Source organism: Diospyros lotus, chromosome 10 (genome assembly GCF_014633365.1).
Source record: "Diospyros lotus cultivar Yz01 chromosome 10, ASM1463336v1, whole genome shotgun sequence".
NCBI classification, from domain to species: Eukaryota; Viridiplantae; Streptophyta; class Magnoliopsida; order Ericales; family Ebenaceae; genus Diospyros; species Diospyros lotus.
The window spans coordinates 1676344-1820522 of NC_068347.1; the positions used below are offsets into that span (position 1 = coordinate 1676344).

Sequence of the window (144179 nt, forward strand, 5' to 3'; positions counted from 1 at the left end):
CAATAAATGGCTTTTAAAATAGGATCAGGCACAACTAATGCCTTTTACCAGGATAAGATTTAACCTTTACAATATTACAAAGAATACAATAGAAGGTATAAGATGATACAAGATTCCAAACTCTCTTTTAAGTTTACAAATAGATAGAAGAATGGAAAGGTGTAAGCTCAATCTTTCTTCTCTTTTGATTGATATAAACAGTAGAGCACTCTTGAAAGTTTTTGAATTCCTCGGGAAGTTCTTTTTCTTTTCAAGTTCATAGCATTCTTCATCTTTTTTAGACTTTCAGCTCCTTATATTGGTTTTTGTTCTTTAATGCATCTGCTAAGTTGTCTTTGAAAGAGAGAATATTTTTTATGTCTTAACTGTCATTTTTTCTCTACAACATCTCAAAAATCAGTTATAATATATCAAAATTCATGTACAATTTGTCTAAAGATCATTCAATATTCCAAAAAGTAGAGATTGGTTGTATTTAATGCGCTGTAACAACTATAAATTTCAAATTCCACCAAACACTACTCGAGTACAAAATGTTATTTAATAGATTAAGTTGTATCCTTATTCGAGTATAGATATTTTGTAATCAACTATGTGTTTGAATTACTCAATTACAAATTTGATATTACTCTATTAAATTTTTGAAATAGAAAATTACAATACATACTCAATTGAAAAGCTATATTTACTCTAGTACACATAAATTTTACTCAATTAATGTTTTAAGTACGAGATTACACAATGGGTCTTGAGACTTAACACATTTTTAGAAAATATATACTCGATTACAAAATGAGTTTACTCGAGTACACTTAGATCATTACTCGATTACAAAATTTACATACTCAATTAATTTTGCTTAGCTAGAAACTTATATTATCTACTCGAGATTCAAATACATTATAACTTGTAATCGATTATCTTTCACACAACTTTTATATACTTGATTACAAACAAGATTTACTCAATCGAAATGTCATCCCTTATTTGATATGGTCTTAAGGCTTATCTCAGAAGAACATTACTTGAATATTAAAAGACTTATATCAAAAGGTTACTTGATTATGTAGAACTTTATGCTTGATTATAAGCACTAACTTTCTGACGTAATATGGATTATCACTATATTACTCGAGTACTATGGATTTGTACTCAATTAAGAAAACTAATTTACTCGATTAATATATGTACATTACTCGATTATTTTCACTAACACAAACTAACTTTATCATCGACAAAATTATCCTATATTCTCATTAATTTAAAACTCTAACAAATTAACAAATTACTCAAAATAATAATAATAATAATAATAATAATAATCCACCAAATAGCCGACCATAGTTCTGTCAACTATACCTTGAAGTCGATTGACAACAAGAAGCTATCCTTTTTTAGGGTACAACTTCAATTATTTAGTAGACATTTCAAAATAAATCCAAAGATTCAATTAAATCAACCTTTGTTTTTTTCTAAGTTCATGTCGAAACTTTTTGGGATCAAATCGGGCAAATCAGGAGCAATAAACAAAAATCAGACAAGACAAATAATAACACATAAAAAATTAATTTAATTTAGTTGAACAACGTATGCCCATGATCTTACCACAAATAAATAATTTATTAGCTAAAATAAACTAACTTCTAAGATTTAAATAACTGGTTACACCACATACTGAAACTTTAACTATCAAGATATGAAGTACACTCATTAAACTCGAACTTGAGTCATACCGGGATTAGGGTCCTAAACCTATCATAATCCTCGAATTAGATAGGCAAAAATTAATTTGAGATATTTTTCTGCTACCAGATTATCCTCATATTAGCTCTAATCTAATAAACTAAAGAAATAAAAATATAATCACAAATAAAATAGAATTTGAGATATTTTTCTGCTACCAGATTATCCTCATATTAGCTCTAATCTAAACTAAAGAAATAAAAATATAATCACAAATAAAATAGAATTTGAGAAATTATCTCAATAAAACTATAGCTTGAAGTAGCATCTATGGCAAAGCAATTCAACGATAAAGAACAGTAGGCTTTGAAAAAGTGGTCAGGAGTGAAGAAAAATTAAAGCAAATGTTTGAGTGTGATTGTCCCTTTTGTTCTCATGTTGCACAAAAGTGAAACCTTTTCATTTATTTGCTTACTCAAGATGAAGTTGCGATTAGGTTGTGTTTGGAAAGAATGAATCTTAAAATTTATAATTTATTTATAATGAATTTTATTTAAAATTCATTTGTAAATGAATTATTATATTTAAAATTATAATAACTTAAAATATGAAATTCAATTGAATTTCACAAACTTAGGTTTGGAACGGATCCAAAATTTTACTCGAGTATATATTAATTTATTTCTTTATTTTGAAAATGCATGAATATTATTTATTTATTTTATTAGCTAGGTAAATGTAATGCATTATGCATGTACACCACTAGAAGTGTAATTCGTACAATACACGTATAAATAAAAAAATAAAATTTTATTAGATGGCGAGTGGTAGTTGTGATATAGACTTTACACCACATTACATATAAAGTCCATAAAACATGTCAAAATGAAAGGCTTGGACTCAATTGGAGGCTGCATGAGCTTAACATAGCCCACTTCTTGCTCAACCATATGATCTGATCTGAACACGAGTTTCACGTTGGGAGAGATCTGGGGTAGTCTTGATCATTGACTTATAGTTCAGTGGTAGGTAATAAATTTTGGTGAGTTTGGGTCTGTGTTCAAATTTGATCGATGAGTCTCAGATACTCCTCTTTAAGGACTGTGTAATCTGCCTCCATATTATCAGTTAAGTTTAAGGATCGTAAAGCGCTTAATGATGCTGATATAAAAATTTAAGGAAGGGTTTTGATTAATCTCTTGGATGGGTCTCTGATATGGTCGATTAAGTGATCAGTGCAGGAGATCGTTTGCCCATTGCACTATTAATTGGAGTCGACTACTCCTCTTGCTGTTAGTGAATTCTCTCTCGATATTCCACCTACTCTTTTGAAAAGGAAAGAAAAAGAATTCTTTAAGTTGGTGATTAATATTCTTTCTGGGTTTTTGGCTTTCCACTGCTGGTGGTACAGTTCATTCATGGACAATTCTGAAACTGGTTGACTCATTGTTTATTGATTGCTTGATATTAACTAAGATGGAAATGTTATTTGAGCATAATATTCATACATTTATACGTTATATTTTATGTTATATTAATATAAATATATAATACATCAATATATAAATGTCATAAAAATTGTCGCGATTCAGTGTGTAATTAATATATTTGTAATTATAATTAAAATTAAATTAATTGCAGGAGAAGAGCCAGCCAAGCAAGGAAGGACATGGGAGCAAGCATGCATGTTAAAAAGGCAGTGAATTTTTAGAAGAGAGAGCTGCAGTTGTGCTGACTCTAATTTCCTGCCAATTAACCCTTAATCATAATCTAATGATGCTTTGCTCTCTAACTTTTAATTGTTTACTAATAATTCTTTGGAGTTTAGCTGTTGAACTTTGGTGGCTCCAGAATATTCTCCTCCTCCCAAACCCAGCTCCAACTTTCAAGATCCAGTCCTTTTATATGCATATATATATATATATGTGTGTGTGTGTGTGTGTGTGTGAGGGGTACTCTGTGTTATGTATTTATAAAAGATAAAAAATTTAAATAAAAATTTATTGGGTCGCATTTGATGGTTACAATTTATTTTTAAGTAGTTTAAATAAAATAAATTTGGTATAATAATAAAATTATTTAAGAGATTAATTATTATTTATAAATTATGAATTCGATCAAATCTCATTAATATCGTTATATATTTTTAATTTTTCAAGATAACAAAAAGGTATTTTAAAAAAATAATTTATTAGCAAAGTTTTATGACACCAAACATAGTATTTGCTTATATAATAGTATAGATATATAGAGAAAATATTATTTAAGACACAATTATTATACTTTATCTGATACATGGATAACTTATCTGAGATTAATCACTACGAGTGTCCTTGTCTAGAGCAATTAGTGTTGATAACCCATACGCATGTTACCCAAATGTCACACAAAGTGGTAAAATTATGTGTCCTAATAGCATTTCTAGATGCACACACACACTAGAGGCCTTTATTACACACTTGTAAAAAAAGAGATCTAAATAAAAGTTTATTGGTGTTGTTTGACAATTATAGTTTTTTTTTAATTTTTAAACTAAAATTTTAAATAAAATAATCTTTAGTGAAGTAGTAAATTAAATTTGTTTAAGAAATTAGTTATTATTTAGATGTTATGATTTCAAATTTTGTTATCATAATTAATTTTTTATTTTTTAAATAAAATACATAAAGGGTATTTAAAAAAAATACTTTATTAACATAACTTCATAATACTAAAACATAATATTTGTTTATATAATAATATAGATATATATTCCCCATCTATGTTAGTGGTATTTCTCTGTATCAATCTCTTGTCTTGATATATAGCCCTAAACCTAAAAACAGCATAAGTTCATGTGTAAATTACCAAGTTTCAAATTGTAATTAAGGACATTTGGAATGTAAAAAGGGTTTGATGAGAAAAGGAAATTGTTGTCATCAAGGGTATGTTTGTTTCTTTGTTTGTCTCTTGAGGCTACTTATTTTAGTAATTAAGGGAGGGGTGAACCTAGGATATGCTTCACTTGTTTCCATTTTTCTATTCTTTTTTGTCTTAAAAAAAATTATATATGGGCTATAAAAGATCAAATTTATAGTTAAACCCTAGCTAATAATATTTGAAAATTCAGACATTTAATTTTCTATAGAATGATTTGAAAGTTGGAATACTAATATTATTTTTTTTTTCCAAAATTAGGTTTGGATAATTTTTATTTTTTTTTTTGCAATTAGGTAAATGCTTGAATAGGGTCATTTGAGCCTATCATTATTTAATTATATTTTTGTTAAAAAAAAGTAATTAAAAATCTATCATATCAAGAATTAATAATTAAAATAATGATTTGCTTCTCACATATTCACATCAAATATGTAATAAGGTTAGAGTGCTTTATATATATACAGAAAATATCAATGCATATATATAAAATACAGAACAATTAAAGATTCTATTTTTTAACACAACCTGTGACCCATAAGTCACAATAAAATAATAACTTTACTATTATACCAACAACAATCATCAATTAAAATTCACTTAAAAAAGATAAAAAAAAAAAAAAAAAAACTAAACAACACCAATCCTACCCCACAAAGGAAGCAAACCAATCACCCCAATGAACAAGTCAAGCAAACTAAGACCCACAAATATGCACAAGAAGGTGGACCAGTGACAATGAAAGGCCAAAAATATCTTGGGACTACACCCACCATATATAAAACTCGTACTCATGCAACCAATTGTAAACACAGAAGACGGGAATCAAGGGGTGTGTGTGTGTGTGTGTTGGGGGGGGGGCGCTAGTAAGTGACGTGAGATTTGTATGAGGATCTTGAGGTCCCATAGATAGGATTTGAGAGAACCCATCTTCAACTCTAGGAAGGCGCTTAGCTTATCTTCTTGCAGAGAAAGAGGAAAGAAGAAACAAATAGGGCTTAGTGAGATAAGAGAAAGGGAAGGATAAATAGGGAGGCAATAGAGTGAAAAAATGTGAGGCTGGGGGTATGCCCTAAATGAAAGCTATATATGATTTTTGGTTATTTTCAATAAAATTCTTATTTATATAAAAAAAAATAAAGTAAAAAAAAAGACAAAAAGAATAGAGGCTAGGTTAAATTTGGGGATAGGAACAATCAGTGGTAGGTTGCCAAGGTAAAGTCGCAACGGAACTCTCCTAGGGTTTCTTTCAAGAAAGAGAAAGAAAAAAACGAAAATAATGCATCAAATATTATTTAAATATAAAAAAAAAACTAAAACCAATGTTATGTGTCTATACTACTATATAAGCAAATACTATATTTCAGTATTATGAATCTCTGTAAATAAAGCATTTCTCTAAAATACCCTTTATGTGTTTTACTTAAAGAGCAAAAATTATTAACTATGTTAAAACAAGAGTTTGACTGCTAAATAGTAATTAATTTTTAAATAATTTTACCATTATACCATAACTCATTTTGTTTAACATTTCACCCTAAAATAAAAAGAAAAAATAAGCTGTAATTGTCAAACATTACCCAATAAACTTTTTACGTAGATAACGCGGACTACTTTTCGAATTAAAATTAATCAAACCCCTCCTAAAATAATTTATCCATAATATGTTTTTCTCACTTTTTTTTTTCTTCTTGCAATCTTAGTTATCATTTGATCAATCAAAACATGTATCCTAAAAAGTGGAATTTGGATCTTCGAATCCATTACAAACATCCACAAGCAAAAAAATATGGGAATCCATCACAGAAATCCACATGCTTTTGCTTGTTAAAGGTGGGAGAATATATGCCCCTTAAGAACCCCATATTGTCTTCTTGTTCTCTTTAATATGAACTAGTTTTATGAGCATTTCGGAGCACTACTTGTCATACCTAAAGGGATTGTTAATTTTCACTTAATTAGTACATCCATTTTGTATGCATATATAATTTAGCAGTCACATCAACTGATTAATTTTATAGTTTTAGTTTGTGATTATTCAAATGTGGTAGCTAGTTCTATGAGTTTAGCTTTCTTTATTGTGAGTGTTGTTGGTGCCTCAACAACTTTGGCTCATCTTTCCTCGAGCAAAAGAAACTTGGTATCCTCACTTCCATATCGCTTGATTTGAGGGGTTTCATGTTGTAGATAAGTGGCCACAAGACTCAATCAACAATTGTCTAAATGTAAAGTTTATATATATATATATACACACACACACGAGAATGGTTCGTGTAAAGTATGTGTAAAAAAAATAAAAAAATTTAAGTGAAAGTTTAAAAGTTTATTGAGTAACGTTTGACACTAACTACTTAAATGTTAATTTTTTAAGATAAAGTTTTAAACAAAATGAGCCTTGATACTGGTAACATAGTTAAATTTTGTTTTTAAGAAAGATAGATATATTTTAGGAAAATAAATCACTTCTTCCAAAGCATGCCCCATTCGTTCCACTCGCAACAATCCAATTTATTTGTACATTTAATTTTCGACGCACATAATTATATCTTTTAAAAAATAAATATTTTTATTATGTAAAACGTGTCATTCTTAATTTTTATAGTGTTTATATATGGTTTTTAAAAAATAGTTGATAATTTATGAAAAAATATCGTTAATTCCTTAAAGTACTCTAATTTTGTGAATGTTAAAATTAAGTGTCCAAAGTTAATGTACAAATAATATTATCATATATATATCATATCATTATGCATAAAATTTGTTCACAAAAATTATTATATATTATGTAAAATTACCTATATATATATATATAGTCTATATGGTTACCCTTTCTTTAGAGTTTCTTTCCAAATTGATAAGCTTTGATAAGCTTTCAACTTTCAACTTAAAGTTGCAAGTCTCCATACATCCACAAGATTAGTTTCTTTAACCTTTTGCTTTCCCTTTCTTCTTGTATTTGATAAAAAAAAAATGTGAAAATGTAAATAATAGGATAACTTGCAATAATTGGCCCTCAAATTTGTCTTAATAGCAAACAATACCCCTTATATTTTGAAAATAACAAAGACTACTCCGTCAGTTAAAAATCACAAATTGACAGTTATACCTTTTCTTCTCTCCTCCCTCTCATATCTTCTAATAAGAATATAATACATATAAATTTTAAATTACAAAAAAATTTATTTGATAAAAAGGTACTTAAAAAATCTAATTGTCTAAACAAAATAAACATTCTTTTTCTAAAATACGTCTAAATATATGTTTTATATGAAAATATTATATATGGATGATAATATCTGAAATTTGAAAACTCAAAACAATCTTCCATCTTCGAAATAGAACCCAACTTATTGTTTCGTTACCATCTATCTCTCATTGCACCAACTCATCGCCCTTTGTCTCTCATTGCTTCGCCAACCACCAATGACATCAATATCAATATGGTTGTGAGATAGAAGAGACGGTTAGTTAGGGTTTGGTGAAAATGAAGAAAGAAAAGCCTCCACAAGGATGAGAGACCGATTGGAGAGAAAAAATGTGGTGTTTTGGGTATTTAAAATAATATAAGGGTGGTATATATGTTCATGGCAAAAAGAAAAATTGTAATGGGATATTAATTAAAGATCAGGGGTAGTTTTATGTATTTTTTGAAACGTCAGTAGTATTATCTCTAATTCTACTAACCCTGAGGAATACATTATGCCATTTTCTCATTAAAATATAAAATTATAGACCAGACTAGAACCCTAAAATATATATTATCTAGTTCAGTAACTGATGACCAAGCTGTAGAGATAATTAAAGTTTGAAAGCATATATAATTAATTGAATGAATGAATTCATCTGCCGTCTGAACAGGACAAAGTGATTCATATGAATTTGAAGAAGACAAATTAATTGAAGTGATTGAAGAAATCAAACTTTATGTGCATAATATAATATTGAATGCAAATCAAGAGACAAGATCAAGACATATATATGTTCTCTGTCCCCTGGTGAGTGATATATATATAATGGGTTCTGGTTTTACTCATATATTTGACCAAGCCATGATGGCTACGTACGTGCTCCATCTTTTCCCCTCATTTGAATCAAATTCAAAAGTTCATGTTGTTTGGGAACTAGCTAGCTAGCTTTGAATGAATTATAAGTAGTCGTTATCATTTGCTTGACTAATGTGGCTGGCTGCAAAATTAATAAACACCCATACATATACATATACATATATATGTATGGAGGATAAATTACACTGTTAATTCAAAAACACCCAATTGCAAAAATACCTTTCACTTTTCAAAAATAAGAAAAACCTTTTCTATTATTAAATAAACAAATAAAATTATCTTTTTATTCTTTATTTTATCTTTTCTTTCCTGTCTTTCTCTCTTCTCTTTCCTTTGAATTTAAAAAAATATAAATAAAAAAAATACCTAGTTGTCAGTTATGCAAAAATTCAAGCAAACACTTTGCATAAACTCATCCGGGTTCACAAATTTTACATCTAAGTTTGATTCAAATCTAAATGCAAAGTGTTCGTTTGAATTTGATCGAACCTTCTATATCTAGGTTTGAATCCAAACCCTAGTAAGGGTCGATTATCAAAAACTAAGAGAGAAAAGAAGAAGAAGAAGAAAAATAGTTACCTCATGCCAAACGCGAACAAAAAGGTCATTGGTGATGGTTGCATATATAGGAGAATAGAAATAATTGGGTTGCAAAAAGAAGTAAAAACACAAGAAGAACGCATCAAAAGAGAATAAGAATAATAATGGTTGATGATGATAATAGGTGGTTGTTTGATGGCTAAAAAGAAGTAGAGAGAGAGAGAGAGAGACCTTTTAAATTACGAGAGTATGTTAGTTATTTAAAAATATTTAATTAGCATTAACTAACGATAAGGGAAAAATATTAAACCTCAAGAATACTTACCGTATTTTTTCAAACATAAAAGATAGTTCTCATAATTACCTTAAATCACTTTATAATAAATTGATTATTGTATTTTAATTTTTGTCATTGCAACCATTAAACTTTGACTTTTGTTACAATTTCATCTTTCTTTTGATTTTTCATCACAATCACTAATGAAAGCTAATGTGGGAGACATTAATATAAACCTAAAAGCACTTGATTGTGGGGTTTATGTTTATTTTAATATTAAATAATTTTAAAATTTATATTAGTATATATTACGTCAATTTTCGTTAACAAAATTTAATGAAAAATCAAAATAGATTAATCCATGTATGATTGAGTCATAGCAAATCATCTTTCTAAATTTTAGTGATATTTTTTCTCCATATAATATAATTTTGACTTACACCAATTGCAACTCAATCGATAAAATATTAATTTTAAAATAATTATGATCAACACGATCTGCAACACCATAATCGTTAAGGTAGTGTTTGTTAATCAATATATAAATCATAAAAAATTATATATAAAAAGTAATCTAGATAAAAGTATTTTTCATTGTGTATTTGTTAAATTTTTCTAACGACTCTTAAAAAATAAATCACGTGACTTCTTATTTAACTTTTTAAATAAATTTATCTCTTTCTCATTCTAGATAAATTTATTTTAGACCTTACAAATAAGAGAAAATGAAGCATATGTCTTTCACATTTTAAAAAAAATTAAAAATTAAAAATATTTTTTAATTTTATCTTAATCATTTCATATCTCTATTTAAAAAATATTCTAAATTTATATATTAACATAATTTTATCTTATTTATTTTAACAAATATTACTTAAATAAATTATCGATGTGAAATTGAGTTACTAAAGTAAAATAAGAACAAACATAAAGAAGCCATCAACAAAAGAAAAGAATGAAACCATTTAAGTGAAGAATCAATCAATAATGCAGCAATAATGGTGTGTACTGGCATGTAAGGAGATCAAAGATTCTCTCTTGGAATGGAAAACAAAGTTAAAAAAGAGTACCCACATGCACACTGTCTCCCCATCTCTTTCTCACTTTCAAGGCGGATTCGATGGTCCATACATACATACATACATACATATATATATATATCCATTCAAACATGGGACCCATATACAGTCATACAAAGTACCTTTTCTTTATGTGCAAGGTTTTGTGGAAGAAACCAACCTTGAATTCAAAAAGGGATGTAATAATTAATAAATAAAACTTTGGGTAAATAGCAAAAAAAAAAACAAAAAAACTTTAGCAAATTCATAAATTTATTTAGTTTTAATTTTGATAATTATATCATAATTAGTTCAATTAAGTATAATTTTATCTAACACATAAAATCAATATAAAAAACGTGTGTTATTACTAACGTGACAAGAGCCACTCGTAATAAAAAAAATAAGAATAAAACTCACATGTACACATATGAATGAAATCTATATATATAATTTGATTTTTTTTTATTTTTTTATGTCTACATATGAATCCTACTCATATATATTTTTTTTATGACAGATGGTGTATCGCATCAAGAGTAACACATGTCTCTCAAATTAATTTTAAGTGTTAAATAAAATTACATCTAATTGAGTTAATTGAGGTAAAATTATCAAAATTAAAATGTTTGGATAAATATACAAATTCACAAAAAGGTTTGGGTTTTTTTTTTTTTTTTTGGTATTTTCCCTAAAACTTTAGGTATATTAGATAGATTTTTGAAATTCAATAAATTTCTTCCCTTTTATCAGCTCATTCTATTAAAGAATAGGGTTAAAAAGGCAATTTTATCTATCTCAATTTATAATTGTTATGTTTTTGTCTTTGATTATAGAAAAAAAAAAAAAAAAAACAAGGGTGGTGGTAAACAAATGAACGACCATCAATTGTCACCGATCGTTAAACTCTATCTATCTTAGAACGAGAAAGGGACGTCGAGGAGAGCATTTTGGGCATTTAAAATTTATCGATTGTTTATTAACACCAAGAACTTAAGTGCTAATACTTTTTGAATCTTAAAGATATTGAGTATAATTTTAAAAATCGAGAGATCATCTCTTGTATTAGGTTTTACTCAAGGGTATTAATGTATTTTGCCCTAAAATTTTATATAAAAACTACAACCAAAATTATGCATGCATTTTAGATTTTACTAAATAATTCTTCGAATTCAAACCAAATAAAAATAAATGAAAAATTACATGAAAAAGATTCAATTTCATAAGCTTAGTTGTCGATAAATAGACACCCTTTTGGTAGAGATAATTATATAATTATTTGAATGCAAGTGACTAATTATTATCTAAATTAAATTATAAGTTCCACTCATCAACAATAATTCCAAAGATAGATCAGATGGAAAAGATTGTGGTGTGCTGAATCATAGATTAGTAGGGAGGGAGGGACAGATAGATAAGCGAGAGGAAAAGGCTTTACTTCACAACCCCACAAAGGCAGTTGAACCATTCAAAGGGTGAGAGGTCCACATCCCACTTGGTTTTGTCAAAACAAAATTAAAATAAATAAAAATATTATGTAAACACTTAAATTTGACACTTTAAACGATAGTCACCCATACATTAATATATTATATTTTTCATCATATCAATACAAATATATAATAATACATTATGTAAAACGTTATTTTAAGGGTTAAAATTAAGTGTGCAAATACCATTTTCGTTAGGGGTGTTCATGGTGCGATTTGGTCAGTCTGAACCATTTTCAGCAAGGCAAATCGCTAGTGCGATTTTCTGATCAAATCAGACTGCGATTTGATTTTGGTGTGGCCAAACCGTACCAAATCAGACCGCATTTGCGGTCTGGTCTGGTGCGGTTTACCGCGGTTTGAAAATAACTATTAACAACATATAATATAGTATAAAAATATTGGAAAGAATAATTATATATTATTATAAACTATTATAATCTGTTGATAATTATAATAATTATATATTATTATAAACTTGTTATATATTATTATAAAATTTTTATAATAATAAGGGTTGTTGGGTGATTTTTATAATAATATATTTTTTTTATATTTTCTTGGGCGGTTTGGTTTAAAACCAAACTGCCAACCATACAAACCGCCAACCGTGCAGTTTGTATAACCACCAAACCGTTTTGGACCAAAAAAAAAAAAAAAATCGATCGATTCAATTTGGTTTGACCAATTTTCGCGGTGCACCGATTTTTTTTAACACCCCTAATTTTCGTTAAGGTAATATTTGTTAAAATGAATAAGATAAAATTATATGAAGATAAGATTTGAATATTTTTCGAATTAAGATATCAAATGATTTAAGATAAAGTTAAAAAATATTTTAAAATTTTTATTAAATTTTAACATGGACTTTGTCAAAAGAAGCTCAAAAGCTTGAGGCCTTAGTCAAGGCACTTTTAATTTGAAAAGTTAAATTTACAAGGTCTTTTCATCTTGAAAATGGTATATATTGGAATGAAATTTACACTATTAACCCTATCCCCTTTATATCTTAAGCATAGATCACTGTATCCCCTCGTGTATGAATTGGAGTGCTGAATCTCATGAGAAAACCATTGTCTTCTAAAGAAAGTTCAGAAAGGAGGGTAAAATAGTCCTTTCATATAAATAAGGGGTTGTGTTATTATGTAATTTAGAGCCTATTGTGTTGTGTTATGAAAAAAAATATTAATAAAAGTAGCATTTAATAATTAAATGCGGATGTTATATTTATTAAAAGCAAGTTAAAAAATATTTCGTTAATATTTTACTATATGTAAAATGACAAAAATACACTTTAAACAACCATTTTAAGGATAAATTGCACCTGACACCCTAAGGTTTGGTAAAAGAAAACGGACCCCGCCAACTTATCAAAAATGACATTAACTTCATTTTACCTTCATTTTTAAACTTCCTCCCTGGCTCTCTCTTTCTCTCTCACCTCACTTTCCCTCTCTTTTTACGATACCCAGAGTTTGGCCTCCCAAACCGGATGGGGTTCTCAACAACCCCTTCCCTTCTCACCGAAAATGAGAGAGAGAGAGAGAGAGAGAGAGAGAGAGAGAGGGGGGGGGGGGGGGGGGGGGTAACTTCACAGACCCCTTCCCTTCTCACCGAAAATGAGAGAGAGAGAGAGAGAGAGAGGGGGGGGGGGGGGGGGGGGGGGGGGTAACTTCAGAGTGGCAGTGGTAGTGATTCTCTTTCACAATGGCAACAAGGGTCCAACATAAGGAACAAGAAACAATCAAGACCAACAACAAGCCCTAATGCATATTAAGAGACGAACAAAAGCATATAACCAACAGCTCTCCTGCACTCCAACATCAAGCATTGAGCCATCTCCTGGGAAACAAAATCTAGTACCATAGATCGGCAACCTTTTTTTTTTAGCAACCAGAAGAGCATCACATAACCCAACAAAATATATATTCGACTGCACCTAGTCACTGACCCATTTTCAATTCAAGGGACATGGACTAAAGTCCATGAGGGGAAGCTATGAAAACTGGCTTTAAAATCCCAACAATGGAATGAAAAAGACCATTGAAGGTCACCTTATTCTGGGCGAGAGGTCATGGCTACTATCTAAGCCTTTTCCTCGAATAGGGCTTTGGCTAGAATAGTAGCTTTACCAATAAAACCTAGGATCATAGAGATTTACCAACTGGGCGAAATGTCCATGTATAATATTAAGCTCGAGTTCAGTTGGGGTAGAAGACTTCCAAATCTACAGATGTCTAGAATGGGGTTGGAAAGATAAGGCATCTATAGACGTTTCCCAGGATCACAGGGACAAAGCACCAAGGGATGCCCCAGGGGGTCCGCACAATCTCTTGAGACAGCCAGTAAAACGAGGGGTTGGATGGGAGAACAGAGACTGAAGGGAAAAGGTGTATGGAGATAGAATGGAAAAGCATAAGGGGAAACCCGAAAATCAAAAAACAGGAGCAAGGGAGAGTTCCTTGTAGAGCAACGAATCGCAAGGGAGAAGCCTTTGCAACTGAATGACGGGGGCAAAAAATTGAAAAATAAAGCATTCCGATGATCATAGAAAGAAACACTAACTGTAGCTATAAATACAACTAAGAGGTATCAACTCTTATGATGCTCTGAAGGGCGCTAAAAGTAATCAACTATTCTGATGCTCTGAAGGCGACGAACATAGGGTTAAACACTGGTGGTGGGGCTAGGGTTAAACACTAAGGAAACGAGGGTAGGGTAGGGTTTGAAGGTTAAGGACATGAAGGTAAAAGTGCAAAGTTAGGTTTTGGGATTTAGGAGAAGACTTGGGAACTTAAGGCTCAAAGGAGGATAGGGTTTCAGAGAGCAGGGATATGGCTAGATCTAGATAGGAAATGGAGGGAAAGGAAATGGACTGAAGCTTCAATGGTGACGACTCAAATCCTAAGTTTGAGTAAAGGGAGAGCGCACCACCAAGGGGGCAAGCTTGAGGGAAGAGAAAAAAGCTTTCTCATTCGCTTAACAGAGACCATAATATTACATTTGCTTTGCAAAGAGACCATTTCCCACAACTCCAACTCTCTATAACCTTCCAATCATAAAGCAAGAACCTAAGGCTTGCCCTCATATAACAAAATTTTGTATCTCTAAGTAGAATTGGCAAGTTTCCTATTGTTCCACAACATATCAGCTCGTTTGCAATTATTGAGCAATGGGGTCTTAGTTGGTTTTCTTCAAGTAAGGGTGTCTTAAAGGCGTATATGTGGTACATGTGGGGACTATATTCTAGGATGCCTTAGGTCATTCATGGGTATTCTAAGCTATTGCTTCTTTCGCTTTTTTGCCCCCTTAGTAACATGTATACAAGAGGGGATCAACCAAAGGAACTGCAGGATAAAGATTCATGGGTATCCTAAGCTATTGGTCACACATTTGAGTTTAAAGAACGATCTCTTTACAAAATGAAAATAATATAACATACAAAAATGACCGTCTCTGACTTCTAACCCTCGCAAAGCAAAAAACCTTTCACTCAAAGATGTGGATCACAATACATATAAACAATAATCCATGCTCAATTGGTATCACTTCTACCATCCATTCTGAACCTAATAAGGCCCATCTTCAATAGAGTTTCTACCATGCATTATAGGACAACTTGATCATATGATGCAGGAGCAAGATATCAAGAACGGTCATGTTGCTCAACTATTTTAAGCATGTTCCCCAGTTCACATCCTCAATTAGCACATCATGAAGAAAACAAACTAACAAAGAGTAAGCCATGTAACCAAATGATAAAGGCCCTCAAGAAAAACCTGCTTCTATGATCATGGAACACTGACTTGCATTCTGCATGTTGATCTAACAGTTTAAAAAGTTCCAAAGAAAAATTCCCTCATTTCACAATTTTACCATCCAAAACAGCAGTTAGGAGGGTTCAAAAGGAATTTTTAACCTGCCAAGTTCATCTCCTGAAGGTTCAGCAACAGATCATCTGAACTCAAGAAAACCTTGTTGGCAGAGTTTGAAATTGTATGTGCAATTTCTCTGGCAGCTTCGATCTTTCGTAGTGTGATAAATGCTGGATTATTGGCAATGGCTTGGCCTATCAGCTGGGCACTCTTGGCCTCTCCCTGTGAAAAATAGAGCAGGAAAAAATGTCTTCAGCCAAGTGATCAAGCACCAGAAGAGGTTACCAAGAAACTCGCCACAAATGCCAATGTTCTCATTAAAGGAAAAAAGGCAGAACAATTTTAAGAGAAATTAAGAAGCAACTAAAGAAATATAAAAGAAACAGGAAGGTACCTATTGTTTGAAAGGTCGAAATACAGACACAAAGAAAATCAAAACATGAATTATTACTTCCAAGAATCCAACTTAGGATCAATGTCAACAGATCCCAAGAACTTTGTTGAGTCCTTTCGCATCCTTCGCCCAAACAAAGAAAAGTAAAAAGGTAAATCTGTTTGGCAACAGTGCAGGCATGATTCATGACTTTGAAATTCACAAAAGAAGGAAGAACGAGATTAAGACTAGAAGGTACTAGGTACTGTCAACAAAATTAAAAAAAAAAAAAAAATAGTAATAATAACAATAATAAAATGGATTCAAAATCCATCTTTAATTAAAAAATTGATTAAATCTCTAAAGAACCAATTGATATTCAAACCAAATTCCGCCAACATTAGCCATTTTGGATCTACATGAGTTTCCAACATAGTGTTGTTAAGACTTGATATGTTGTTATTCTTATTTACTCAACTTCACTAAATTGATTAGATACATTTGTCTTTTAAGCTATGAGTGTGAGCAAGGCCATGCAATAATCCAGCAAGTTGTATCATGTCAAAAACTAAAGCATTCCCACCATACCTTAAGAACTACTTTTGTGTTAAGAAACTTCATGTCCTACCTAGAAGCATAGATCAGAAACTAAAGTTTAGAAAACATTTTCATCTCACCTGTGCGCGGATAATTGCGCTTCGCTTGTCTTGTTCAGCCTTTTCAACAACAAATTTGGCCCTCTCAGCTTCTTGTGCAGCTACCTGTTTGGCTTCTATTGCAGCCGTAAACTCCTTCCCGAATGTTAAGCTTGTAATGGAGACATCATCCAGTGCTATGTTGAAATAAGCTGCCCTCTCTGTTAATATCTTCCGTATTTCCCTACTAACAGCCTACAATAATATGCCCATTACCCATCACTTTGTCAAAGGAAGGAAACATAATTTAATTCAAAAAATTAATAATAAAAAGAAAAAGTTTGGTACAATAAGATGGAATTTGTTATTTAAAAAAAAAAAAAACTGAGAAATATAGGGCACCAATGATGTGCATACAAAATTAAATGACCAATGAGAATCCCTCATTTGTAAATTAAACTGTTAGTAGAATATGCTTAGCTCCCTACCTCTCTTTGAGTAATAAGCTGGCTAGCATTGTACTGAGCAACCACTGCTTTTAAAGTTTCATGAATGATTGAAGGCAAGACCCTTTCATTAAAGTTCTCACCAAGTGTACGATAAACTGTAGGTAGCTGGTCTGGTACAGGACGGGTAAGTACTCGAAGACCAATCTTGACCTGTAAAGCAACATTAAAAGCAATGTTACATTCAAAACAACCAGGGCTACAGGTGATGCAAGACAATTAACAACATAAATTCTAGCTCTGCATTATACTATCCATGAGCACTAGCACAAAGGGAAAATAGGAAAAAAATATATCAAGACAACACCATCAGGAAGTTGCATAAGTGCGACTCAGAGAGAAAACAGGTGGTAAGCAAAAAGGCCTCGAATGACGTGTGTGTGTGTGAGAGAGAGAGCGAGAGAGAGAGAGCAATTAAGAATGGAAGGCAAACAACAAACATTATCAAATAAGTGTCATCTCATTTTCAAGCCCAAAAAAAAGAAAGCGCCAAATGAATGCAATGAGCATGATTCAGGAGTTTTTATTTATGAATGGGAATCAAACATTAAACAAATTCAAGATATGAAACACTTGATCCCTGTCTCATACTTCATAGAAAATGTGAACTTGAAAAATGTGCAATGACTATAACATTGGTTTTAAGCAAAGCAAACCCCCCCAAAGTTTAAGGTCCACAAACACCATCTGCATGGAAGAAAGTGATCTCACTATAAATTTGCAATAAAAGCCAAGATCATACAAAATAATGAAGCAACAATTATTGTAGAATATCTTTCATGATCATCAATTACATAGCAGACGAAAGGGATTAACAAAGGACTATTTTGGCTTCAACAATGCTTAGAAGTGCAAACAGATGTAACAGACCAAAAAGTAGTGGTTAAAGCTTACTAAGTTGAAGCACACGTGTCAAGTAGAAAGTGTTTCATTGATAGAAAACTAGTTGATTTAAGTCTCCAGTCAACTGAATTTTGCTTACTAAAGGAAGGTACCAAAAAATGAAAATACCTCTTTGATTAATGCTTCTTGGTGCTAACATTAGCTAAAGATTCTCTAAACTGCTTTTCCCCAATAAAACAATGAACACATACGAGTCAATTGTACATACATTAAATACAACATACAAGCAATAGATCCAAAAAGTAAATATCTTTAGCCTGACACATAAAGAAGTCATGAACAAAGGAGAGCTATTTTAACAGGAGGAGAATAAATGACCTAAATACAATTCTAGGGTACAGTCAATCTTGAATTCCATGTCCACGAGATAACTTCTCTTTCTCACTTGACATAAGAACACATACAGGGAACCTCTGTATAAATATCTTCTCAGACTCTGATCTTATTCTTCACAGGAATTCAGACTCTGATCACCATTATCCTCAATAGGCTGACAAGACAAGCTGTTCCTAGTTTGTAACATGTTGGTGTCACAATTAAGTCCACAATCTGAGCCAATGGCTCATGCAATAGATAATGGCAGATTTATCTTCCTAATCCTTCTTACTAGATAAGCAACAGAATGAGATTACCTAGTCATAGCAAGCCTGTAAAGCTTGGAAATCAGAACTTCAGTATGAGCTTGATAGCAAGCCAAGAGAACCCCCACCCCCTGTAGCTTTTTATGATATTAAAGGTAATTTTAAAGACTTTTGACAGCTAACAATAACAAAAAGAACATACAAATATGACATAACTTCCAGTTTGGACAGCAAATGCTCCTCACAATGAAAAGGATGCTATCCGAAAGAGAATGGCATATAAATAAGATAAATAATAACAATAATGATTAAAGCTGAACTTGCAGCAACAACTTCAACTGCAGCAGCACAACACTCTTTGTCAACAACTTAAATGTGGTAAATTTCTTTAGGAAGATACCATCTGGAGGTCACGACTCCCAGAAGTACTCTCCACCAAATGGGGACGGGCACGAACATCATAAATTATTGGTCTTTCAAACCATGGAATCATCAGGTGTGTCCCCTCGGGATAAACCTGGAAATCCAACAGGAAAACACACAACATTAGTAGAAAATAGATGAAAGGCAAATTTATATCTTAACATGTCTATCACTGTTTATAATCTTATTGAGACTCGAAACAAACACTGACAAATGAAGAAAGTCAGCAGGGATGATATAAGAATAAGAAGAGCAGAAAAAGAAATGCATTTCAAACCATAATCTCAAGTGCTGGCTAACAGAAATGTTTCTGTATGAATGTGAAATCAAGTTTTAGTGTTTCATCAAGTTATCCCCACGCAAAAAATAAATCATAGGCAACGGCAAGCAGCCAATATCGAGGTGCTTGAAAATGAGGGAAGGGAAATCTAGCAAAGATATCATATTTCTGAAATGCCCATACTTCTGAAATGCTGAACAAGCATTTTGAAATCAATCTGAGAGAGTAAATATGGAAGTGCATAAAAGAAGCAATTATATATTATTTCAACAACGATTGTTCTGTTAGCTTTATAGTGTTGTACATGCTTAGCCTTGTACATAGTGTTTTCCTAAGTTATACCTAGTAGAGTTGTATTGTCACGGCATGTCCGTGAATTTAGAACTCTCCTAGCCCATGGATTAGGAGATGATTTCTACTGAACGGAACAGAACAGAGCAAGGGAGGGAGAGAATGAGAGAGAAGAGAGTGAGAGAACAAAGAGAGAATTAGAGTGTTAGGAGGAAGAATCGGTTCTGATATTCAATTCAATTATAATCTTCCCAGCAAGCTTGGGAATATTAATACAACCGATCGGTGGGAGGCTGCCACAGCAGATCCCTTCTCCATGCCAGCCATTATAACAACCTTTTTGTCCTATTCTCCCCCCCCCCCCCCCTCCACGTGGGAATCTGCCAGCCTGGCTAACTAACATCTCTAGTGGAGTTATAGTAGTAAATAACAAAATTACAGCAGTAAGGAAATTACACTAGTGAGCAAAAATAAACTAATACTTATAGCTATTTGGGTTATCAGTTCCGGGTCCCCTTTCTGTGACAATTCCCCCTCACACCTTTCTTGTCCTCAAGAAATGCTGAGGAGGCTGGCAGCTCTGGGGAACTGTTTGAGTAAATTAGGCAAGTACTACCAAGTGTTGCTCCCTGTTGCCCCATCCTGCCACTTCACTAGTACTTGGATGAGTGGAACCCCTTGGTTATGAATTACCTGCCTATCCAAAATAGCTTCCGGTTCTTCCATATTATCCTTCTCTTCGGGAATGGTGGGCATTGTAGGGTTCACTTGCTCAGACCCCACTGTTTTCTTTAATGGGGAGACATGAAAAACTAGGTGAATTTGGCTTCCCTCAGGAAGCTGTAGCCAGTAAGCCACCTTCCCTACCCTTTCTAATATAAGGAACTGACCAAAATACTTAGGAGCAAGCTTTGAGACCGGCCTTTGAGTAATAGCCTTCAAGTGGGGTTTTCTCAATCTTAGGTATACCTTCTCCCCTACCTCAAATTCCTTGTCACTTCTTTTCTTATCTGCAGCCTACTTCATCCTATTTTGAGCTGTAGCCAATTCTTGTTTTAATTGTTGCAATACCATCCTTATCTGCTGCAAATACTCCTCTACTGAGGCCACAGTGGACTGTTCTCCTATAACCGGTAATAGAGGAGGCTTGTATCCAAAGAGAGCCTCAAAAGGAGACATTTTTAAGGAAGAGTGGTGGTCGGAATTATACCACCACTGGGCTAGGAAAAGCCATCTATGCCAGCTCTTGGGCTACAAGATGCAAATACACCTCAAATAACTTTCTAAGCCCTGGTTTACCCGCTCAATATTACCATATGTTTTTGGGGATGATAGGCTGAAGACATATTCAACTTAGTGCCCAACGCCTTCATAAGCTCCTTCCATAGGGTGCTCGTAAAAATCTTGTCTCGATCGGAGATAATTGTCTTGGGATAATTGTCTTGGGAATCCCATGCAGAGCTGCCACCAGATCTATGAAGATTTGAGCCACTTCTTAGCAGTATACGGATGGGCCAATCCTATGAAATGAGCAAATTTTGTGAACCGGTCTGCCACAACCATTATACTGTCATTTCCTTCTGATTTAGGCAGCCCTTCGATGAAATCCATAGAGACACTAGACCAGGCTTGTTCAGGCACTGGCAGGGGCTGTAGAAGCCCAGGGTAGGCCACATTCTCAGTTTTGCATCTTCTGCAAATGTCACAGCCCAACACAAACTTTCTTACCTCTACTCTCAGCCCTAGCCAATGGAAGAGTTGCTTCACCTAAAGGTAAGTATTTTGGATCCTGGAGTGTCCCCCCGATGGAGACTCATGCAATGACTGCAAGATTCTCTTCTTGGAATCTTCATTATTTCCAATTACAATCCTGTCCTGATGTCTCAACATCCCGTTCACCAATGTATACCCTTCGACTCCTTCAGATCCCATGGCCACCCTTTCCAATAACTCCCTCACTGTATCATCTCCTTCACAGCTTTCTATCACTTGTTGGCACCATTCTAGAATAACAGTAGTTATGGCTGCCACATTCCCCTCCTCATGACACCTTGAAAGAGCATCGGCAACCATATTTTCTTTTCCCTTCTTGTATTGTATCGAGTAGTCTAAACCCATCAACTTGGCCATCCCTTTTTTTTGCAATTGTGTTCATAGTTTTTGCTGTAACAGAAACTTCAAGTTTTCGAGGTCCGTTTTAATTATAAACCTCACCACCTCCAAGTAATGTCTCCATTTATCTATAGCTATCAGCATCGCGAGAAACTTCTTCTCATATATGCTAAGCCCCACATGTTTTAAGCCCAAGGCTTGACTTAAGAATGCCAATGGCCTTCCTTCTTACACTAGGACTACTCCTACACCTGCCCTGCATGCATCTGTCTCTTGGACAAAGGTCTTATTGAAATCGGACAGCCATAATACTGGCACTCCACTCATGGTTTCTTTTAGCTTCTCAAAGGCCCCTTCGGCTTCAAGGCCCCAACTGAAATTTCTCTCCTTCAATAATTCTGTTAGTGGTTTGCTAAGGATCCCATAATTTCTTACGAACCATCGGTAGTACCCGATTAATCCTAGGAATCCCCTCAAAGATCTCACTAAATTAGGCCTCGACCAGGACACCATAGCCTCCACCTTCTTTGGATCAGTGCTAACCCCTCCCTTGGATATAATGTACCCCAAATATTCCACTTGCCCTTGACCAAATGCACACTTAGATTTCTTAATGAAAAGCTAGTTAGATTTGAGGATGTCCAGGGTGGTCTTAAGATGAATTAGGTGCTGGCTAAGGGAAGGGTTGTGAACTAATATGTCATCAAAGAACACAAGGATAAATTTCCGAAAGTAGGGTTCGAATATTGGGTTCATTAAGGATTGGAAGGTGGTCAAGGCATTAGTAAGCCCAAATGGCATTACCAAGAATTCAAAGTACCCGTGGTGGGTTCTAAAAGTTGTTTTATGTATGTCTTTCGGCCTCATCCTAATTTGATAATACCCCAAATACAAATCCTGCTTTGAAAAGACTTGGGGTTGGTGAAGTTCATCTAAGAGGTCTTCTACCAAAGGCATAGGGAATTTATCCTTAATGGTTATGGCATTGAGTTGGTGATAATCCACACAAAATCACCATGATCCATCTTTCTTTTTTACTAATAAGATGGGGGAAGCAAAGGGGCTTTGGCTGGGCCTGATAATGGACTATTGAAGCATTTCCCTCACCATTCTTTCTATTTCATTCTTTTGTAGTGGGGGGTATCGATAGGATCTCACATTAATGGGTTCGATATTTGGCTTTAGGTGAATGGTATGATCAAATGGTCTCGTGGGAGGTAGGGAATTGGGTTCCATGCAAAGGTTCTCATATCCTGCCAGCAATTCATTAATACAATCTAAATGATTTACCTGATCAGGGAGTTCCCTAGTCGAGTTGACAGTTAGGTAGGCCTTTCCGTGCCCTCTTGGGGGCTCCTCTGCTGTTATAATGGAGAAGAGATTGACCAGCTGACTCCATTTTCCCTTGATCACCTTTTGCAACCTCCTTCTGTATTATCCTGCATGTTCCAGCCTCCTTACCTCTTGCCAATATCATCCTTATTCCTTCCTTTTCAAATAACACCTCCATTCAATTAAAGTCAAAGCTAATTGGGCTTACTCCTTTCATCCAATCCACCCCCAATACTACATCACATCCCCCCAATTGTAACAATCTTAGGTCTGCTTCAAATTTTTCGCCCTGCATCTCCTAGCAGAACCCGTTGCAGCCAAGGTACTCATCACCCGTTGGCCATTAGCCACGGTCACACTCAAGGGTGGGGTACCCGTGAGTTGACATTTCAGCTTCTTGGCCATGCCTTCATCTAGAAAGTTGTGGGTACTCCCACTGTCAATTAAGACCATTAGGCATTTTTCTTTAATCTGCCCCTCTACTTTTATTATTTTTTTGTCAGTTACCCCCTTCAAGGCATGGATTGATATTTCTCCATTGTCTTCCTCAGCCCCTTCCTCATCTTCTTCTTCTGTTACCTCTTGGTCAGGCTCCTCATCCCCTTCCAGCAATAGTATCTGCCTCTTACACTGATGCCTCATATGGTACTTCTCTCCACACTAAAAGCACAATCCTGTCAGTCTTCTCTACTCCCGCAGCTACTCTCCAAAAGGAGCTGGGTTAGGGCCTATTGCCCCTCTGACCCCACTACTCCCTTTTATCTGTTCCCAATTGGGATCTCCTCCTGCAGTATTAGATGAGCCTACTACCACTCCTCTCATTTGCTACCTTTACTTCCTCATTAAAGCTTTTACCACCAACTCTTGTAGCCTGGCATTCTCTGAGGCTTGCTCCACTGACTGAGGCCTCAATACCTTCACCATTGGTCTGAGCTCGTCATTAAGGCCACTTAGATAACTCGACACGAAGTAGGTCTCTGAGAGGTGATGATTATGTTGGATTATGAGAGATCTTAGCTCCTGAAAGCATTTTTGGTAGCTCTCCACACTACCGGTTTGCCTCAGTTTGTTAAATTCCTCTACAATGTCCACCATACTCCTTTCCCCAAACCTTTCACACACCCTCTCAGAGAATTCCTCCCAAGCATAAATCCTCCCATGTCCAAGGCTTCCTTGGTACCATGTGTCAACCACCTCATTGAAATAGGTTGTAGCCAGGGGTACTCTCTACCCTTCAGGAACACCATACCACTCAAACATTCTCTTGCATTTCCTCAGCCACCATCAAGGATTGAGTCGATTGACTCCCTTGAAAGAGGGAATCTCCATCCGGGGCATCAGGAACCCTGGGTGCTGGTGATTTACAGGACCTTCCCGACCCCTTTCCATCAATCCAACCAACTCCTCCTCCTGGTCCACCTCAATCTCCGAAATCCCTCGTCCCCTGTTAGTCATATTCCTCTATAGGATTGGTTTTGCACGCTCTCTAGGTGGAAAATCAAGAGACATCCTTATCGGGTTCTGGTGAACAAACATAACTATGAACTGTTGCATTTGCACACCCAGTTCATCTCGCACCCTTGCGATGAACCCTTCCAATCTCTGCTTCAATCCATCCATTGTGCTCTCCACTCGGCGATCCAACGCCATGATCGCTTCATGGCTCCGGGTAGCTCCTAACTCCAGCTAGTCGATTTGATTTTGGCATTCGATCATGACCGAGATGGCCTGTTGTAGTTGGGATTCCAAATTCTTCATACGGGTCCCTTCTGCCATCACCGTCTTCTTCCTTAACCGACCGAGGACAGGTGGCTCTGATACCAAAATCTCATAGCACGTCCGTGAATTTAGAACTCTCCAAGCCTGGTATGGATTAGGAGATGATTTCTACCGAACAGAATAGAATAGAGCAAGGGAGGGAGAGAATGAGAGAGAAGAGAGTGAGAGAATTAGAGCGTTAGGAGGAAGAATTGGTTCAGATATTCAATTCAATCATAATCTTCCCAGCAAGCTTGGGAATATTTATACAATCGATCGGTGGGAGGCTGCCACAGCAGATCCCTTCTCCATGCAGTTATAACAGCCTTTTTGTCCTATTCTACCCCCCCCCCCCCCCCCCTCCACGTGGAGAATCTGCCAGCCTGGCTAACTAACATCTATAGTGGAGTTACAGTAGTAAATAGCAAAATTACAGCAGTAAGAAAATTACACTAGTGAGCAAAAACAAACTAATACTTATAGCTACTTGGGTTATCAATTTCGGGTCCCCTTTCCGTGACATGTATATAACCTAACACGTGAATAAAATATTCAAACATTTTTTTGTCTCTTTTTCAAAACAGTTTTAAAATGTGTGTATATTTAATTACGAGAGAAAGTACAACAGCAAACTCAAACCTTATCCTTCACACCAACTATACGGTTGAAGACAATAGCACGGTGCCCACCATCGACATTGTAGAGGCTGTTAGCAACTCCATACAAGCCAAGTCCAGCAATAACTCCCAACTTAATAGCAGCAGAAGATGCACCACCTCCAGGCACCTTTGGAACTTTAACATTCTTAAAATTCATTATCCTAATCTGGGATTACATAAATAAGAAGTGATTACAAAGAAATTGAAGCAAAAAGTAACTCAAGCAACAAAATAGCAAACATCATGTCATGTATCAGTTAACAACCATTGAATGTAAGAGTCATTAAGATGCGAAAAGAGAGAAACAGACTAGGATTTACATGAGGTAGAAAAGAAAGAACATAAGCACAAGTACAAACATAATAATAATTATTCAAAGAACAATTATTTATTTTGTTCTCCTTATGGGTACAAAAGAAATCAAAACATAAAAAGCTAATTCCCATAAATCCAAGTCAATGACTAAAGAACAAGCCATTACAAAGGTTGGAATCGAGAATGTAGTACAATAGCATAAATTAAACAGAGTATGACCATTATGAAACAATAGTGCAACTCAAAGAAAAGAAAAGAAAAGAAAACACATTAAGGGGAAGCAGAAGAGCTGGGCCCAGAAAAATAAAATAAAATAATGATAAGTAAAAGTGCATATGCAAGTAAGCTAGCCAAATGCAATGCTTATCACTCAATAACAAGAATCTAAATATATATATATATATATAGCATTACATAAACCAAAAAACAAGCTACTTTACAAAATTATGGTAAGGCTGTGACCAAGAATGATCCTCTACACACCATCGCAAGGTGGGAAGCCTTGAACACTAGTAATGCTCCCTTCTTCTAGAAAAAGAAAGAAACAAACTTTCTGCCAAGACAAACTTATGGTGTTTGGTTTACAATACAAATTCTCTCCGCTATACTCGAGCATTATTAACCAAGTCATGCAAGACATACCACTTCTAGAAGTTTAGTACATGAAACCATACACAATACATACTCAAGAAGGTGTCACGACCCTAGGGTTTGAATAGGAAATTGAAGAAAGAACAGAATTGGAGAGAAAAAAAGAACAGAAAGGAGAAATGAAGGAGGAAAGGAAAAGTTTTAGACATACAGAGGGAGAGAGAAGAGTGGGAGGGAAAACAGAATGTTTCATTCAATCCATTCATAGCCCTTCTTCTCTAACCTACAGCCTATTTATAGGTTGTTTACAACCATTCAGTTATTAACCAACTAATCAACTAACACACTAACCAACTCAAGTAACTACAACTAACAACTCCAGTACAATTACAACTATTGCCCTAGGAGTCATGACATTTCCCCCCTCCTTAAGAGAGTTCTTGTCCCTCATAACTTGTAGTTGCTGACCCTATTTTTCATCCAATTCTAGCCTTCACAATTTGAATTCTTTTTTGCCTTTTTTCTTCTTTTCTCTTACTGGCCTTGGTCTCTTTTGCTTTCTCCTTATTGGTTTTATTTGATGAATGAGAGAGGAAACAACATCTTGTTGTTCAGCAAGTATTTCAAGCTCTTTTGAAGTACCGCCTTCATTTTCCTCTACTAAAATCAGCAACAACTCCTTTGCCTCTTCAACGGCTAAGAAATCTCCAACAATATCATCTGTTGTGATATCCTTGGTAGTGCCTAAAAGGTCAACAAAATCTTTTGCCACACATTGACATTTTTTAACCGCATTTTCCTCCTCTGTCTCTATTCAGTGGATCCTCAAAAATTAGCTTTGTATTGTCATTTGGTATTGGAGGAGTGCCTTTTTTTAAAAGAGAAACAGACTTGAAGTCTTCAAAATTCAGAGTTGTTGTGATCATATCCTTTCTCGAGTTCACAACATCTTCCACTTTCTCCTCTTCCATAGAGATCTTCTCAATAGGATTATCTTTTACTTCTTGAATTTCCTAATCCATTGGGGGAAATTCATCAACTTCTTGCTTTAAACTAGGGGTAGCCATAGAAATACCTTTGTCCTACTGGCTGCTCTTAAGATAAATGGCTTCCAGCACCAATTCTTGCAGCCTCGCCTTCTTCGCCGCTTGTTCCACCGTAGGAGGACAAAACATTTTCACCATAAGTCTCAATGTATCATTAAGACCATTAGTGAATCTTGATACAAAATAAGACTCATTCAAGGTTGGATGGGAATGGAGCGCCCGTGCTTTCAATTTCTCAAACTTGACCAAATACTCCATAACCAAGTCCTCGTGTTTCAGTTTGTTGAACTCCTTGTTGTAACTCTCATCTCCAACCTGATTCTTCTTGGTATACTTAATAAAAAATTCATCAAACTTGCTTGATAGACCTTTCAATTTGCTCTCAATACTATCCCAAGTATTTGCAATTCCTGTATCCATCTTCTCAGTTCAAATCCTTGCAAATTCACCTATGAAACAAGAATCTATCAATTGCCCTAAGCAATTTCCAAGAACCATACAACCGAGGACCACTTGAAATTGTCGGAATTCTTGAATGCGCCGAAATTGCCTGAAACTAATGCTCCGTTACGATCTACTTTGATGAAGTTAAATCGGAATTATCGTTAGGGATCATCGGAATTCAAAGCCAAAAATCATTGGACTCGCCGCCAATCCAAATTGAAAATAGCCATGACCCACACCCCAATCCAAACCAGTTAGTTGAACCACTGCAACTATTTGCTATCTACTTGTGAGAAATCGCCTGACAGAAATTATCAGCGATAAGAGGAATCGAAAGCCCAGAACTGCTTGTCCACCTCCTACCACCCAATCAGTCTTGCAATCCACCTTTGATCACCACCGCTATAGTTGCTTCAGAATTGCGCCTTCAAGATCGCCCATAATCCAATTTTTGGAATCACCGAAATTCGCCGCTTCTCGAATTACCTCCCGCAACACGTTCAATTTTGCCCCACTCATCGATCAACGTCTTCCTTCCAACCTAAACTCAAGTTGCAATCACCGAATTCCGTACCTCAGCTTCGATCAAGATTGCCTCTTGATCAGTTTCTAGAGACAGCCTGACTTGTTTTGATGGGTCTGCTACTAGATTTCGTCGCTAGAATCGTCGGAATCACCACTAAATTAGTTGGATCCACAGTCAAGAACCGTTGGCTCTGATACTAATTGTCACGACCCTAGGGTTTGAATAGGAAATTGAAGAAGAAAGAACATAATTAGAGGGAGAAAACATAATAGAAAAGAAGGAGAAATGAAGGAGGAAAGGAAAGGTTTTAGACGTACAGAGGGAGAGAGAAGAGTGGGAGGGAAAACATAATGTTTCATTCAATCCTGTCATAGCACTTCTTCTCTAACCTATAGCCTATTTATAGGCTGTTTACAACCATTCAGTTATTAACCAACTAATCAACTAACACACTAACCAACTCAAGTAACTACAACTAACAACTCCAGTACAATCACAACTACTGCCCTTGGGGTCATGACAGAAGGATGCAAAAAACAGTCTAACCCTAGCCCAAAAGGAGTAAAAAGCTTCACAAAGAAAGATGTGAGAGAAAGTTGCCCCATCTTGTTCCTTAAGGTAATATTCCTCCTTATAACATTAGCTACAAACCATTTGACATAGCTTTAAATTTTCTATTTTTAGTTTTCATTTTTGTTTTCATTTTGTATATGCATTCATATTCATTTAAGAAAAAAATCCCTAACATGCTCTTGAAAACTATACTTTATTTTCAGTTTTTTGTTTGATTGTTGTATTTTTCTTAATTTTCTGTGTCCTTCCCACCACCTGTGACTAGGGTCACTGGCAGCTCCAGCAAGTTGGCAAGATGCATGGGAATGTCAACGACTGGCTGGCAAAGCTAGCCAATGACCCCTCCGTTGACTTCCTAAGTTCAATCTCCAGACAAGAAGAAAACAAAATGAAAATTATAGAAACACTTTTTTCTTGTTCTGGAAATTTTTAAAACTAAAACAAATTATCAAATAATATTTTCTATTTTCATTCCCAAACGTAATGAAACCAAAACTAAAAGCTGAAGGCCTATCAAATGGGCCACAAGCACATATTTGCAGATATTACATAACTTTACAAAAAAAAAAGTTGGAAAATAATTCAAATGAGTTTTATCTACTTCTCAATCATAATTGAGGAGTTGATTTGTCTAAGAACTTTCTTAACACATGCGTATATGTATCCTAACTCCGCCTATGAGTGGGTAGAAGTGTTAAAAGTTGTTACTCCTTACTACAGCCAATCACAAGCACAGATAATGGAGGGGGGTGGCATTCAATAGCTGACAGCTGATGTAAAATTTATTTAATCTTCTTACCATGAATTCTAGACAAAATATCATTTCATTAGGAAGTATAACCCTCTTTATCAACGTGTCATATTGCTCAAGTATTAGAGCCATTGCATCAGTGCCTGAATGTAATGGTAAAGATGATTATCAAGCTAAAATCCATGTAATTGGCCCTGGGTTTAAGGCTGAATATTGTTGTTCTTGTTCTTGTTTATGTATATGTATCTTGAGAGGCTCATAACATAAACACTGATCCTTCGTAACTTCAATAGCAAACTCTAAAACAATGAGCCTCCCAATAGGAAATGCACAAAACCAAATAGATCACAACTACTCCAAATCCTTCAATAATCAAGAGATGGAAACTGAAAATTTACTTCCACTAAACCCAATAATTTGAAAGTGTATTTTCAATTCCACCAATATCCACTTCAGTAAAATTTTACACATGATTCTAGAAATGTGAAAATGAAAATTGCAACACCCAAACAACAGCCATCACCATTTCCAGTATTATACACTCTTATGAAGTTCCATGAAGCTTTAAGACCTCGATCAGCTGTATATCCACTTTATTTGTCATCATAAACCCCCTTTTTTTTTTTCCAAATTTTTGTTGCTTTGAAATTAAATCCAGAGAGAAAAAACCCAATCACAGAATTAGAATAACTTAACAAAAAAACGCAGGAACTTGGTGACATAACAGCGCGAGAGACGAGATCCAACAACAAACAGTATCTTCAAATCGAACTTTGATTAGACAAAAAGCACATACATTTGCAGATACAGGCATATGAGATGCAGAAGGAGAGAATATATGCGCGTACCTTGTCGAAGCCGAGACGGGGACGATGGAATTGGAAACTGGAAGGAGAGGGGCAAAAGTGAGAGGGTTTAGGGCTTATAACGTTCCGTGGGGTTAGGGTTTTTCGGTCAAACACACATTGGACGACTTTATCATCCGATTCAAGTGTTAATAAATGGGAAATGTTATGTCTCATGTTATTAAGTCCAACAAAATATTTTTTATTTTTAATTTCTAAATATTTTTATTAATTAATAATATATATATGTATCGTATTTTAAAATACTTTACTAATCAATAAGAATGGGTTACCACCCAATAAAATTTAATTAAAAAATTTGGTAAATTTTCTTATTCAAAAATATAAATTTAGTTAAGATATTCATTAATGTTACCTAATAAAAATTAATTTAAAATTTAAATAGATATTCTGATCTAAAAATATAAATTTAATTTAATTTAATTTAAATGTATAAGGATGATGACATGTTATGCTTTGGTCGAGTTAATGTTTTATGAACCATATTACTTGTACATCAAGGATTAAATCTTGAACTACACACTCGTGTAAATGACTAAAAGACCCCTCACAACTCATCATCTCGCGTTGTCATATTGCTTTGAGTGGGGGGTATTTTAGTCATGTATCTCAGCACCTCACGCCGTCCCATCACCTTGAGTAAGAGGTATTTTTATCATTTTAGGTGTATTATATAGCTCAAGGAGTACAAACGGCATTTTCCATATTTTATTTTTATTTCTTGTATTGATACAATCTAAATTATTTACAATAAATATAAATAAAAGTAAATTGACAGTACATTTTTATATCAAATACTTTATAAAAAGCTTATAAGTATTTGATATAAAAATATGAAATGTTATTTATTAATGAGCTTTTGGCTTATTGAGGAGTCAAAAACTCTTTTTAAAGGGTTGTTAGACCAAAAAATAGCCTAAGTTATTCACTCAAAAGACTGATTAAAGCTTTGCAACCAAATGCTCAGAGATTTTAAATAAGGTTTTAACAGTAAAGCCAAGTAAAAAGTTGATATTAAACAAACATGTCTTTACTTAACGCTGCTATTAGTAACAAAGGGAGTATTGTGACTAATTTGAGAAAATTTAGAAATCAATTTGGCAAAATATAAAATTTAGGGAGGGCCGGGGGGGGGGGGGGTGTATAGACAGTTTACTCTATAAATTATTTATTTACATATTTTATTATAATGGCTCAATCTAGAATGGACATTTCTTTCCTTCTTTTTTTTTTTTTTTATGATTACAAAGTATATTCTAAATCAATGGAGTACATACAAACTAATAGAATACAACCAATGAACCTTCAAAGTACAAATAATTAATTTACATTAATTACAAACCAATATGAAGTTTAAAGGGCTAATAGCAGCAAAAATCCAAACTATTTCACGTTTTTGCAATCTAATCCAAATATTTTAATTTTGACAATTGTATCTTGATTGGATGTAATTTCATTGTGATAACAATAACATTGTATGAAGTGTTTATCTCTCTACCTTGAGAGGTTTAGAGTTTCCCGTGACTATTCCTAAGTGAACAGTGCATATGGCACGTTCTCGCCGATCTCTATTGGCAAGATCACGTCCAAGAAGCCGACCTCCCTTAGGCCGAAGCAATGGGGGTATTTCCAAACAAATTTGTAGGTCAAGATCGAGAAATCCGGCTATAGCGGGTGTGATAGAAGCTAGTGTTGAAGGTTTACCAATGGTTGGAAATGGAGGAAACGAAGCTGCCAGGTCGAAAGCAAGTTCGGTTGAGGAGTTTAATGGCTATGAAACAGTCGGCATGATGTTAGAACAAGAGGAAGGAAGTGATCAAGTTCAAAATACTAATGAAGCTTTCAGGGAGGAGGAACGTGTAGTGATGGAGGGTGGTCAAGCGTTAACGATCAAGGAATACGACCTGCTGCATGAGGACGTCTCTGGGTAAGGCAGTGTCAATGGAGTTTCTAGGCAAGGTGACGAAGGCTCTAAAAGGATCGACTTGGGTGACCCCTCGTCATTTCCTCCCTTGAATAGTGGCTGGGCCCCAGCTTCTCCGTTGCGTGCAGAAGGCATTGTCAACCTGCAGTCATCTCCGTCCAGTGGCAAAAAAAATAATGGCAGTGCAAGAATGGAAACTGGTCTGTGAGACATGAACCAGGCGGAATATAGGAGCTCGGGTTGCCTCAAGGTCACCTCAAGCTCCGTAAAAAACACTAGGTCCAGCCTGTAGATGATGGAGGAGGTGGCTCTGGTGGTGGCAAAAGATCGCCGTCGATTGCAACTAGCCAGTGATGTGATAATAGCTCGAAGCGGCAAGGTCCAGGCTTCTGACCAAGCCATTCCCCGAGCTCCCACCCATTTCCAACAAGGCTCCAGTCCTCGAGGTGTTGCTCGGTCACATCAGCTGCGGCCAAATTTTGGGAATGGCCACGTCACTACAGGCCGAATGTTAAAGGATGAGGCAGTTGTCTGAACTTTTGAAGGTGGTGGGCCTTACCTGCAGGGGGCTTTCCCTCAAGAAACAGGCCGAAAAAATCAAGGCCTAGGTGGCCCATGAGGCCCAGGAGCTTTCATTCAAAAGCAACCTCCAGGCTACCATTGTGGAGCCCCCTTTAATAGGGTGGGCCAGCCAGCTTTTGGGCCTGCTCATGGCTTGCAGCATACGGCCATTGGGCCTTCTTCATTTGGGCAACAGCCTCCTATTAAGCCCAACCAGAAATATTTAGCTAGTTAGCCCATTAAATCATGGGCATATATTACTGATGATCGAGCCCAAAGATTACCCACCCGCCTCGAATATTTCTTGCCTTCGGGTACGCAATCCGAAATCTTGCTAGTTCGTTTACCAAGTGATGTTATTGATGAATGCACTGATTATTGGATGAATACTCTTATCAGATATCTTATTGAAAAATGATTGCCTTTTCCGGTGGTTCAAAATATTGCTAGGTGTATGTGGCAACGCCATGGCCTTCTCGAGGTCCTTTTCAAATAATTGCAATTTTATTTTATTTTTCGTTTTGATTCCCAAGAAAATATATTGAAGGTTGTTGACGTTGGTCCGTATCATTTCGCGGATTGCCCGTTTATTATTAAGTGTTGGGAGCCAGGAATGAATTTGGCTAAGGAGTCCTATTCATCCATTCCATTGTGGATAAAAATTCATAAGCCCCCATTAGAAGGATGGTCCCTGAAGGGAATTTCTATTATAGCCAGTCAGGTTGGAAGACCTTTGCATACAGATCCAGTAACAGAGGATAGATCAAGATTAGGTTATGCTAGGGTTTGTGTCGAGGTCAATGTTTTATCTAAGTTTCCTAAGCATATTGATATTGACCAGGGTATTGATGAAGCTACTAGGGAACGTCGTATCTCTAGACTTCCTATTGAGTATTAGTGGATTCCATCTATTTGTTTCCACTATAGGGTCTTTGGTCACCTAGATTCACGATGCCCAAAACAGCCTCACTACAAAAAAAAGGCATTTAGCGGCGGTTTTTACTGCTAAGTGATTTAGCGGGGGTTTTGACTAACCGCTGGAATAACCGCCACTAATCACATTTTTTTGCGACGGTTTTAAAATTGTCGCAAAATTAGTGATTTAGCGGCGGTTTATAAAATATATAGTGGCGGTTTTCCAACCGCCGCAAAAATTAAAAATTTTAATTTTAGAAAAAATTAAAAACTTTAATTTTAGCGACGGTTTCTAAAACTGTCGCAAAAATAAAATAAAAATTAAAAATTTTAATTTTAGCGGCGGTTTCTAAAACTGCCGCTAAAATTAAAACAAAATTAAAAATTTTAATTTCTTCCACTCGCCCGCGCCCACCCGCTGACTCGCCCGCCCGCCTGTGCCGCCCAGCCACGTGGCCGCATGTCCGTGCGCCACGTGGCGAGGCCCCTTCCCCAGAGTTTCGATCCCGCAACCTCCACTGTGCAACCGTCTGATATGCCAAACCCCCTTATTATATAACCACATATATAAATTATATACCAAAACAACCACTACTTTCCATAATTATATTTTATATTTTTTAATATAAATTAAAAACATTAATTAATTTATTATTTTTTAAAAGAGTAAAGGAATAAATTAAAAATAAATTAATTGAATTAAATTAACTAAATTAATTGATTAAAAATAAAAAATATATATATATTTTTAAAATTATTAAAATTTTGTTAAATTTATTTTTATTTTAATTTTTTAAATTACATTTTTAATTAACTAGTGGTGAACCCATGTGATATATGGGAGAGTTTAATTTAAAAATAAAAAAATAAATTTATTATTTTAAATAATTTTAACAGAATGGATAATTATACTTTTTTTTTAATCTTTAATCATGTTGAAAAAATTTAAGTTTACTTAATTATTTACTATTCAATATACTAATGGAAAACACTTTTAATTTAATATACTGTCATTAAATTAATGTATTAAAGAATAATTAACATATTAAATAGGTTACTTGAGAAAAAACTTATAATTTTTTTATTATATTATATTTATTTATAAATAAATATTTTCACTTAAAATCATTCGTTATTTTCTATTTATTATATGATAATTATAAATATAAATTAAAACTCTTAAATATGAGTAAGAATAAGTTTTTTCAATAATAACAAAATTTAAAAAAAATTAATTTTGAGTTCTTCCATAGTCTTAAAAATGTGATACTTTAAATATTAATTAGCATTGAAAAATCGTAGCATTGGACAACCTTAAATAATTTTTTATGAATTTGTTAAGACATCACATTTTCAAAACTATAATATAATTATTAAAGTAATTAATAATTAATTAATCACTACCTTTGATTTAATGCAAGTTTTTGAGGGAAAAAATTCATCATTGATTGACACTTGGCAAAATACTTTATTTGACTATCATATTTTAATATTATATAAATATACATAGAATAAAGATATAAAAATAATATTTTAAATAAGTGAATAATTTTCTATGACTTAATTAATAGTTTAAGTTGTCTATTAATATTTCTCATAAAACTCATGCAAATTTAATACAAAACAATTAGCATTGAAAAACTCGTATATTTAAAATTTATTATTAATTTTACAATAATTAGTACATATTAATGTAAATTATGTAAATTATTAATGTAATAAGTACTAAATGCAAATCATTAATGCAAGTTTTGGGGAAAAATTTTATTACTACTTATTATTTCAAAGCAATTGAAAATTTTAAATTATTAATGCAAATTATAAAATATAAATTATTAATACAATAAATATTAATTGCAAATCATTGATTAATGCAAGTTTTGAGAGGAAATTTCTTTTTTCAAGACTATCCTACTTATATATATATAAAGATGCAAATTACAAAATGTAAATTATTAATGCAACAAGTACTAAATGTAAATCATTAATGCAAGTTTTGGGGGAAAATTTTATTACTACTTATTACTTCAAAGCAATTGAAAATTTTAAATTATTAATGCAAATTACAAAATATAAATTATTAATACAATCAGTATTAATTGTAAATCATTAATTAATGCAAGTTTTAGGAGGAGATTTCTTTTTTCAAGACTATCCTACTTTTATATATATAAAGATGCAAATTACAAAATATAAATTATTAATACAATATGTACTAAATGCAAATCATTAATACAAGTTTTGGGAGAAAATTTTATTACTACTTATTACTTCAAAGCAATTGAAAATTTTAAATTATTAATGCAAATTACAAAATATAAATTATTACTATAATAAGTATTAATTGCAAATCAATAATTAATGCAAGTTTTAGGAGGAAATTTCTTTTTTCAAGAATATCCTACTTTTATATATATAAAGATGCAAATTACAAAATATAAATTATTAATACAATAAGTACTAAATGCAAATCATTAATGCAAGTTTTGGGAGAAAATTTTATTACTACTTATTACTTCAAAGCAATTGAAAATTTTAAATTATTAATGCAAATTACAAAATGTAAATTATTAATACAATAAGTATTAATTGCAAATCATTAATTAATGCAAGTTTTAGGAGGAAATTAGTTAAAAACCGCCGCTAAATTAAAATTTTTAATGAATTTTGCGGCGGTTTTTGAAAATCGCCGTTAAATTAAATTATTTAATGAATTTATAATTTAATTTTAAATTATTTAATTATTTTTGAATTTAGCGACGGTTTTTCAAAACCACCGTTAAATTAAATTTTTTGATGAATTTTGCGGCGGTTTTGAAAATCGCCGCAAATATTAATTTAATTTTAATTATAAATTATTTAATTATTTTTTAATTTAGCGGAGGTTTTTCAAAAACCGCGCTAAATTTAATTTTTTAATGAATTTTGCGGCGGTTTCGAAAACCGTCACAAATATTAATTTAATTTTAACTATAAATTATTTAATTATTTTTGAATTTAGCAGCGATTTTTCAAAAACCACCGCTAAATTTAATTTTTTAATGAATTTTACGGCGGTTTCGAAAACCGCCGCAAATATTAATTTAATTTTAAATTTTAAATTATTTAATTATTTTTAATTTAGCAGCGGTTTCTCAAAAATCGCTGCTAAATTTAATTTAATTTTTTAATTATTTAATTATTTTCTAAATTTAGCGACGATTTTTTAAAAACCGTCGCAAAATTGAATGTTTTAATGAATTTTGCGACGATTTTTCAAAACCATTGCAAAATGTTAAAAAAATCGCCGCAAAATTTCATTTTTTGCTGCGGTTTTAAAAACCGCCGCAAAAAAACCGCTGCTAAAAATCAATTTTTTTGTAGTGCCTAAGCTTGACCTTCCAAAGACTAGTGAAAAAATGGGTGAGGAAGGGGGTTTTGTTAAAGTGCGAAGTAAAAAAAAAAAAAGACAAGACAAAGGTTAGGGGTGAGGAAGCAGGGCCATCATCTAAACCCTCTGAGCCTGATTATACCACTATGACCATGGCAGAGTGTCTAGATTTTCACACTGTTACAGTTCCTTTTTACCCCAAGGATGTTGATGCACGAATTAAAAATAAATTCTATGCTCTTGCAGAAAAGGATAGAAACGTTCCCTCTCCAATAGTGTCAAATGGAGAGGCAGATGGAAGGAATGATCAAGAAGACTTAAGTGAACGATAAGGAAACGAAGAAGAATGCTCGGAGTCTAAGCGGGTGGTGAGCATCAACTCTGATGTGCGTCAGTCTAGGATCAGAGCTCAGGCCAAAAGAGATAGGAAAAATATGCGTGTGAATGGTGAGCAGAGGCAGGGGTCCATGAGTATGGACCTGACCTGACCCCTTAAGAATGTCAATGATGCAGATTGCCATTTGGAATGTCAGGGGTCTAAATCAAGCCCCTAAGCAATGGGAGGTTCAATTTTTTATCTCTCATCAGAAGTTATCGCTTGTTGCTCTTCTAGAGACTAGGGTCCAGGAAAGGCATGCTGTGGACGTCTCTTGCAACATTATGCCTTTATGAAATTGGGATTTCAATTATGATATGTGTGATGGGGGTCACATCTGGATTGGATTTGATCCGATTGCCTAAGTGTGCAGACTTTATTAAAATCAAACCAATTTATCCATATCAGAGTAACAGGATTTGAGATCCCAAACCTCTTCATCCTATCTTGCATTTATGTTAGGAATGAAGAGGTGGACTGAGCTAGATTATGGGATTCCCTTAATGGAGTTGTGGTGTTAACAACGCCTGACCCTTGGCTCTTCCTAGGGGATTTTAATGTGTGTCACAATTGTACTAAGATAAGGGGTGGTAACACCTCTTTCTCCCTAGGTATGTGCATGTTCAATGATTTTCTTTCATCCACTTCACTTTAGGACCTTGCATATGGTGGCCCCAAATTAACTTGGATCAATAAGAGGTTTGGCGATGATCGCATTTTTCGAAAGCTTGATAGAGCCCTTGTCAATGATGGTTGGCTTGCCCATTATCCAGAAAGAAATGCTCTCTTCTTTTAGCTCGAGATCTTTGACCATAGCCCTGTTATGGTGTCTTTGTCACCCGAGCTTCAGCATAATGGTAGTCCGTTCCGATTCCTTAACCATCTTGTTGATCACCCCTTCTTCTTGGATAAGGTGACAGCTAGTTGGGATAGGTGGATCCCTGGCGTTCCCATGTTTCGGGTTCTCTAGAAACTTAGAACAGTCAAGGATGCTATGAAGATCCTTAATAGGTCTAGGGGCTATGTTTCAGACCTAGTCTCGTCCCTTAGAAATAAATTAATTCGTATCCAACAAATGATGCAGGATAACCCCCATGACCCTGTTCTTCACCAGCAAGAGCTTGAGTTGAATAAGGACTATTTAGTGGCTTTTGAGCAAGAGTCAGACCACTTCCGCCTCCATGATTGGATTAGGTGGTTGGTTGAGGGGGATCAGTGCTCCCGATTCTTCTTCCAATTCATGCCCACTAGGCGTAATAATCCTCGTATTATGAACCTCCTGAGAGAAATGGCACCCTTACAGAGTATAAAGAGGAGGTGGTAGACATCATGGTCGCCTACTTCCAAAATCTCTGCGGGCAAAGTTCTCGTCATGCTCCCTTTAACCCTATTGATGTGGCCCCCTTCATTAATAAGCGTTTGGAGCAGGACTAATGGGCTGGGCTTGTAGCTGAGGTTTCAGCCGAAGAGGTTAAGTTAGCCCTCTTTAGAGTGGGCGACGATAAAGCCCCTGGGCCAGATGGGTTCACGGTTAAGTTTTTTAAAAAATCCTAGGAGATTGTGGGTCTGGATGTGGTGAAGGCGGTCCAAAGTTTTTCTCTTCCAGTCACCTCTTGGGCCAAGTTAATGCAACCATTATTAGCCTCATTCCCAAGGTGCCTTACCCTGAGACTCCGTCCCAATTCGGGCCTATCTCTTGCTGTAATATCTTGTATAAAGTCATTACTAAAATCTTGGCTAATAGGATTAAGCCGGTGCTCTCAGGCTTGGTGGATGTGTTTCAAGCGGCGTTTGTGCTTGGGTGTTCGATTGGGGATAATGTTTTGCTTGCCTAGGAGTTGGTTTTTCAATACCATCTTCATAAGGGGCCTCCCCGCTGTGCTATGAAAGTTAATATAGCTAAGGCTAATGATACGGTTGAGTAAGATTTTCTCATGATGGTTCTTCAATAAATGAACTTCCCTCCCCAATTTTGTGGCTAGATTCGTGAGTGTATTACGACACCTTACTTTTCGGTTAAGATCAATGGCTAGTTAAATAGGTTCTTTCTTGGGGGTAGGGGGTTGAGGCAAAGGGATCATTTATCCCCTTATCTATTTGTTTTAGTAAGGCATTGTCTTCGGACTGTCCTCCTCAAATCTTGCAAGGCATTGTCAGGCACCACTTGAGATCTTTGGACTTTCAGTTCCATTGAAAATGTGAACATACTCGTTTAGTGATGCTCATATTCGCTGATGATTTGCTCTTGTTCTCTCATGGCAACCCTACCTCGATCAATATCTTGAAGTCATGCTTGGAGCGCTTTTCCTCGTTGTTTGGCCTATCGGCTAATTTACTGAAGAGTGATTGCTTTGTCTCATGCAAGGATGTTCCCCTTCGCGAGGCTATTTATATTGCCTAAGTGTTTCGAAGAGGGATTATGCCTATGCGATATTTGGGAGTTCCCATACTCTCTTCTAAGCTCTCTTATGGGGATTGTCAGCCCATTATCGATCGAGTGAGGAATAGAATTTGTGTTTGGTGCAATAGGGCTCTCTCATTTGGGGGCCACTTGCAGTTAGCTCAGTTAGCCCTCTCCACGATCTATGTGTACTAGGCTTCGGTGTTCATCCTCCCGAAAAAGGTGATTTATGAGATTAAGCAGCTTATTCGTAACTTCCTCTGGAGTGGCAATAAGGCAGACCCCCATAAAGCTAAAGTTGCTTAGTGTGACATATGTTGCCTGACGAAGCAGGATGGCCTGGGCCTTAAGCCTCTCTATGTTTGGAATCAAGCCCTGGTAGCCAAGCTTATGTGGCGTTTGCTGGTTGGGGATAGAAAATCCTTATGGGTGCAGTGGGTACACACCTATAGGGTAAAAGGAGCATGTTTTTGGCTTCTCAAGATCTGCATGTGGTATTGGAGGAAGCTACTCTTATTACAAAGGATTCTTAAACCTTATTTTGGATGGAGGATTGGGGACGACCGCATCACATTCTTTTGGTATGATCAGTGGCATCACTTCCCTCGCCAATTACCTCGGCAATTAGGCATTCCTATTTTGGCTAAGGTTTCGAATTTTATCGAGGATGGTTCTTGGATTTAGATAGAGACTCTTCTTTTTTTATGCCTAGATCTTTTTGGAATCATCTTCCCAGCCTGTCTCGCCCTGGCCACCATAATGAGCCTTATTGGCTTTCGACCTCGAATGGGCTCTTCTCAGTTAGGGCCGCTCTCCAGGCGATTTAAGCTTAGCGCCCGTAGGTTCCCTGATATCGTTTAGTTTGGTCGTCTGCTAGTATCCCTACTTGTTTATTTTTTGGTTAGCAATTCGAGAACACTTGTTTACTCTTGACCGTATTAACTTGTTCTTGTCTTTTTCGAATAGACGTTTTCTTTGCAGAGTAGATGCTGAGAGACATAGTCAATTGTTCTTCCAGTGTAGCTATTCCAAAGAGGTGTTGTCCTTTTTCCTTAGATCGAAAAAATTCAGCTAGCCTTGGCGCAGATGGGATATGGGATTCCTTTGGGCAGCGACTAGATGAAGTGGCAAGAGTCCTTAGCAGGTGGAGAACAGATTGGTTCTTCATGCCCTGGTGTATTTCATCTAGAGGGAGCGCAACAACGAGTGTTTCCATGATCAGGAAATATCAGCATCCTAGCTGGCTCAGTTGATTCAGTGTGTTGTGTGGACCCGTTTGACGACTATTCGCTTCAGGTCGTCCCTTCAGAGTTATGCTCTTTATCGTGTCTGGCAACTTCCGAGATACTAGACTTCTTCTTCCCATTGAGATGTTTTTTCTTTGGAGGTAGATTGTTTGTCCATGGCATCTCATTCTTGGTGCTAACTCCTCCTGTGCTTATGCTTTGTTGATGCTCTGCTTAATCGGGTTTGTTTGATTGATCAGTCTTTGGATTGCTAGAGATCTTATTTGCTGCATTGTCATATCGAGATGGGTTTTTCGTCTATCTTCTGGCCAGTGTTTTTATTCTATACATAATTTACTTTTCTTCCATTTCCTTTTCTTTTTATGTTTTTCTTTATTTTTATTTTTATTATTCTAGACAAGAGGGTGATCGTTGATGTGTTGGTGCCCCTTGTTTTTTGGTGGTCCGAGGTTTACCTTAACCTTGGTTTGTAGTGTTTTTGGCATGTTTTGTTTTATATAATTCTTATTTACAAAAAAAAAATCAATTTGAGATACGTGTGCCATTACTTGTGTGGCATACTACCTATCATTAAAAAACATTTGAGTGAGCCCCATGTTTATACATGTGGGAAAAAATAAAAAATAAAATGCAAAATGAAACATTTAACTGGGGTTTAGGAACTAGAGCCGTAATTGAAGCAGATGAAGAGGCGACGCAAAAGAAAAAGACGCAAAGGGGGAATAAAGGAAAAGGAAGACACAAAGAGGAATCGGAGGACGAATAGAAAGATGAAGGAATCAAAGGACGAAGACAAAGGGGATGAAGAGGACGACGCGGAGGAAGAAATCGAATGAGACAACACCATTAGGGTTTTGAGGTTGCGATTTGTAAAGCTCCAAGATGAGACATTTCTGAGATAAAGTAGCAGCTCGATGACAAAAGGGAGTCGTAAAAGAAGTAATGTTTGATTTCCCAGTATGAAAAAAAGGTAAGTTGTCTTTCTATCTTTGCAACGATCGGCAATTTTTGAGGAAATAAATTCCTTTATTCCCACATAATACACTAATACCAATCTCTTTTTACAATAGTAGATGCACAAACAACCATTAATACACACCTTAAGGATCATTTCAGTGGGAAAAGCCCCATACACATAGCTACTAACAAGGATTTGACACCACAGAACTCATCCTCGACCTTCCTCTTTCTCAACCTGAAATGATGTTAGAATAAGGTGAGTCGCAAGGCCCAACAAGTATAATTGAAAAAAAAATGAGCATGAGAATCATGGGTACCAAGAAGCAATAAGAATCATGAATAACATTTAAGGCACTCATGCCACACTTCTTCATGTCACTCTACATGATAACAAGATAAACGCATTCATGCTCATATGCAATCCTTCAAAATTGTAACCATGGGACCGAAGTCCAAAACCATTGGACTGAAGTCCATAACATGTTCATGGGATCGAAATCCATCTCTGAACCAAAGCTCTCTCTGTAGATATATCTTGCGAAACTCGTCCGCCGCATGCATCATAAAGCCTTTAAAAATTTTAAAACCCTTTTTATGCACATGCTTTATGCATCATCACAACCATGCATATTTGTAATGACTTCTCATATATAACTAACACACAGTTACCCGAAGCAACATAAACAAGATAACAACATTCATGCAAGACAACATCAAACCCTTACATGTCCCCAATCCTACCAAATAAAACATTATTCCCAAAGGAAGATAGGGTGATACAAGACCCTATTTGTGATTCAATAGATATAAATGAGAATCATGAAATAGTTTCCAGAATGACACATAGGCCACATGTAAGATAGTCCTTCCACAATTAAGGGTTTACATAATCCAAACTCAAGAAATCAAGGCATCGTAGAAGTAAAGGTAATAAAGTGTTAAAAAGCTTACAAGATAGAAGGAACGTGAAAGAACTTGCAAGAGAAGGAGAAGAACTTGCTAAACAAAAAGGAAAAGAAGATAAGAACTTTTCTTACGCACCAAATTCCAAATTATTGACGAATGCTTCAGAATTCCAAAAATGGACAACGCCTTCCTCGGCGAATACCTTTTAAGCCGTTAGGATTAGAGACGGTAGGGGCGGAGCTAGAATTTTATAATCGGGGGGCTTCAATTTTTTTTTTTCAATGGTCAACTTTATCAATAAATTTTTTTTTTTCCAACCACAAAAGTCAAGGGTGAAACTAGAATTTTAACAGAATTTAGGAAAGAAAAGGAGGAGAAATGGGGGAACTGGGTGGGGGGCTTGGGCTTGGGGGGCTTGTAATAAAAATATATTATTTTTTAATGTTCAAAATCTATTTTTAAAAAAAATTGAGGGGGCTTCAGCCCTCCCTACCCACCCTTTGCCTCCACTACTGAGAGACGGTACTCCCTGAAATTTCTTTAATCTAGTAGTTCCTAAGAATTATTTAAATACAACTACTAACATTAAGGCCACCTCATTTAAATACCTTCTTACCTTCTTGTCACGCTACATTTTTTCTTACTTGCTGAGCCTTTCACGTTGCTACTATCCCTTCTAATTTTCCTCTATGCCTTCTCCCAATTTCCTTCTTGCCTTCTATTCTCTAATTTTCCTTTCTTTTTCACACTATTTATAGCCCAACCGTCCACCTTGTTCTTAGTGCAATTCCCAACCACAAGGTCATGGTTTCCTCCTTAATCCTTGAGCCCATAATGAGAAACCCACTCCGGTGAACAACATCATTCACTTCACATGGCCCCCAATTTATAAGATTAATTATAGCAACCATATCCTTTTCTACCAACTTCCCTTCCATCAACTTAATAAATTTTATATAGATATTATCCCTATAGGTGGGCTGCACATGCCTTGGAAGAAAGTAGAAGATTAGAGAAGAATGGAGAAGCTGCTACATTTTCTTTGCATATTATACTATAATAATATTCTATTACTATTGTATAATGGGCAACTGAAGTATGGACGAGAAGAGGAGAATGGTGAGGGAGCCATTATATTACATGTATATTTTATATTGGATATGGAGAAAAAGGTCCGTTGAACGTCCATGGAAACTGCTTTCACTATTGATGCTAATATAATTTATAATATATTCTATTACATAATATATAATATACCATTAATATAATTTATGTTAACCCATTACATATATTATATATATATTCATATATTTATGCACGGCCACCCTCAAATATTTCTCAGTTGCTTTCTAGTTTCTCTTTTTCCTTATTATATACTATAATATATCCATCCATATATTAAATCATCATCCCTTATATATATATATATACCCAATAACAATATTATATTTATATGCACTTATCCTTGTATTTCGGCAACTCACTTCTTCCAAATTCTCAACTTCTAATAAATTCCCCTAGCTTCCATTTTCCTAGTTTTTATATAATACTCTCACATATAACATAATATAAAAATACAATATCTCCTTAAGTCTTCATGTAATATATTATATATATAACCTTTGCCTTACCTTTTCCAACTTCCACTTATTTGATCTTACTATTATTTTTTTTTTGTTTTTTTAATATCATACGAGTACATCGAATATTAAAATTATATATTCCTCCATCTTTAACTCGTAATGATAATTTAATTCTTGATACGCTTAATGTCGAAGGCACATTCATTTTTCTAACCACCACAAGATGGGCACCTCGACCACTAATTACAATGATCCCCAATAACATAGTTTTACCCATTACCGGGTCTTTACAGTTTCCCTCCCTCTTAATAGAATTTCGTCCTCAAAATTCTTACCTAATTGATCAAATAACTGAGGAAGGATACAACTCACTTCCTTCATGGCTTAAATGCGCAACACATATTCCAAGCAAATCTATGCTAACTATGGCTTACACTCGAAGCTTGTCACCTATCATTATCCCTCAACTATAGGGTCTTTAGCCCAACTAGCATCCAATTGCTAAACATACCTCAATCGCTACCCGACACGTCTACATGTACAAGAATTTATCAGAACCTTCGCTCTGATACCACTTTGTAGCGACCGGTAATTTTTAACCAAATAAATTCCTTTATTCTCGCATAATACACTAATACTAATCTCTTTTTATAATAGCGGACACGCAAATAACCATTAATACACACCTCAAGTATCTTTTCAGTCGGGAAAGCCTCGTACACATAGCTACCGACAAGGATCTGACACTACAGAACTCATCCTCGAACTTCCCCTTCCTCAACCTAGAATGATGTTAGAATAAGGTGAGCCACAAGGCTCAATAAGTATAACTGAAAAAAAGTGAGCATGAGAATCATGGGTATCAAGAAACAATAAGAATCATGAATAACATTTAAGGTACTCATGCCACACTTCTTCATATCACTCTAAATGATAACAAGAAGAAACATGCATTCATGCTCATATGCAATCCTTTAAAATTGTAACCATGGGACCGAAGTCCAAAACCATGGGACTGAAGTCCATAACATGTTCATGGGACCGAAGTTCATCTCTAAGCTAAAGTTCTCTCTGCGAATATATCCTGCGGAACTCGTTTGTCGCGCACATCATGAAGCTTTTAGACATTTAAAAACCTTTTTCTTACACATGCTCCATGCATCATCACAACCATGCATATTTGTAATGACTTCTCATATATAACTAACACACGATTACCCGAAGCAACATACACAAGAGAGTAACATTCAAGCAATACAACATCAAACCCTTGCATGTCCTCAATCCTACCAAATAAAACATCATTCCCAAAGGAAGATAGGGTGATACAATACCTTATTTGAGATTCAATAGGTATAAATGAGGACCATGAAAGAGTTGTTAAAATGACCACATAGGCCACATGCAAGCCAATCCTTCCACAATCAAGGGTTTACATAATCCAAACTCAAGAAATCAAGGCATCGTATAAGTAAGGGCAATAGAGTGTTAAAAAGCTTACAAGATAGAAGGGACGTGAAAGAACTTGTAAGAAAAGAAGAATAACTTGCTGAATAAAAAGGAAAAGAAGATAAGAACTTGCCTTACGTGCCAGATTCCAAATTATTGACGAATGCTTCGAAATTCTAAAAATGGATAGTGCCTTCCTCGGTGAATACCTTTTAAGCCGTTAGGATTAGCGGCGATACTCCTCGAAATTTCTTTAATCTAGTAAAACCCAAGAATTATTTAAATACAACTATTAGCATTAATGCCACCTCATTTAAATACCTACTTACCTTGTTGCGCTACCTTTTTTCCTACTGGTTGAGCCTTCCACGTTGCTGCTACCCTTTCTACGGTAGCCGACACAGAGACAAGCATTGAGGCACTTTAAGGTACTTTCCCCCTATATGGCATGGATTTACTAGTTGCATATAGCTAAGTTAGGAGAAATAAATAGTTCAATTATTTGATCTTGAAAACACGTTATATTCATTTGAGGCTCATAGCTAAGTTAAATACTTATGTGTGGCAACAATTGGGATCTAAGTACATATCCAAAAGTCCTGGGTTGTGGTAGGAGGTAACCTTGGTATGAGACCTCTCCTTACTGAGAAAGCAAATATTACGAGTTATTACCTAGAATTGTCAAATGTTGAATAGTATATAGGGAAAAGGGGGTATGACTCATAGTAATTAGTATAAGAGCGTATGTGAGGAAATTCTTAACAACCCGTTAAGGTGATTTCTAGAGCCAGTGAATTTTTCATTAGAAAATGACGACATGGAATGTCTTCACGATAAGATTAGATGTTACCATGAGAACAATGAATATGCACCCGTAGGGTAGAATGGACGAGAATTTGGAGGACCAAATTCCTTGAATGAGGGGAGAACTATAACGCCCCAAAAATTTTAAGAAGAAAATAAGTGGGGAAGGATTTATAATAACCCGTTTATCCACAATTTAATGATTGTGTGAGGGTTTAAGGGAACTTAGTGGGAAGGAATAATTAGTAATTTGTATATTTAAGGTGATTCATAGCCTTGAGGAATTAATGAAAAATGTTAAATTTATTTTCTTTGTGAATGAAGGGAATAATTGGGAGTTGGTGGAATTTATTGGGTTTAAATGTAAGTTGGAAAATGGGCATTTATTTAGTGTAAAATTAAATGTGGTGCTAAGCTGGGTGGTTGAGTGTGCAAGTATTTTGTGTTTTTAAATTAAATAGGAGTGAAATGGTTAAATGACCAAAATGCATTTAATGAGGGTATTAGGAATGAGAAAAGATAAAGGGAAAATGTGGGGTTTAAAGGTTGTGGATGTGAGCCCTCATTCCAAATTAGTTTTGGATTTCAAATATTATTCTAATTTAGTTTTGGATTTCAAATCTCAGTCCAATTTAGTTTTAGATTTCAAACCTCATTCCAATTTAGTTTTGGATGGGACTTCAAGTCCATGACTATATATATTCTTCTTCCTTCCATTTTCTCCTCCACTTTCTCCTTCTATTCTTTTCTTTTTCTTCTTCTTATTGGATTGGAGCTACAAGTTGGGGTAGATTTTCCCAACATTTAGGCAACCTCTCCTATTTGGTTGCTCTTCATAAAGACAAGTTCCTATCACTTTCTTTTTATTTGGTCAACTCTTTATCCTTTTATGCAAATTTTTCTCCTTTCCATGTGAGTTCTTATACTCTCTAATTTTTCAATCAATTGATTCCTAGTCGGTCTATGATTTACTCTTAAGAGTCATTATCCTTGGACACTTGCTTAATTCTATAGGGTTTAGATCGCCCTATAATTTTTTTGTGGAATGATGCCTAATCATGCAAGGATAAGTTCCTAAATGGTATTTGAAGTGGTGTTTGTATGCTTTACAACTTTATTTTATTGTTGCATGGTTATGGGTGGTTGGCATTTGGGGGTTTATGTATTAAATATGCAAGGGCATGAGCATGCTAGGGTGTTGTGGGTGTGCATTTAGAAAGCATTTGCATGACATTCGTATTTCTATGTGGGCGTAGCATGGCTTAATGTGTGGCTTATAAGAGTTATGTATCATCGTCAATGCTGTAATAACATTGCGTCCTTATATGTTGCATTGCATGGTTACTATGACACTAGACGGATTTATCCACGGGATGTACATCCATAGGTTCAGGTAAAGGGAGGACCATCCTGATGACACGAGTGACTGGAGGACCATCTCGAGAGAGCTTTGGCTCGGTTGTTGTGTGAGCTTTGGGCTCGGAAGCATTTGTCTCGGGATATGCTAGTTAGTTCATGGCTATATGCAGATAGGTATGGAACCTTGGGTGCCAGTCCGTGTCTTATGTGTGGGCCCTTGGTTCATTATTTGTGTATTATTGCATGTGTTATTTTGTGGCCTAAGTTGTGGTTCATGGCACGATATGTGTGCGGTATACTAGTAAGGTAGTCTCTAGTCTTTTACTCTTTTTGTTTCCATATACTTACTGAGTCTTGTAACTCACTCTTACTCTCAATCATTCCAAGTAAGGGAAAAGCGAAGGTTGAGGGCAGTGTCTGATTCAACAGGGTAGAGTGTGTACAGGGCAATCCCAGCCGAAGACCCTTGAGAGGGTGGTTGTTGTTCTTGGGTGTGGGAGGATGTCATGTTCTTTTTGTCGTTGTGTATAATAGTACCCTAACGACTAGCTAGTGGTTCTTGTTGTAGTCTCCTCCATACTTACAGTTTATCTATGTATATTATGTTTTCGTTGTGTTTCAATTTATCATTTTCTCTTCTCTAGGGACTCCACCTCGACTTCCCTGACTTAAGGGTCATTGGGTTGGGGATCCTTGCAATTAATTTCACCTCATTTAAATACCTCACATTTTTGCTGTGCTACCTTTTTCCCTACTTGCTAAGCCTTCTATGCTGCTACTACCCTTTCTGATTTTCCTCTTCGCCTTATCCCAATTTCTTTCTTGCCTTCTATTTTTTAATTTTCCTTTTTTTATCACACTATTTATAACCCAGTCGTCTACCTTGTTCTCAATCCATTCCTTTGGTGCAATTCCCAACCACAAGCCCATGGTTTCCTCCTCAATCCTCAAGCCCTTCGTAAGAAACCCACTCAGCTGAATATCATCATTCACTTCACATGGCCCTTAATTTATGAGATTGATTATACCAACCATCTCCTATTCTATCAACTTCCCTTCCATCAACTTAATATATTTTATATAAATATTATCCCTACACAAGGTGGGCTATATATGCCTTGGAAGAAAATAAAAGATTGGAGAAGAATGGAGAAGTTGCTGCCCTTTCTTTTGCATATTATAGTATATATATAATATTCTATTACTATTGTATAATAATGGGTAGCTAGAGCCTGGACGAGAGAAGGAGAATGGTGAGGGAGCCACTATATCATAAGTATCTTCTACACATAGCGCACAACCCCCATCCTTTCTTTCCACCAACACCTTATAACATATATATATTCTACTATTTTTATCTAATTGGCAGCATGTAGGAGAAGGAAAGAAGAATGGAGAGGAATCCTGCTACATTTTTATTTTATAAACCAGCCCTTAATATCATATACTATATTTATATGTATACTTTATATTGACTATTGAGAAAGAGGTCCCCTTGAGCATTCATTGTGTTGGAAATTGCTTCCACCATTGATGCTAATATAATATATAATATATTTCATTACATAATATATAATATACTATTAATATAATTTATGCTAACCCAATACATATATTATATATATATATATTCATATACTTATGCACGACCACCTCTCAGATGTTTCTCAATTGCTTTTACTTTCTCTTTTCCTTTATTATATACTATAATTTACCCATTCATATATTAAACCATCATCCCTTATATATATTTATACTCAATACCACTATTATATTTATATGTACTTATCCTTGCATTTCGGCAGCTCCCTTCTGCCAAATTCTTAACTTCTATCAAATTCCCCTATCTTCCATTTTTCTAGTTTTTATATAATATTCTCACATATAACATAATATAAAAATATAATATCTCCCTAAGTCTCCATGTAATATATTATATATAGCCTTTGCCTTATCTTTTCTAACTTTCACTTATTTCACCTTATTATTATTTTTCTCTTTTTTAATATCATATAGGTTTACTGAATATTAAAATTATATATTTTTTCATTTTTAATTCGTAATGATAATTTAATTCTTGATACCTTTAATGTCGGAGGAACATTCATTCTTCTAACGATCACAAAATAGGCACCCCGATCACTAATTACAATGACCATCAATAACATATTTTTACCTATTATCGAGTCGTTACATTACTCTTCCATATTTTACTCCCTAATTTCCTCCTTCATATTTTCCTCTCCATATTTCATGGAAGCCATGCTCACTCAAAAGTTTAGGTCCCACACTCAAGGAAAAATACAAATAATCCCTCAAAATATCAAAAATTACAATTATGGATTTTTGTAATATAGTTTAATTTGATTAGATTTTTGGACTAGACTTCTTTAGTCAATTTAGGCCTAATTCTTCATGAAATAGGCAGCTCTAATAACTCTTAAAAATGCCTCTTAATTCATCTACAAATCAACCCAACTTGGAGAAAATAGAATGAAAAATTTGTAGCTAATGCTGGTTTTTTTTCTTTTACAACTTTGACCTTTTGTCACTCCAACAGTCATAATTTTCTGTAAAAAATTCAAATTTATGCATCGTTTGAAGAGTAGAAAAATAGGCATATATACCTTTCACGTATATTTTTTTTTAGAATTTTTTTAAATTTAAATTGGTGCAGTTTTTACTTTTAATCAGACCCTTAAGCAACAAAAATCCATAATTTTTGCTCTTTTTTCTCACTTTTCTTTTAAATCATGTCAACATGATAAATTACTTAAAGTTAATATAAAAAAACATATAAAAGCATGAGAATTAAGTATAAAATTAAGTAAGAATAATATATAAAATACATTAGCACATCAGATATCACTATTAGTCATTTTCTTCTTGTAAGATTGCTTAGATTGAATATTTATTAAAGACATAATATATATAAATACAAGAAGGCATGTGTGCTTATCCTTAGGAATCTTGGTTTGGTTTGAACCAATCCTTACAGGTTTGGAATATATATATATATATATATATTCTAGCTTGTTTTCAACTTTTAAATATAAATTTTTTGAAAATATGCCCATATATTCATATATATCATACAAACAAAAATTTCCTTAAAAATATCTAAATAAGAATCAATAATTAACATAATACAACATTCTAAATTAAGTTAATTAAGATATAACTCTATATAACAAATTAAACAATCACTAAATTCAACATTTGATTTAATATCATTCAACATTTTCAAAATATAACATTCAACTTAACAACATCTAATTGAACCACATGGTTTTTAGTTTTGGATCAGTCCCGAACCAAATCGAAGATCAGCTACTGGCTTTGGGCAAATTGAGGACTAAACCGCTTAGGTGTAGCGGTATAATTGTGTTAAGTTGATTTTATGTTAAATGTGAGGGATTGTGAGTTCAAATCCTGTGAACATAATAATTTTTTAATATTTAAATAAAATATTCAAAAAGTGTTTTAAAAAATCCCTATTGTTGGGACCCAATTTCCATTAAAAATTGTAGGATTATAAACTCAAAATACCCACATAAATTATATGATGAAAACCCTATTTGCTATTGAATATTTAATTTTTTTTCAATGTAAAAGACATTAAATAAATCAGCCTTTACCATCGGCTTCCACCAAATCCTAGTTCCAAACACTTAAAGAAATCAAACCAAACAAATAGAAGCAACACTTAGAATACATAAATCAGCAGACAAGCATCTCATGCAAGAGACAAAAACACATGTTTACTAAATCTAGTGAACATTGAATATTATATCTATATATCACTAATTACTAATACATCAAATGTTTGAAACAACTTATTGTGATTGATACTTTATTTCCCCTGTATATAAAGGTTTTAGACAAATATATAACTTAATTTCATGACACTATGAATCATTCATCATGGATAAATTTCGATGAGAGATCGTAAACCCAAAATAGGGTTTATCTTGTAGTCACTAAATTTAGCAGCGGAGAATAAGTTTGCCCACTCTTTCTCAGTTCTTTCCTTCCCAGAGACCAACATCATCGTTAACATATCAAAGAAGAGCTGTGTTTGGGTGGACTTGTCACCATGTGTATTTGCTTCTTCTAGCTTTTGGTGTCCCACCACCATGTCGATGATGATAACCTTTCCCCCTTCCTGTCTGCTTGGAATGACCTCTTTACAATGTCTCAGTATCTTCACACAATCTTCATCGCCCCAATCATGCAATATCCACTACAAACAAAGATGGATAAGGCATATATAAAAGGAAAAGAATAAGATTTAAGCCTTTGCTTGCTTAGATATAAAATATTTTTTAGTCTTTCTAGAGTGAAGAACAAGTTTCCATCTTGTTTTTCTTGAAAAAATAGTGAAAATGAAAATTGGAAATTAGAAACTAGAACTAAACCAAATGTTACTCAAATTAAACAAGTGAAAAAAAATGGATAATAGAAGTAAAGGACGAGCCCTTAGGGTTCGTTTGACCATAAAGGGTTATATTGGCCCTTTTATTTTTTTTAACTTATTGGGAGTCAGAAGATGAGCCCACAGATTATTTTTGTGTTCTTATCTTGTGCATGACGTTGTTACTAGACTATTGCACATGCTCAACAAAAGGAGGAATAGCATAGCCTAATTGTAAAATTGCATCTGCAGGTGGGATTGCCTCAAATATGTTTTACAATTAGAAACCAAGAACAAAACCAACTTTGACCCAAAATAGACAAAGCAAAAAACAAAAACAGAAGAGAATTAGATGATGAACCTTTTGGATTTGCCTAATTTGGAAAGGGACATAGTGGCCTTTTTTATCTCACCAGGTTTAGAAAGACAATTGACACAAACTATTTTTATGTTCTTATTTTTAGCGTGACATCCTTAACAGACTATTGCACATGCTCACAGAACGAGGAATGGTATACCTTGAGTAAAATTGCATTTGCAGGGGGGATGGCCTCAAACATGTTTCCAGGAGTGAAGAACAAGTTCTTTCTCCCTGGCAGCTTGTCAACAACTTGAGGAAGATCAAGCACAGTGCACTTCATCTCTGGGAATGCCTCCGCAATGGCCTTAGCCATCGTCCCGGTGCCGCCTCCCACATCGACCAACGAGCTCAGCCCCTCAAAGGCTCCTCTGCACTCTTCGATCACCACAGACGCCACCATACGCGAATCACTTTCCATGCCCTCGTTGAAAAGACTGTTAAAGGCGGGGTTCTGGCCGGCGAAATCCCAAATCGTCTGTCCTTTCGCCGTCAGGAACGGGGTGGGATCGTCGTTCCCCAGCCATGGAGTCAGCCAATTCAATGGCTTTACCATGAGAGGATCGAGCATCAAGAGCAGGAAAGGCAACATGCTCGCAGGTGTAGTCCTTAGGAGGAGATGGGAGGCTGGCGTGAGCGTGTACTCGGCTTCTTCCTCCTCTCCGCCGTCCCCGGCTTTCAGCTCAACGAAGAACCCATCGTGAGCTAGCACGCGCATGAGGCGAGGGATGCAGTGGGATTTGGAGGGATCAAGAGCAGGAAGAGAAGCAACCAGCTGGGAAAGCTTCATGGGTTGGCCATGGCGGTGAATGATGTCTGGTATGCCCAGCTGAACTGCACATTTCAGACAGGCTGAGCTTACGAAAGCGAAGGTACGGTTCCAGACGTGAGCATGCGCACGGAGAAGCTCATCAGTAGTGCTAATTCTCTCTTTGCCATTCGTGGCCATTTCTTAAGATTGATGTGTGGTTTAGTTTGTGCTGAATGAATGTCTATGAACATTCAGGACGTGTATATGTATGTGTATATATAGCTTGCAGAATGCTATATTCTGCACGCAGTGAGATTGCTTTCATTTACGTTTGGTGAGAAAGAAAAAGAAAAGGAAAAGGAGATCGTTTTCATTTAGGGTTTAGGTATTATTATTGCCACGTGTAGCCACGTGTAGCCACGTGCAGAAGTAGGAATCCGTTAGTGGACCTCCCCGAAATGGATATGGATAGATTCGGTTGGTATTTCGGATCTTCATTTTATTTTATAAAATTATATTATTAATTTTTATGGTCACAGTTACTAAATTTTAAGTAATATCATTAACCTCAAAATAATTAATATTAACCTTAAAATCATCATTAATAATATTATTATAAATATTAATCACTACTCAAAGAAAAGTAAATTTGAGAATTCACAAAATTCTCCAATCATTATTCATGAAAAAATGTTTCATTCTAACATTGTGTGTGATTCTTAAACTTCTAAATGTAGATTGAACAATTAATTTAGGTTCATTTTACCTAAAAAGGAAAATTTTAGAGAGGGGCGTAAGCCCACCCCCTTTTGCATGTCCACGTTGAAGAACAAATCATTCAATTAATTTCAAAAGAGAAATGCTATTTGTATAGAAGGTGATTTATAGAATGGATTAAGAGGCGATAAATCGCAATATATTGTATATGAATTGGAGCAATTTATCGCAAGAAATTAGAAATTGTAGACAAAAACGGGTGAAGCTCGGCGATCCTAATTTCTTCCCTAATTTATCTACTCTACCCTAATTTCTTCCCATCACCGGCGAAATAGAAGGCAGGAGAAGCTCGAGCAAACCAACCTTCTTTGCTGCTTTACTCTTATGACGATTGTTATTCTTTCTTTGCTACTATGCTCTTCCAGCTTCTCTACTCTTCAAGCATTTCTTGGAAAATTCCCTTAGAAAATGTCTGAAATTTTTGCCATCTGGTATAATGAACCAAGCTTGTGCTTGTTCCTTCCTTTCCTATTGATTAATTGAGTTCAAATGAATGATCTATGAGAGCAGAAGAATAAAAGCATTGAATTAATTGGAAATGGAAATCTTACAATGATCTGATGGCACTTGCAGGAAGATGTCAACATTATACTTCGATGCTTTCCAACATTAGAAGTTTGATTTCCTGATTCCATTAAACCTTAGAATAATCCACCATTGTGAGCATGGAGTTCAAAGAGGGACGGGCTGGTGGCCAAAGGGTGGGGCTGACGGTGTTGTGAAACGAAGACGCAAATGGGAGCGACGGTGTCTCTGAGAAAGAGAGTGAGAGGGAGACAAAGGGAGAGAGAGAGATGGTTTTGGGTCAGTTGGGTTTATCATAGGGGCAAAATGGTCATTTTATTGTTCCTATAAACCATTCTGTAAGAGTGTTTCTATACAAATAGCAAAAAGGGGCATGGGCCATCGCCCTTTGCATCCCCATGTCAAGTACAACATTGTAGCTTTTCATTTATTGTTCATTTTACCTAAAAAGGAAAATTGATCCATTCAATCTAATTTTTAGAAACCACGCCAAATAATATGATGATAAAATTTATTATATTTTTTTAAATTTATATATTTTTTTTGACAAATACCTCCCTTAACCTAAAGTCAATGGCCAAAAAAATATAAATTTATATGTTAAAAAGATATCATAATGTCTTAATTAATAGAAAATAATTACACAAAACAGAATTTATATAAATCAATTAAATACAAAAATGCCCTATTTACAAATAATGACACCAATGAGTGATTCGCGAGGAAAAAGGAAAACATGAGAAAATATAAACGCTAACCCTTTGTGATCACGAAGACTTCTATAACACCTGTTTGTTATAACTATAGCTTACCACATATAATTCACAAACTACAAACCTTCCATTAGGATTCTTTTAAGGCACTCATTGGTCTATTCTTTTATGATGGATATGATTTCTGATTAGGGATGTATATGGTCGAAATCGTTTTGTTGCTCACGTCGGACAATATAAGATTTACCTGACACGGGAAAAATCAGAGGGGGGGTATGGGCCCCACCATTCTCCCCCACTCAACCCCCTTGCATGCTCACGTCGAGCAACAAAATAGAACTGTGTAAATGGTTCTCGATTAATCTTATTTACATTTGTTCCTTTCTGACCAAAAGGAGCGGTTGGAGACGGGATCGCAATGGCAGGGAACAGGCTTCGGCGACGGGTCCGCCTGGGGGGCAGATGGCACCTGCAAGCACTCTGACGCTCAAGTAAGTAAGAGAGTAAAGAAATGACGGTGTATCAATAGGTTAGAGGGTAGAACATACATTGGCTTTAAAAAGAGTTGGTTGATATAGGAGAAGGAGATGTCCTTCTGCATGCATGCGTCATGTGTTTATAGGTGATGTGACTGAGTATCCAATGCCGGTGGAGATTCTCAAGTGGTAGCATGGTGTTGATGGGACCCTCATTAATGTAGATGAGATCCGTCATTAATTAGGATGAAATCGAGGGCAGGCGCACGCATACCTAGTAGAGGCTACAATGATGTTGTTGTAAGCTGGCACAGGGCTAGGATGGGATAAAGATTGGGCCATGGGGGATGGGCCAGATTGGGTCATGGGGGATGGGCTAGATTGGACCATGAGGGATAGGCTAGACTAGGTCAAGAGGGAGGGGCCAGATTGGGCCATGAGGGATGCGTGAAACTAGGCCGAGAGGGAGGGGCCAAATTGGGCTCGAATGATCCACAGCCCCCCCTGGTCGGATGTTCGAGAAGAGAGCATTTGTAAGCACCCCCACCTGGATATTCGAACGGAAGCGCTTAAGGAAAGGAAAAAGGAATAAAACACAAGACAAAAATACCCTGGCATGCATATGTAAGGAAAATAACAGTGGAAGCAAAATAACGAACATGTACGCACACAAGTACCCCACTAGAACCATAGTCACGAAGTATATAAAAATATATATAGTCACTTGTGCCAGCAAATAAAACACAAGGAATGACCCGGCACAGTAAAAAATAAGAAACATAATCCTAACAAAATATCAGAGACAATGGGGGAAAGTCAAGTGTACACCCTACCGACACAGCTGGCTGCTAGGTGGAACGATCCTCGCCCTCGGACTTCGCTTTACCCTTCCCTGGAATGATGGAAAGCAAGGTGAGTCGCAAGACTCAGCAAGCATAAAGAAAGAAAAGGCTATAAATTAAACAGATGAGAAGATCACCCCAAACACAGTCCTGCACGTACACACAAGCTATGAGACACAACAATACAATAGTGCAGCATAATAAAAGCACATACTGGTCCTTGGGGCTCACAAAAGATACCCGGCACCCAAGTCCCATACTAACTTGTCGTTGCCCTGGAAGGCAACAAATGTCTCCAATAAACTTGTGCACACTTCTCGAGTCGGTACTCCTGACACCCGAGCCACTGAATAACCGAGCCCTAGGCTCCATCGGAATGGTACTTCCGTCCAAGACCATTGTATCCATAGTAACCATGCAATGCGCATATAAAATGTAAGGTGTAGTAAGCATCAGCTAGATACACTGGCGCCCATACATCCAGGCATCAGGCAGATGCTTCACCCACATAGTAAACCACACGCGATGTATATGCCCGTGCTGGATGCAACATAATCAAGCTAGAATGTCCGTGACCAAGCATAACCAAATCGTGATAACCCTAACATGCAGCCCGTACCCATGTGCACACCAAAACATGCAACAAGAATAAAATGATACCAGTCATGCTATAATCACATAACGGCAGAGCTAGTCAGCAGTGCCTGACACCAGTCAACTGTCAGTGAATAGGAGTGACTAGCCAATGGCCTAAGATAGACCGTACAACAGTTACACCATCACCGAACAGTCGATCCTTACCCCCACTGCCTAACTGCTCTAGCCTATGAACAACTAAAATCCATAGTAATACCCGAACGACTAAGAACCTAGCCCCGGGTGAGTACGGCATCATTCCCACAGGCGTGGGGGTGGCACGAACCCCTGTAGGCAACCAACAAATAAAATCCTCGAGTCCAGTTTAATAAATTAAATTTTAAAACAAACCATTTAAAATTTCATAATTAATTAACGGCCGAAACAAATGAAGAGAGGTTAAATAAATTGACAACCAAAGAAACGATGAGGAGAGTATAAAGAACTTGCCTTTATGAAGATATCCTTAAGCTTATTTCGACCCAACACGGTAAAAATGATACAAACTGTAACATCCCAATAATTTGCCAAAATTAATAAAATTAGACTTTAAACGAAATTTTGACCGTACAGAATATTTATTACTTGCTTCTCTACATATCTGGCAAATTAAATATTCAATTAAACTTGATTAAATCTTAATTTTCCCACCAAAATCTTCTAATTTTCTTCTGCGCGCTCGCTGCTTCTTTTTTTAAATTTGTTGGCTATTTGATTGCAAGAGAAATGCCCAAATTTGAGCTTAAATAGGGGAAAAAATGAGCGGCTGAGGCGTGATCACGTGGCAGTCGCGGAGCCAGCGTTGGGAGGCTACTGCCTCAACCGAAACGGCGTCGTTTCGGACGCCCAAGGCTGATTAAAAATCAGCCAAAATTCCCTACCTTGCGCGCGTGCACCCGCGAGCTCGAACCCGCGACTGGCCGCCTCCCACGCACGCCCGCAATTGCCTGCGCCCACGCTCGCCTTTAACCATATACCGCGGGCATTAAATTTAAAGGGGTCTTCGGTCCCTTTTCTGAAATCGCACCAGCCCCCTCCAACTTTCAAAATACACACTCCCCCCCTTAATTATTTACACGAATGCCCGGAACTTATAAAAATTCCACAATTTAATTTATTTCAATTTTTTTTTTATTCCAGAAATATTCTAAAATAATTAATTAATTACCTTAATTTCTTATTTTCTTAAAATCACATAATCTATTATTATTTATAAGAACAAATTATTTTAATATTCCTTTTAATTTAGATTAACACAATAACTCAATAATTAAATTAATTTGCTATTTACGGGTCGCTACAACATTCGAGCTAGAAAAGGAAAGTTTGGATGATTTGCTGCATACGCTAGTTTTGGAGAGTTGGATTGTCATTACACTACAAAAAATCAGCGTTTTAGCGACGAAAAATTCTGTCGCTAAATTTTTTAGCAACGGATTTAGTGACGAGTATTTTTCCGTCGTTAAAAAAGGCAATGCTAAAATTTAGTGACGAGATTAGCGACGGGTATTTTTTAGTGATGGAATCAGCGACTTGGGTTGTACCCGTCGCTGATTAACGACGGAATTAGCGATGGGGTTGACCCGTCGCTAAATTTGAATTATTTTATTTAATTTTTTTTATTTTTTAGCGATGGGGTTGATCCTGTCGTTAAATTTTAATTTTTTTATTTAATTTAATTTTTATTTTTTAGCGAAGGGTGTGAGCCCGTCGCTAAATTTAAATTTCTTTTTATTTAATTTTTTTTATTTTTTAGTAACGGGGTTAACCCGTCGCTAATTCCGTCACTAAATTCAACCCCAAATTTCAAAATTCAACGCTCGCAAGGCCCCGCGACCTCCCTTATGTGCGCCACGTGGCAATGTTGGGATATTACTCCCCCAACTATTATTCTTAAGCTTTCTACTGGATTTGAACCCCCCAACCTCTCATAACCAAGTTTTGTGCGCCAGCCAGCCGATCTAGAAGTCTTCTTATTTATTGTTATACATAAAATATATTTATAGTATTCTCTTCCAAATATTTCAGAATTATATTTATACACCAAAATTTCTTAAACTTATTTAATAATATTAATTTTAATATTAATGTTAGTAAAGGGAAATGAATATTAATTTTAATTTTATTTCATTATTAATTCAAATAAAAATTTATTAATTATTATATTAGCATTGAAAATTATGTTTTTATTTTAATTTTAATTTGTAATATATTTAAAAATTATTAATTTAATTTTTACTAATATTAATGTTAGTAAAAATTATTATGATATGTTTAAATGTAAAATTTTTAATTAAATTTTTAATTTTTACTTAATTTTTTTTATTTTTTTAGCGACAGGGTCGCTATATTTTGATTTATTTATTTATTTATTTTTTAGCGACGGGGTTGACCCGTCCCTAAATTTTAATTTTTTTTAATTTATATTTTTTAGCGACGGAGTTGAACCTATCGTTAAATTTTAATTAATTAATTAATTTATTTTTATTTTTTAGTGACGGGGTTGAACCTGTCGCTAAATTTTAATTAATTAATTTTTATTTTTTAGCGACGGGATTGGCCCCATCGCTAAATTTTAATTAATTAATTAATTATTTTTATTTTTTAGTGACGGGTTGACCCCTTCGTTAAATTTTAATTAACTAATTTATTTTTTTTATTTTGTAGCGACGGGGTTTTGCCCGTCGCCAAATTTTATTTATTTATTTTTTATTTTTTAGCGACGGGATTGGTCCCATCGCTAAATTTTAATTAATTTATTTTTTTTTAATTTTTTAACAACGGGGCTTTTCCCGTCGCTAAATTTAATTTTCTTATTTATTTATTTTTTATTTTTTAGCAATGGCTTCACCCCGTCACTAAATTTTAATTTAATTTTTTTTATTTTTTAGCAACGAGTTGAGCCCGTCCCTAAATTTTGAATTATTTTATCTAAATTTTTATTTTTGTTTTATTTTTTTACGACGGGGTTGGTCCCATCGCTAAATTTTAATTTTTTATTTAATATTTTTTATTTTTAGCAACGAAATTTCTGTCGCTAAATTTAGTGTCGGGGTTTTCGTCGGTAATTCCGTCACTAAATTTTAAAAATATTTAAAAAAATTAGCGACGAAAATTTCGTCGCTATTCGCTAATTAGTGATGGAATAATTCTGTCACTAAATTCCGTTGCTAAAATACATTTTTCTTGTAGTGTTAGAACCTGGCCGAGATGGATGACCGAGTTGACGCATGGCCTCATTTGAACAGATGCTGGTTCTAAAGGCATCTAGAACCCGCTTAGCTTTCTGCGGCAAAGCATTTCTCTTTAGACTTTGATTCGTGGTGCGCGTGGCGCACATGGTTTCGAGATTTGAGGTGTTATGCCCGGGAAGGTGGGGTGTCATAGGTGGTTACTGATAATCCTTTAAATGTGTGACATGTGGCGATTTCAAAGTAGTGGATCTGCGACGGATGGTTTTTTACCCTAGATGTGTCGTAAGTGTTGTTCAACGATCTTTATAAGGATCCTTTTGGGGCCAGGGTTTCTTCAGTTTCTTACAATTTTTTGAACTCTTGGCATTTTTTAGGCTTCTAGTTGAGGTTGTGTTTTTGGTTCGCGCTCTTCAAACTGCTTGGTTTGGGTAGCTCCCCTCCCCCTGATCTGCATATTCCTTTTCGTAGGGAGAATGGCATCCATGTTTCGTAAGAAGGATATAAGGGAAGAGTTGGAGATCCTCTGTAAGGAGGAAAATAAAGCTGTGTCAGGCTCCGTCGCGACAGATAAAGCAGCTGGGAAGGCTTTAGTTATGCTGGCGTTGGACTCCGTGCTGTCCGACAAAGTAGCTGGGAAGGCCCTAGCTGCGCCGGTGTAGGTTGTTCCAACTACGCAACCCTTTACTATAGTCATTGCCACCACGGCTCCAGGCCTTGGCTTTAGAGAGCCTACCATTTTCGAGGAGATGGCCTGGCATGAGAAGGGTCCTGATGGTCAGTAATGTCGAACCGAGTCGAGGTTCTACCTGTCCATAGTAGGGTTTCCGGGGGCGATGTTGCTGATTCTGGTGATGCGCCGGTGGCCAGAGTTAGTCGTGATTGGTGGTTTTGGGTGGTTGCAATATGTGGGTTGGCGATTTTGGGTTGTTGCGATACGAGGGTTGGCTTACTCCTTAGCCTTGAGAATTTCACCCTCTATCTCCTTTACTCTTCTCCCTTCCCTAAAATTTTGGGCTCCTTGGGATCTGCGACCATCATGCTAGTGTTGTCACATTTCTTAGACCTCACTCAGGAGTTCTTGCTTATGCCTTTTCTCATGTGGATTTACATCACTAAGGTGTGGGTTGCGGAGGTGTCGTTTAGCTAGGCTGCAGCCGAGGGGACTTCTAGTCTATATTTGCCCCGAGTTATCGACTCTAGTGTTGGCCAAGTTATCAACTTTAACTTTCGGCGGCTCATCCTGGGAAACCGATGTGTTGAAGGAAGCTGTGAGGGGCTTTGTAGAGGGTGAGCGTTCAATAGCTGGGGCGCAACTGAGCGATGTCTTGAGCCCCTTTGTTTCCGAGATCATGTTGGTTGTACCTATAAAAGGGGGATGTTCTACAGTTGTGTCGGCCTTGTTGTGTTAAGATTTGATTAGTTGCGTTGGTCTTGTTGTGTTAAGACTTGTATTTTGTAGAATTGTAACTTGACAATTTAAAACATATCGTCGTTGTATGTTCTAATGAAATGAAGTAATAAAATGAGAATTTCTTTCAAGTACCTTGTAGCTTGTGCTTTCTTTATTTCACATTTGGGCACTTTGGTTGTGGTGAATACCGAATAAATCAAGGTTGCCGGACCTGTCTGTTCTAGGGCATGGCTTGGCAAGACTGAGAGGGCTCTTGGTTTGCTAGCATTTGTATATACCCAGGCCCGTTTAAGTAATTCACTATAAGAAATTAGGCTTATTGTGATAAAATATTTTGTCACAATAAGTATGAAAATTGTCACAACATACTTGTTGTGACAAAAATATTTGTCATCATGTTAGTCACAACAAGCTTGTCTTAATAAGTATATTGTGACAAAATTAAATTTTGTCATAATATCAACAGTTCTGTTGCGACAAAAAATATTTTGTCACTTAAATCAACTTATTATGACAAATTATTTTGTTGTAAAAGAAAATTTTTTGTCACAATAGGTGCTATTTAGTCACAATAAATACAAATTTTAGATAAAAATGTTATGTTTTATTGTGACAAAATGTATCTTGTGACAAAAAATATTTTGTCACAATTTAAATAGTGACAAAATTTTTAATGTGATAAAATTAATTTTGTCAATTATTTAATATTGTGACAAATAATTTTTTGATAAAATAGAAATAGTGACAAAATAAATCTCTCAAAATTATTCAATAGTGACAAAATATTTTTGTTAATGTCCCAATAGTGACAAAAATATTTGTGTCAGTAATTAGTATAGGTGATAATTTTTTTTTTGATAAGAAAATATTAATATTGATGAAAATGTTTTTCACAAAATTAGAAACGTGACAAATTTTTTTTTGTCAAAATTATGAAAGGGTGACAAATACTTTTGTCAAATTCTCAATGGCCCAATAATGACAAAAATATTTTTGTTAATAATTCACACAAGTGACAAATTTCTTTAATAAGAAAATATTAATACTAATGAAATTATTTTGTCATAAAATTAAAAAATATTTTGTCACAATTTAAATAGTTACAAAACTTATTTGACATAATTTTTAATTTGATAAAATTAATTTTATCAATTATCTAATATTGTGACAAATATTTTTTTGATAAAATAGAAATAGTGACAATAAATTTCTCAAAATTATTCACTAGTGACAAAAATATTTTTGTTTGTAATTAGTTGAGGTGGCAAATTTTTTTAGTAAGAAAATATTAATATTGATGAAATTGTATTTCATAAAATCAAAAAATGTGACAAAAATATTTTTGTCAAAATTATAAAAGGGTGAAAAATATTTTTGTCATATTCTCAATGTTTCAATAATGACAAATATTTGTGTCAATAATTCACATAAGTGACGAATTTATTTAGTAATGAAATATTAATACTAATAAAATTATTTTGTCACAAAATCAAAAAATGTGACAAAAATATTTTTGTTAGAATTATCAAAGGGTGATAAATACTTTCGTCATATTCTCAATGTCCTAATAGTGAGAAAAATATTTATGTCAATAATTAGTAAAAGTGATAAATTATTTTTGTAAGAAAATATTAACATTGATGAAATTATTCTTTTCCCAAAATAATAAATAGAAAAAAATATATTTTCATCAACATTATTAAAGGGTGACAATTTTTTTTTTTCATATTCTCAATGGTGACAAAATTATTTACATCAATAATTATAAAAATTGATTTTTTTTGTCAAAAAAATGGTAAAAGTTAGGAATTTTTTGAAAAATGTGATTTTTTTCAAAATTTGAAAATATAAAATCATTGTTCAATAATCTAATTGCGATAAAAAAAATTCCATTTGTTGTAACTATAATAATAACAAGCAGTGACAAATTTTTTTCTTTATTTAAATTATTTTTAGTGATAAAAGTCATATTAATGGAATTATTTTTAAGACATATCTTATTTATCTATATATCAAATAAAAAATTAAAAAAAAGCTTGAAATAGAATAAAGTCAACAATGCTAAATATAATAAATAAAATCAACAATACAAATAAAAAAAAACTTCATATATGGAAAGTCATCGTTTCTAAAATAAAAACAATGCTCCAAAAAAATACCACTTTCACTCTTGAAACATAAAAATTAAATAAAATTACTTGGCACTAAGCATCCTTGATCTTCATCTACTTGTTGCTCCATAATTCCTCTTGTTGTTCCACAATTTCAGTCTATCAAAAAGAAAATTATTAGAATAAATAAAAATTAAATGAATTTGAATTGAATAAAGCACCTAATTAATAATTAAATTATATATTTACCTTCATGAAAAGAAGCAGATGTATTCACTTCACTACTTCGTTCACGCCTTAACTCATTAATCAAAAATTTAAATTGATCATAGGATTCTTGTAAGCTGCTTATTTTGATTTGTTGGCTTTGTATTTGCTCTCTTAATTCAGTATTTCACTTTTCAGATTCAATCTTTTCAATTTCTAAAAGAGCTTCTAGTTCCAATTCTCTAGATTTACTTGGTTTCACCCCATAACCAAGTCTATGAATATATCCAGATTTTGGCTTCAAAACTTTTTCAAGAATCTGGCGCCCAGTCATTTCAATACCATCCTCCATTGCTTTGACCCAAAGAGCATTCATTTGCTCCTATAAAAATAAAAATAAAAATAAAAATTAATTCAAGTGTAAAAATTGATATAAATTAATAGTTAAAATAATATATCATTAAAAATCAATAAAATGAACTTACATAGTTTTCTTGAGTTTGTGAGTGGGTCCCAGTACCATCACTTTTACGATGTGTCTCAAAATAAAGCCTTACTTCAATAGGCTGATCAACTTTGTCTTCTTGATTTTCTTCTAAAATCTCTTCCAAATTTAATCCATCACAATTATTTTTGTCACAATATCCTAAATTTCTTGTAGTGTAATAAGAAGGGGAAAGTACCCTACTACCTTGGAGCTTTCTCTATTAGGATTGGACTAAGATGACTTGAGGTCCATTGAGGGGAGACTGAGAAGACATGAGGTCTGTCGGTGCCTGTTTGGTACAAGGCATAGCTTGGACGAGAGAATTCCTCGAGGTCCACCCGTCGAGGTAGACCTGGGCGCCTTAGGGCGGATTGACCGATGCTTGTTTGTTACAAAGCTTTGTTGGAGAAAGGCTGAGGTTACTTGAGGCCAAATGCAGCAGACCGAGGTAACTCGAGGTCCGCCGATGCTTGTTTGTTACAAAGCTTTGTTGGAGAAAGGCTGAGGTTACTTGAGGCTAAATGCAGCAGACCGAGGTAACTCGAGGTCCGCCGATGCTTGTTTGTTACAAAGCTTTGTTAGAGAGAGGCCAAGGTTACTCGAGGCCAAAGGTAGCAGACTGAGGTAACTCGAGGTGCACCGCTGCTTGTTTGTTACAAAGCTTTGTTGGAGAGAAGCCGGGGTTACTTGAGGCTAAAGGCAGCAAACCAAGGTAACTCGAGGTACGTCAGTGTTTGTTTATTATAAAGCTTTGTTGGAGAGAGGCCAAGGTTACTCGAGGCCCAAGGGAGCAAACCGAGGTGACTCGAGGTCCGCTAATGCTTGTTTGTTACAAAGCTTTGTTGGAGAGAGGTCCAGGTTACTCGAGATCCACAAGTACTTGTTTGTTACAAAGATTTGTTGGAGAGAGATCGAGATTACTTGAAGCCAAAGGTAGGAGACCGAGGTAACTCAAGATCTGTGATAAAATAAAGAGATCTATCTTTAAGGGAAGCATATTTATTTGTATGATACAAGGAAATAGTTGCTTAGCTATAATATTTTCGCAGGCTGGCCACATTTCATCATCTGGTTAGGGGTCTTCTTGAGAGTTCGGCCAAGTGGTAAGCTCTTTTCCTGAGGTTGTTGGTGACTCGGTAAGGGCTTTCCCAGTTGGCATCAAGCTTTCCTTGTGTGAGTTATTTTCTTGTGCCTTCAATCTTTTGTAGGACCAGGTCCCCCTCTTGAAATCGTCTGGGTTTAACCTTTTTGTTGTATTTTTTAGCCGCTCTTTGCTTAGCAACCTGCTCCTGAATTTGGGCCCGATCTCGAATTTCCTAGATAAGATTGAGGTCGACTCGTTGTTCTTCATTGTTAGTGTCTTCTCGAAAATGTTATCGCTTGGGGCTAGGTTCCTCAACTTCGATTGGGATCATGGCCTCTGACCCATAAGTTAGTCAAAAGGGAATTTCCTTGGTTGAGGTCTGGGCTGTGGTATGGTAAGACCACAACACTATGGGGAGTTCTTATGGCTATACACCCTTGGTGCCATCGAGTCGTCATTTTAGGCCAGCCAAGATAACTTTGTTGGCAGCTTCTGCTTGGCCATTGGTCTGAGGGTGCTCGACCTAGGTGAAGACCTAGCAGATGTCGAGCTCTTGGTAGAAGTCCTAGAGCTTGTTGTTGGTGAACTAGGTGCCATTTTTTGAGCTCAACACTCTAGGGAGGTCATATCGATAGGTGATATTCTTCCTAATGACTCTTCGAATTCTTTCGACGGTGATAGTGTTAGATATGAGCCCTAAAGACCAATTCTAGTGACACAAAATGACTCGATTTTGTAATTCTTTAAATATTATTTAAGTGGCAAGTTTATGTTTTTATTTAATTGCAATATGGTTTAAATTATAAAACATATATTCATTAGTATAATAGAGAGTGAACACCATTCTTAATTGTTAAGAATACGAGTTACGAATAATCTGCAATTCGTTATGCTATAAACAAGTTTATGGCTGTAGAGTTCCTAATCTAGATAATAGCAACTCATAAATGCCAGCACATCATCTTCTTCCTTGTTTAGTATGAGATACTAAAAGATAAGGTTGGTGAGTCTCGTGCCATTCTGTATGAGATATAGAAGGAAAATGAGTGGGTGCTCGTTACAAGAATGAGTTCAATGAACAGGACTGTTAACATTGAATCACGTGGGTTATTTCTCACGGGTCAATGATTCAATGTTAGTTGCGGATGTGCAACTAGTCCTTAGACCTGAGATGACATGGATATCTATGTATTAGTGGATTACGATATCAACAATATTATTTGGTTGTTCTAATCAAGAATAATCATATGTATCTATGTGCCTAATTCAGTGATACATGAGGTATGTGTGCATCAGATTTGGAATCTATTACCTCGAGATTTTTTTAGGAAGATATCCTATGCGATTCAATAATCACTTGACGATAAATCTTTGGCCGTGGTAATATGACGATGGAATTTGTTCCATAAGGGTTGTGTCTTAATTAGTCAAGATTGATTTTGGATTTGGTCATATGATGAGATTAAGAGATTCGACCTACTGACCATGATCTCATATATAGTGCATTTATTTATTAGATAAATAAGAATAATTAAATGATTATATTGTGAATATAATTATTTAATCATTAATTGGATTAGGCCTTTTGCTAGCACATTAGGCTTAGCCTAATGGCACTATTGGATTGCATTCAAATAAACACCATCGGATTGGACTTGACCTAATAGTATTAAATGAAATGGGCTTTGGAAGCCCAACCCATTAAAGGAGTAAGGTTAATGTAACTCTATAAATAACTCCATTAACCCTTCATTTCCTTCTCTTGAAACATTTTGAGTGTTGAGAGAGTTTTGAAGAATTGTGTGTGAATCCAATAAAATGAGTTAGAAATTTTTGAGAAAAATTTCTTCCACTTCTATTTCTCTTGATATTCTTGGATAGAAGTGGTTTCGGGTGGACCGACTCGACATTCTACACTTGGAGGATTATATGGCGAGAAACCTAACGGTGAAATTGGATTTTATCAAAGAGGTAACCTTTCGTTTTTACTTTCAATTTCTTAAACCATATTTTCTAAGAAACGGGATCCCTACCATCTAAATTTTATTCTGCTATGCATATGATAAGATTTATGTAATCCCAACAAGTAGTAGCTAGGGGCTCAGATCCATTTGGTGAAGTAATCGACTGCTACCACCATGAACTTGAGTTCTCATGCCACAGTTGGGAAGGGCCCGAGGATGTTTATCCCTCATTTGTAAAATGGCTAGGGGCTGTCGAGATTGTGGAGCTCCTCTGGTAGGGAATGATGTGCATTTGCAAAGCGCTAGCACTTATCGCAACGTTTTACATAGGCTAGGTAGTCGCTCTTCATTGTTGGCCAATAGTATCCAGCTCTTAGTACCTTTGCTGCCAGGGATCGCCCACCAAGGTGGCCTCCACAATCCCTTTCGTGTACCTCAATCATGATGTATGCGAACTCATCGAAGTTGACACACTTGAGGAGTGGTGTGGAATAGCCTCTCCTATACAGTTGGTCCCCAAGTAAGGTAAAGTAGCAACACTACAAGAAAAAATCCCATTTGCGATAGATTTTCTGACAGAATACTAATTTCGCAACAGAATTTTTGACCGAATGTGTCGGTCGAAAAATAACTCGTTGGTATTTTTACTGACGGAATGTCATGTCGGTCGCAAAAATATTGACCGAGTTAGCGACGGATTATATTTCTGTCACTAAACTAATGAAATTCATTTAATACCAAATTAGCAACCGATATATCCTAATAGTATTTTGCGACTGAAATTAACGACAAATTTTTAGTCTCTAATTAATTAGTCAATTTTTAAAACAGATAAATAGTAGAAATTTTACCAACCGAAAATCCGTCACGAATCTGTCGGAAAATATTATGCATGGAAAGGTGAACCGGGTTTAATTTGGCAATTAAACGTGGCTCGGGTATAATTTGGCAATTAAATCTGGCCCGAGTATAATTTTGCAATTAAACCTAGCCCAGGTTTAATTTGACAATTAAACCTGGTTCGGGTATAATTTTGCAATTACACCTGGCCCAAGTTTAATTGCGCTATTAAATTTAAAAAAATTTGTATCAAAAACTCATATGGTAAACTATCAAAATTTTATGCATAAATCAAAATAACACTTGAATTAATATTCATCATTAACTATAAGAACATTATATTATAATTTGTAATTTGTATATGTAATTCGTAATTTGTTAATGTGTTTTTGTATAGGTATAGCAGTGTAGTTGGTATATGTAATTTGTTCATATGTAAAATGTATATTATGCTAATATCTAATCAAAATATATAGCGAGCTCTTGTCCAAAATGCTGATTTTTGTACACATGCATGTGGATGAACTATGCATGTACAAAATGATTTGTGATTTTGATTTGATTAACTTGAATTGGTGTATGACGTATTTATTAACAAATATGAAGTTTTTTGTGCATTCCAGGCCCAATTTTATTTGTTCCGGGCTGATTTGGTAGGTTAAACTTGTTCCGGGTTTAATGGGCACATGAAACCCGGAGGTATTATATCCGTAACGGGTTTAATAGGCCGTTTAAGCCCGATCAGGGTTTAACAGGCCTTTATATACATAATATAGTATTAACCCGATACAGGTTTTATAAGCCTATTAAGTCCGGTCAGTGTTTAACCCGCCTTTATATGTATAATATTGTATTCAAGCCGGTACGGTTTAATAGGCCTATTAAGCCCAGTTAGGGTTAAACCCAAATTTATATATTATATATAATATAATGAGCTTATATTTATTGTAAGTCCCCCACCTAGGTCCCCAAAGAATCAGAGCGAGTGCCCTACTAAAATAGAGACAACCTGATTTGGAAGAACCTTTCATGCATGCCACTGATAAATACCAAAAGAAAACTGATAGAGAAAACTTGCCATCCCGGCATATATAACAAAACCTCAACCACTATACATCAACTAACCTCTAGGCTTACATAGCCCGAGCATGCATAACAAATATCTCTAGCACACCGGCTACAAAATAAACATAAACCATACAAACCCAAATAAACTAAAGAAAATACAGTCTGGAAGCGACAAAATATACAAAAAGAAATCCCCAGGCTGACAACTACTAGGTTTGCATGGCCCTGTAGACCGTCTAACCTAGAAGTCGGGACCCACTAGACTCGCCCATGACCGGGTCCTTGCCTTTACCTGGAATGAAGAGAAACAAGGTGAGTCCAAATGACTCAGGAAGCTCATAAAGAAAGGAAGGTGCAAAGAATAGGCACTAAGAGTACACTTGCCTCTCAAGTACATAACAAACTAAAACTCATGCATAACATGCCATGTAAGCTCATAAAATGAACCAGGTATTAACTGAAAAGTAACAATGCTCACATACTGGATCTTGGGGCCTAAATAAGAAATGCACTAGCATCCAAGTCATGTTAACAAACCTGCTACTGCCACGAAGGCAACTATCTCTGAACTATGAGCCAAAGCTCGCTCGAGTGGGAGCTACCACACTCGCTGGCACGCCTAAGCGTCCAAAATAAAAACTAGGCACGTCGAGGCGTCCCTAATAACTCGGTCTGGGAAAACCCGACACCGTACAGCTATATCTCAAAACTGGCGCCAAGACTCATGCAAATGCAACATGTAAGGGGTGGCGTAGAAGGCCGAACAGGATACAAAACCCCTATAAGCTAACCATTCCGCCAAGTCTCGCCCAACTAGTAAAGCACACACCAAATGTAAATGCTCATGCTTAACAACTAATAAATAAATATCATGGTCGTGTGACAAGCACCCAAGATTAAATGGACAACCCCAAAATGCATAAACCCGACTCGCACATACAAGACATGCGTTTGAAAATACCATTGTATTTAATTGGTTAGAGCAGGGAAAGCAGTGTTACAAGACTTACCCTCGTTCTCAATGGACATTAGCTAGTGTTTAACCCGAATGTACTTATCTTCATTCCATTTAAAAGGTAGAGAGTGAACAAACTCTCTGAAATACAACCAAGAAACACTGGATACATTTATAACCTCTATTGTCCTGTTAAATTATACCTTAATTTAATGAATTATGTCACACAATACATATTATTTACTAACATTATTACTACTATTATTATTAAGAAAGAAAGATTATAATAGAAATAACATTACATGTTCTTTACTAATATTATCTATAATTATTATTATTTATTTAAATACCACAAGTTGTACTTATAGACTTTAAGCAATACTTACACATATATATGTATATATATATATATATAAACATTTTATATTCCCCCAAAGCACAAGGGCGTGCCTGCCACTTCCAAATTCTAACATAAATTACAATATTATATATATATAAACATGCATACTTGGGTGACATTCCTTCTCCAGCGAAAGCATCTCCAGGCTAAAAGTTTGTATAAGCTATTATACTAACAAGAAAAATAATTATTTACTACTAATAATCTTATCTTTACAATAATAATAACTATAACTATAACCATATTAATATAAAACAAAACACACCCAGTGAACACACCCAACGAACACACCCATTAATCATCTTAAACTTCCCAGTGAGCACACACACACAACACCTTCTTTAGCTTTAATAAGCACACACTCACAACACTCCAAAACACTCACTGCACCTATGAACTGCACACACACACTCACAGAGTTGCACTCACGGCCCAAATGCCAAATACACACACTCACAGTGTACTCATTGTGCTCAAGATATATATATATATATATCACTACACGGCCATGGTAGCCACTCGAACCTATCAAAGCTTCCATTCCCAACCTTTAAACCCCTCAATACCCCTCACGATCACATGCAAGAAGGCTGTAAAAACTGGATATGCATACATATATGGCCACCGAAACCCACTGCCACTTCATATATATATATATATATATCTCCGTTACATATATAAACACACAGTAACCCACCTGGACTGCTCAAAGCACACATTCACAATCAGACAATTGAGACCCAAGGGGAAAAAAAGAGGGAAAAGAAGCTTGCCTGTGACACCTAAAGACAACAAAACCCAAAAGCTTCACTGTTCACTTTCTTCTTCCTCTCGTCCCCTGCAACCTTCTCTATTTTCTTTCATTGCTTCTAAAACTTCTTTTCTTTCCTCTTCTTCCACACACTCGGCCGAGCACTCAAACCTCACCCTCCTTCCATTCAAATCCTCAACCGAACACGTGGTCAGCCTCCCTTAAAATCCACTACAATCCCACTGCCTCAATCGGTTGCATAAAATAGCTTAAGAACTAATTGGAGCAAATGGAGGTGGGCAACGAGAAAAGTTGCTGGGAACACCTTTTAATTAATTAATTAATAAATAATAATAATAATAATAATAAATAAATTTGGGTCATTACATTTATTGCTAAGTGTTTTGGCCAAAAATTATTCCACAGAGTGTAAATAAATTGATAATAAATTTATATATATATATAGACAGAGAATGCAAACTTTTGCTGAAAATTTAATCTGTTGCTAACCCTTAAATCTGTTGCATTTGATTTGAACATTATTTAAACCCACTTTTATTTATTTATTTATAATGTTTTTGGGTAGGGGAGCTAAAAATGATAATGAATTAATATTTTATGTAATAATGTAAAATATTACTTAATATAATTATCATTTTAAAATAAATATTAATTTGATGCAATATAATAAAATATTTTATTATCATCATAAATTATTTAACAACTGAATTATTTTATTTTTATGAACGTATATTATTTATTACTATTATTTTCATAAATTTCTTTATTTTGATTTAACAACTAATTTGATGTTTAAAAAAAAAAATAATTCAGAAGGAAAAGTCAATAGCAAATTCGGTCCGTAATTACTGACCGACATATTTTGGTGGCAAAGTTGGTTGAAAATCCACCAACCGAACATTCAGTCACAAAATTTGTGGTCAAAATCAATCGCACAATTAGCGACGATAATTCCCGTTGCTGAATCGGTCGAAAAAAATTCGATCGCAAATTTTGTGGTTAAAATCAACCGCATAATTACCGACTGAAGTTTACGTCACTGAATCAGTCGGAAAATAATGCGGTCACAAATGTTAAAAATCGGTCGTAAATCCGTCGCTAATTACCGATTGATTAAGTCGGTCGCAAAAACGCATTTTTCTGGTAGTGCAATCTGACCTTTTTAGCTTCTTGGACTCTTCAATATTGGCAGAGAGCATCCCTTCTTGTAGGAATTGGATGATGGGGGCTCTCTAGAATTCCGATGTTGCTTCCACTGCTTGTATGTCGGGAAGGTCGAAAGTGGGTAAGTCTAAGTCCTCCTGTATGATCGACTGGTTGTTCCTAGGTTTCTTGGTGCTGGTGAGCTTTGAGAGTAGATTTGCTCACGTGTTTTTCTCCCTGGGGATATATTCAATTTGGAAGTAGTCAAAGGATCTAGCTAAGGCTCTGACCTTGTTAAGGTATCGGCCAAGCTGCAGTTCTTTCGTCTGGAATTCGCCATTGACTTGGTTAGTTACCAGCTAGGAGTCACTCTTGGCAATTAATTGGGATACTCCCATTTTCTTTGCTAAGTTTAACCCGACTATGAGAGACTCATACTCCGCTTGATTGTTGGTTGCTTTGAAGTTGAAGCAAAGAGACTGTTTAAGTGTCAGCCTGTTGGGTCCTTCTAGAATTATCTTAGCCCCGCTTCCCTTAATGTTAGAGGCTCCGTTGACGAACAATATCCAGGGGATGGGTTTTAGGCTCGGATTAGAGGGAGAAAGCTCAACGCAGAAATCGAAAAGCACCTGGGACTTGATGTGGTTGCAGGGCTGGTACTGTATGCCGAATTTGGAGAGTTTGATTGACCATGCGATCATTCTTCTTGAAAGTTCCAACTTCTGAAGCACCTGTTGGATCAGTTGATCAGTTTGGACTGTGATTTGATGGCTTTGGAAGTATGGCCTGAGTTTTCGAGTTGCCATTACCAGTGCTAGTGTTAGCTTTTCGATCTTTTGGTAACACAACTCGGCTCCTTGAAAGGTTTTGCTAATGAAGTATATCGGCCATTGCGACTTCCCTTCCTCCCTAACTAATATCACCCTGAGGGTGTTATTGGTGATAGAGAGGTAAAGTGAGAGTTCTTCCCCGGGCTTCGGTCTTGAAAGAATAGGGGGTGCTGCTAAGAAGGTCTTCAGCTCTTGGAAAACGGCTTCGCACTTTTCCATCCACTGGAATTCAACTATTTTTTTTTAGGCATTTGAATAATGGCTTTTCTCAATCTGCCGATTTTGGAAGGAAATGGGATAAAGCTATTATCCGACTTGTTAGCTACTGGACCTCTTTTATGTTGGCGTGGCTACTCATCGTGAGGATGGCTTCACATTTATCGAGGTTGGCCTCAATTCCTCGACTGGTAAATATGAAGCCCATAAACTTGCTGCCTTGCACCCTGAAGGCGCATTTGTCAGGGTTAAGCCTTATGTTGTGTTGTTGAAGTTAGCTAAAAATTTTGGCTAGGTCCAAGCAGTAGTCCTGTTTTTTCTGAAGTCTTTGCCACCATGTCATCTAGATAGACCTCAATATTCCTGCCGATCTACTTGGCAAATACCTTGTTCATCAGCAGCTGATATGTCGCACCCACATTCTTCAATCCTAATGGCATGACCCGATAATAGAAATTGGCATTCTCTATGATGAACATCATTTTCTCTTTGTCTTTGGGGTACATCTGAATCTAGTTATAACTGGAGTAAGCATCCATAAAGCTTAAGTACCTATATCCGGAGGTTGCATCTACAAGCCAGACGATGCTGGGTAGCAAGTATGAATCCTTTGGGCGTGCCCTATTTAGGTTGGTGAAGTCGACGCACATTTTCCATTTGCCTGAGGATTTTTTTACCATGACCATGTTGGCAAGCCATGTTGTGTATGAGACTTCTCTGATGAACTCGATTTTCAAGAGTTTTATCGTTTCTTCAATAGTCGTGTATCGTCTTTCTTCTTCCAGTCTTTTTTTTGTCTAAGCGACGGGTCTGGCCTACGGATCTAGTGCCAGCCTATGGCAGATGATGAGCGGATCTATCCCGGGCATGTCAGCCGGTGTCCAAGCAAAAAGGTCAGTGTTCTGCCGGAGTAGGTTGATGAGCCTTTCTCTTAGTTCACCTAACAATATAGAACCAATATGGACGACCTATTCTGGGGGAGGACCCAAGTTTACAAGATGAAGTTCTTCTGTGGGCTGGGGATGCCTATTCGAGAGTTCACTTCATGGGTCCAATTCGGCTGCATACACATGGTGATGTGGGCTCTGGCTGTTGATGCCTACTGCTTGGTTGCCACTACCGGGAGCTTCGTTTCTCTTGTCGCCCTTGCTGGGCTCGAGACTCCGGGCTTTGAGGCTATCATGGTAGTACTGTCAAGCCTCCTTTTGGTTAGCATGAATGACCCTAACCTTGGTGTCTAACACTAAGAACTTCATGGCTGGGTGGGGGGTGGATACTATTGCGCCTAAGGTTTGAGTGGGTCGACCGAGGAGCTCGTTGTATAGTGTCTGGCAATCCACGACCAGGTACCAGATGGTGATTGTTTTGACAAGGGGAGGTCCCAAATGAAGTTAGCAGATCAATGTAACCTTTGACGCCTATTCACTCTCTAGAAAATCTAATCAGGTTTCCCGTGGAATGGCCTTAACTCCTTTTCGAGAATAACCATATTTCTTAGAGTTGATAGGTATAATAGGTTGGCTGAGCTACCTTGGTTCACAAGGACTTTCTTTACCAAAAAGCTTGCGACGACGACCAAGATTACCACGGGATCATCGAGGTTCTGATCAATGCCTTCGAAGTCCTTGTCCATGAAGCAAATCATGGGGTGTCGGGCCATTCTTCTCGGCTTCTTCTCAGTATTGTCTATTGACATTACTGTGCAGAGGTTTCGTTCTTGCTTTGAGCTCGACTCTTTTCCTATAAAACCTCTAGAAATGGTGTCAATGACCTCGGCTATTTGATTGGCCGGGGATGGGCAGGCGTGAGTAGGGGCATGGGTGGTTGGGTGGTGGTAGGTGTCATTTGGCTCTTGGGCATCGGCATTTCTAGTTTACACCATGGTAAGGTGATAGGGTTGGCTTGAAAGGCTCTAGTGAGATTATGGGGTAGGTAAGTTTTACCGGGCCCTATGGTGGGCGCCAGATGTTCCTTCATGACCAAAGGGAGCAGTCAGAGATGGGATCGCAATGGTTGGGAGCGGGCTCTGGCGACGGATCCGTTTGGGGGACGACTAGCACCTGCAAGCACTCCAACACTCGAGTGAGCAAAGGAGTAAGGAAAAGACAACGTATCAGTAGGTCAGATACCCAGTAGAGGCTGCAATGATGTTGCTGCAGGCTGGCGCAAGGTCAGGATGGGGTTGAGATTGGGCCGAGATTGGCCCATGAGGGATGGGCCAGACTAAGCCGAGAAGGAGGGGCAAAATTGGGCCGAGAAGGAGGGCCATATTGGGTCATGAGGGATGAGCCAGACTGGGCCAAGAGGGAAGGACCAGATTGGGCCCAGACGATTTAACATGCTTATTTTGATAAATTTTTGAACAAAACCTTATACCCAATGCCTTAATTTTATACATATTATTTTCATTTTAAATGAAATTATATGTTGGAATCCACTAGGGACCCATTGCATATATGAATTGCAACTAGGAAGGGTTGATCAAGCATTGGGACATGGGTAATTAGCATGGGAAGAAGCTACAATGTTGACAAATTTGAATGTTAGCCTTTTATTATATGGGAATAGGATGTCGTTTTGGACAAGACATTTTAAGGGTTCAAAATTTTTTATTTCAAGCATACAAACAACTTTAGGTGGCTGAGAATCAATGTCCAAGGGGTTATCTATGAAAAATAAAATTATATAAAAATTAAGTGCCCCCAACTTATAAACATTAAAGAGATTTAGTAGATTTTAGCCCTCTTTTAACTACATTTTCTATTATTTATTAAAATAATTACATAGTATGACCACTTATCTTGAACGAATCTAGTTCTATTACTACGTCACAAAAACAAACCTCAAATATTGTACACTAATCCTAGTGACTTTTTCATAACTAAAATCTATGCCATGTTTAAATCTTAACGACCCTAATGAATATATAGACCAATAATTTTTAAACTATTTGACTACTTGGTGGATTGAAGATTGTATATCTAACTCTACATTTGTAAAGTGACACCCATCTTTCTTAGAGTTGGCAAGTATAATAGGTCGGCCGAGTTGCCTTGGTCCACAAGGACTTTCTTTACCAAAAAGCTTACGATGATGATCGAGATTACCACGGGATCATCAAGGTTCTGATCAATGCCTTCGAAGTCCTTGTCCATGAAGCAGATCATGGGGCGTTGGGCCATTCTTCTCGGCTTCTTCTCGGTATTGTTTATTGACATTATTGTGCGAAGGTGTTGTTCTTACGTCGAGCTTGACTCTCTGCCCATAAAACCTTCAGAAATGGTGTAAATTACCTCGGCTATTTGATTGGCTAGGGGTAGGCTAGCGTGAGTAGGAGCGTGGGTGCCTGGTTGGTGGTAGGTGTTGTTTGGCTCTTAGGCAGGGGTGCTTCTAGTTTGCACCATGGTAATGTGATAGGGTTGGCTTGAAAGGCTCTAGTGAGATTATTGGGTAGGTAAGTTTTATTGGGCCCCACGATGGGCGCCAAATGTTCCTTCTTGACTAAAGAAAGCAATCGGAGATGAGATCGCAACGGTAGGGAGTGGGCTTCGGCAATGAGTTAGTCCAAGGGGCGACTAACACTTACAAGCACTCCGACGCTCGAGTAAGAGAGTAAAAAAATGGCGATGTATCAGTAGGTCAAAAGGCAGAATATACCTTAGCTCTTTAAAGAGCTGGTTGATATAGGAGAATGAGATGTTCTCATGTATGCATGTGTCGTGTGTTTGCAAGTGATGTGATTGAGTATCCGACGCAGGTGGAGGTTCCTAGGTGGTAGTATGGTGTTGACGGGACCCTCATTAATGTGGATGGGATCCGTCATTAATGAGGATGAGATCTGGAATGGGTGTGCGGATACCCAGTAGAGATTGCAATGATGTTGCTGCAGGCTGGTGTAGGGCCAAGATTGGGCCATGAGAGAGGGGTTAGATTGGGCTAAGAGGGAGGGGCTAGACTGGGCTGAGAAAGAGGGACCAGATTGGGCCCTGATGGTCCAACATGCTTATTTTGATAAATTTTTGAACAAAACCTTATACCCAATGCCTCATTTTTATACATATTATTTTCATTTTTAATGAAATTATATATTGGAATCCACTAGGGACCCATTGCATATATGAATTGCAACTAGGAAGGGTTGATCAAGCATTGAGACATGGCTAATTAGCCTAGGAAGAAGCTATAATGTTGACAAATTTGAATGTTAGCCTTTTATTGTATGGGAATAGGATGTCGTTTTGGACAAGACATTTTAAGGGTTCAAATTTTTTTATTTCAAGCATACAAACAACTTTAGGTGGTCGAGAATCAATGTCCAAGGGGTTCTCTATCAAAAATAAAATTATATAAAAATTAAGTGCCCCCAACTTATAAACATTAAAGAGATTTAGTAGATTTTAGCCCTCTTTTCACTACATTTTCTATTATTTATTAAAATAATTACATAGTATGACCACTTATCTTGAACGAATCTAGTTCTATTACTACGTCACAGAAACAAATCTCAAATATTGTACACTAATCCTAATGACTTTTTCATAACTAAAATCTATGCCATATTTAAATCTTAACCACCCTAATGAATATATAGACCAATAATTTTTAAACTATTCGACTACTTGCTGGATTGAAGATTGTATATCTAGCTCTACATTTGTAAAGTGACACTTTAACTACTCCCCAATTGTCCAGAAATTCAATGTGATGTGGAATTTATTTATTTATTGGTTAAATGTTGCATCCTTTTACAAATTTTGTTATTAAGAAGTGATTACAAAGAAATTAAAGCAAAAAGTAAATCAAGTAACAAAATAGCAAACTTTTCTTTCTTACTATCCTCGATATATATACTAGCTTCTCTAAAGTCCTTTCTTGGACCTAACCACCTTTAACATCCCGTGTCGAGTGATAAGAATGACCAAATCAACTTACCCTAATGGGCCTACTCGAACTTCTCAGGGGTCACCCATCCTTGAGCTACCCTACCTCAAGCATGCTTAACCTAGGAGTTCTTTATCCACATTCATCCCAGAATGTATCCAGCTAGTGTTGTTTCCTTCCTTAATATCCTCGATATATATACTAGCTTCTCTAGAGTCCATTCTTAGATCTGACCTTGGGCTCTCGAGATATTACAGTCAGTGCCTCTGTTAGGTTTAAGAGTTTGGACCCTCAGGCTATATTGTAACATTTGCGAGCTTCTTTCTAATCGGCATGGACAACTCCTACCTCGGTGGAAGATATTAAGAACTTCATCGCCAGATGAGGAGTGGAGACGACTGCACCTAGAGCATTGAGGAATGGGCAGTCGAGTAGGGTATTGTATGGAGTCTGGCAATCAACAACCAAATATTTGACGCTGATGGTCCTGAAGAGAGGATTTATCCCAAATGTGGTCAGCAACTTGATGTATCCCTTGACGTGTACTTGTTCCCCATAAAAGCTAACCAAACTCCCATAAAATTGTTTAAGATTTTATTTGAGGATTTTCAGCCTCTTTAAGGTCGATAGGAACAATATGTCGGCCGAATTTCCTTGGTAGAGGAGTACCTTCTTGATAACGTAGTTGGCGGCCATGGCGAATATCACCATGGGATAGTCTAAGTTTTGGTTGATTCTCTCGAAATCCCTATCGGTGAAAGAGATCATCGGGTGTTGGGCCATCCTTTTCTATTCGGTGCTGCTAACTAACACCTTCACCCTAAGATGTGGCTTTCTTGCTGAGCTAGAGTCTCCTCCCCCTGCAAAGCCTCTAGAAATGGTGTCTATAACTCCCTTTATCTGATTAGTGAGAGCCGCCTTATCATCCTAGCCCTCTTCTATTCCTAGCCTCCTCTATGGGCTACGGGCTCCTTCTTTGACCCTGGTCTCTTCGCAACTCCTTGCTCTGATTTCTTCTTATGTAGACACACCGGCTAATGTAACCTTGTCTGAATAGCCACTCAATCTGGTCTTTCAGCACAGCACACTCCTTGGTTATGTTACTATACATTCGGTGGAAGTCACAACGCTTACTTGTATTGATGTGGGCGCCAGGGTTCTACTATCCTCAATTGTCAGGGAGTGGAATGATCCCCGAGTTATAAACTTCTTGGAGGATCTGATTTCTCCTGGCCGTTAATGGGGTGTATGTGTTGTATCTCAACCAGGGGGTTCGGGCGCCCGCTTGCATTCCCTCATTTTCTCGTCTTGCTTTTTTCTACTTTCTCTTCTTTAACCGAAGTCCATATCCGGTCAGTGTTGATGTTCAACCGATGGCCCTGTCCATTGGCTCGCCTAGGGCTGAGCTCTTGATTGAGAGTCCCTACATCTAATGGCCGAGACCATCTCTATATTTATGTAACCTGCTGCCTGTAGTCTGATGTTGGTGGGAGGCTTCCTTGTCAGGGAGTCGGTAAAGGGCCCAACTTTAATCCTACAATGATGGTGTGTAGGGAGACTATAGGGTTGAGGTCTCGGATCTAGATGGCCTCCTGATTGAACCGATTTAAAAGAAAGCCCATAACGGCTCATTTTCACCCTGCTTCAGGTTGATGAGGTCGGCCGAGGTCTTGTGATGAGCTCGGCTGGTGGAGAAATGGGTGAGGAAGCGGGTTGCAGGTTGGAGAAGTCATGAAGGGAATCTGGTTTGAGGGTGGAGAACCACAGTAAGGAGGATTTCTTGAAGGTGCTAGGGAATGCTCGGCACATGATAGGATCAATGCCTTCGCTCAACAACATTAAGGAATTAAACATAGTTAGGTGCTCTTGGGGATCGGTGGTTCTGTCGTATAACTCCAGGGTGTCAGGGAGATGAAAAAAATCTGGCAGGGGTACAGATATGATAAACTCCAAAAAAATGGTGGCAAGGGTGTATAGAGTCGTAGAAGAAGCGACGGTATGGGTTGCTTTTAGTTGGTGTTGGTTGTTGGCTTCCTCGTTGTCGTTGCCCCACCCATTGCACTGGTTCCTTTAGTGATCGCGGGCCAGTTCAATGACTTGGCTCTCAAGATGCTGAATGGTTTGGAGAATGATCTCCATAGTTGCAAGGTTTTCTAATTGATGAGGATTGGTGTTTTTGTTTTCTCGATTGGGGGTCATGTTGTTCTGCCTTCTAGTTCTGGTCATGGATAACTATAAGGTATGGTTTGGGATGCTTTGATGAGTTTATGGGACAAACAAGCTTTACTGGGCCCTATGGAGGGTGCCAAATATTCCTTCTGGTTCAAATGGGTGATCGAACGAAGGTTTTAAGGCAACGGTGATCCACACGGGGAATGGGGGGTGACACCTACAAGCACTCCAATGCTCAAGTAAGAGCTCAAGATAATCAAATTTTTGTAGGATTGAAAAGAACATATCTTAACTGGTGGTCGACTAGTTTATATAGGAAAGAAAGGGAGAACCCCTTGCATATCACTAGTTATTGCAGGTGGATTAGGAGCCAACGATCTCGGGACAGTTGAGGCATGTTGCGAGAGCAAAAATCTTAGCATGGTGTTGATGGGATGGGACCTAGGGACCGAGCCCAGTACCTGGCTATGGGCTTATCATTGGGTTGGGCCCAATGAAATTAGTACGGTCCAAGTATTATGCACTCTTATGAAGTTCCATGAATCTTTAAGACCTGGATCAGTTGTATATCCACTTTATCAGTCATCATAAACCCCTTTCCCCCCCCCCCAAATTTTTGTTGCTTTGAAAGTAAATCCAAACAACAAAAACCGAATCACCAAATTAGAATAACTTCATAAAAGACGCAGGAACTCAGTGACATAACCGCACGAGCGACAAGATCCAACAACAAATAGTATCTTCAAAGCGAACTTTGATTAGAGAAAAGGCACATACATTTACAAATACAGGCATATGAGATGCAAAATGAGAGAAGATATGTGTGTACCTTGTGGAAGCCCAGACAGGGACGATGGAATTGGAAACTGGAAGGAAAAGGGATAAAAGGGCAAGGGTTTAGGGCATATAACATTCCGTGGGGTTAGGGTTTTTTGATCAAACACACATTGGCCCGACTATATCATTCAATTCAAGTGTAAATAAATGGGTAATGTTACGTCTTATGTTATTCAAGTACAACAAAATATATTTTATTTTTAAATAAGTATATTTTATTTTCAACTTCTAAATATTTGTATTAATTAATAATATATTATGTTGATTGTTTTTTCTTTATTTAAATTTAATGTCAACAGTTTTGGAGAGATTTTTCAAAAAGACAACCTCATTTTCTATTAAAGAGCAAAATGCTAATAGAAAGAAATCTAATGTTGCTGGGAATCAAAGTGAAACTAATATTGTTCGACAAGAAAGTGATATTTGCGTAGAAAATAATGTTACTCGGGATTAAAGTGAAATTCATGATGAAAGAGATGTTGAAATAAATGTTAGAGGTCATAATATAATTGATGTTACTCAACTTCCTATAGATCCTGGATTACGAATTCCAATTATAGAATATGATGTTAATGTTTGAAATGAAATTCGAAAAGCATACATACAATTAGGTCCTTGTCAACCTCGTAAGCATAAATTTCCACAGACAAAGAAGATTTCACCAAATATTAAATTTCCTATAGATCTTGCAAAATTAAATATTTCACCAAATGCCAAAAACAAATTAAACAAATTATTATCTTCAAACTTACACACATTATCTTAGGCAGAGGATAATAGAAAAACCCTTTTCCTGGATCCTTTTAGGTATATGAAGTTTGACTACGACATATTAAATGGTGCACAGTGCATACAACCCTATCATTGCTAGAAGTCCTTTTTCCTAGATTCTTTTAGGTATATGAAGTTTGACTACGACATATTAAGTGGTGCACAGTGCATACAACCCTATCATTGCTAGAAGTCACAGAAAATGTGCCAGATTGCTCATTCGATGCTATCGTCCCAAATCCCTTCACAATAATTTAACTCTTATGGAATTGATGACAATGGGGGTATTACTTATTAAACTCCTTCCTTTTTTTGTCTATATAAAATGGGTTGGATACTTTATTATGTGTTAATTTACATGTATTCTATTAGTTCAAACTAATCAAACATACCAAGAACAAACATATATTCATAACAATGATTTTGATGAATCCATTCTCAGGAATTGAAAAATATTTGTAAGGGCTCATTCTCGAATATTCCTGCTAGCATAGAATATTCGAAAGGAGATCATCATAGAGATGATATAGAACAAACCATAATAAAACAAACAACTCGTTTCATTACTAGTAGCAGAAACTAAATTAAGCTTCAGTTATACTTCCAATATCTCATGAGTTTAGGCTCAAAGGCCATACAAAATAAATAAGAGGCTCTAATGTTAACTAATAAAATAAAAATCATTTCATCTCAAGCCTCACCAAAATACTAATTAGGATCTTCAAGTTATGACACGTCTTAGTACACCACTATCCCTCGGCTTTAGTCCCACTAGACTCGCCCCCAATAACGACATTTCCTTTACCTGGAATGGCAAAGAAAATCAAGTGAGCCACATGGCTCAGCAAGTTCGACAAATAATGAACAATGAATAGGATCCAAGAATACAGTGACACCAAAAAGAGTAATCAAGAACTCAAAAGTTATATACAATATTCGTAATTTATGACTTGATCAATTCTAAGTTAAATGCATCATGCCACCATATCTCACTATGCAAATGTGCATATAAATTTAATGTCAATATCAAATCTTGTAGGCTCGCAAGCCATCAATCCACACATGCCAAAGTGTATCATGTAAACAGAATCTCACAAATAAATTTGGAGCCAACTTGCTGGACTATGGCCATCTCGTCCCGTGCTAGGTGCTCTAGGGTATCCTTTCTCTTCGTGCAAAATAGCAAGTACGCAAGATATATATATATATATAAGTAACATGTACATGTATGCATCATGTATGTATTTTTCCTAACCACATGCATTTAAATTCTCGTTTCCTCAATATTCATACTTTCAACACCATTTACCTATACAGGGTATTTTACGATCATCAGATAAATTCAACAAATCTTACTTCATAGCATTTACCGCATATAAGATGTAAATTATAACATAGAAATAATTTTGGAAGATGTTATTTAAGGTTAAATCTTGATTCATCATTTGAGGAGTATTATAGATTTAATATGCTATTTCTCCTATTATATAATGTAATGACCCGAATTTAATTAATTAATGTTGTGTCATGTTTTGAGGATTGAGTGATTATCCTTGATGTTTAATATGTTATTTTTGGTAATTATTAATTAAGTGTTGGGTCTAAGTTGGAAGATCCAAATGTGTGTAAAGTTATATTGGAATTGTAGTTTAGATATTTGAATGGGATAGAGGTGTATTCGGATGAGGCATGCGACATTCGAATGTGTTTTGTGATATTCAGATGTGTATGTGCGTGTGTGTTGGGCCTCATTCGGATGGCATATGAAGCATTCAGATGTATTATAGGTTTTCCATTTGAATGGGTCCTCTGTAGCATTTGGCATGATTTTGGGTGTTTCATTCAAATGGCTTCCTATAGCATTCGAATTACCCACATTCTAGAAAATCACTTTCACCTTGAAACCCGATTTTGACCATGATTAAGCTTGAATATTGAACAACTCAAAACATAAAAGTTGTAGATATTTCTCTTTTCTTTCCATAGCATCTTGAATCACCTCAATCTGAGCTCAGATGAGAGAGTTATACCAAAAATTTGAAAGGGTGTTGAATTTGATCAGAATGTTTGTTTTCATTGTATTCCTCTCATTCGAATTAGTTACTATAGCATTCGAATGGGTCTTCCTGAGACTGAAATAACAAACCACTTTCTCGATTCAGAAGTTACTTTTCAGGAAGGCATGTTGGGAATTTATCCTTCTTTCTTGACACGTATATTCTCCCACTTCCAAATGTCTTATATATATATATATTGAGTATTAAGGGAAGAGAGAATTAAAATTAATTGCAAAGAGAGTGGCATGAACAGTGAAGAAGTGCGAAGAAGAAAAAGAAAGAAGAAGAAGGAAGTGCATGCAAGCTCTCATTCTCCTTTATGTTTCCCTTTAAATTCCTTTTGGTGTTAGCTAGTTGGTGCGTGTCCTTGGATCTTAGCTTGCGCGGATGAGTCATTATAAGAAAAATCAAATTTAGTGACGGAAAAATCCGTCACTAAAATAAGAATATCCGTCACTAAACAATTTAGTGACGGACAAATTCCGTCACTAAAACCCGCGTTGCTGAAACGAATATTTTATTGACGGAATTAGTGATAGAAAGCCCCGTCGTTGATCTGTGACGGGGCTTTCGTCGCTGATATTAAAATTAAAAAATAAAAAAATAAAAAATATATATTAAAATTTTAATAAAATTAAATTAAAATTAAATTATTTTTTTGAAAATTTGTGACGGGCGGTACCCGTCGCTGATTAGCGACGGGAATTCCCGTCACTACATTAATTTTTAAATTAAAAAAAATAAAAATATATATTAAAATTTAAATAAAAATTAAATTATTTTTTGAAAATTTATGACAGGAATTACCGTCGCTAATCAGCGACGGAAACTCTCGTCACTAAATAATTTTTTAAATAAAAAAAATATATATTAAAATTTAAATAAAATTAAATAAAAATTAAATTATATTTTGAAAATCTGTGACGAGCATACCTGTCGCTGATCAGCGACGAGTATGCCGTCACTAAATTAATTTTTAAAATAAAAAAATAAAAAAAATATATTAAAATATATATTAAAATTTAAATAAAAATTAAATTATTTTTTGAAAATCTATAATGGGAATGATCGTCGCTGCGACTGGAACTCCCGTCGCTAAATGATTTTTTAAAATAAAAAAAATATATATTAAAATTTGAATTAAATTAAATAAAAATTATATTATATTTCGAAAATCTGTGATGGGCATACCCGTCGCTGATCAACAACGGGTATGCCCGTCACTAAATTAATTTTTAAATAAAAAAATATATTAAAATATATATTAAAATTTAAATAAAATTAAATTATTTTAAATTATTTAAAAAATTAAAAATTAAAAAATAAATAATTACAAATTAAAAAGTATATATTAAAATAAAATAAAATTAAAAAAATAATAATAAAATTAAAAAAATAATTTGCTTAATTAAATTAAATTAAATACAACTAAAATATAAATAAAATGATATAAATTAATTTTTATATAAAAATAAATATTTTCATAAATATTACTACTTACGAATGTTCACAATTAAATTTTTTAATTTATATATTTTTATAATTATATTAAGAAATCTTTTAATTAAAAATACAAATTAAAATTTTAATTTTTATACAAAATTTGTTAATTAAAATTTTAATTATTTAATTGAATAGAAAAAAAATTGTGAGGTAACAAATATGGACACAAAATTCAAATCCATAAATTCCATTACTACAATCATAAATAGTTTTCAATAGAATTAACAATCATCATTTTCATCATTCTCATTTTCTTCATCTTCACCCTCATTACTCTCATCATTACAAAACAGATTTCCACCCAGTGAATTTCTCGATGGTCCAGGAGGTGTTGAATTACTAAATACTCTGGACATCATCTGATTTATCTGATTCCTCCATGTCAACATATCCTGCATCTGTTGCCATAGCTGTTCATTCTCAATATTCATTTGGGACATCGTCTGCCTCATTTGCTAATTCTCCTCATTCATCTGGGTGAATTGTAGTTTCATTTATTCAAAATCTTGTGTCACGGATCCACATGAACTATTAGAGGTGCTACCGGATGGAGATGGGTAAGATTGATTCCCTTGAGAGCCGAGACCATAGGTACAACCTTTCTTATTTCTACCAGAAACAACTTGATAAAAGATGTGGTGCTCATTGACTGCAGGTGTAGAGGTCGAATCGCTCTCAGCTGATTGTAAAGATGCCTCAACATTTAATCTCTTGAACGCTTCCTATATAAATTAAAATTAATATTAAAATTTATAATTAAATTAAAAAATCATCAAATAACATACATATAAGTAAATATAATTACCACGACAGTTTGTGGTCTATGATCCACCCATACTTCTTGTCCTTGATCATTTTTTCGAGTGTGGGTTTTCTTGAAAATTTTAAATTCGTTAGGCTCGCGATTTAATTCCTTTGCCTGTATGACAAATATATATGAAATAAATAAAATAAAATACAAACCACTATATAAGTTATTAAAATTCTGAAACATTGATATAGAAAAAATAATTACCAGTCTTCTTCGAGTCTCGGTGAAAGGAATGGATCCGCCTGTGTACACTGACCCGTCGATCTCAGATGTGCGATTCTTTTTATTTTGTTCAGATTTTTTCTTGTATTCATCCTCATTCCACTTTGCTTGTAATGACCTTCGCATGGACAGATCCATCCAATCACGCTTATTAGCACCGCTTTTAACTTTATTCAAATTACTTCTAAAACTTCGTTGACCTGACTTATTCCAAGTAATCCATATACGATTACTTTCTTCAGCTTGCCACTTGAACATTTTCTATAACAAGTTAAATAAAAAAGAATAAATATATATAAAATATTAAACTGATAATTAAAAATTAGAATTACACTAACGCTAAATTCTTTAAGCCATATTCGTCGTGTTATTTCTGGAACATCATCCCACTGAAACCAAGGTTCATTGTAGCGTCTCTTCCAAATTTTTTAGAGAATAGCTGGTGGGCCAACTTCAGGGATAAAACTATAAAATCGATATGAAATTAATCAAAACATGAATTTATGTGTGTAACAAAATAGATCAATGAATTTAGACATTATATTAATATACTCACTGATCACAATTCTGATTACAAGATAATTCTGTTCGATGATCAGCTTGGTCTGCATCTGTTGGTTCAAGTTGAGTTGGACTAACATTCTGTGGTAGTGGAGAGGACGAAGGGTATGGATGCGATGTCAGCATAAATGTGTATGGATAAGGGGAAAATTATGGTGTAGGCTCAGCTAGGTGGGTATAATAGGAGTATATCCCCCCGGATATGACATCCCACCAAAAGGCTGTGAAAACTGAGTCATGGGAATAAAAGCCTGTGGGTGCATTGATTGGGGAAAGAATGGAGTAGAAGGGACAGCATGTGTTGAAACAGAAAGAGAAGAGTGCGAGGCAGTAGTAGAAGGATTTGGAGAACGTGTATCCCTATGGCATCGACGGCTACCCCTACCCTTACTACCCCTACCTCTACTTGCTTTGAAAGATGAATATCCTGATATCTATTTTAAGAATTACATTGAAAATAAAAAATAATAAAAGTACAATATCACATTCATTGAAAAAAAACTAATGTCCTTAATTATAACATTAAATCTAAATGTTTTTATAACATCAATTATATTTAATATTATAGAAATATTTTAATAAATTTAGATTTTTATTACATTAAATCTAAATATTTCTAAAACATTACATTTTTATAACATTAAATATGATTATTTTAAGAACATTAATTTAATTATTATTTTAACATTTTTAAATTCGTATATTTATTAAAGAAATTTTATATAATCAATATTTTATATTTCATATTTCATTAACAAAGTAATTTTAAATTTTTTATTATATTTTATAACATTATATTTGTATTTCTAATTTTAAAGCTTGTATTTAATAAATACCTAACTAACCAACAATATTTATAACATTATTTTGTAAATTTAATTTTAAAATAAAAATGTTAAGCATTTTATTTAAAATTATTATAATATATTTAATAAATAACTACTAAATAAAACACTGTTTTTACCCAAAAAAATTGTATATTTATTAAATTTTTTATATATAATTAATATTTCTTTTTAAAAAATGTATATTTTAAATTATTTATTAAATTTTATAACATTATATTTATATTTCTAATTTTAAAACTTGAATTTAATAAATACCTAGCTAACCAATGATATTTATAACATTATGTTTGTATTTTTAAATTTAAAATACAAATAAGAACTAAATTTCAATAAAAAAATTTTACTTTTTCTTTAAAATTATTATAATATATTTAATGAATAACTATTTAAAACACTGTTTTTACAAATAAATTGTATATTTATTAAATTTTTTATATATAATTAATAACTTTTTTAAAAATATATATTTTAAATTTTTATTAAATTTTATAACATTATATTTGTATTTTCAAATTTAAAATTTATATTTAATAAATATCTAACTAACCAACAATATTTATAACATTATATTTGTATCTTTAATTTTAAAATACAAATAGGAACTAATTAAAATACAAATATTAAGGTTTTTATTTAAAATCATTATAATATATTCAATAAATAATTACTTAAAACACTGTTTTTACAAAAAAAATAAATATATTTATTAAATTTTTTATATATAATTAATATTTATTTGACAAAAAAATATTATTTAAATTTTTTATTAAATTTTATAACATTATAATTTTATTTCCAATTTTAAAGTTTGTATTTAATAAATACCTAACTAGCCAACAATATTTATAACATCATATTTGTATTTTTAATTTTACAATATAAATAAAAAATAGTTAAAATATAAATATTAATCTTTTATTTTAAATTATTATAATTTATTTAATAAATAACCACGTACAACACTATTTTAAAAAAATTGTGTATTTATTTTATTTTTTATGATTAATTAATATTTTATTTACAAATATTGATTGACATATTAATTTTTTTTACACGTTTTTTAATATTTTTTATAATAATCATCAATAATAAACACACAATACACAATAATATATAAAAAATATACAATTATATAAAGATAAAATAAACAATAACATGCCTACAATAAATATAAATAACAAAGATATTAAAATGAAATTGACATATCAGCAAAAAGGAAACAATCAATAACTAAGATAATGAAATTGGCATATGAATTAAAAGGAAACAATCTATAACTAACATAAATATTTGTTATCCTAGAAACATTTAAAATATACCTAACAATTAAAATGATATAAATAAAATATAAAGATAAAATAAATAAATACCTTACCGTAAAAGAGAAAGAGAAGCAGAGCTCAACTATAATTTGGAAACAGAAGAGAGCTCAACTATAATTTGGGGGGGGGGGGGACACGTGAGTTGTATTTTTATCTTTGGTTGTATTTTTAAATAATTTTATAATATTATATTTTTATTTTTAATTTTAAAATTTGTATTTAATAAACACCTAACTGACTAACAATATTTATAATATTATATTTATATTTTTAATATTAAAATATAAATAAAAATTAGTTAAAATATAAATATTAATCTTTTTATTTAAAATTATTATGGTATATTTAATAAATAACTGCGTACCACATGTTTAAAAAAATTGTATATTCATTTTATTTTTTATAGTTACTTAATATTTTATTTACAAATAATGATTGACATAATAATTTTTTTACATGTTTTTTAATAATTTTTTATATAAATCATCAATAATATATACACAATAGATAATAATATATATAATATATAATTATATAAACATAAAATAAACAATAACATACATGCAATAAATATAAATAACAAAGATATTAAAATAAAATTGACATATCAATTAAAAGGAAACAATCCACTGCAAAAAATAATAATTGTTAGGTATATTTTAATATTTTATATTACTCTCATGATATATTATAGATATATGACACATAAAATAATTATCGATTTTTTAGTTAATTAATTCTCAGCATTCTTGTGCCAAAGATAAGTTAAATTAATTTATTATAAATTAAATTATTGATCATTTTTTGAATTAATAAAATTATTCTAATACTAAAAATAATATAAATTATCTAAAAATAAAAGAAAATAATTAAAATTTAACTATTACTCTCGAGTAATGGTAAAAATTACCTTTTGTTTTAACGAGTACAGCTAAATTAAGGATTACAAGCAAAAGATTAGAAAGCCACGTTAATTATTAATGCAAGATGTAATTGATTTAATTATAATTAATTTGCATGCATAGGATTCCTATCGCTAAATAATTTTATTTTATTTTTTATTTTTAAATTAGTTAGTGACGGGGTGTTCCTGTCACTATATAAATTTCATTTTCTTTTTATTTTTTAAATTATTTAGTGGCGGGTTCTCCCGTCACTAAATAAATTTCATTTTATTTTTTAATTTTTTAAATTATCACTAAATAAATGTTTTTTTTTTTTATAAATTAGTTAGTGATGGGTTTACCCGTCGCTAAAGAAATTTCATTTTATTTTTATTTTATTTAATTATTTAGCGACAGTTTATTCTGTCGCTAATTTTAACATTTTAATAAAAAATATTAAAAATATTTAGTAACGGAATTTTCCGTCTCTAAACATAAAAAAAAATTAAAAATTTGGTCACGAAATTTCCGTCACAAATCCGTCGCTAAAATTTAGCGACGGAATTTCCATCGCAAATCTGTCTCTAAATAGTGACGGAAAAATTCTGTCACTAAATCCGTCACTAATTAATGGATTTTTTGTAGTGAGTGAGTTAATCTCTACCATGCATATGTTTATATATATACATATGTATATATATGGCCAAGAAGCATATTTATGCTGTGAGTTAAGTGGCAAAGGGGTGGGTCATATATATATATATATATATATATATTTATAGCTGAGAATTAATTATTATGGTGAGGGATGCAAAAATTTTGTAGATATGGTTGAGACCCTGTGTACGGCCGAGTCTTCATGGCTTTTAATTCATTGTATATATATATATACATATATATATGTATGTATGTGCATGCATGGCTAGTAAGGAGTTGGCTAAGGCATTAATGGGTTCTTGAAGGGATTTTTTTGGTTGGATGTTATAAGCGAAGGCATAGGCTTGACCCGGTAGTGTCCAGTGAGCAATTTCTACTATTTTGTACATCTAAAGAAGGATGGTAATTTTTCTCAGTACCCAATCTATTGGATCTTGTTTATATGGCTATGGAGAGCTCTTTCCCTCTCCAATTTATTGTGGAATAAAGATAGGATCTCATAAGTAAGAGCTAGGGGGTTGATTTGTGGCCAAGAGTCTTTGCATGTATTTTATTTTATTTTATTTTCCATTATTATGTCATTTAAATGCATGCAGGGACTTGGAATTATTCATATGGGGGTTTACACATGAGTGTGTGCTTGGTCACGAGCATGACAGTGATTTAAATATTTTTTTTGTTAGACACGACCATTACATTCGACATGTGACTTCCTATGTAGGCAAGGCTTGACAAGATACTTGGCTTCTGGGGGCTTCGTATCCCATTCGGTCTACTACGCCACTCTTTATATGTTGCATGGCAAAGTCTTGGCGCTAGTTTTGAGATACAACTGTACGGTGTCGTGATTCCTGAACCGAGTTTATATATTAGGGTCACTTTAGCATGCCCCAGCGGGTGTTGGTCGCTCCCACCCAAGTGAGCTTTAACTCTAGTTACAGGTACAGCTTGCCTTCAGGGCAGTAGCAGGTTTGTGATATGAATTTGGGTGCTAGTGCACTTTTCTTTGGGCCTCAAGATCTAGTATGTGCATATTTCGTTATACAGTCGATACCTGTACTTCGTATATGATTGGTCGACATGCTTTGCATGAGTTTTGCACTTGGGTGCGGGTTATTCTTAGCCTTCTTATTTTTGTCAGCCTTTCATTTCTTATATGCTTACTGAGTCTTGTGACTCACTCTTGCTTCTCTTCATTCCAGGTAAGGGCAAGGCCAAAGTTGAGGGTGATTCTAGTGGTGCCGAACTTACCTGAGTAGACGGTGTACAAGGCAGTTCAGGTTGACCTTACTATGGGGTGGAGTTGTATGATAAGGTTGTTATCTCTTTTGAGTTGTTCATTTTGAGATGCATGCTTAGATTGTGGTTATGCTTCCATTCTTAGATTTATTCTTAGTTAAACGTGAATCCAAGTGTGCATGCATGGCAAGTCTGCCTCCCTTTTGATTTCTTCTTTTTCCCCTCGGGGCCACCCGCTAGGGTTCTTTAGCTTGGCTGGAGGATCTGGGTAGGGGTCCCACATATAGCCTCCTTAAAGTCATTCAATAATTATGCTAAGTTGACGTTGATATGTATTTTGGGGAAAACATATTTGGATGGAATGCACATTCGGATAAATTTATTAAATTGAATGCAGCATTCGAATGGGGTATAAATATGCATATATGGAGATTCGAATAAGGCAGAGGCAATTTGAATGGGCCAAAGGAGTATTCGAATGGTGCATGAGGCATTCAGGTGGGTCAAACAAGTATTGAGAGGGACATTCGAATGGTACATTGTACCATTCAAATAAGGCATGTATACATATATAGATGATTCACAATAGTGAATTCCAGATTTTTTTTGCCAAGATTGGCAGGGCCATTATGGACTCAATATAAATCCAAATAACATAGGTAATATATCAAAACAAAGCCCAGAATGTCTAGTTTACATCCCAACAAATGGATCTTAATTCGAAGATGAGAACAGAAAGTTATAGGCCAAAGAACACCAAGTGGTTAGATTACATGAAAATAGTAAGCTATGAATTTCTTAGCAGAAATTAATTGGGTTGATACGGGTTCAAAATATAACCAAATCATTCGAATAATACATCAAATCGAAGCCTATGAAGTCTAGTTTCCAATGCATCAAATGGATCTTAAATCGTATATAATCACAGAGGGATATACCTAAAAGAATGAAGCATGGTCAGATCTACTACAATAAATCACGAATTTGAATAACACATTCGGATGATTTCTACACATTCGAATGATAGGGAAATTCATTCAGATGAGGGCACTGTAGCATCCAAATGTTAGGAAAAAATCAGAATAATTTGATCAACTTACATGCAATTCATTCAGATGTGGGAGGAACTCATTCGGATGGGTTTGTTATATATTCAAATGAGACTATTCTGGGCAGTTTCAACATCACTTGGTAATCAGGGCATAACTCTTTCATTCGAGCTCTAATTGATATGATTCAAGATTTTAAGGAATGATCGAAAAATTATCTACAACTTTTATATTTTGAGTTTTGAGATATTCAGGCTTCATCAAGGTCAAAATTGGGCTCGAAGTTGCTACTATTGTGATCTATCCGGATATGGCTATCTTTTGAGTGTAGCATTCAGATGAATAAGTTGCTTTTGGTTAGTATATTCGAATATGAGGCTTGGCATTCTGATATGTTGGAGTCCTTGTGTCTTGTATTCAATATAGGAGGTTTCTTAGCATTCGGATATGATCACTGAAGTAACTTACGCAAATATAGAAACAACCAAAGCTTTGTATCTTCTTCTACCAATAAGATGTTATTCATTAAATAATTTGGGGGTGAATAAACTGCCCTTTCGAGACAATAAAGAGACTCATAGATTGGCGTTTATTGCATACAAAATATATACATATACAGGCATACTCAAACAGGGAAGGACCTAATAAAGCATAAGACGTTACATATATATATATATATACAGATGCACAAGTAAGCACGATCCAAGGATAACTAGATGTTTGCACGAAGTGAAATCAAGAGATGAGAGGAGAACTTGTCTAAGGAGATTTCCCAACAAAAGAACTTGAGACTCTTCCACTGAAGCTCTAGTCACCAACAGAAAAACAGGAGAAAAAGATGAAGATGAAGTAGAAGGAGAGCACGAAGAAGAAAGAGATTATGTAGTAGCTGGAGAAAGAGAACGAAAGCTATGGAAATAGAATCAGGAGGCAAATCGCTGCAAAAAGGGAATGGAATAAAAGGATACGGTGCACAGAAGATCAGGGGAAAGTGGTTGCAGGGCTGCATGCCTATTTTTTGCGAGATGACAATTTCGCCTCTTGCTCATGCGGCATATAACATTTTCAAGACACTTTTGGCTACCCATTTCAAATTTAATTTATCTCTTCTTATTTTACCTATTTTCCAATTGGATTTAAACCTCCACTACTCAAATGGGCTCAAACCCTTATCGTGCCCAATTTCTTTAAAATTAAGCCCTTACACTTATTCCCACAATCACACAAACCATAAAATAAAATTATTCAATCCAAATTATTTCCATGCCATCAAATCAATTTATCATTAAATACTAAAATACTTAGACCCACATTTAAAATGCCATTAAACTAACATTAAGTAATAAAACACCTAAACCTATTTTAGGGTCGTTATAATATTACTTTGGAATTGATGTGTCGTGCCTGTGTAGACCACGAGAGGGTTGTCTTTGACTGGTCTGACACTTTGACTTCTTCCTTCTCCAATTCCTCTTCATCTTCCAAAGTCAGGAATGTCTCGTCTCGAAGCTCTGGAAATTGCAAACTCAAAACTCTAATAGCGTTGTCTCCTTCGATTTCTTCCTTTGTGTAATACCCTAAGTTATTACGAATAAAATTAATACTATACTTAGTTATACTTTTATTTAGATGATGCTTATATGATATATTTAATTAGCTTAATATGATATATAATTAAGTTATTAAAGTGTGCTTATTATATAAGTATGTGTAAGTATGTCAATATGTAAAATATAAATAAATATATATGTAAATGAAAATAATATGATTAATATGATCTCTGACAAAAATTATATATAAGTATTAGTATATATAAGTATATATGCATGTATGTATGTATGTCGTATGGTATATATATGTATATATATATATATAAAATCCGAAAAATTCAGAATTGCAGAGCAGCGCGCATGGCCGCCTGCAAATTGATTTTTCAGGGCAAGGGAGGGGTTTTTAATGACGAAGTGACCTAGGTATGGCCTCTAGGACGCGTGGCCGACGGTGGGGAAGCAAGGCACGTGGAAATCGGGCTATAAATAGCCAAGTCGCGCAAGCCCCATGTATCCGAAAATTTTAATTCATAGATCAGCCGATTGGGAGAGAGTTTGAGAGATTTGAGAGCGGGGTTTTGATCTTCAAGTCGTGGGCATCATTTTTGGTCAATTTGGAGGCCAACGAAACAGCGAAGAGGGAGATCCAAGCGTTGCCGGAAAATCACGACTTCGTCGGAGCCGAGACTTCATCACACAAATCAAGGTATTTCGTGTCATTTTTTCTTGATTTTGATGCTCTATTTGGGTTCGGGAGGTCGATATTAGGGGGGGTGGGAAGCTTCTTTCGAATCTTGAAGCAACCGAGGCATCGCCGGCGGCGAAATGGCCGCCGGAGAAGACGGCTACAATCGGGCGCGTGGCTGCATGCGCCCGCGAGTAGGAAGAAGGCGCGTGCAGCCCACGCGCCCGCCCGAAAAAAAAAAAAAAGAGTAAAATTTTGAAAAAATTTTATTAAATCTGAAGTGTTGTTTATGATTTATTGGTGAAGAAATTTCCTGGAAATGCTAAAGTTATTAATTATTTAAGTGGATTTTTCTTTTATGGAAATAAGGAAAAAATAGGATTTTAATTCAAAAAATTTCAAGAAAATTTCAGAGAGTTAGAAGTATTATTTAAGAGATATTAGTGAAAAGGAATTAAATAAAATGAAAGATTAGGTAATTATTATGTAATAATCACATATTTAGCTATTATGAAATAAGGGAAAAATAGGAATTTAAGTTAGAAAATTCCAAAAAAATTCCAGAATACTAGAAACATTACTTAAGGAATATTGGTAAAAAGAGTTTAAATTTTTATGAAGCCAAGATAATTATTATGTGATTTCGAAGAGATAAAACTTAAAAATAAAAGAAAAAAATAAAAGAAATTATGAAAAATAGTAAATGGTGTTCTAAAAATAAATTTATGTTTTAGGGGTCCTTGTGAGCGAGGGGATTAAGGAATAGCCACTTGGCACGTTGTTCGAGACAAAATAGCTGTAAGTATACCGTTTTGAAACTATGTTAATTTCGAGAATGTTTTTAGCATATTGGCATGTTATGATGTGAAATCAACACGTAGACTGCATCAATGACATGATTATGAAATGCATGAATACACATTGATACTGTTAATCACACGCATATGAGGCCGTAGGGAGTACGAACTGGCACCGCTACCTTATCAAGGGTGCACCCATACACCCCGGCTTCGAAAGAGGTGGCCGCTAAAATGATAGGCAGCATGAGGGGTGCAGTTGACACCTACGATAAAAGACATTGCATACACTCATGACATTGCATTTGGTACCCTTATTTAGATGGTTCATCATCTAACCTGGGTTCGCCCCTGGAACATTCAACGTTCCAGTCGGGACTTGCAGTGATGACACCGAGGTTGGGGATGTGTAGAGACACGAGACGTCAGGAAACAAGGAAATTTGCCATGATATTAAAATAGATTAAGCATTATGTACATTCATTGTATTTTAGTAACTTATGTAATAATTTTGTAATAAATGTTATGTCCAGTTATACATGTATGTTTTGTCATGAGCAGGTTCGATTCAGCTTCCGCTTTGTATTGATCTCTAGTGTAAACATCTCGTCTAACACTAGATAAGGTCTTGGAAAATTTCAGAAATAATAATAAAAAAAAAAACCAAATTTCTTAAGGCATAACACACCCGAGAAGGCAGGCTGTTACAGTTGGTATCAGAGCCTAAACCAAGTAGAATACCAGGAAGGAAAACTTAGTACCGATATGAGGATAGTTAGGGGTACTAACGAGAGTTGTGGTGACAGGATGGCTGAAAATTTTTTAGAGAAAATCTTAGTCGACCATTGGGCACACCGTTTGGAAAATCGGGTCCCGTTGCCAAACGAGGGTATCATGGAGCACTTAGTTCAAATGGAAGAAATCCTTGATGATGTACCACCCAGTTATCGATTTTGGCCCGACCTGGTTCAACTTCAGGTCGACATGATGGTTGGTGTTTTGGAGGGAGATCTGCAAGATTTCGCAGATTGGGTGAGGCAAGGAGAGCAATTTCCTGAGTTTCGACTTTATTGCGCACGGATTCGCGAGCTTCTAGTGGAATTATACGAGCCAGTGCTAGCAGATGAGCCCGACGAAGAGATGGAGGACCCGCTCGAAGAAGAAGAGGCGGCAGATATAGAGAACCCGATCGAGCCTGAAGAGGTGGCAAATCCAATTGAAGTAAAGGAAGAAGAAGACATACCCATATTCTGGGCTGAAGATGACCTTTTCGAGCTCGAAGATACCGATTCTGAAGATGAGGAAGAGATAGAAGTGATGATGAATGACCCCGAGGCACCTCCATACGAATTTGAGGATGAGAAGAACGGTTGGATTTGGAGGTCATCAGGACCGAAGTAGATTTTACGGAAAATATCCTAACTACCTATGTGACTCATATAGTGTCTAAGATCTATGTGACCTAAGTAGTATCTATGGCATTTTGCAACTGAATGTGTAATATCTATAGAATTAATTAAGGACTTACCTTATCGGATGGCAAGACCTTGTTATCTAATTTGGAATGTTACTTTCCTTACAGATGGTGAATACACAAAGGAGATTAGCAGTGGGGCCTAGGACACCCAACTAGCAAGGAAACCCTAGTGAACATCTGGAAGGCAACTCCAGCCAGGAGGCCGGGAGTAGTCGGCTAGATCAAATGGAGCGAATCTTGGGAAGCATGGTGGGGTTCATGCAAGAAACTCACTCCCGAGACACCCATGCAATCAGCATGCTCGACGACAAAACCCTCCCATTTTTCAAGGGAAGCTAGGCGTAGACCCCAGTGAAGGGGAATTCTAGATCGAGCAAACAGAGAAGCTACTGGATCACTTACACTACAGAGAAGAAGAGAAGGTTAATTGTGCCACCTTTATGCTGCAAGACGAAGCAGACAGGCGGTGGAAGGGAGTCAAGAGGGCAATGACCCATCGGGTTAGATCACCCTACATCTCTTGGGAGCGATTTAAGGAGCTCTTTAATGAGAAGTACTTTCCCTTGAATTTGAGAATGAAAAAGGAAGGGGAATTCATGGAGCTAAAACTGACCGGAGACATGACTGTTGCTCAATATGAAGATGCTTTTAACTGCTTGATTCGGTATATGCCAATTTATGAAGGAGATGAGAGAATCAAGGCTCAAAAGTTTTTGGGAGGGCTGAATCTGAAACTCCAGAGAGCGTTGAGTAGTATAAATACTCAGTCCTATTCAGAAGTGGTGCTGCAAGCTTTTACCACTGAGGCCAACCTAAGCCGAATCGAAGCTATTCAAGAGGAAAGTCGGCAAGGAAGCAGTCATAAAGCGAGTAAGAAGCTGGAACTTCAGAAGCCACAATTCAAGCCTGGCATTCCGTGCACTAAATGCCAGAAGCAACACCCTGGAAGGCCATGCCGGCTTGGAACGAAGGGTTGTTACAACTGTGGAGAAATGGGACACCTCAATCAGAACTGCCCAAAGAAGGGAATCACTTGTTATAACTACCAGCAGATCGGTCATTTTGCAAAGGACTGTCCCAAGCCGCGGCTGGCAAGTTAACCTCAAGGGACGACCGGAAATGCTAGAGTTCATCAGGGAAGGGTGTTTCATCTAACACGGCAAGATACGGCAGAAAACCCAGCGGTAATTGAAGGTACCATGCTTTTGTCTAGTATTTCCATGCATGCATTAATAAATTCAGGTGCAAGTCACTCATTCATTTTGCATGCATTTGCTAAAGTATTAGGAGACAAACCAGAAAATTTGAATTGTCGCATGATTGTCCCAACCCCAATGGGGAAGTCTCTAGAAACTTCTTCAGGATACAAAAATAGAAAGATCCGAATAGAAGAGGTTGAGTTCCTGGTGGATCTAATCCTTCTGGAATTTCAAGATTTTGACGTGATCCTAGGAATGGACTTCCTGACCAAGCACAAAGCGATATTGGACTGTAAAGCTAGAACAGTCTGTCTTAGGAGCAGGGACTTGAACGTCAAGTTTCAAGGGCAAAAGAGGGCAAGTGATCGGAGGTGGATCTCGGCTCTAAAGGCTGATAAATTATTACGACAAGGAGCACGAGGATACCTATCTTGTGTCCTAGAGAAAGGCAAGGAGCCATTGAAGATCGAAGAAGTACGAATCGTCAGAGAATTCAGGGATGTGTTTCCTGACGAATTGCCTGGATTGCCACCTAAGCGAGAGATTGAGTTTGCAATAGAAATCGTGCTAGGGGCAGGACTGGTTTCGATACCGCCGTACAAAATGGCCCCTGCAGAGTTAAGGGAACTAAGGACCCAATTACAAGAGTTGCTAGACAAAGGATTCATAAGGCCAAGTATGTCACCATAGGGAGCACCAGTACTCTTCGTTAAGAAAAAGGATGGGAGCCTGAGAATGTGTATCGACTATCGATAGTTAAACAAGATAACGGTCAAGAATAAATACCCACTCCCCAAAATCGAGGAGTTGTTCGATCAATTACAAGGAGCCAAGGTCTTCTCGAAGATTGACCTAAGATCGGGGTATTATCAATTAAGGATCAAAGCAGAAGACGTGCCTAAGACAGCTTTTCGCTCTCGATATGGGCACTATGAATTTCTGGTGATGCCGTTCGGACTAACCAATGCCCCAGCAGCTTTTATGGACATTATGAATCGGGTCTTCAGGCCATTCTTGGACAAGTTCGTGATCGTGTTTATAGACGACATACTGATATATTCTCCCTCGGAAGAAGAGCACGAATCACATTTAAGGATAATATTGCAAACATTGCGAGAACACAAGTTGTATGCCAAATTCTCAAAATGTGAATTTTGGTTATACCAGGTGGCATTTTTAGGGTATGTTGTATCAGCCGAAGGAATATCGGTCGACCTAGTCAAGATAGCGGCTGTGACAAATTGGAAGCAACCCCAGTCAGTTACTAAGGTTAAAAGTTTTCTAGGACTGGCAGGGTACTATAGAAAGTTTGTGGAAGGGTTTTCAAAAATTGCGTCACCCCTCACCAAGTTAACTTAGAAGGGGATAAAGTTTGACTGGAATAAACGGTGCGAAGAAAGTTTTCAAAAACTTAAGGCTAAGCTGACAACCGCTCCAGTACTAGCTATGCTAAATGGATCAGGAGGTTTCATGGTATACACTGACGCCTCAAGAAATGGGTTGGGGTGTGTGCTAATGCAGCATGGTAGAGTCATTGCCTATGGATCTCGACAGCTAAAGAACCATGAAAGAAACTACCCGACTCATGATTTGGAATTGGCTGCAGTAGTATTTGCCTTAGAGATTTGGAGATATTATTTGTATGGCGAGAAGTTCGAAATTTTTACTGACCATAAGAGCCTACAATACGTCTTCTCACAGAAAGAGTTACATATGAGGCAACAGAGATGGATGAAGCTGTTAAAAGATTACGACTGTACTATTCAATACCATCCCGGTAAAGCTAACATTGTGGCAGATGTCCTAAGCAGGAAAGAAATCGCTTGTGTAGCTGGAATGATGGTAGCAGAATGGAAGCTAGTTGAAGCATTTAGCATGATGACGGTAGGAGTAGCTTCCCGAGGAAACTCAGCCTACGCAGCTAGTCTCATGCTACAACCAGAATTAATGGATCAGATACGGCAAGCTTACTTCGAAGACTCTCGAATAAAAATGTGGGTTGACGAGCATGGGCGAGTAAAGAAACCAGAATTTGAGGTAAGAGAAAATATCCTTCGTTTTCAAGGTAGAATATATGTACCTCGTGTGAGGGAATTGCGATAAATAATTTTGGGAGAAGCCCATCGATCTAGATACTCGATACACCCTAGCGCCACCAAGATGTACCAAGACTTGAAGGTTGTGTATTGGTGGCCAGGAATGAAGAAAAGCGTGGTGCGGTACGTTAGTCAGTGTGACACATGTCAGAGAATTAAGATTGAGCACCAAAAACCTGGTGGGAGTCTGAAGCCATTGGAAGTCCCAGAGTGGAAATGCGAGCACATTACGATAGATTTCGTGACAGGGTTACCAAGAAGTCCTAAGGGAAATGATGCTATCTGGGTGATAGTTGATAGACTAACCAAGTCTGCTCATTTCTTGGCCATGAAGGTAAGCCAACCAATCAGTAAATTAGCTCAACAGTATGTAAACGAGATTGTCAGGTTATATGGAGTGCCGGTAAGCATTGTATCAGACCGTGACCCAAGGTTCACTTCTAGGTTTTGGGGAAGTCTGCAAGAGAGTTTGGGTACTCAGCTTAGGCTAAGTACAGCCTATCATCCCCAGACAGATGGTCAATCAGAAAGGACCATCCAAACCCTAGAAGATATGCTACGAGCTTGTGCGATTGATTTTCCAGGTAGCTGGGAAGAGCATTTACCATTAGTGAAATTCGCTTACAATAACAGCTACCACAGCAGCATTGGAATGGCTCCCTATGAAGCCCTGTATGGACGAAAATGTAGGTCCCCGAGATGTTGGACGGAGGTAGGTGAACGTCAAATTTTGGGACCCGAGATAGTTCAAAAAACGACAGAAAAGATAAGAATCATTCAAGAAAGGATTAAGGAAGCTCAGAATCACCAGAAATCCTACGCAGATTCAAGAAGAAGGAAATTGGAGTTCCAAGTAGGCAACAAAGTATACCTGAAGATATCTCCACTAAGAATGGTGACTAGAAGCAATAAGAAAAAGGGCAAGTTAAGCCCTCGGTATATCAGACCATATGATATAATAGAAAGAATTGGACCAGTCGCTTATCGACTCACTCTACCCTTGGCTCTATCAAACCTCCACGACGTGTTTCATGTATCGCAACTTCGTAAGCACGAGCCAGATCCCTCCCATGTAATGCCAGCTGAGGCTATCGAGATTCAAGAAAATCTTTCGTACGTAGAGAAACCAGTCAGCATTTTGGATCGCAGGGATCAAGTCCTAAGGAATAAAACAATTCTCTTGGTGCAAGTTTTGTGGAGAAACCCAATAAGCGAAGAGATAACTTGGGAGCGAGAGGAAGATATGAGGCTAAATTTTCCATACCTATTTGAAGACCCTATAGTTAGAATGAGTGAGAAATGATCAAATTTCGAGGACGAAATTTTGTAAGGAGGGGAGAATGTAATACCCTAAGTTATTACAAATAAAATTAATACTATACTTAGTTATACTTTTATTTAGATGATGCTTATATGATATATTTAATTAGCTTAATATGATATATAATTAAGTTATTAAAGTGTGCTTATTATATAAGTATGTGTAAGTATGTCAATATGTAAAATATAAATAAATATATATGTAAATGAAAATAATATGATTAATATGATCTATGACAAAAATTATATTTAAGTATAAGTATATATAAGTATATATGCATGTATGTATGTATGTCGTATGGTATATATATGTATATATATATATATAAAAATCCGAAAAATCTGGAATTGCAGAGCAGCGCGCATGGCCGCCTGCAAATTGATTTTTCAGGGCAAGGGAGGGGTTTTTAATGACGAAGTGACCTAAGTATGGCCTCTAGGACGCGTGGCCGATGGTGGGGAAGCAAGGCACTTGGAAATCGGGCTATAAATAGCCAAGTCGCGCAAGCCCCATGCGTCCGAAAATTTTAATTCATAGATCAGCTGATTGGGAGAGAGTTTGAGAGATTTGAGAGCGGGGTTTTGATCTTCAAGTCGTGGGCATCATTTCTGGTAAATTTGGAGGCCAACGAAGCAGTGAAAAGGGAGATCCAAGCGTCGCCAGAAAATCGCGACTTCGCCGGAGCTAAGACTTCATCGCGCAAATCAAGGTATTTCGTGTCATTTTTTCTTGATTTTGATGCTGTATTTAGGTTCGGGAGGTCGATATTAGGGGGGGGGGAAGCTTCTTTTGAAGCTTGAACCAATCGAGGTATCGCCGGTGGTGAAATGGCCGCTGGAGAAGACGGCTGCAATCGGGCGCATGGCTGCACGCGCCCGCGAGTAGGAAGAAGGCGCGTGCAGCCCACGCGCCCGCCCAAAAAAAAAAAAAAAAAAGATTAAAATTTTGAAAAAATTTTATTAAATCTGAAATGTTGTTTATGATTTATTGGTGAAGAAATTTCTTGGAAATGTTAAAGTTATTAATTATTTAAGTGGATTTTTCTATTATGGAAATAAAGAAAAAATAGGATTTTAATTCAAAAAATTTCAAGAAAATTTCAGAGAGTTAGAAGTATTATTTAAGAGATATTAGTGAAAAGGAATTAAATAAAATGAAAGATTAGGTAATTATTATGTAATAATCACATATTTAGCTATTATGAAATAAGGGGAAAATAGGAATTTAAGTTAGAAAATTCCAAAAAAATTCCAAAATACTAGAAACATTACTTAAGGAATATTGGTAAAAAGAGATTAAATTTTTATGAAGCCAAGATAATTATTATGTGATTTCGAAGAGATAAAACTTAAAAATAAAAGAAAAAAATAAAAGAAATTATGAAAAATAGTAAATGGTGTTCTAAAAATAAATTTATGTTTTAGGGGTCCTTGTGAGCGAGGGGATTAAGGAATAGCCACTTGGCACGTTGTTCGAGACAAAATAGCTGTAAGTATACCGTTTTGAAACTATGTTAATTTCGAGAATGTTTTTAGCATATTGGCATGTTATGATGTGAAATCAACACGTAGACTGCATCAATGACATGATTATGAAATGCATGAATACACATTGATACTATTGATCACACGTATATGAGGCCGTAGGGAGTACGAACTGGCACCGCTGCCTTATCAAGGGTGCACCCATACACCCCGACTTCGAAAGAGGTGGCCGCTAAAATGATAGGCAGCATGAGGGGTGCAGTTGATACCTACGATGAAAGACTTTACATACACTCATGATATTGCATTTGGTACCCTTATTCAGATGGTTCATCATCTAACCTGGGTTCGCCCTTGGAACATTCAACGTTCCAGTCAGGACTTGCAGTGATGACACCGAGGTTGGGGATGTGTAGAGACACGAGACGTCAGGAAACATGGAAATGTGCCATGATATTAAAATAGATTAAGCATTATGTACATTCATTGTATTTTAGTAACTTATGTAATAATTTTGTAATAAATGTTATGTCCAGTTATACATGTATGTTTTGTCATGAGCAGGTTCGATTTAGCTTCCGCTTTGTATTGATCTCTAGTGTAAACATTTCGTCTAACACTAGATAAGGTCTTAGGAAATTTCAGAAATAATAAAAAAAAAAACCAAATTTCTTAAGGCATAACACGCCCGAGAAGGCGGGCTGTTACACTTTGCGTCGTCCCCTTCATCTTCGTCCTTTCATTCTTTCCTCTTCGTCTTAATCCTCCAATTCCTCTTTGCGTCTTCCTTTTCATGTATTCCCTCTTTGTGTCTTGCTCTTTGCGTTGCCTCTTCGCCTGCTTCAATTAAGGCTCTGATTCATCTGCTTTAATTTGGGCTACGGTTCCTAAACCCTACCCACTTGAACCCCACCAATTTTAATCCTAGATAAATGTTTCATTTTTCATTTTGTTTTTTTATTTTTTTTTACATGTATAAACGTGAGGCCCATTCAAAATTTTTTAATGACAGGTGGCGTGTCACGCCAGCAATGACACACGTTTTTCAAATTGATTTTGGGTGTTGGATAAAATTGCACCCAATCGGGATACAATTGCCAAAATTGAAACCTTTATATTAGATTGCAAAAACGTGAAAAGATTTAAACTTTTGTTGCTATTAGCCCAAGTTTAGAAAGTTTAACAATAGAATTTGAATAGTCCCAAGCCCTTTACTTAGATATTTTTTTTTTTCTATAAGTAAGAATTCATTAAAAAAAATTACAAAACATTTACAACTATTACTTCCCTAAAAAATATTTAGAAAAGACAATCTTATACAAATTAATATTAATTTGTAACCTTAAGAAAAGAATACTGTTACTTCCCCAACGAAACCATTTTCAAGACACCCAACGGCAATAAGATGAAAACCCACAATATTTTTAAGAATATAAACAAAAAGATTTAAGTTTTTACATCAAAGAGGAAAACAAGGGTGCCAAAAGAAGAGAACTTGCACAAACCATTAAAAAGAGAGAGTGCAAGAGAACTTGCCTTGTTGAAGAAAATTCAAGAAGAAGAAAAAACATCCCTTGAGTCTTACAATCCACCTCTTGAATCTCCACTACAAGAACAATGGGAGGAGAAGAACAAGAAAAAGAAAGACGAGAGGAGAAGAAATTGATCGGGAGAGAAGGGAAGATAGAGCAATAGGAGATAAGGAAAGAGAAGGTATGGGGGGAAGAAATGGACTACCACCAACTCTCCAACCACCCCCCTTGGCTAATTACCAAATTTCCCTTTACACACACATAACACAAAATATCTCCATGTCCAATTTTGCCTAATTTCCATTTCTTTTCTCTTTTTTTTATTCAATCCAATTATGCAATCCTCTTTTGCCCTCCATTTTTCCCATTCACACACATAACTTACAAGCCTTCTGTGGACACTTTACAAATATATTTTATTTAAAACACAATTTGCAATTGGGCTCAAGCCCAAATCAATAATTCAACATATACTTGGCTTAATGGGCCAACTTTATAACTTTATTTAATACAATAAAATTTCACATAGGCCTAACCAATTTTCAAAGCCCAATCTATATCATTCCCATTTATTTTATTACTCATTAATACATATCATTTCAAACACATGGGCTCAAAGCCCATTTCAATGGTCAAATTCCAAGTGGCCCATTTCTATCCTAGATTCCAATCAATATCAATCTTCTTTAATTAAAACACAACCCACTAATATATGGACTTAGGCCCAAGTGGGCAAACCCAATCCATTAATTTAACACTAATTTATTTATATTCATTTTCCACATAAAATATTTCTCAAATTTAATTTAATAGGGGAAAAATTCCCAATGCTCATAAATAAAATATTAATAACTCTTAAACCCACCAACAGGTCATTACATAAATAATAATCCTAACGGGCTATAGGTTTCTAACATATCGAGCCCTTACATTAAAGGCCTGACTCAAAATAAAAGACTCTAAAATGACTAAAAATTATATTTAAACATAAAAAGAAAATTCAAATGATGAAAAAACATAGTCAATAGTAGCAAAGCTTCTTGTTGCGACTGTCTTGTTGAACTACCCCAAAAGCATATATTATGGACTAAAATTGGAGCTCATATGCAAATTCTATGTTTGTATCTTCAAACATAATTCAGGAGTTTACAAAAAAACTTAGTAATGTTATTGTAAATAATTTTTAACAAAATATTTGTAAAAATTTAATGTGAAATTCATAAAATATTTAAATTAAATTTAAAATCTGATTTGATAACAAAATTTTTCATAGTTAAATTATGAAAAATTTATAAAAATTCCAATTAAATCTTAAATTAGTGACGAAAAATTTTGTCGTTAAGTTGCAAAATTAATAAAATATCAAATTATAAATTAAAATCAAAATAAGAACAAAATTTTTCGCTGCCAATATAATAATTTATAAACTTCTATTTGAATTACTAACGAAATAAAATTAATAAATATTAAAATTAAAATTAATATTCATTTCCCTCTACTAACATTAATATTAAAATTAATATTCATTAAATAAGTTTAAAAAATTTTGGAGTGTAAATATAATTTTGAAAAGTTTGAAAAAAAATACTATAAATATATTTTATGCACAATAAGAGTTAAGAAGGCTTCCAGATCAGCTAACTTGCATGCACGCAATTGGGTGCTTGGTCCTTAGAGGGTTGGGAGTTTGATTCCAAGGTGCAACGCTTTGGATTATTTCTGGGATTAAGATTATTATCGCACTGCCACGCAATGCGCGCATGAGGGGAGGGTTGGCGAGCATGGAGGGAGATTGGTTATTTTCAGCGACGGAATTTCCATCGTTGAATTTAGCGATAGAAATGCATTCATCGCTAAATTGTTGATTTCAACAATGAAATTTTTTCTGTTGTTGATTCCGTCACTAAAATTTAGGGACGGAACCTGTTCGTCACTAAATCCATTGCTAAATTATTTAGCGATGGAAATTTAACATTTAGTGACGGAGTTTTTCGTCACTAAATGCTGAATTTTTTGTAATGTTTTCACGTTAAATTCTATATCCTTGTGTGGTTGTTTGATTTGATTGTGGTTTATTTTCGATTCAATTTTGTAACATATTTATCAAACAAAAGAAACATGGATGAGGGGGACAAGAAAAAATCAACCTTAAACTAGGTGTTGAATTGTAACACAAAATAGAAGGCAACGACTTGGCACATATTTTGTTTGTATAGAATCAATAGAGGCCACCCTAACATATTTTGCAATCTCTTCAATAGGATGCTCTTACTTTGTCTTTCCTTTAATAAGTCATAAAATTTGATGTTCAAGGAGATGTATAAAGTTTTCTTTATATTTTATCACTATAAATTTTTATTTTTTTCAATAAGATTGTCTTAACTAAAGCACGATGTATAAACAAAAGAAGTCATGTGTGCTTCTCTTTTATATCATACTGGTAACAATGATGGTCTTTTTTTTATGACATCACTATCAATTATTTTTTTCCTATAAAATTGCTTAGATTGAATATTTATTAAAGACGTAATATACATAAATACAAGAAGACATGTGTGCTTATCTTTTTATACCATATCAATAATAATGACATTTCTTTTATATTATTGGCGCAATCTGCATCGTACATGTGCAAGTTAAAAATTATATTTGAAAGTCTAAGGTGGTGTTCTCTTTGTGTTTTAGTTTTGTATTTTGAGTGTCTGTTTTAAAATTTTTGAAAATGCGTTTCTTTTGTCATTCTGAAAAATTATTTTTCAAAACAGAAAACTAGAAAACGCGTTTGCTTTGAAATTTTAAAAACGATTTTTTTTTTGTTATTATGATATTTTATTCAATAAATTTAATTTAAAATAAATAATAAATATTTATTAATAAATTATAAATTTAATTCAAATACTTTAAACTATAAAATAAAATTCAAATAAAATAAAATAAAAAAATCAACAACCTTAGAAATATCATTTTAAAAAATTAATACAAATAAAACAGATCACATATTCAATTTAATAAATAAATAAAATTAAATAACACACAAAAAAAAAAAATCAAATCAGGGAGCCGCAACCTTCTTCTTCATCTAGGGTTTTTTGTGGGGGGCGCTATTTGCGGTGGCAGTGGAGGGCGTTGGTCGTGGTGGCGGTGGGGGGTATTGGTCGCGATGGCGGAGGGGGGCGCTAGTCGCGGTGGCGGTGGTTGTGGGGGGCTAGGTCGATGACAGTGGTTGCAGTACTGGTCGCAGTGGCTATAGGGGGCGTTGGTCGCGGTGGCGGTGGAGTTGAAGGTCGACGGCGGTGGCAATGGCTGTCGATGGCTAGAAGAAGAGAGGAGAATGGAGAGAAGATAGAGGGGAGAGAGAGAGAGGGGGGGAGTGGGTCTGTGCGTGTGCAGGGGGTGTTGTTTTTCGCGTTTTGCATTTGTTTTGTGTTTTCAGTGTATTTTCACTAAAACGCCCAAAACAACAAATGTTGTTTTGGGTCTTCTTAACAAAATTTTTAGTTGTTTTCGAAAACGTGTTTTGAAAAATAACAAAGAGAATGCATTTTCAGTGTTTTCAAAAATTAAAAACAGAAAATGGGAAAAAGAACGGGCCCTAAGTTTCCTGTTTTTATCTTTTTAGATAATGTTTATATAAATATGAGTTTAGGTGCAGGTATAAGGGTTTTCATCTGGTTCAAATTAGACTAGAATGAGATCGAGATTCTTAAGAATCTTGGTTCGGTGTGGACCAATCCTTACAAGTTTGGAATAAATATATATATATATATATATATATTTGTTTACGACTTTTGAATATAAAATTTCAGAAAATATGCACATATATTCATATATATCATCTAAACAAAAATTTTCTTAAAAAAAATATCTAAATAATATTCAATAATCAACATACTACAACATTCTAAATTAAGTTAATTAAGATATAACTCTCTATAAAACAAATTAAACAATCTCCAAATTCAACATTTGCTTTAATATCAAACTTCACAAAACAAAACAATAACAAAGTATATCATTCAACATTTTCAAAATATAACATTCAACTTAACATCTAATTGAACCAAATGGTTTTAAGTTTTGGACCACTCCCAAATCGAATCGAAGATCAGCTACTGGTTTTGGGCGAATTGAGGTCTAGACCGCTTAGTAATCGATGTGGATCAAATTTTGAACACCTTTAGGTGTAGAGGTATAATTTATGTTAAGTTGACTTTATGGTAAATGTGAGAGATTGTGAGTTCAAATCTAGTGGACATAATAATTTTTTAATATTTAAATAATATAATCAAAGAGTGTTTTAAAAAATCACTATTGTTGGGACCCAATTTCCATTGAAAGAGTGTAGGATTGTAAACTCAAAATACCCGCATAGATTATATTACTATTGAATATTTAATTTTTTTTCAAGGTAAAAGACATTAAATAAATCAGCCTTTGCCATTGGCTTCCAATAACCAAACCCTAGCTCCAAACACTTAAAAGAAATTAAACCAAACAAATAGAAAGCAACACTTAGAATACATAAATCAGTAGTAGACAAGTGATAAGTGTCTTTTATACACTTATTTTGGTCTATAAACTTAGCATTTATACATTCAATGAGCATGATTTCTACTTGATTTGGTTCTATATATGGTTATGTAGATGTGGAGCATGTGTTAAAGCGGACATGGAGCAAAAAGAGTGATTTTGGTGCATTATGGAAGTGAAATAAAGCTTGGAGGCATGGTCGGGTATCAAATTAAAAGAAAGCAAAAGAGTATCGAGAGCAAGAAATTGAAAATGATAAAGCAAGAGGCTAAAAAAGAAGGCTAGCGGTCTTACAGCGGAATGCATACCGCTGTAGGACCGCTATAAGGTTTAGTTTCTGGAGCTCACGGTCCTACAGCGGAATGCATACCGCTGTAGGACCGCTTTAGGAATTGCTTTCTGGAGCTCACGGTCCTACAGCGGAATGCATACTGCTGTAGGACCGCTTTAGGAATTAGTTTCTGGAGCTCACGGGTCTGCAGCAACAAGCATACCGCGGTAGGGATCAAAGCTTCGGGAAAAGGCCGTTTTAAGCCCGTTTCAATCCAAATAAAAGAGAAATAGACTCCTTTAAGGTGCAGGACTTTGATAACCTAAAGAGGACTATATAAAGACTTATTCTTGGAAGATTTTGGATCTTTTGGGGGAGAGAAGAGAAGCGGACGGAAGATTGAAGACTACTCTTGGGTTGTATTTTTCTTTTCTTTCTCAATTCTTTGCTATGGATTCCAACTCTTTTCCTTTTCTTTTGATTGAGAGCATGCATAGCTAAGTGTTTATAGCTAGGGTGAATGATGAAACCTCGACTTCTAATGGTTTGATTTAAAGTTATTTGGTTTGCTATTTTCTTATCTATCCGGGTTGATTGTTTGTTATGTTTATAATGTTGTTTTGATGCTTGATCACCATTGAAACTTATTTGTGATTTGTATTGCTTTCGAGAGATTCAATACGGATTAGATATGGTAGCAAACAACGTAGGGTCCGATAATAGGTAGAGATACCGTTATACCCTATGAAATCATTGTGTGATGATCTCCGTGATTGAATGCATGTTTATATGTTCGAAGGTTGACTAGAGATAGTTAATCTCATATATATACATAGAACTAAATGACCATCGAGAGAGGCTTTTGGTTGTAATTGGATTATCGATTTTCAACTTAAGATAAGGAATAGCAACACCCGAGTAATGAATAATTGAATCATAGAGGTCGACGGTGGATTCACAAACCCTAGTGCCTTAGTCTTGTGAGTTTTAAATCAAAGGAATTATTTTGTTTGCATATTTTATTCATAAATTAGTTTTTATTACAATTGAATTCTTTGTTAATGTGTGTGTTAGGTTAAGGTTAAATCAGTTAGAGTAAACGTCAAATGTTAGTCCTCGTGGGTACGACACTCTATTCATCACTATATTACTTGTCACGATCCGTCCACTTGCGGGATAGAATTTAGCCGGACAACAAGCTTGTCATGCAAGATACAAAAATACATGTTTACTAAATCTAGTAAACATTAGATATTATATCTATATATCACTAGTTACTAATGCATCAAATGTTTGAAACAATTTATTGAGATTGATACTTTATGTCCCCTATATATAAAGGTCTTAGACGAATATATAATTTAGTTTCATGACACTAGAAATCATTTATCATGGATAAACCTCAATGAGAGATCGTAAACCTAAAGTATGGTTTATCTTGTAGTCACTAAATCCAGCTGCGGAGAATAAGTATGCCCACTCTTTTTCTGTTCTTTCCTTTGCAGAGAACAACACCATCATTAACATATCAAAGAAGAGCTGTGTTTGGGTGGACTTGTCATCATTTGCATTTGCTTCTTCTAGCTTTTGGTGTCCCACCACCATGTCGATGATAATAACTTTTCCTCCTTCCTGTCCACTTGGAATGGCCTCTCTACAATGCCTTAGTATTTTCACACAATCTTCATCGCCCCAATCGTGCAATATCCACTGCAAACAAAGATGGATAAGGCATATAAAAGGAAAAGAAAAATAATAAGATTTAGGGCTTTGGCTTGCTTGGATATAAAATATTTTTTTAATCTTTCAAGTGAAGAACAAGTTTCCTATCTTGTTTTTTTTAGATAAAATAGTGAAAACGAAAATTGGGAATTAGAAACTAGAACAAAACCAAATGTTACTCAAATTAAACAAGTGAAAAACAAAAGGATAATAGTAGTAAAGGATGAGCCCTTAGGGTGCGTTTGACCATCAAGGGTTATAGTGGCCCATTTTTTAACTTATTGCGGGTAGCCCACAGACTAATTTTTTGTTCTTATCTTGTGCATAACGTTGTTACCAGACAATTGCACATGCTTGACAAAAGGAGGAATAGCATACCCTAATTGTAAAATTGCAAATGTGGGTGGGATCGCCTCAAATATGGTTCACAACTAGAAACTAGAACAAAACCAAACGTGACCCAAAATAGACAAAGCAAAAAACAAAAACAGCAGATAATTAGATGATGAGCCTTTTGGATTTGCCTAATTTGGGAAGGGACATAGTGGCATTTTTTATCCCACCAGGTTTAGAAAGACGAGGTTAAGAAAGACATAAACTATTTTTATATTCTTATTTTTTGCGTGAAGTCATTAACAGACTATTGCACATGCTCACAAAAGGAGTAATAGTATACCTTGAGTAAAATTGCATTGGCAGGGGGGATGACCTCAAACATGTTTCCAGGAGTGAAGAACAAGTTCTTTCTCCCTGGCAGCTTGTCAACAACTTGAGGAAGATCAAGCACAGTGCACTTCATCTCTGGGAATGCCTCCGCAATGGCCTTAGCCATCGTCCCGGTGCCGCCTCCCACATCGACCAACGAGCTCAGCCCCTCGAAGGCTCCTCTGCACTCTTCGATCACCACAGACGCCACCATACGCGCATCACTCTCCATGCCCTCGTTGAAAAGACTGTTAAAGGCGGGGTTCTGGCCAGCGTAATCCCAAAGCGTCCGTCCATTCGCCGTCAGGAACGGGGTGGGATCGTCGTTCCCCAGCCATGGAGTCAGCCAATTCCATGGCTTTACGATGAGAGGATCGAGAGCCAAGAGCACGAAAGGCGACACGCTCGCAGGTGTAGTCGTCAGGAGGAGATGGGAGGCCGGCGTGAGCGTGTACTCGGCTTCTTCCTCCTGTCCGGTGGCGGCTTTCAGCTCAACGAAGAACCCATCGTGAGCTAGCAGGCGCATGAGGCGACGGATGCAGTGGGATTTGGAGGGGTTGAGAGCAGGAAGAGAAGCAACCAGCTGGGAGAGCTTCATGGGTTGGCCATGGCGGTGAATAATGTCTGGTATGCCCAGCTGAACTGCACATTTCAGACAGGCTGAGCTTATGAAAGCGTAGGTATGGTTCCAGACGTGAGCATGCGCACGGAGAAGCTCATCAGCAGTGCCAATTCTCTCTTCGCCATTCATGGCCATTTCTTAAGATTGATGTGATTTAGTTTGTGCTGAATGGCTCTGAACATTCGGGACGTGTATATGTATGTGTATATATTCTGCACGCAGTGAGATTGCTTTCATTTACGTTTGGCAGGAGAGAAAGAGAAAGAAAATGAAGAGGAAAAGGAAAGAAGATGCATCAATCATTCAGCTCTCTCTCCCACTCTCTTTCTCATATCATAAAATAATAGTAGACATTTTAAATTAGCTCGATTTGAAGAGTTTGTGATTGTTTGAGATCTTCGAACATAATATTTAGATGCTCAATTATAATATTTTTTTATTTTTTTAAAATAAAATTTACATCATATTAATGTATAAATATTATTAAAAATATAATAATTAAATATCCAAAGAACATATTTAAGTTACATGTAAAAAGGTGTTATTGCCACGTGAAACCACGTGCAGAAGCAGGAATCTGTCAGTGGAAATGGGTATGGATAGATTCGATGGGTATCTCAGATCTTTATTTTATTTTATAAACTTATATTATTATTTTTTAAATTTAGACTTTATAATATATTATTTATTATCTTTTAATTTTTATCATAAAAATTACTAAATTTTAATTTTTTATAATTTATTTTTTCATTATTAATTACCTCCCTTGACCTAAATTTAAGATTGAAACTCAACTTAAAGCAAGCATTAAGGGCCAAATTTATTAGATTTTTTTAAAATTCTCATTAACTTGCTACCCTTAGTCTCTTTAACTAAGTCATTCTTGCTCTCACATTTTATTTGAGTTTGGCTCCGTATAAAGGAATGAAGTTTTCTACCAGACCTAACAATGATCAAATCCTACTCATGATTAAACTATCAAACTCGATTAAGATTTTCATTTAGAATTAATCAATAAGCTCGATTATAATTTGGGATAATTTCCTACAATCTAATGATCACTGCAAATCCCAATAAACTTGGATAAATCCTAATTACCTAATTTTAAGTGAAATATTATCTCTAAACTAGTATAAATAAAGGAAGATCTCACATCTAGAATAAATATTCTCAATTATAGTTCTTAGTTTATTTGTTTTATTTGTACTTTTGCTCCATGTCTAACTTGTTGGGATTAATATACCATAACTTGTGAAAACTTGTGAGGAAATTAAGCAAACATCCAAATCCTAAGTGCAATCACAAAAATAAAGGAGATAATCAATTTACGTGGAAAACTCCCTTAACGTGAGAAGTAAAAACCACGGGACCAAGTTTCACCCAAAAAATTTCACTAATATCACCAAATATGGTTTACAAAATTCTCTCAACAATCACAAGAGACAAGAGATAAAACAAATAAACAAACTTATCTCAAATTAATAAAATAACAATGGAGTTAAGGAAGAACAGACCGAACTAGAAAATAGTATGAAGATAGATTGATTCCCAAGGATCCTGATCTTCAAATCAAATCTCCACCGTCCAGATCCTAGAAATATGAGTCTAAAATGTACCCTCCAAATTTAAGATCAATCAGACCATGAAACACCGTCTGATTATCTATTCGATCACCACTCTGTAGGTAGAAATAGAAATTCAAGTCGAACCACAAAACAATACAAAAATAGGATCAATTGCAAAGGATCATGGGCTTAAAATCAGATCTCCACCGTCCAGATCCTAGAACCACGAGTTTCGAACGTATCCTCAAAATTTCATATCAATCGAACACAAAACACCGTCTGATCAAATGTTCAATCACAGATGCACAGACATAAATGGAAATCCAAATTTCTCCCAAAACTTTGCTCTTTTTCCTCTTGTTTTTCTTCTATTTTTTTCACCTATTGTGCACGACTTTTATAGTCTAAGAGGCACAAGAAAACCCTAATCTCATTAAGATTATTTTAGACCCATGAAATAAAAATATTAGTAAAGAAATCGGGTCATCCTTTTAGGAATACCCAACCATTACCGGGTCATCCTTTAGAAATACCCAATCATTACTAGACCATCCTTTTAAGAATATCCAACATTATTGGGTTGTCCTCCAATTAGGAGGGAAGTCTAACCCAATTTAACTTAGGCATTAGAATGACTTTCTTGACAAGTTCCAAGACAATCTCACAATTCCTTTTTTTGCAAAACCTCATCTTAGAGATCCGAGATTCGAAGCATCAAAGCCAACTGTCGTGCTCTTAACAAATATATTGATAGCCAATTTTCCACATCATAAGTATGTATTCTATTATTTAATTAGGTACCGTTTGTTAAAATGAGTAAGATAAGGGAGTATCAAGATAAGCTCGGAATAATTTTTGGATCAAGATATGAAATGATCAAGATAAGGTTAGAAAACATTCTAAAATTTTTATCAAACTGTTTGTTAAATTATTCGGAACGCATTAGAGGACACATGCGTCATTTTTTTCTTATATGTAGGGATCAAGATATGCTTATTTTGATGGGAGAAGAGATATGCATATCTTGAAAAATCAAGATAAGAGATCACAAGATGGTTTTTTCAAGAATGATCATATAAGCTTAACAAATATGTTGAAAATTATAAAAATTCGGGATGCATTCTATATCTTGACTTTTTTACCCTATATCTTGATTAACAAACTTAGTAAATTTCATTTATATTTTATTTTTCTTAAAAATCACAATAATAAAGGAATTTAATCTATGATTTTTAAATTACAATATAATAAAAAGAATATAACCATTGTACTGATACTTATCTTCACGTAAAAATTATTAAAAGTTAAACAAAAACTAAATTGATACATCAAGTGTCACTCTTTAAACACAATATATCTATCATTAGTCAATAAAATTATGTAAATATTAAAAAATAAAGTACAATAAATGTTGTAACATTCCCATATCTTGAAAAAATAATAATAATTCATTTTTGTATTTAAAATAATTTATTTATGATTTATTGGTGATCTGTAGATCTGAAAAATTATGAAAGAAAATATAATTTAATATATTTTTTAATAAAGAGATGATTGAGAGTTTTTGAGATTTTTGGAGTCTAAGTGTTTTTAAATTTCTGAAGTCTAAATATAATTTTAGAAACTGAGTGTTAGGATTAATATATAATCAATTGATGCGTATCTGTAAATAAGAATGCTTGCAGCTTGGACGGTCACGCACGCGCGAGGAGAATCCCGGTTGAACCCTTGGGACGAGGGTGCTGGGATTTAATATGCAGCGCAAGGGGGATCGAAACGGCGTCCTTTCGAGGTGATAGGTGTGCGCGCGCACTGTCCTCGCATCCCTTACCGCGCCATGCACCTGTTGCAAAGCCCTTTTTACAGCACTTTATATTTCATCCTTGTAAAAGCTTCAGGAATCATGAGGTGACGTGGAAGAAATTGGGCCAAGCACTTTGATAGAGAGTTTTACAACTTACCTTGGGAGGATTACCAAGCAAATTGTGGTTAAATGTTACGGAGTAGGCCTGGGCCAGGGGCTAGGCCATGGTGGGAATTCACTGTGGCCGTTGGGCAACCCAAGGAACCCCTTAGATTTGTGCCAAGCTTCATGATTTGCTTGTGTGTATGTATATAGCATGGGAGGTAAATGGAAACGTAGAAGGAATTGGACAAAGTTGGAGCAACTTAGTGAAGCCGAAGGTGCACGCTTTAAGAGCTTGAGGTAAGTAAGAAAAGCCCTAAGTTTGAGATGAACTAATTGTAGTAACACTTATTTTGTAGTAACATTTATTTTCTATTCAATTTATTATGTCTAATTTTGTTAAAGTGGACTTTGAGATGTGATTTTAGTGGTTCTGTTATTTTGGGAGGCTTTAAGAATTATTCAAGGAGATCATAATAAGTCAGAAGTGAGTTCGGTAAGAGTTAATATGTTATTTATGCAAATTGCATAATCATGATTTATGTATGATGACAGGGAAGTATCTTGGCATGAGACTATAGATTTTGGGGATGAAACATAGTTCGTGTTAAGATCCAAACAAAATCATATGGGGTAATCAAGAGTCTAAGATAAATGAGGTAGACATGCATGCATACATAATTCATTTCATATATTTTTTTATTTGTTATGAATTATAATTTATTATTTTACATACTATCTTAACTGAGTCTTAAGACACCCCCCCATAGCTTGAGACCTAGCAATTGAAGGTGGTAGTGATCATTGTTGGACACAGATGAAAGGTCGTGTTAGAATAAGATGGTATCTTATTTTGAGCAACGTACTAATGGTGGAGGTGTTGTATAATTATGTTATTCTATTGTTTGGAATGCGAGATATATGGCTATATTTTTGGTTTGTAATAAGTTTGTGTGAGGTGAACGAGTAATAAGTTTAAGGTTGAGATTTTTGACTATTTGTTTGGAAATAATGAGTTTTATGCAAGTTTGCTTCCTTGATTTCATCATGCATTTGTAACAGTTTTGAGATTCTAAGTATGTTGCGCCTAACAGAGATTCGAGTGCCCTCCACTGCCTATGTTTTTTTTTGGGGACTCAAGTTTTCAAAGAGAAAAGGCAATGAAATCTAGATCTCACCCAGAGTGCCCAAACCTATTGTGTAAAACCCCATACATGTGTGAGGTCACCGCATAATTTGGACAAGTTTAAAATACCGAAAAGTGGGCTTGATAGTAAAATAGATCACGGGATCGACCGAAGGGAGTGACTCGGACCCTAGATGATTAGGAAAAATGGTATAGTATCATCGAGTAAAATAAATTATGAATTTTGGTGATGAAAGAAATTGGATCAGGAACAGTTTTCGATATAGCTGTCGACCGGATTGAGAAAATTGAATCGAAGTAGGAGACATCCAAACAGTCAACGGAGCATGTCAAGGACTAGTATTTTATGTATAGAACAACCCTTAAGTAATTTCGGGTTGAATCGCGTGGATTTAGGGTCAAAACGATTAATCGGGCATAAGTGTAATTTTCTAAATTTGCCCAAGAGGGGTCAAAACGGTAATTTTTTGGAAGTTTCAAGGGAGAAATGAGAAGTACTAATCTTGAGGGTCTTAGTGATGGTGCTGGGAAGATCAGGGGCTTAAGGATAAGGACCAAAATGCAAAAGAAAAGTTCAAGAGGGCTAAACTGTAATTTCTGAAAAATCTGCTCAGAAATGGAAGATCTGTCCGTGATTTGTGGCAAGAAAATCCAGAGATTTGGCAGCCTAGCTTCGTCAGGGCATGGCCAAGGGTGGTCTAGGAGGCGTGTGGGAGAAGATATGGCCCGAGATTGGCCACATGGGGGTTAGTTTTGGCCTATAAATAGCAAAGGGTTTTAGCCGATTTTGAAACACCAAATCGCTTGAGTTTGAGGGAGAATTGAGGGAAGCCAATAAGGGGCTTTTGATCCTTGAGGCGAGATGAACATTTCTGGTAAGTTTCGTGAATTTTCGAGGTGAATTGAATGTGTTTAATGGGTGGCCGGAAAGTCGCGCACGGTGGTCGGATTGAGCCTGATTTTGCTCGATTTGAAGGCCCTCCGGTGGTTGTTTCGAGCACCCAAGGATGCCATCGTGATCGACTTGAAGAAGGCTTTTAAGAGGTGTGATCGAGGAAGGATTCCGGCATCGACCGGTGAGCTGCTCGCCGGAGAAGACAATGTGCGTGCAATGCACGCACTGTCTTCACTCGTAGAGAAGTGCCTAGGAGCGTGGGGGCGCGTGCCACATAGGTATTTTCTGATTTTCTTTTTCCAAAATTCTTGGAAAATTATTTTATGTATAGTTATGTAAAAATATTTGAGAAAATAGTTGTGTAGATAATTATTTTGGATTATTAGTGATAAAAAATAGGAGAAAATGAGAAAATGTGAGAAAATTAAGGAGAAAATTATATTTTGATGGTTATTGGATGATTAGAGTACCTTACGGCTTGAGGTGAAGTGACTGGTGCGAAGTTCGAGGTGGGCACGCAAATCGAGGCGTATCGCGCTTTTCAAGAAAAATTTGAATTGCGTCTAAAGGTGAGTGGTTCTACCAGAAAAACTTGTTTTGGCATGTGAATGGTCTATTGTGAGTGTTCATCCCTATGGCTTGGTTTATTGTGATGGTTTGTCCCAACTATTATTTACACATGCATTGAATTTCGTACGGTAAATTGCATACATTAAAATGTTGATTTTATATGCATGTTATAATTTTCGGCATTGGTATGTTATGTGTTGTCCATGTGGGACGTGGGTTGTTAACCTGTGACGTAGCCTCGATTGACAGCACTCGGGATGCGCACTAGGAATTAATGCTATGTGACCCACTTGGGATGGGGCTGAGACGGATTTCACCTTACGGTACTCAAGTGGCGGGGCTGAGAGTGGACACCACTCTAGATTCCTTTGAGCAATAGCATTGATACCGAGGTGTCGTTGATTCCGGGGATAGTGCTGATATGATACTCTTGGGGTTGGGATTGCGTTGGGTTTTGGAATGCTTTTGAGTAGGAACGTAATGCCTAACAATGATAATGGGGTGATTCTCGGGTTCATATGTCGAGGTTGTCCCTCTTAAGCAGAATTGTGGTTGCCAATGGGTCGATGTGGTCGTGTGGCCTTAGAGAGATTGCATTTTCCCCGGTGAGGGCTAAATGCTATGTGGGATTCTTTTAGGTTGGGTCATGTCAGAATTTGACGATTTATATATGATTTTGCATATATTCATGAAAATGTTTTTGAACTCTCACTTAGATGATTCAGCATCTAATTTGGACTATGTTTCTGGAATATTCAAACGTTCCAGGTGAAAGTAGTAACGCCAAGGGAAAGGATATCGTCGAGATGTAGCTGCTATGTTTAGTTTTCATAGGTTTTTGTCTATGATTATGATGTTTAGAAGTTATGTAATATTTTGATATTTTCATGTGAAACATAGATTTGGTTATTTAACTGTAAAAGGAATTATTGGTTATATATATTATTGAGGTTTCGATCTTGCTTCCGCTGATGTGATTGATAATACCTGTCTTAGTCTATTAATTTTTTAAATTTTGATATGCTGAGAAGGTACAATCGGGATTGTCGAGAAATGATTATGATGAATGTATGTATATCGAGAGGTTTATGTTGTGTGTATGATATTGAAAAAAAAAAAATATTCCCGAAATCTCGAGTTAACGCACGCTTGGGAAAAGTGGGGCATTACAGTTGGTATCAGAGCAAACTAGCAAAAACCCCGATTGGAGACTCAGGGGTACTAGTGGAAATTGAGAATGACTGAGCCAGTAACGATTAGTCTGATGTTACGTAATCTAGCTATCAAGTTAGGTTTGTAAATAGGTGATATGAATCATCGAGGTTCGAGTATTAGAATGATTTGGTATTTACCATGGATCCTAGGGAAATGAGAGACCTAGGATGGTTCGGTTAGTGTTATTGGAAATAGAGTCTAAGGATTCTGATGATTGAGGTTACCTCTAAGAAAGTGTTGGTGTTTTTTTTTCCTTTTCCAGATGGTGAAAACTCGAAGAATCACGAACCTCAATGAACGAAATGAGGAAAGCGGTAGTAGCAGTCATCAAGGTCGCTCTGTGAGTCACACCATGAGTAGTCGCCGTAGTCACTCTACGAATTCCATTATGAGTAATCACCATAGTCATTCGACGAATAGCGCCGCAAGCAGTAGACGACAAGAAGAGCAATCAGGTCCTAGTGAGAGTAGACTTGATTGAATTGAGCGGATCTTAGAGGGCGTGCTGACACATGTAACGAGGAATGGACTGCCAAGGCGCACCCCCCATGTGTTGGATCAGTATCGTCAGCAAAGACCCCTGGTGTTTAGAGGAAAAACGGGAGATGACCCTAGTGCAACTTAGTACTAGATGGAGCAAACTGAGAAACTGCTCCAGCATCTGCAATGTAGTGATGATGAGAAGGTCAACTGTGCCATATTCATGCTAGAAGAAGAAGGTGGAAGATGGTGGCAATCGACTAAGCGGGCCCTACAAAGGACACCCAGGCAAGCAACGCAAGATCCAAAGCCGAGATAAGCTCAGCCGATAACTTGGGATGCATTCAAAGAAGTTTTCAATGCTAAGTACTTTCCCCAAAGCTAGAAGGAAGAAAAGACTTGGGAATTCATGAAGTTGAGGCAGACTGATGAGATGTCAATAACTCAATATGATGTCAAGTTTACCAAACTGATCAGATACGTTCCTATGTACAAAACCGATGAAGGGCAGAAGGCATAGAAATTTGTGGGTGGATTGAAGGTGGATCTACAACAAGCTCTCAGCTCATGTACTATCAGCACTTACAATGAGGCGCTGGAAAGGGCTCAGACCACCGAGATGAACCTGTTGTGTGTAGGACTGATAAGATTTGATGAAACGAAAAGAGATTCGAAAGGCACGGAGCATAAGTCAGGTGGGAAAAATTTCAAAGATAGTAAACCGTGTCCTTGATACAATAAAGAACACCCAAGAAGAAATTGTTCTCAAGGGTATATCACGTGCTTTTCATGCGGCGAAAAAGGACATAAGGAAAAGGACTACCCTAAGAATAAAGAGGCACCTTTGACAGGGAATCGAATGAAGATCACATGCTACTCGTGCAATCAACCCGATCACTACGCTAGTGAATGTCCGAAAAGACAAAAGACAGATAAGCTTGGGAAGATAAACATGACGCTAGGACCCTGTACTGGGCAAGTCTATTGCCTAGCAAGAGAGAACGAAGAGGTTTACCCTGGCTTGGCCAGAAACGACGAAGAGATCTATCCGACAATGACCAAAGGTATGTCAATTTAATTCAGGTTTATTTTTGATAATCATGGCATATGCATTAACTTGGAAGTAAATTTGGGAATTAGTTCTAGGGATAAGGTTAAGCCTTGAGGTTTAGAACACCAGAAGTCTAGATGTTAGGAGCATACGGGTTGTGTTAAAGACGATGAAAGTTACAAGTTAGGAAGCAAATGATTGTATGAATCAGGTGTTGCCTACCAAAAATCGATTGCCAAGAAAGAGTTAAAGCATGATATAGGGTGTCGATTAGAAAATCAAAAATTGGGGGACATAAAATGTTATTTTAAGGATCAGTCTAAAAGGAATTTGATAAAACTGATTGGACCTCTTGAAGACAAAGATGAGAGATGATTACGGTAAGAAAAATTGTGGTATATAGGTCATTTTGGGGAGATATGTAACTACCTGTAAGTGAACTGCAACTGAAAATTCTGTGAGAAACACGTCGTACCTAGTAAGCGATGGGCGTTTAATAAAAACAAATCGGGATAATTGATTGAGGTATTTAGGGCATTTAAATTGGAAGTTGTATCAATATCGGTGATGTAATATGTTAAGCGCAAAATTTCGAGGACGAAATTTCTTTAAAGGGGGGAGAATGTAATACCCCCATATTTGTGTGAGGTCACCGCGTAATTTGGGCAAGTTTAAAATACCGAAAAATAGGTTTGATAGTAAAATAGATCATGGGATCGACCGAAGGGAGTGACTCGGACCCTAGATGATTAAGAAAAATGGTATAGTATCATCGAGTAAAATAAATTATGATTTTTGGTGATGAAAGAAATTGGATCAGGAACAGTTTTCGATACAGCTGTCGACCGGATTGAGAAAATCGAATCGATGTAGAAGACATCCAAAAAGTCAACGGAGAGTGTCAATGACTAGTATTTTATGTATAGAACAACCTTTAAGTAATTTCGGGTTGAATCGAGTGGATTTAGGGTTAAAACGATTAATTGAGACTAAGTGCAATTTTTTAAATTTGCCTGATGGAGGGTCAAAACGGTAATTTTTTGAAAGTTTCAAGGGAGAAATGAGAAGTACTAATCTTGAGGGTCTTAGTGATGGTGCTGGGAAGATCAAGGGCTTGAGGATAAGGACCAAAATACAAAAGAAAATTTCAAGAGGGCCAAACTGTAATTTCCAAAAAAATCTGCTCAGAAATGGTAGATTTGGCCGCGATTTGTGGCTGAAAAATCTGGAGATTTGGCAGCCTAGCTTTGTCAGGGCATGGCCAAGGGTGGTCTAGGAGGCGTGTGGGAGAAGATATGGCTGTTGAGGGCAAATCGAGGGAAGCCAATAAGGGGCTTTTGATCCTTGAGGCGAGATGAGCATTTCTGGTAAGTTTCGTGAATTTTCGAGGTGATTTGAAGGAGTTTCGAGGGTGGCCGGAAAGTCGCGCGCAGTGGTCGGATCGAGCCTGATTTTGCTCTATTTGAAGGCCCTCCGGTGGTTGTTTCGAGCACCCAAGGATGCTATTGTGATCGACTTGAAGAAGGCTTTTAGGAGGTGTGATCGAGGAAGGATTCCGGCATCGGCCGGTGAGCTGCTTGCCGAAGAAGACGATGCGCGTGTAGTGCACTTGCTGTCTTCATTCGCAGAGACGCGCCTAGGCGCGTAGGGGCGCGTGCCACATAGGTATTTTCTGATTTTTTTTCCAAAATTCTTGAAAAATTATTTTATGTATAGTTATGTAAAAATATTTGAGAAAATAGTTGTGTAGATAATTATTTTGGATTATTAGTGATAAAAAATAGGAGAAAATGAGAAAATGTGAGAAAATTAAGGAGAAAATTATATTTTGATGGTTATTGGATGATTAGGGTACCTTGCGGCTTGACGTGAAGTGACTCGTGCGAAGTTCGAGGTGGGCACGTAAATCGAGACGTACCGCGCTTTTCAAGAAAATTTTGAATTGTGTTTAAAGGTGAGTGGTTCTACCAGAAAAACTTGTTTGTGGCATGTGAATGGTCTACTGTGAGTGTTCATCCCTATAGCTTGGTTTATTGTGATGGTTTGTCCCAACTATTATTTACACATGAATTGAATTTCGTATGGTAAATTGTATACATTAAAATGTTGATTTTATATGCATGTTATGATTTTCGGCATTGGCATGTTATGTGTTGTCCATGTGAGACGTGGGTTGTTAACTTATGATGTAGCCTCGAGTGACAGCACTCGGGATGTGCACTAGGAATTAATGCTATGTGACCCACTTGAGACTGAGCTGAGAGTGATTTCACCCTATGGTACTCAAGTGGCAGGGCTGAGAGTGGACACCACCCCAGATTCCTTTGAGCAATAGCATTGATACTGAGGTGTCGTTGATTCCGGGAATAGTGCTGATATGATACTCTTGGGGTTAGGATTGCGTTGGGTTTTGGAATGCTTTCGAGTAAGAATGTAATGCTTAACAATGATGATGGGGTGATTCCCGAGTTCATATGTTGAGGTTGTCCCTCTTAACCAGGATTGTGGTTGCCAATGAGTCGATGTGGTCGTGTCGCCTTAGAGAGATTGCATTTTCCTTGGTTAGGGCTAAGTGCTACGTGGGATTCTTTTAGGTTGGGTCATGTCAGAATTTGACGATTTTATATATGATTTTGCATATGTTCATGAAAATATTTTTGAACTCTCACTTAGATGATTCAGCATTTAATTTGAACTATGTCCCTGGAATATTCAAACGTTCCAGGTGAAAGTAGTGACGCCAAGGGAAAGGATATCGTCGAGATGTTGCTGCTATGTTTAGTTTTCGTAGGTTTTTGTCTATGATTACGATATTCAGAAGTTATGTAATATTTTGATATTTTCATGTTAAGTATAGATTTGGTTATTTAACTGTAAAAGGAATTATCGGTTATATATCATTGAGGTTTCGATCTTGCTTCCACTAATATGATTGATAATACTTGTCTTAGTCTATTAATTTTTTAAATTTTGATATGCTGAGAAGGTACAATCGAGATTGTCAAGAAATGATTATGATGAAGGAATGTATATCGAAAGGTTTATGTTGTATGTATGATATTGAAAAAAAAAAAAATATTCCCGAAATCTCGAGTTAACGCATGCTTGGGAAAAGTTGGGCGTTACATATTAAGGGTATAATTGACTTTCAAATTCAGTTAGTAACCGTGATTGTAACTATGGGTTATGGTGACATTTTAGAGATGGGACCAATGGCGTCACAAATGAATATTTTTTAAAAATAATATGTATTTATTTTAAAGACAATGATTAACATTATCTATTATTTATTTAAAAATACTAATTGGATATTCTACTTTGATATTTGAAGTGACACTTGTGATAACCAAAATAGCTCAAAAAACCAAAATAGCTCGAAAAGGCCTCAGGGACCTTCACAAATTTTGCCTTGAGGACCACCTGTCACAATAGGCCCAAAAAACCAAGCACAAAACAACCAAAAAAAGGCTCAAAAAGCAAAGGCCGAAAAGAGCCTGGGAAACCTTCCAAAAAACAAACTTGTTTTAAGGACCACCTATCACAGTAGGCTCAAAACCCCAAGCACAAGACAACAAAAAAAGGCCCAGAAAAGCAAAGGCTAAAATGGGTCTGAAAAACCTTCCAAAAACCTGGTTTTAAGGACCACCAAAGAAGACTATCGGAGAGACTTGCAAGTCTCTAAAGACCTCTCCAACTCACATTCCCTATAAGAGTAAGTTAACTTCGAATTCAACATCTTGAAAGTCCAAATAAGTGATGGTAATTTTAATCTCAAAATAAATAAATACTCTGTCATCTATCAGTCATAATTTCTATAAATAATAAGGGATGACTCACATTCTCAAGATATGCAAAAAAAATACTAAAGTTCTTTATATTTTCTTTTAGGGTGTGTTTGATTGGAGGGTGGAAAGTGGGGTGGAATTTCAATTTTATGGAATTCCAATTCTTATCCCACCCCCTAAGAATTTGAATTCCTTGATTTCAAGAAAAATCTCCACTTTTTAAACTAAAATGAAATTCTAATTTCATGAAAAAAAAAATTGTTTGATAGAATTTTTTAGAATTTAGGTGAAAAATGAATTCCACCCTTATTTTCCATCCCTATCAAACGCATCCTTAATTTTCGGCCAATTTAACTCAAATACGAGAAGGTTTCCATGACAGAAGAATACTCTACACTCTCTACTAGCTTTTGATTTGTAGACTCTCATAAATTTGAAGATGATTTTCGAACAAAATTTTTATTGTATTTTGATAATAACAAATTTATTGTATTGTAGATCATATTAATATAAATATATAATATATTAATGTAAAGTGTCATCTATTAATATTGAGTGGTCAAATAACATTTCGGCTATTCATTTTTGTTTTAAGGATTGAGAACAATAAATCTATATTGAATTAAATAATATAATTAATATTATACAATTGATTTATAAAAGAATCTACATAAAATAAAAGATAAACCTTACTGATTCAATTAGGAGTTTAAACTCTAAAAATGATCTAGAACGAGGATAAATCTGAAATTTATTTTAAGAGATAATTGTAATTAAGCCAGTCTAAAATTTCACATATTAAAATTTAATCTTTTCTTTATAATCAAAGTCAAATTTATTATTTTATTGGCTAACAACAGTATTTATTTAGAATTTTAATCAAAATAGTATGAGAATTTATTTTGGGTACATAAAAAGTAAGAAAAAGTATACAATATATATATATATATATACGCTAAGTACGAAAAAGTCTAAACCTATATATGAGGTCATTGTTACCATGAGGAATTATCATACGTGAATCAATCATAAATCTTGCAATTTTATTAAGAAATTGTAATAAGGGTCCTAGAAATTTTGCTTAATTGTATGAATCACTCTATTTTGTTTTGATTGACTCTCCATCAGAGGCACCCTCGCCAACCGGTCCCTTAGTATGGTGGGAGAATTTAAATCAGGAACCGCAACTCTTATGATTCAAATACAATTACACTGCAAACGTGAGGACAGAAAACCCTTTTTGTGTTCACCCTTGACCATTGGGCTATGCTCTAGAGGCGTACGAATCACTTTTTACATTTTAAAAATAAGTATTATGTCATTTACTGTCTCTCTTATTTTATTTTTTTCAATAAAATTGTCTTGACAAAAGCACAATGTATAAACAAAAGAAGTCATGTGTGCTTCTGTATATGATGGTCTTTTTTTTTTAACACTATATCACTATCAATAATTTTCGTCCTATATATATATAAATACAAGAAGGCATGTGTGCTTCCCTTTTTATATCATATCAATAATAATGATATTTCTTTTATACTATTGGCGTGATCCGTATCATACATTTGCAAATTAAAAATTATATTTGAAAGGTTTAAGTTTTATTTTTTTATCTTTTTTAGATAATATTTGTGTAAAGATGAGTTTAGGGGTAGGTAAAGGTAATATAAAAAAAGAGTTATTTTGTGACAATTTCTTCAATATTTTCTTATGGTTTTTAAAAATCATAGCAAAATTTTAAAATTAAATTTTACGACGATTTTCAAGAAACCACTATTAAATTTAGAAAATAATTTAATAATTAAAAAAATAATTACTGTAAAATTTATTAATTTAATCATTAAAAAATTAAATTTTATTACGATTTTTGAAAAACTAAATCAAAATTTAAAATTTATTAATCGTTAAAAAATTTTGCAAGTTCTTTTGAAAAAAAGTATTAATTATTAATTTTATTAATTTTGCCACAATTTTTGAAAAAATTAAATTAAATTCTAAATTTATTAAAAATTAAATAAATAAATTAATTTATTAGTTTAATTGTTAAACAAAATTAAATTTTGTGACGATTTTTGAAAAATTGCAACAAAATTTAGAAAATCATTTAATAATTAAAAAATTAAATTAAATTAACATTTGCAATGGTTCTTTAAATTCTGCGACAGTTTTGAAGAAGTGTCGCAAAGAATAATCTAATATTCATGTTAAAAATATATAAAATTTTGATAATTTATAAAAAGAAATTTTAAAAAAATATGCTAAGTCTTCTTTTTATTTTTTAATCAATTAATTTATTTTTAATTTATTCCATTATTCTTTTTATTTTATTTAATTTGGGGCCCAAATGTAATTTCAAAAACTTGGGGGCCTAAGTGTAATTACGAAAACTTGAGTTTGTGGGGCCCACATCATGATTGCATGGCAATTATGAGAGACATGCTCATTGAATGCAGTACAAGCAAAGCTTGCAGAATGAAATAGTGTGATTTGAAACGATTAGGTAGAAGTTAGAAAGGCGGATTGACAGCTCGCATAGCCTATCTCAATCAGCAAACATCAGTTTTCAATTCGCAGGTTGCACTAAGAGATAGGGGCTAGTGTTACGTGTATTTTTCAAATCGCATTGGGTGGATCGAAAACGACCCAAAAAGCCAGCTCGATCATCTGAAGCTTGGTCAACAGGTGAATAAAAGCCATAGGTTGCTACGCCAAATCCAGGACGCAAAATAGCTTGAGCAGCGAGTTGTGTACCTAGCTTCCCGCAAGCTTATACAACCCGCCCACACGACGCTCGCGGGCTTATCAGAAACCCATCATAGCCTGACAGAGAAGCAGTCAACATTCCCAATTCAAAATAAGTCAAATCCCTACAAAAGCAAAATTCACTCCTGACTACAGGGAACTGATAAGGAAACTCAATTAATGTGATCTTATCTTCATATTTGGTAAATTATTCAAATTGTAAACACCCCACACTATAAGTAAGGGTCGAAAAATCATTGTAAAGGGGGATGAGGAATAAGATATTGTCACTTTGCTAGAATAACTAGAGAACAGTCGTGAATTAGGCACCATTCCAACTGAATCACGTAAAACTTTCCTGTGTGCAGCTTGTCATTCATTTATTTCCTTTGTGTTTGTGTTTATTCTCTTAGTGTTGGCTGACGAACCACGGTCGACTGATTCCGAACGTCGACAATATCAAACTTCACAAAACAAAAACATTAACAAAATATATCTTTCAACATTTTCAAAATATAACATTCAACTTAATAACATTTAACTAGACCAGCCAGTTTTTAGTCTCAGACTGGTCTCAAACCGAACCAAAGATTAGCTAGTGGCTTTAGGCGAATTGAAGACTGGATCGTTTAGTAACCAATGTGAATAAAAATTGAAACACCACAAGGTGTAGAGATATAATTTGTGTTAAGTTGATTTTATGTTAAATGTGAGAGATGATGAGTTCAAATCTTGTGAACATCATAATATTTTAATATTTAAATAAAATATTCAAAGATTGTTTTAAAAAATTACTATTGTTGGGTCGCAAGTTCCATTAAGAAGTGTTTGATTGTAAACTCAAAATACCCACATAAATTATATGATGAAAACCCTATATTACTATTAAATATTTATTTTTTTTTAGGTAAAAGACACTAAATAAAGGAAAATGCTACACGAAAAGAATGTTAGACAACTTTTAAGTGTAAATTACAAATTTGTCCTTACTTTTCCCCCTAAATTTGCTACCCTACTTCCACTGTGGCTTCCTCACACTCTCACTCTTACCATTTCCGTCACCCTCTAGCTCGCGCTCTCTGTCTCTCTCACTCTCTCCCACACTATCACTCTCGTACCGCCTCCTACAAGTCGGCCACCACCATATCCGTCCTCCACCGGCAATTCATCCGTTCCCTGTACATTTCGCTTTTAATTTAGCTTGATGGGTTAAGATTGTCCTCTACCTTGTTAGAAATTTAAAACTTTCCCGCATCAGATTGAAGAACACGATATGTTTGAAACTAAAAATTTTCCTACTGACAGAATATGAATGCACAACTAATGACATTGCATTAGTGTTAATATATATAAGAAATACAAACAAGCATTGTCAATATATAAAGGAATAATAAAATGTCGAAGGCAAGGCAAAATTGTTTGGTTGGAAAGCAAAAGCATTTTGGTGGGTTCACAGCCCATGCTAGGTTGTGCAGTTAAATAAAATCTTTCGGAGCATGATAATAAGAAGTTTCCAATTTGGAGATTCCGCCTGTGAAGTTGCAATTGGGATCTAAAGGAACTTTTATCCATTTTGTTATTCTTTTTGCTAGAAAGAAGCTTTTAGGGGTGAATGTTATACTGTGAGTGAACTAATGGAACTACTATGCAGTGTGAACATTTTCAAATCTCATCAAAAGGATGAAGAAGGTTTCTTTTTATAGACAATTTTGAAATAAGCCCGTGACCCTTTTGTGTGCCCAAAATAAAAGTTAAAAGTCTTTTAACTTTCTGGATTGACATGAATAATTTAGATTGAAATGTTTCCTTCTACAAATGAATATTATTCAGACAAATGAATAATTTAGATTGCCCAGAGACAGTGAGGTGGTGAGAGAGTTAGAGAGTGAGAGAGATAGAGAGAATGAGCTAACGGAGGGTGGCGAAAATAAGGTCTCCGTCGATTTGGTGGAAAGCGGCAAAAATGTGGTCTCCGTTGATCTGGTGGAGGGCGGCGAGACTGAGAGTGTGGGAGAGAGTGAGAGAGATAGAGAGAGCGAGCTGGAGGGTGACGAAAATGGTGAGAGTGAGTGTGAGAAAGCAACAAAGGAAGTAGGGTAGCAAATTTGGCGGGATCAAGTAAGGACAAATTTGTAATTTACACTTAAAGTTGTCCACAAAGTTGTCTAACATTCTATTCGTGTAGCATATTTCCTAAATAAATCAGCCTTTGCCATCAGCTTCCAATAACCAAATCCTAACTCCGAACAAGAAATCAAACCAAACAAATACAAGCAACACTTAGAATACATAATTCAGTAGACAAGCTTGTCATGCAAGAGACAAAAATACAAGTTTACTAAATCTAGTAAATGTTGGATATTATATTTATATATCACTAATTACTAACACATCAAATGTTTGAAACAACTTATTGCGATTGGTACTTTATTTCCCCAATATATAAAGGTTTTAGACAAATATAAAACTTAGTTTCATGACAATAGGAATAATTTATCATGGATGTTCTCGATGAGAGATCATAGACCCAAAATAGGGTTTATCTTATAGTCACTGAAACCAGTTGCAGAGAATAAGTTTGCCCACTCTTTTTCAATTCTTTCCTTCGTAGAGAGCAACACCATCATTAACATATCAAAGAAGAGTTGTGATTGGGTGGACTTGTCACCATTTGAATTTGCTTCTTCTAGCTTTTGGTGTCCCACCACCATGTCGATGATGATAACCTTTCTTCCTTCTTGATTGCTTGGAATGGCCTCTCTACAATACCTTAGTATCTTCACGCAATCTTTCCAATCGTGTAATATCCACTGTAAACAAAGATGGATAATTAAGGCATATAAAAGGAAAATAATAAGATTTAGGGCTTCGCTTGCTTAGATATAAAATAGTTTTTAATCTTTCGAGTGAAGAACAAATTTCCTATCTTGTTTTTCTTGACAAAAAGTGTGAAAACAAAAATTGGAAATTAGAAACTAGGACAAAATCAAAATGTTACTCAAATTAAACAAGTGAAAAACAAAAGGATGATAGAAGTATATAAAGGATGAGCCCTTAGGGTTCGTTTGATCATAAAGGGATAATAATGGCCCCCTTTCTTTTAAACTTATTGGGGGTTAGAATACGAGCCCACAGACTATTTTTGTGTTCTTATCTTGTGCATGATGTTGTTACTAGACTATTGCACACATTCTCGACAAAAAGAGGAATAACATACCCTAATTATTAAATTGCATTTGTAAGGTACCGTTTTGGTTTTTCTTTCAACAAAGAATACCAAAGACCCATCTCACATAGACACGAAGATACCTTAACTAGGCCACCCTTAGTTTGTTTAACTAGGTCATTCCTGATCTCAACATCCTACTCGAGTCCATATGGCTATGAGTATACGTTTAGATATCTAAACTTTATTGAACATCTAAATATTATTCTTCAGATAACTGAAATGCTATAAGAATCTTAACATAATAGTTTCATTTAAGGTATTTTTTGTTATCATCAAAATACTTAGAACCAACAACGACATTAAATAAATTAATCAGACACCCTCTAAATTTTGGCTCTTTAACTTGAACACTCTTATAATTTTATTTTTTATCAAATTGATCTCTAAACTATTTCAAAATGGTCGAAGCACTCATTCCGTAAGAAATAATGTTAATTAAACTAATTTAAGTTAAAAATATCATAATGTTTATTTAATTTAGTCTAATTAATAATATCATTTCTTATATAATAGGTGTCATCCCCATTTTAGAAAAGTTTAAAGACCCATGCGGCAAAAAATAAAGTTCAAATGATGTTTGCACCGAATGTCCAAAGTTCATAAGGGTGTATAGTCAATTTAGGGTTAATTTGTTGTGACTTAAGGTAAAACTTATGGATGTGTGTGAGAAACAAGCTTATAAAGTATTTGATATACAGATGTGAAATATTGTTCATTAATGAGCATTTGGCTTATTGTGGCATCAAAAACTCTTTCTAAAGGGTTGTCAGACCAAAAGACTGTCCATAGCCTTGCAACCAAACACCTAGAGCTTTTAAATAAGGTTCTAATAATACAAGGGGAAATTCTATTTGCAACCAACTTTTTACTTTTCGCAACCATTAAAAATATATTTTTTCTCTTTTATTCTTTACAATCATGTTAAAAGCTCTTTGCAACTAATATTTTTCAAAAATACCCTCTTTCAGCATTATACACAGCAACATCTATCTTTACCCAATCATCCCTAAAATACAAATGTTTTTAAAAAAATACAAAATCTTCTATGCTCGTGTTCAAAATTAAAAGTCAAAGACTCAAAACTCCATACACACACACATATATACAAATATGCACACATCCGAACACACACACACACACACACACATATATATATATATATATATACCAACGGTGGGATGAACAGTAATAGAAGAGGTAGATGCAGTGGTGTTGAAGCCCCGAATTGACAGCAGCGACATGGTAACCCCGAACCCTGGTGTTCGGGGCTTGAGGGCGTCCCCGAACTCTAGGGTTCGGGTACTTAAGCCTCCTTGAACCTGAACCCCAGGGTTCGGGGATACTTGGGGCTTGGGGTGGGGGGGCGAGGTCGCTACCGACGTGCAGCCGCTGCCATGGGTGTGTATATATATATGTGTGTGTGTGTGTCTGGGTGTGTCTGGGTGCATATATATATCTATATATGTGTGTGTGTGTGTGTGTGTCTGGGTGTATATATATGTATGTGTGTGTGTTTTTATGTGTATATATGTGTGTTTATGGGACTGTAATTTATATGTGTATTTGTGTATGTGTTTGGGTGTATTTTTTCTTGCGTAAATGGATTGACAGGTCTGATATATATATGTATATATATTATACATGACTGTATCTATATGTGTATTTATGTATGTGTTCGGATGCATCGTCTTTGGCTTAAATAAGTGATCATGTATGACAGCTGACCAGTAGTTTATTGAGGGAGAAAATGGTTGCAATAGAGAGGGTAAAAATGAATTTTCAAGTAAGGGTATTTTAGGTATATTAAAATATGGCTGAGAAGAGTAAAATGAGTGGCTGCGAATAGAATTTCCCTAATACAAGTCAGATAAAGAGTTGATGAGTTATGCTACTTGTACATACTCAATTGACGGACAATTTGGCGCACAATAGAGGGAAATGACGAAAATACCATGTGAGATGCCACTGAAACGTTATTGCTTCTTCTTCACTTAGTTCGCTACTCTCTCTCTGTCTCTCTCTATTCTCTCTCGCCCATGCTCATTCCGGCCGAACTTGCGGGTGCCGTCTCTCTCGCTCTTTCCCGCCCGTTCCAACTGCATCTCCATCAATCCCGATCTACAAAGAGGTAAGGCTTTTAGTTTTATCAACCATAATTTTGCTATTTTTGTGGGGTTTGGCTGAAAGTTCATCTTTAGATCTAGGGAGATTCAGCCATTGGATTGTGCTGGTTTTTGGGTATGTTAGTCGATGGGGATAAGGGTGTCGGGTGGTTGCCTCTAATCGCCGAAAATCGCCGGCCACGGTGGCTGGCGGATATTGGCAGTGCATTTTTTGTGGAGTTTGGCCAAAAGTTAAACTTTAGATTTACGAAGATTCGACCGTTGGATTGTACTTTTTTTTGGGTATGTTGGTCGATGGGAGTGATGAGGGGTCAATGTTTCCTAAATCTTAATGAATTATATCCCCATTTTGGCTTTATATTTATGCTTAAAATAAATAATTATTCGCATTACATATTATTTCAGGATGACGCAAAGAAGTTGACTTCTACAATTAATTAGGGGCATAAATTGAAGACGTTGGATTACCCATTATTGTTGCTCAAATTCAAGGGCCAATTATGGAGTCTAGAGGATGTTTCAAGTGCACTTAGCCCAACTATCAAATGGAATCCAACATAAGAAAAGCCCAAGACCAACTAAAGGCCCAAACATTTTAAACACAAAAAAAGGGCCCAAGACCAACCAAAGGCCAAAGACCAATCAAAGGCCCAACAAAGCCCAACTTGTAGAAGAGTTTTCTTTGTTTTGTATTTTTATGAGTGCTTTACCACATAAAGTCTTTTGTATTCTTATGAGTATTCCACCACCTAAAGTCTTTTGTATTTTTTGTCTTTTAGCTAATTTTCTTCCACTAGTTAGGTGAATGTTTTGTGAGTGCCTATTAGATATAATTATGTCTAGTTGTATAATTTTAAATTGTGTAGTTTGTATTGCATCTTGTGGACTATAAATAGCTCACTTGGGTGCATTTGTGAGGAGGTTATTATTCTTGAATGAAGCTTAGTTGTGTTCTTAGAGCTTTTCTTTGAGAATTGTTCTTGTTCTCTCTTCTTTTCTCTCTTATGATCTTTCTTTTTTTCTTTCTTCTCTTGAATTCTCATGTTATTTATTGTTATTTTATTATCCACCGCCTAAATGGCCGGTTAGTTTCTACCATTAAATTTCTGTAATTTTTAATTCACGTCTTACCTAAATGGCTGGTTAATTTTTGCTATTTTAATTCCTGTCATTTAAATTACGCCGTTTAAATTCCTGTCAATTAATTCTTAAATGAAGATGAGTAGTTAAATCCAATCTTGAGTTAAGGCAAGGACAGTGTCTAACGCCAATGATTCCCAAAGAAAGCTGCGCTTTAAATGAGTGACATTAATTTAAATGTCAGTGTGAGTGTGTATTAATTATTGAGAAATCACTAGATTTGGATTGGTGCATAAGCCTAACTTAGAGCTTTCATACCACGTATGGGAGTTACTAGAACTGGAAACGCTATCATACCCAAACTCAGATGATTAATTTAGTTGTTTTGTGTATTAATTGCAATCGGATTTATAGTAGTTGCTTAAACTAGAATCCCGCTTATCATGTATGGGGATTGCTTAAACTAGAACTATCATCATCTCTAATTGCATTTAATAACAGACTCTCATATCTGAAATTAAATTAATGTTGCTAATCTTTTTTGCTAAAAATTGGGGATTAGTGGGTTGGTATTGAAATTGTCTTAACTCAAGTGTTATCCAATTCTATTTTCTCATATTCAATGTTTATTTTAACTTCTGCCTTGTTTATTTCCTAGCATCTGTTATTTGAAAATTCATAAAAAAAATCCTGTTGCCAATTCATCCAAATGTGTGTGTGTGTGTGTGATATTCTTTTTCTTTTGTCATAAATAAATCTCTCAGTGGACAACCTGGACTCATCTAGAAAATATAAATTTAAATTTGGACTACAACTACACTCGTACATTGACGAGTATAAACCTTTCACCTAAATAAAGAAAAAAATATAAAAATTTTATTGTGTTTTAATTGCAGAGTGAGAATGCAGCCAAAGAGTAAGGGTGTCAGGTGGTTACCTTAGATCGCCGAAAACTACTGGCCACCATGGCCGGCGGTGACTGACAGTGCGTATGGATTAATTTTTTTTTTAAGTTGGATTAATTTTTTGATCAAATGAATTAATTTTTTGCCATTTTTTGTTACAGATTTGTCAATTGCAAGGGAAGTCCATAAAGATTTGCCAATTCCATTTTTTGTTATAGATTTGATCAAATTTTGCTATTTGGATTGTAAATTTAGTATTTGAAAAGATATATTTTATGTAATGTAATTAATTTCATATTGTGAAATTTTATCAATTTCATATTTTGTAATGGTTGTAATTGTTATTATTCTATGAAAAATGAAATAGCATGGATCATTTTATGTTAACCATTCAAATTTACTATCCTAAGCATTTCACTTGAAATTTGATTTGCATTTGAAGAGCGATAACTTGTTTTAAAAACATGTGATGAGAAAATAGATAATGTTTTGGCTTACTAAATGTTATAATCAAAAATAAAAATATTCAAGATCAAATTAACTTTCTCAAGTCATCAATTTTATTCATTCAACTAATTAGAATTTGTATTGAGAATTTGTATTTGTAGAATTATAACTTAACTTTTTTTTAAAAAAATATAATATTTATTTTGTAATGTCCCGAAATTTGAAGTGATTTGAGGATTTAAGTAAAATAATTAATTAATGGATTTTAGGGTAATTTATCGAGTTATGTGAGGTTTTATGGAGATTAATGGAAAATATTAAATTTGGTATGTTTTTGGGATTAAAAATAATTATTTTAGATTATTATTGAATATTTAAAAATTTTAGAGAAAATAATTATTTATAGTGTTTGGAAAAAAAAAAATCGAAGCAGCCTAGGCCCAGGTGCTCGCGCGCCACGCGTGTTACATGCGTGCTGCCTGGTATATGTGCGGCCAAGCGCGGCCCTAATGTGCGCCACGCAGGGCTTTGCGTGGCCCTGCTGCGCGCTCACGTGGTTGCCTCTTATAGCCATGCATCCAACCTCCATTTTTGTTCAAAAAAAAAATAAATGTAATTTTTCTCCCATATGCCCTACCACCTCCGCTACCCCTTGGCCTATAAATAGGTTATGTCTTTAAGTGAAATAGGAGATTTTGGGGAGACGGTTTGAGGAAAGTTTGGGGGAAATTAAGGGAAATTCTGCTCGTGTAAGTTTGGGCTGTGACATAAGTAATCTTGATTCGTAGTAGAGGTTAAAGAAGAATATCTAAGGCAAGTTCTCTTCTTAGTTTTTGCGAGTTCTTCTTCCTTTTTCTTCCAGTTAAGAGGTAAGATCCCAGTTTTTATTTATAAGCAAGTTCTTATTACTATTTTGCAAGTTCTTCTCCTATTTTACAAGTTAAGTTCCTCTTTCTCAAGTTTATGTTTTAAATTGCAAGTTCCATTTTCTATCTCCTGTTATTGCAAGCCCTGTTAATTTTCTAAATTGCAAGTCATTTTCCATTTGACAAGTTATTTCCCTTTTGCTAGTAAATTATTCCATGATTTACATTTATATCTGTTGAATCTCAAATAGGGTTTTGTATCACCCTATCTTTCCTTGGGAATGATGCTTTATTGTGGACATGCAAGGGTTTGATGTTATTTTACATGAATGTTGCCTATTGTGCATATTGCTTCGTTAATTGCATGTCAGTTATATATGAGAAGTTATTAAAAATATACATGTTATGAGGATACATGAAGCATGTGCATGAAAATGGTTTTTAAAAATGTGCAAGGGCCTTATGATGCGCGCAGCGGATGAGTCCATAGGATATATCCACAGAGAAAGTGTTAAGCTCAAAGTTGGACTTTAGTCCCAGGTTTATGATATGGACTTCGGTCCCAAGTTTATGATATGGACTTCGGTCCCAAGGTTTCGAACTTTGGTCCCATGATTATGGTTTTGAAAAGATTGCATATGAGCATGGATGCATGTTTTTATCATATTATCATTTGAAAGTACCTTAAATGGCATTCATGACTCTTTTGCTTCACGATACCCAAGACTCTTATGCTTGCTTTCTTCTAGTTATACTTGTTGGGTCTTATGGCTCATGTTTGCTTGCATCATTCCAGGTAAGAGTAAGGCTAAAGTAAAGGGCAAGCCAAGTGAATCAAGATCCATGGGGCAGCAGTGTGTACAGAGCAGTCTCAATCAAAGGTCCTTGGGGGCGTGTTTGTGGTGTGTAATATATTAAGTTTTGATTGTTTATGTTGTACTCCTGAGGGGATATGATGGGTTTATGGACCCTGATGTGGTGAGTAATATTGAGTTACTCTTGTTTAGGTAAGCATGTGGACACTATTATGTTTGTTTATGTGTAAGAATGTATGAGTGTGGCTTCTATTGTTAATATCAAGAATGATATGTAATGTTTTAGTTGGTTTTGCCATAAATACCATCTTTCTGGTGCGTCCTTAATTAGGGGCGCCTACAATTGGTGGTATCAGAGCGAGGTTTGAGATGAGTCTCTGTATACATAAGAATATTGGGTAGAGTTAAGTATATCTCTAACAAATAGATGTGTGACTAAGTAAGAATTAGACTCTAAAAATGTTAGTTATGCAGGAAAATGAGTGCTCATTGAGGAAGGCCACCGACCAGAAGCCTAGGCCGTGGCCATCCTGCACCCACACCTGCACCTATGCCCGATACTTTGGGGGAGTCCAATGGAGGACTGCAATAAGAGATGGATGAGGTGCATGAAGATTTAGCAGGGATATGGAGAACAGTTGAGATGCTTGCTGCCAATCAAGTGAGGAATGATCAAGGGCAGGAATAAGTACTGAAGGAAGCCGAGAATAATCATGGTCAAGTCTCCAATCTAAAGGTCCAAGAGATGGAGAGCAATGTGGGAGGCCAACTGCTGAAGAATTTTATGGTGCTTCGACCTCCTAGATTCTATGGAGGTATAGATGTCTTGGCAACGAAAAATTGGATGTTGTCAGTAGAGAAGCACCTTTGAACCATAGGGTGTAGCGATGCATAAAGGGTGCAATTTTCCACCTTTCTTTTGAGAGGGGATGCTGAAAAATGGTGGGAGATCGTTCGTCAGAGGTTCACAGGCAGGGAACCCTCATGGGCCGAATTTCAAGAAGCATTTAATGGGAAATTTTTTCCTGATTGGATTCAAGAGCATAAGACATATGATTGAGTTTATTGAGCTAGTGCAAGGAAACAAGGCAATGGCTCAGTATGAGACTGAGTTCATTTCCTTAGCCAGATTTGCTCCAGAATTGGTGTCGACTGAAGTGAAAAAGGCTGCGAAATTCCAGAAGGGTTTACGAGCTGACATTCAACATGCATTAGTTGGAGCAAAGATTTTGGATTACTCGACTGTGGTATAGAGAGCTTACGTCATTGAGTGAGATAAGACTGAATTAGGGAATGGACAAGGGATGCAGAAAGGAAATGGGAAATAAGAAGAGAAAGTGGGAAGCACGTCCATCAAGTGGGATGATAAAAATTTTGCCATGTGGTAATTGTGGCAAAAGACTCAAGGAACCCTGTCGTTTTAGTAGTGGAGTTTGCTATTTGTGCAGACAGGAAGGGCATATGAGAAGGGAATGTCCTCATAATCAAGATAAGGCAATGGCTATTATGGAGATGAAGTGCTTTCGATGTGGGCAGACGGGGCACGTAGCAAATAATTGTCCGCAACCGTCCTAACCTCAGTATGAAGGGCAAAGATTTAGAGGACAAGGACCCCAGCTTAACTAGAGGGTAACAACACCTAGGGCACAAGGAGTAGTCGCATAGATGATGATGCCGCAATGCCCTATTGCTGCAGATAAATCCCGTGTGTAGGGAAAGGTGTTCGCCCTGATGGTAACAGATGCAGAGCAAGGAACGAGATAATTTAAGGTATTCTCTCTTTATATAGTGTAGATGTGCGTGTGCTTTTTGATACCGGCTTTACGCATTCTTTTATTACACCGCATGTTATATTTCATGTTCCCATCCCTAGAACTATATTACCATATTACCTGGTTGTGTCTACACCTGGGGATGTGGTGTTAGTGGGGAGTGAGATATACCAAACTCCGAATTACAATCATACCCATCTACTAATTACAATGGTACCATTGGGATGTGACAACATCTCATTTCACATTAGATTTTTCTCACATTTTAATCTTGAATATAACTTTATTTCTGCCTCCTAAATCTTACCATTTGATGTTAGGCTTCATTTCTTAATAGTTTTCCTTATTCACTTTTTATATCAAAGCTGAGGACAGTAAATGATGTAGCGGAAGCCTTTTAAACCCGTTGATTCACTCACGAATACCAGATTATATCACTCAATCAATAACTTGTTGATTCTAAAGAATACTGAATAAATTGAAGAGAATTAAGGAAAAATTTCAACAGAAATTGTATTGAAAATTTATCAATCGATCCAAAACCTCCTATAAACATAGAATTTATAGGCGTTATAATTTGGAAAACATCCCAAAACCCTAAATCTTGAATCTTACCAAAAAAGGAAAGATTGAGATTTCATTACAGAATTAAAAATCAGCATGAAATAAGGAAAATCTCTCAAAACGGCATGATAAAATTCACTTCCTAATGAGAGTTATTAGCGAATCAATTATTTCCTAAAATAGAAAAATAGCTAATTTCAAGACCTAAACGAAGAAATTTACCCGAAAAAGCATAGACCTCACCAGCAAAGCTGGTGACTTGGAATCATTAGCCCGATTCCCTTGAAATTAGCCTTTAAAATCGCCCAAATCACACTTATCATAAAATGCTAAGGCCATCTTTTCCATATCAGTAAATATTGAGTGGTTAGCTAGCCACTTCTCCGATATAATTTTAGTATCCTTGTAGGACAAAAATTAATATTTTTGCCTTATAAGAAAGAACTCTATTTGGCTAGTTAGTAAATCACTCTTTAATGTTCATCTTGGTTTTTTGAAAATGGGGTTAGCTATATTTGCCTGGAAAAATATGTTTCCCCTTATTATTTGATGCTGCAAAACATGACCCTCCCCATCCATATCTTTATACTCCACCGATTTACTTACAAAACCATTGAAGTCACCTCTTATAATGATCTTCTTGCTTTTAGTTATTCCTTGTAGCAACTTTTCTGATTCTTTTTAAAATTTTGCCTTTATCTCTTCACCTAACAAAACTTTATTTACTTGCATTTGTCTGTAAAAATGCTATAACCTTTCCAAATTTACCATTACATTCAGGCACTGATGCAATGGCTCTAGCTAATACTTGAGCAATATAACACATTGTCAAGAGGGTTATACTCCCCAACGAAATGATATTTTGTCTAGAATTCATGATAAGAAGATTAAATAAATTTTACATTGGTTGTCAGCTGTTGAATGCAACCCCCCTCCCTTATCTGGGCTTGTGACTGGTTGTAGGAAGGAGCAATAACCTTTAACACTTCTACTGAACTCATAGGTGGAGTCATGATACATATACACACGTGCTAGGAAAGCTCTCAGACAACTCAACTCCTCAATTATGATTGAGAAGTGGATAAAACTCATTTGAATTTTTTGTAACTTTTTTTTTTTTTGTAAAGTTACATAATATCTGCAAATATGTGCTTGCGACCCTTTAGTTTTTAGTTTTGGTTTCATTAAATTTGGTAATGAAAATAGAAAATATTGTTTGATAATTTGTTTTTGTTTTAAAAATTTCTAGAACGAGGAAAAAATTGTTTCATTTTGTTTTCTTCTAGTCCCTCATCCTCTTGCCATTGGAGATTGAGCTTAAGAAGTCGGCGGAGGGGTCATTGGCTACCTTCGCCGCCTGCCGATCATTAACACTCTCATGCATCTTGCCAACTTGCAAGAGGAGTTTCCATTGACCCTAGTCACAAGTGGTGGAAAGGACACAGAAAATTAACAAAAATACAGCAATCAAACAAAAAACTAAAAAAAAAGTATAGTTTTCAATAGCATGTTAGGGATTTTTTTTCTTAAATGAAGATGAAGGAATATACAAAATGAAAACTAAAAATAGAAAATTTAAAGCTATGTCAAATGGGGCTAATAATGTTATAAGGAGGAATATTACCTTAAGTAACAAGATGGGGCAACTTTCTCTCACATCTTTCTTTGCCAAGCTTTTTACTCCTTTTGGGCTAGGGTTGGACTATTTTTTGTATCCTTCTTGAGTATGTATTATGTATAGTTTCATGTTCTAAACTTCTAGAAGTGGTATGTCTTGCATGACTTGGTTAATAACCCTTGAGAATAATGGAGAGAATTTGTGTTGTAAAACAAACACCATAAGTTTGTTTTGGCAGAAAGTTTGTTTCTTTCTTTGTAGAAAGTTTGTTCATGTTCTAAACTTCTAGAAGTGGTATGTCTTATATGACTTGGTTAATAACGCTTGAGGATATATAGTGGAGAGAATTTGTATTGTAAAACCAAACACCATAAGTTTGTCTTGGCAGAAAGTTTGTTCCTTTTTTTTCTACAAGGGGGCATTACAAGTTTGTAAGGCTTCCCGCCTTGCGATGGTCAGTAGAGGATCATTTTTGGTCACAGCCTTACCGTAATTTTGTAAAGTAGCTTGTTTTTTGGTTTCTGTAATGCTATATATATATATTTATGTTAATATTTTAGGTGATTCAAAATGTATTTGATTATTGCGTTTTATGTTTGCAATTGGGTTTCATGTGAATTTGCATTTCACTTATATTTGCATCTCATTTGCATTTATATTTTATTTGCATTTCATTTGGTTATCTGCTGTATATACATTTTG

The 144179-nt window shown here is 35.4% G+C and overlaps 4 protein-coding genes across 6 annotated transcripts; 1 reads left to right on the forward strand and 3 right to left on the reverse strand.

Moving 5' to 3' along the window:
* Window positions 1–15659: 15659 nt before the first annotated feature.
* LOC127812065 (prohibitin-1, mitochondrial) lies at window positions 15660–82802 on the reverse strand. Of its 3 annotated transcripts, XR_008025814.1 has the most exons (7): window positions 30851–30949; window positions 25737–25922; window positions 19302–19418; window positions 17400–17570; window positions 16954–17166; window positions 16298–16420; window positions 15987–16125 (listed from the first exon to the last, which is right to left on the reverse strand). XR_008025814.1 is itself a non-coding variant. In XM_052352366.1 (6 exons), exons 2-6 carry the CDS (start codon window positions 25911–25913, stop codon window positions 15943–15945), a joined length of 861 nt encoding a protein of 286 aa, XP_052208326.1. In that variant the 5' UTR covers window positions 25914–25922; window positions 82780–82802; the 3' UTR covers window positions 15660–15942. The 3 variants fall into 3 exon arrangements, 2 of the variants coding, with proteins under 2 accessions (XP_052208326.1, XP_052208325.1); XM_052352366.1 differs by lacking the exons at window positions 16298–16420; window positions 30851–30949 and adding an exon at window positions 82780–82802 and having other exon boundaries at window positions 15660–16125; XM_052352365.1 differs by lacking the exon at window positions 16298–16420 and having other exon boundaries at window positions 15660–16125.
* On the reverse strand, window positions 52478–54470 carry LOC127812064 (trans-resveratrol di-O-methyltransferase-like). Its single transcript, XM_052352364.1, has 2 exons — window positions 53656–54470; window positions 52478–52966 (listed from the first exon to the last, which is right to left on the reverse strand). Exons 1-2 carry the CDS (start codon window positions 54442–54444, stop codon window positions 52646–52648), a joined length of 1110 nt encoding a protein of 369 aa, XP_052208324.1. The 5' UTR covers window positions 54445–54470; the 3' UTR covers window positions 52478–52645.
* Window positions 82803–99660: 16858 nt separating the features above from the next.
* Window positions 99661–100320, forward strand: LOC127811791 (uncharacterized). The gene has a single exon (XM_052351963.1). It carries the CDS (start codon window positions 99661–99663, stop codon window positions 100318–100320), a length of 660 nt encoding a protein of 219 aa, XP_052207923.1.
* A 12475-nt stretch (window positions 100321–112795) lies between these two features.
* On the reverse strand, window positions 112796–115011 carry LOC127812221 (trans-resveratrol di-O-methyltransferase-like). Its single transcript, XM_052352603.1, has 2 exons — window positions 114052–115011; window positions 112796–113363 (listed from the first exon to the last, which is right to left on the reverse strand). Exons 1-2 carry the CDS (start codon window positions 114835–114837, stop codon window positions 113043–113045), a joined length of 1107 nt encoding a protein of 368 aa, XP_052208563.1. The 5' UTR covers window positions 114838–115011; the 3' UTR covers window positions 112796–113042.
* Between the last annotated feature and the right edge of the window lie 29168 nt (window positions 115012–144179).

Coding starts and splice junctions, on each gene's coding strand:
- LOC127812065 (XM_052352366.1), bottom strand. CDS start 25,913: ATGAATTTTAAGAATGTTAAAGTTCCAAAGGTGCCTGGAGGTGGTGCA. Junction 19,419..25,736: donor TAGTTGGTGTGAAGGATAAG/GTTTGAGTTTGC, acceptor TTGGATTTCCAG/GTTTATCCCGAGGGGACACA. Junction 16,126..16,953: donor GCGCAATTATCCGCGCACAG/GTGAGATGAAAA, acceptor TATTTTTCACAG/GGAGAGGCCAAGAGTGCCCA.
- LOC127812064 (XM_052352364.1), bottom strand. CDS start 54,444: ATGGCCACGAATGGCAAAGAGAGAATTAGCACTACTGATGAGCTTCTC. Junction 52,967..53,655: donor CAAATGCAATTTTACTCAAG/GTATACCATTCC, acceptor CTTTGTTTGTAG/TGGATATTGCATGATTGGGG.
- LOC127811791 (XM_052351963.1), top strand. CDS start 99,661: ATGCTGCAAGACGAAGCAGACAGGCGGTGGAAGGGAGTCAAGAGGGCA.
- LOC127812221 (XM_052352603.1), bottom strand. CDS start 114,837: ATGGCCATGAATGGCGAAGAGAGAATTGGCACTGCTGATGAGCTTCTC. Junction 113,364..114,051: donor CCAATGCAATTTTACTCAAG/GTATACTATTAC, acceptor CTTTGTTTGCAG/TGGATATTGCACGATTGGGG.